This window comes from Delphinus delphis, chromosome 4 (assembly GCF_949987515.2).
Source record: "Delphinus delphis chromosome 4, mDelDel1.2, whole genome shotgun sequence".
NCBI lineage: Eukaryota > Metazoa > Chordata > Mammalia > Artiodactyla > Delphinidae > Delphinus > Delphinus delphis.
The window spans coordinates 3,578,295-3,720,614 of record NC_082686.1 but is presented as its reverse complement, the minus strand read 5'-3'; the positions used below and the strand labels follow the sequence as shown (position 1 = coordinate 3,720,614).

At 52.0% G+C, this 142,320-nt stretch overlaps 1 protein-coding gene and 1 pseudogene across 1 annotated transcript; one reads left to right on the top strand and one right to left on the bottom strand.

Moving 5' to 3' along the window:
• The first annotated feature begins 51,306 nt into the window (after nucleotides 1-51,306).
• Nucleotides 51,307-114,592, top strand: UMODL1 (uromodulin like 1). Its single transcript, XM_060009780.1, has 23 exons — nucleotides 51,307-51,382; nucleotides 54,841-55,083; nucleotides 62,192-62,353; nucleotides 63,120-63,241; nucleotides 65,885-66,071; nucleotides 67,716-67,856; nucleotides 73,751-74,005; nucleotides 76,794-76,906; nucleotides 78,321-78,540; nucleotides 83,869-84,006; nucleotides 85,109-85,354; nucleotides 85,484-85,702; nucleotides 86,787-87,044; nucleotides 88,605-88,717; nucleotides 91,285-91,498; nucleotides 94,106-94,243; nucleotides 95,782-96,101; nucleotides 103,769-103,914; nucleotides 104,412-104,648; nucleotides 104,905-105,064; nucleotides 106,857-106,941; nucleotides 111,946-112,146; nucleotides 113,761-114,592. The coding sequence occupies exons 1-22, from the start codon at nucleotides 51,307-51,309 to the stop codon at nucleotides 112,125-112,127; spliced, it is 3,975 nt and encodes a 1,324-aa protein (XP_059865763.1). The 3' UTR covers nucleotides 112,128-112,146; nucleotides 113,761-114,592.
• Nucleotides 102,151-103,751, bottom strand: LOC132423882 (ubiquitin carboxyl-terminal hydrolase 1 pseudogene; annotated as a pseudogene).
• Nucleotides 114,593-142,320: the final 27,728 nt, after the last annotated feature.

The following is a 142,320-nucleotide window of genomic DNA, read 5'->3' as shown; positions in this document are numbered from 1 at the left end:
TCTTGCTGGTTCTCGTTCCTTCCTCCAGGACTCCCCCAGCCCCCTCCCCTGTTATCACTCAGCCTCATTGCATTTGGGGCCCCCCTCTGTGCTCCCATAGCAGCTTGTGTAGCTTGTTATACACGTGTGCACTTGTTATTGGATTTGCCTGACAGCAGCCTCTCCCCCTCAGTGGGCTTCCTGTTCCCCTCTGCCTGCCCGGTGCCCAGCGTGGTGCCTGACCTTGAGTTCATATTTTTATTGTGTGTCCTCCACACACGGATGCATCCCGGCAGGATTTCTAGCTCCATGTACATGTAGATTTATTTAGACACGGTTCACATCATTTATCTGGACAGCTCCTCGTTAGATATCACCGTTTGGATAACCTACAGCTCTGCGCTCACATAGCACAACTTCCTAAGTTCTTTCTGTCGTCCCTTGAACCTTTTCTTCCTCCCCTATCCCTGTCCTACTTAGTGGGACTGCCCTGTCACCCCAGCCAGAAGGCTGATGGTAATTTTAGACTCTTCTCTCTCAGTGTCTGCATTCAGCCGTCACTCAGTCTTATCAATCTACCTCTAAACACCCCTGATCTGTCCTCACCTGCCCTTCTGCTGCCGCTCCCTGGCTCCAGGGCCTCTGGCCAGTCATTGTAGCCACTCAGCCACGTTCCTGCTTCGGGTTTGCGCCTTTCCGTGCCAACCCAGAACGTTTTTAGTCCGATTTATCTCTCTAAGTGCAAATTGGATGTTGTCTGCGGCCTCAGTGCTGGCACGGCCTACAAAGTGGAGTGGAGACGGCTCTGGGCGTCCCCCCTGCACCGACTGCTCCAGCCACGCATGGCTGGGACCGGCACTGCCCAGATGCCCTTTTCCTATTCAGCCTGCTGGCAGATCCCGTTTCTCCTCCAAGCTTCAGCCCCAGGCCTCCTGCCCCTGTGCTGCGGTGGCTTTGCTGTGACATTATTCATCGGTTACCGGCTGCTAGCAGGTCGGCTGCTAGCAGGTCAGCTGCTTCACTTGTGGGCTCTTGGTGCAGAGACTGTGCCTGTGAACCTGTGAGTCCCAGAGCTTTGGGCCTGTCGCTAGCACTGTGTCCTGGGCCATCTGCCCTCAATGGCCAGTTTTCCCTCAGAGACTATCACAGTGATGTCTGAGTCTGTGTCAGTAATACCATAACTCGACTTGTTTGTATCTCTTGTACCAAACAGCCCTTTTGTAAATTGGGGTTTAAAAACATAAGCCTCTACATATTTGGAAGTGGGAAGTTTTTATTTATTATTATTATTATTTTGGGCCATGTGGCTTACGGGATCTAGACCCCTGACCAGGGATTGAACCTGCACCCTCGGCAGTGGAAACGCAGAGTCCTAACCACTGGACCGCCAGGGAATTCCCTGGAAGTGCGAAGTTTTAACTGGCTGTGATTCTCTGTTTCATTTTGAACTTGTGTCTAGACGTCCAAATTTGCCCAACTAAGCTGAGGGGTTGTCCCTTTAAACAGTCAGGTTAAGGTAGAGAGAGGTGGATTCATTGTCCGTGGTTTCTTTAACAAATTATCCCAATCTTCGTGACTTAAAACAGCAGAAATTTATTCTTTCATGGTTCTGGAGGTCAGAAATCTGAAGTCAGTATCACTGGGCTGAAGTCAAGGTACCAGCGGGACCGCGCTCCCTCAGGAGGATACAGGGGAGAATCTCTTGGTGGCCTCTGACCTTTGGGTGGCTGCTGGCATTCCTTGTCTTGTGGCCTTTCTCTTCTAAGGACACTTGGGACGGCATTTAGGCCTCACCCAGGTAATCAGGGATCATCTTCCAATCTCAAGACCTTTAACTTAATCACATCTGCAAAGACCCCTTTTCCATAATAAGGTCACATCACAGGTTCCAGAGATTGGGACCAGATGTTTTTGGAGGCTACTATTTGACCTACGACACGTGAACACAGTGTTCCTGTTTCCATGTCAGCCGTGGGGGAAGGTCTTTGAAAAGCACATGATGATGTAGGAAAAAGGAGGCAATGAGAAGTGGTGAAGCGTTCGATTCTCTGTGAATGGATCATGACAACCGCCCTCATGGTGTCTGCCATGTGAGATGCCAGCAAGCCTCAGAACTGGGTGGGCCCCAGCTCTCTCCTGAGCATGGTTGAGGCTGGGCTGGGTTGAGTGTCAATTCCACTGTGTCCTCACTGTTGAGAAGCCTGGTCTTTGCACATCATGGTAAGAAAGGGGAGGGTACTGAACTGAAGAACCCCCCGAGTAGAAGCTTCAGCCCGCCGTGCTCTTTTCTTCAGAGGCAGGACCTGCTCACCCCTCCTCTCTCTTCCCACCACCCTGGTCCTTAAACACCTAGACACCTCCAGGTCCTCCAATTCGGCTGACAGTTGCCACCGATAGTAACTGAATCACGTCAGCACCTCAACGCCAGTTCCTAGCAGCCCTTTTGCCTTCGGCAAGATTGGGAGAGGACTCTGTGTGTGTGTGTGTGTGTGTGTGTGTGTGTGTGTGTGTGTGTGTGTTTTCAATAGCAGTTGTAATTCTGGGTATTTGATTATGAACCGTGCAACAAGAACATGGATTTAGGGCTTCCCTGGTGGCACAGTGGTTGAGAGTCCGCCTGTCGATGCAGGGGACACGGGTTCGTGCCCCGGTCCGGGAGGATCCCACATGCCGCAGAGCGGCTGGGCCCGTGAGCCATGACCGCTGAGCCTGCGCGTCCAGAGCCTGTGCTCCGCAACGGGAGAGGCCACGACGGTGAGAGGCCCGCGTACCGCAAAAAAAAAAAAAAAGGAAAAAAAAAAAAAGAACATGGATTTAGATGGGTTTTCTTGTGTGCCCTTCCATAAGCTGCTCTCATGAAAGATGGGGAGGAATGCAGTTCTTTTAATAGCTGCACCGTGGGATTCCTTTGGTAAAGGAAGATGGATCTATGTCCCCAGGCCGTGGAGCAGGGTGAAAAATGGCGGCCGCTGCTGCACAAATGTCTTCCCTCAATCGTGATCAGACCCACACGGCTCCCCTGCGCTTTAGAATGACCACTGCCGTCTACGCCCCAGGAAGGCGAGGCTCGTAAAAGCCAGGCCGTGGAGCAATAGAGGTCAGACCAGGGCAGACAGCAAAGGCTGAGACCTGCAGATAAGCCGCTCCGAAAATATTTCAGATCTGTGGAAGCACGGTTAACTGGTCGGCCCTTATCTTCTTTCTCTTCTAACGGGGAGGGGTAACCCAGGGCCCAGAGCTGAGGTTAGGTGGTCGGGGCAGGGAGAAAGGCGTGTGCAGCCGGGAGACCTAGAAGGAAGCAGGAAGCTCAGGGACCTGCAGCCCACGGCCTGTGCTTGATGAGCTACTTTTTCTGTGAAGCGTGAGGTGTGTGGGGAAGCGGATCAGATCCACCCCTCGGCCATCTCTCCTTTTCACCCTCCCCGCCTTCAGTATTATGATTTACGTGCCCGCCGTGCCCCAGGCTCTTGGGCTGCAAAGATGAATACCAGGTGGTCCCTGCCCTCAAGGAGCTGGCATCCACTCTGGGGAAATAGATGTGAACTGTCAGTCCAGGTGTAAACGCTGTGAGACCCGTGTGTGCTCAGAGCTGTGGAGCCCGAGGCAGGCGGTTCCGCCTCTCCCGGGGACCCAGATGCAGGGCGGGCCTGAGGCAGGAGGTGGCCCTGCCAGCCTCTGTCCTCTCTGTGCCACAATGAGAGCTCTGGAATCAATCAGCCACCCGCTTCCCGTAAATGGCCACGAAGCAAGGCGTTCCAGCTTCATCCCTGACACAGGCTGTGCCGGGTCCAGGGCAGGCACGAGGGAGCTGACAGGCATTCTGGATCTCTAGACCAAGACACCAGATTGTGGGAGAAAAACGAACTCAGCAAAGGGTATTGGTGGGGCGGCCCTTCCCAAACAGCAGTTTGTTCTGGGTACCTACTAGCGGAATGGGGGTGTCTCTCACCAGGACATTCACAAATGGCTAACTTTGTCCCATTTGGACCTCCAGCTTTGTGTGTTTCCGTGCACAGAGTGAACAGAGGGCTAAAAACGCTGACTAAATTGATCTGACCCTGAAGCCATTTTTTTTTTTTATGATTTTTTTTTTTTTTTTTTAAGGTACGCGGGCCTCTCACTGTTGCGGTCTCTCCCGTTGCGGAGCACAGGCTCCGGACGCGCAGGCTCAGCGGCCATGGCTCGCGGGCCCAGCCGCTCCGCGGCATGTGGGATCCTCCCGGACTGGGGCACGAACCCACGTCCCCTGCATCGGCAGGCGGACTCTCAACCACTGCGCCACCAGGGAAGCCCTGACCCTGAAGCCATTTTTAAAAGATCAGAGATGCCACTGTTTTTTGTTTCTTTCTTTTTTCCTTTTTAAAAAAAATCTTGGAGACTTTAAAGCTTTGCCCCTTTTCTTTTAGTAAGAGTCAGCGTCGTTGACCCTGGTCCAGAACGTGAGTCACCCTACTGAAAAAAGAAATACAAACGTGCATTTAAATTTGATTTTGAAAGTACTTACTGTACTTAATCACCTCCAAGATGCCTTTTGATGTTTGTCATGTTTTATGCTATACATTTGACACATTTAAGCGTCTTTAATAGTTCCCCCCCAATTAATATTAAAATAGCAACTATAGAACTAGACTTGATAAAACATTATAGAACTTGGAGTTTGCTTACGAAGCACTCGTAAAAACTGGGTCGAATGATTTGATCTGCTTCCTCCATTAGACAGAATCCCCCCCTCAGTATGTGACTCTATTGGTTTGGTACCCTGTCTGGTTCTCTGTGAAATGACTACTTCTGAAAATAGATACCCTGTCCCTTTTATGCTTGCTTGCTTTCTTAACAAGGTAGGCAAATCATTGCCAATGTTTTAACACGTCGAACGTTGATAGTTGAGGCTGACCCATGACCGAAAACCACAGTGATGTCATCTGAGGTTTTACCAAGCCTGCGTATTTAATTCACTTGATGTGTCACTGGCTATGATACGTCTAGGATTCTCAGAGGATGCTTGGCAACATTCCCAAGAAGTTTTGACTTATAAAAATCGACTAAATTAAAAAAATAAAGTATTCAGAGTATGTGATGGGGAGGTAAGCGTGAAAAAACGTTTGGGCGTCCCTCTGAAATCTGATTTCCGTTTCAGGTTTAGTCCTCCCCTTGCACTCAGGGGACTGGAGTGATTGATTTCGTCCTGATGGTGTGCTTACTGCGATACGCTCACCACTATATCATCAGCAGTGTAATAATTATTCTAAAATTAAGTGCTCTGATCTTTCTCCTGGGCTTGAAGTTAGCTCATCAGAATTCTGAATTAAAACTAAAATCCCCTCCCAGTGCTGCAAGAAAGGGGACCTCACTGTTTTCATTGCCTTTTAGTGCCTGCTAGAGTCAGTGGCCTATCTTGAGCTCAGGTACCAAAAAATTTAAGCGACCACCAAGACAATCATACTATAGTATACTATAAGCCATCAGTTGTTTTAGCAGGTCTAAGCTAACTTTCAGGAGAGAATTGCTCAGGTAATGTTTTTAGCAGGGTCCAATCTGTATAAAACGGTAAAGAGATAATAAGCAAAAATTATACCATTGATGCCTCATGGGACATATTATAAAAACAAAATGTCACCAAGCATAGCTGAGCTGTTGTGGAGATGTTACTGAAACTGACAGGCCTGCACGTCTGCAACTTGGTATCAACCGCACAGTAAATGAAGAAGCTTCCCGCCGCTGAGAAACTAGGGTTTAATTCTGCAATTAGGAACGATGAACCTACTGTCACTGATCACAGTGAAAGAACACTTGAGCTGCGGTGATTTTAATAGGCATGGCTGGTCTGGCTCAGACACAACCGCAAGAAATGCAGGGTGTTGATGTTTTTTCTTTTTATTAAGGAGGGCACCAAGGGGCAGAGTAGGCAGTGCTGAGAGTGTGGTGGTGGGATTGATCAGTCCTGGGTTCAAATGCCAGCTCTTCAACTGAATAACTGGGTGGCCCTGGGCAAGTTATTAGTACATAACCTCGGCAACCTGCAGTCCTCATCCTTCAGACAGGAGCGTTGGCAATCCACACCTCCGCGGGTCACGTATGAGGATTAAATGAGACACATGTGAGGATTAAATGAGACAATGAAGGTCCTCCTTAGCGCTGCCTAGCATACAGTAAGCATTCAACGAGAATTAGGTATTATTGTTGTCATTTCTACTCCTTCCTTAAAGAACTCCTTAAAGCTATTCCAGGGAAAAATAACTAGATCTAGAATAAGTGCAGATAAAAGTGTTCCTGGAGGAGATGGTGAGAATGACGAGCAAGATGCATGGGGTGAAACAGAATCAGCCTGGGGTGATCCTGAATATAAGATTTAAAAACAATGATGGGGCTTCCCTGGTGGCGCAGTGGTTGAGAGGCCGCCTGCCGATGCAGGGGACGCGGGTTCGTGCCCCAGTCCGGGAAGATCCCACATGCCATGGAGCGGCTGGGCCCATGAGCCATGGCCGCTGAGCCTGCGCGTCCGGAGCCTGTGCTCCGCAACAGGAGAGGCCACAGCAGTGAGAGGCCCGCGTACCGCAAAAAACAAACAAACAACAACAAAACAATGATGCCCGGGGACTTCCCTGGTGGTGCAGTGGTTAAGAATCCGCCTGCCAAGGCAGGGGACATGAGTTTGATCCCTGGTCCAGGAAGATCCCACATGTCACAGAGCAACTAAGCCCCATGCGCCGCAACTACTGAAGCCCGCGTGCCTAGAGTCCGTGCTCCACAACAAGAGAAGCCACTGCAGTGTCGCAAAATACGACACAAATGAACTTATCTACGAAACAGAAACAGATTCACAGACATAGAGAACAGACAAGGAGGAGGTGGGGTGAGGGAGGGGTGGAGTGGGAATTTGGGATTAGCAGATGCAAACTATTATACACAGAATGGATAAACAACAAGGTCCCACTGTAGAGCACAGGGCGCTATATTCAATATCCTGGGACAAACCATAATGGAAAAGAATATGAAAAAGAATATATATATGTATGTATAACTGAATCACTTTGCTGTACACCAGAAACTTACACATTATAAATCAACTATACTTCCATAAAAAATAAATTAAAAAAAGAAAACACTGACGCATATTAACAAAAAACGTCACGAAATAAAGACAGAATCCCTCATGTGATACGACAGGTGTCATAATAAATTGATAGAAGTAATGTGCTCAGAATTGCACGTATTCCCATTTGCAAATAATAATGGCAGTACAAAAGCCAGGGAAACCTGTAAATTGGCACGTACAGAAAAATGCGAGGAAATTCCATACAAATCTATAATATTTTAAAAGTAGGACCTTAGGAGATGTTGCTAAGTAAAGACGTATTAAGTTTGGGCGAGGGGGGAAGTTCCCGGATGTGCTCTGAGCGAAGCCCTGTTAGGGACGCCGGGTGCAGGATCTGAAGAGAAGGTCAGCACCGCGGCGGTGCCTGGCTCCTGCGGTACAGCTGGGAGTGTGAAGCGACCCACGGCAGGTGGGGCGGGTCTGATCCGTGGCACTGGGATGCTTCGCTCCTCTGATGCTTTACCAAGGTAACCCTGACGCACACTCACCGAGCCAGCTGAAAATTACTTTTGGTGGTGAAATTTGTTACTGAATTATAGCAATTATAAACTTGACCACGGAGTTGTAATGACAGGGGAAATAGACATTCATTGATAATCAGGAAATTCTAAATTAACTTTCAGGGCAAAGGCCACCTTTGGGTGTTGCTTCTCTGGCCCTCCCAACAAGCAACACCTGGGGGCCTGGGACACTCCTCTCGTGAAGAAATGTGGGTTTACATGCCTGTCACCAGGCTGAGGTTCAGAGCTCTGCAAGGGCAGAGCCCACGTCTTCCTCAGCACGCTTGTCTCTCAGCGTGAAGACGCGAGGCAGGTGGGCACCGGCCCCAGGGGGGCTCCATTGACAGTGGATGGAATGGGGTTCCCTTTTACAGAGCAGCAGAGACTTTCTGGGCTTCTCTCTGAGTCTCCTTCCGACCACCCCAGGGCACTCATGATAATTACATGTCCTGCCCCCTGCCATTAGGGGGCATCAGTTATGGCTGATGGGTTATGAGCAAAAGTGACGTTTCTCACCAACAGCTTTTATTTATTTTTTATTTATTTATTTTTGGCTGCGTTGGGTCTTCATTGCTGCACGCGGACTTTCTTTTTAGTTGCAGCGAGCAGGGGCTACTCTTCTTTGCGGTGCGCAGGCTTCTCATTGCAGTGGCTTCTCTTGTTGCAGAGCACGGGTTCTAGGTGCGCGGGCGTCAGTAGTTGTGGCGCACGGGCTCAGGAGTTGTGGCTCGCGGGCTCTAGAGCACAGGCTCAGGAGTTGTGGCGCACGGGCTTAGTTGCTCTGCAGCATGTGGGATCTTCCCAGACCAGGGCTCAAACCCGTGTCCCCTGCATTGGCAGGTGGATTCTGAACCATTGTGCCACCAGGGAAGCCCTCACCAACAGCTTTATCCAGGTGTTCAGTGAGTAAGTTTACTGAGCATGGGCCAAGGGGCGGGGGTGCTTGTGCTGCTGGTGGGGTGCAGAGATGCACAAGGCTCAGGCCCTGTCTTGAAGGAGCTCAACTTGCCAATGGTGTGCATGAGGTCATCAACATGAAATACAGCATGATCAGGACACTTGGAAGGTGTCTGTGTCCCCATTTCTGTTCACACCCCTCCCCCTGGGTGTTCCTCAGTTCACTCCAGTCTTCCTGAGTCTCCGTCACTTGCTAAGGTCACCGGTGACCTCCACGGGACCAAACCCAACGGTCACTTATTTGTCTTCTTTCTTCCTCCATCCCTCCCTCCCTCTCTCTCCCTCTCCCTTTCTTTCTTTCTTTTTCTTTCTTTCTTTCTTTTCTTTCTCTCTTTCTTTCTTTCTTTCTTTCTTTTCTTTCTGTCTTTCTTTTTCTTTTCTTTCTTTCTTTCTTTTTCTTTCTTTCTCTTTCTTTTCTTTTTCTTTCTTTTCTTTCTTTCCCCTTCCTCCCTTCCTTCCTTCCTTCCTTCCTTCCTTCCTTCCTTCCTTCCTTCCTTCCTTCCTTTCTTTCTTTCTTTCTTTCTTTCTTTCTTTCTTTCTTTCTTTCTTTCTTTCTTTCTTTCTTTCTTTCTTTCTTTCTCTCTTGCTTTCTTCTGCACCTACTTCATGCTGGGCACTCTTCTAGCCCTTAGGACAGATCAATAGCAAAAGCAAAGCTCCTGCCCTCACGGAGTCCACACTGCACTAACGTGGGCCCAGCTGGTGCCCACGGGGCTGAGGGCTGAGCATGGACAGGTGCGGGCTCTGTGAGGCCATGCCTTCCCTTGGGTGACAAGGACAGAGTGAGAGATTTTACCATCGGGAGAGACATGTCCAGCTGGTGAGCCTGGGTGTTCTGCAGAGGACTGGAGGGGAGGAGAGGGAAGAGCCTGGAAGCTGTGGGTCTTCTGCAATGTTTGCGATGGGAAATGGAAAGGGCCTGAAATAAGACAGCAGGCATGGTCACTGATGCAAACATCCAGCAGGGTGACTCTAGGGCACTGTGACTCCCTGGGTTTGCCGGGTGGAGAGGGAAGGAGGTGTTCCTTAGGGCCCAGTCCAGACCGCTGCTCCCCCTTTTCCACTTCCTTCTCATGCCCTCGTGCATGCTATTAGCTCTACCCTGGCCACTGCCCCACAGCCTGGCACCCCTGCCTGTTGAATCTTTGCTCTGGCTGCATTAATCTATCCCGGATTAATTAACTAACACTCCCAAACGTGGCAGAGTGTATCCAGTAAGTAGCTTTTGTCTCGGATGGGAAGGGATTCAACTGTATTACACATATGCTAAGAAGGGGTTAGTCATCTGTCGATGGTGCTTTTGAAACCCATTCTGGAGGCACGAGCCCTGCCATGGTCTGGGTGGGCAGCTTCCCAGAGCACGCAGAAGTCCAGGAGATGCACTTTGAACGCACGAATCAGCAGCTCATGGGAAATGTGACTTTTTAAAATGGAGAGCGACTGCGTGAAGTCCTGTGCATGCTGGGAAATCAAGGTAGGTTTCCTTGCGTGGTAGATACAGGCCTTCACCTGACAATGTCAGCGGATGCACCCACTTGGGTTTGAGGAAAGATGCAGTCGGAGGACCAGAGACCCAAGCCAGGGCCTGCAAAAGGGATGCAGCAGAGCAGGCTGGCAACCAGGCAGATGGATTTAGGGCCTTGGGGATAAGCAGGCGGGAGTCAGGCTCTAGCGCCCTGGGATTGGGAGCTGGTTCATCCAGGGATGGAGAAGTCCCTCCAGGGTCATCAGCCATTGCGGGGAAGGGGCTCCAGGGACAGGGCAGGCTGAAGCCTCCACACCAGCATCATACACAGGACGGATGACGATGACAAAGTGCAGTCGCCCTGCAGGTGGTGGGAGGAAAGTTATGGCACAGTAGGTACCACCAGGTCTGGCTGGGTTGGGGAAGGGCGGGGTGTTGTTGCCAGGCAACGGGTCTCTGTGTCCTCCGCCTCCCCACCCCCAAGCTGGGTCCCACGCATTCACACATGCCCTGCACTGCGTGGGATGTCCACAGCGGGCCTAAGACCACAGTCCCAATTGCAGTGACCCCACAAGAACTCTGAGAGGCTGCCCCCAGCTGAGCGGCCCCAAGCTATTTGTCTCTCTGGGTCCAGAGGAGGTGAGGAAGCATCTGGCAAGAGAACCGGGAATGTATGTTCTATGTACGAATAGAACCTAAAGCGGGGTGCAACTCAACAGTGGCAGTTAGGGATGTCCTGCCATCTCTGGACCTTAGCAAGGCACACGAGGCTGGGCTGTTGCAGCTCAGCCTGTCTCTCCAGCCCTTTGAAGCCTGCAGGCGGGCCAAGATGCCATCAGGTAGAGCTAACTTCAGCTCAGGGAGCTCACACAGCTTCTCCCTCCTCCTCCCTGCAATGTCCATCTCCCACCTCATGCTTAGCCAGCTCCTTGCCATCCTCCCAGCCTCAACCTGGTGTCACCTCCTCTGGGGAGCCCTCCTTGACCTCTGCACAGGGCTAAGTAGTTTTTCCTCGCTGTTCCATTGGGATTCAGGTGCATTTGGGGCCCAGCACTTATCACTTGGAGGCAATCACAGGTAGCTTCTCACCTGTCCCCGCACCTTTTCTCTCTGCTTGCAGCCCCAGGGTTTAGCATCCTGCCTGGCACGGAGAGGAGCGTCATGATCTTGGAGACCAGATGAGGCGTGAAGATCAAGGAGGAGGAGTGGGGGATGAGGGTGGAAAGGAAGATGCAGCCAGCGGTTGGGGGTGGCACAATTGGACTGACGTGGGGGGAGCAGATGGGACTTGGGAGATAGTCATAAGCTCTAATGGCGGTGGGCAGGGCCAGGTCGGGCTGGGTCGCGCAGTCAGAGATGTAGGGGTGGGGCCTGGTCACGTGCACAAGGCAGCTGAGAGCAGGAGGCCTGGAGCAGGGATGGGACGGAGTAGGGAGCTGTTGGGTGGAGGCGGAGCTGAAGGTGGGAGGGCGGGGCTGGGGCGCGAGGCGGAGGGGAAGGGCTGAATGTGTGCGGTCAGGTCTGACCCAGAGTTTTTGACGGTTCTGGTGGTGACGGCACCTAGTAGCTCCTCACTGAATAGTTGCCCGGTGAAGGCACTCACGTCTCTCCTGACACGGCCGACTCACTTTCAAGTCTAGGCGTTGTGCTGCCCGCAAAGTGTCTCACTGGGAATAACCCTGGAGCTTCGTATGGAGACCACGGTGCTGCAGAGAGCGTGCTTCCAGATCCAGAGGCTCAGCTGCGGCGACAGAAGAGGCCCACATGCTGGACCACTTAGTGCTGAAGAAGGAGGCTCTGGGTCCAAACTGAGTCACATCGCCACCCTGCCAGGGATGAGCTGTGTGACCTTGAGTGAGTTACTTAACCTCTCTGTGCCTTGGTCTCCCCCTAGGTTGTTGAAGGGTTGAGTTAGTGAGTCTCAAGTGTTAGACAGTGGACAGGTGCCCAGCATGATGTAAACCTCTAAGAGTATGAGTTACTTGTTTCAGAATTTGTTTCCTGTTCAGCTCACTGCTAGTGCTGGCTCTCAGGACATAGCCTTGTTCTGTGCCATTTTACCTGTACTCATTCTATACATCACAGACCGTGTGGTTTAAACAAGAGAACTTTGTGCTCTCACAGTTCTGGGGGCCACAAGTCCCAAATCAAGGAGTCAGCAGGGCCATGCTTCCTCTGCGGACTCTACGGGAGGGTCCTTCCCGCCTCTCCCAGCTTCTGTGGGTGCCGCACTCCATGGCCCTCCTTGGCTTATAGACACAGCACTCCAATCTCTGCCCCATTGTCACACGGCCTCCCTGTGTGTCCTCTGTGTCTTTATCTCTCTCTCCTTATGACCCCAGCCATTAGATTACAGACCAGCTCATCCACAACGACCACATTTTAACTTGATGACATCTGCAAAGACCCTGTTTCCAAAGAAGGCCACAGTCACGGATATTGGGGTCAGGACTTCAGCGTATCTTTAGGGGGACACGATTCACCCCACCACACTGCCTTTTGTGGAAACTTCTAAAAATGATGGGGACACTATTTTCACTCCAGACCCTTGAAATAGCAGATTTTTAAAAATGGATTTCACAAATGAGCATTGGGCAACCACTGAAGTATGTGTCAGAGCAGGTGCTGGCGGCTCCTATGTGAGGTTTCGTTAATAGCTGGGGAGAGTACAGGAATTAACCCACCTGTGTGTGCACAGAAACTTCTTACATTTTGACTTTATGGGATTTACTCATTCATTTGTTCATTCAATGAATATTTATTGCATTCCTTTGCATTCTAGCGTCTACGAAACGTAACACGGGATAGGAGGCCCTGGTCCTCAGCACCATCGCCTGCTGGGAATTGCTGGTCAGCTTCAAGCAGTGGGGAGCCCTTTCCCCTGTGTCTCACTGCACAGTTCCTCTAACTCTGGTCCAGCTTTTTCCGGCTTCAACTTGTCCTGAGCTTCCTTCTCCTCTAAACGTCCCATTTTCCATTCCGAACCGAGCTGGTTTCCCACTCCCTGCTCCCTGTACCCAGGAGGGAGACACACGTGATCTGAGCTTCTGTCTGTGTCTTGCGGGCAGCTGGGTCTGGCAGATGGACCCCTGCCGTGGGTGGACAGGACAGCCACTTTCAACATTGTTCTTCAGACGTACTCACCACTGTGATTATACAAGCTACGCATGCGCACGGTGACCCAGGTACTGGTGGAATTCAGAATCTTCGTGAAGGGAAACTTACAGGTTTTGCACAGCAAAGGAGACTGTAAACAAAATGAAACGACAACCTACAGACTGGGAGAAAATATTTGCAAACGATGCGACCATCAAGGGCTTAATTTCCAAAACATACAAACAGCTCATAGAACTCAATAATTAAAAAAAAAACAAAACCCAATCGAAAAATGGGCAGAAGACCTAAATAGACATTTCTCCAAAGGAGTCATACAGACGGCCAAGAGGCATATGAAAAGGCGCTCAGTATCACTAATCGTTAGAGAAACGCAAATCAAAAGTACAATGGGTACCACCTCACACCGGTCAGAAAGGCCATCAGCAAAAAGTCTACAAGTAATAAACGCCAGAGGGGGCGTGGAGAGAAGGGAGCCCTTGTGCACCGTTGGTGGGAACGTGAAGTGGTGCAGCCACGGTGGAGAACAGTATGGCGGTTCCTCAAAAAACTAAAAATACAGTCACCATATGATCCAGCAATCTCACCGCTGGGCGTATATCCACAGAAAACTCTAATTTGAAAAGATACATGCACCCCAGTGTTCATAGCAGCACTATTTACAGTAGCCAAGACATGGAAGCAACCTAAATGTCCATTGACAGATGAGTGGATAAAGAAGATGTGGTGCATATATACACACACACACAAACACACAATGAAATGTTAGCCATAAAAAAGAATGAAATAATGCCATTTGCAGCAACATGGATGGACATAGAGATTATCATACAAGTAAGTCAGAGAGAGACAAATATCATATGATAGCCCACTGATACGTGGAATCTAAAATATGACACAAGTGAACTTACCTATGAAGCAGAAATGGACAGACATAGAAAACAAAGTTATGGTTGCCAAAGGGGAAGGGTAGGAGGAGGGATAAATTAGGAGTTTGGGATTAGCAAGCCAAACTACTATATAAAAAACAGATAAACAACAAGGACCTACTGTACAGCACAGGGGAATATATTCAATATCCTGAAAAAAAGAAAAAAAAATCTCTGTGAAGGAAAGAATAGCCAACGTCATGTGAATAATGAAGTGTCAGCCGTTTAAAAATCTCAAACAAGTGCCGTTTTACAAGAAAAATAATAAATGTAGTGTGTTAGGGTTCCCCACAGAAGCATCACCAATAATCAGCAGGGTAACAGGGTGTGTGTGTGTGTGTGTCTGCGTATCTATATATCTGTTGTATATTGAGAGAGAGGGAAATATTTATTTTAAGGAATTATTTTACACAATTATGGGGGCTGGTAAATCCAAAATCTGTAGGGTGGGCGGGCAGACTGGGGACTCAGGGAAGAGTTGCAGTTTGAGCCCAAAGTCCGTTTTTGGCAGAATTCCTTCTTCTTTGGGGGACGTCAGTCTGTTTTGTCTTCAGCTGATTGGATGAGACCACCCCCCAATACAGAGGGCAACCTGTTTTAGTCAAAGTCTACCGATTCAATATGAATCTCGCCTAAAAAATCACCTTCACAGAAACATCTAAAATCATGTTTGACCAAAATCTGGGTACAGCAGCCTAGGCAAGTTGACACAGAAAATTAACCATCACATATGACTCATCTAGTTTTTCATTTAGTTTTATGTTTTGAAAATGAGTTAAGGTCTTGTAAACCTCCCAGTTAAAAAGAACAATGCAAGAATGCGAATAGAGAAGCCTCACCATTGAAGAGAATGACACGTGGGTTTCTCAGACCTTGGACGCGACGTCTGTGCAGGACGGATGCGCGGCCGTAACTGTGCGCCATCAACAGACACTCCGCTCCATTCCCACCTGTGTACAAACGATCAGGCATATATGCCACTCACGCCCTCTTCACTTACCTTTGCGTTTTCCGTTGTTGCTTTTTTCTCTGATGAGGATGAAAATACAATGGAATTAATGATAGTTAATGACAACATGGCAATTCATAAGCATGGCAATGGCCTGGAGTACCACAGGTGTCAATGACGGGCCAGTGCACTGGACACATCTATCACAGGCTGGCTGGATGCCTGACGGACGTGAATCAGGAAGTGCTGGGGGCTGTTGAATCATTCCTGGGCATGGGAGCCATCCTGTGAACTGTAGAAGGTTGACCCTGGCCCCGCACCCATGAGATGTCAGTAGCAACCCTCTTAGTTTTGACAACCAAAAGCGTCTCCAGAAGTTGCCCAATGTCCTCCAGCTGGAGGGGGTCCCAGAGCATCAGGCGTGGGCAGCAGGAGCCAGGCTGTGTGGGGGGTGGGAGGAGCCTGGGGGGTGGGTCACAGCAGGCTGAAGCTAAGAGGCCGCACAGACTGTGCACAGGGAGGACGATGCCCTTGGTGGGGGGCAGGAGCCCAGGAGCTCCAGGGCTTGACACTTTCACGCAGTGCTGGGCATGTGTGAACGCGTGGGACCCAGCTTGGGGGTGGGGAGGCGGAGGACACAGGGACCCGTTGCCTGGCAACAACACCCCGCCCTTCCCCAACCCAGCCAGATCTGGTGGTACCTACTGTGCCATAACTTTCCTCCCACCACCTGCAGGGCGACTGCACTTTGTCATCGTCATCCGTCCTGTGTACGATGCTGGCGTGGAGGCTTCAGCCTGCCCTGTCCCTGGAGCCCCTTCCCCGCAATGGCTGATGACCCTGGAGGGACTTCTCCATCCCTGGATGAACCAGCTCCCAATCCCAGGGCGCTAGAGCCTGACTCCCGCCTGCTTATCCCCAAGGCCCTAAATCCATCTTCCTGGTTGCCAGCCTGCTCCGCTGCACCCCTTTTGCAGGCCCTGGCTTGGTTCTCTGGTCCACCGACTGCATCTTTCCTCAAACCCAAGTGGGTGCATCCGCTGACATTGTCAGGTGAAGGCCTGTATCTACCATGCAAGGAAACCTACCTTGAGTTCTCAGCATGCACACGACTTCACGCAGTCGCTCTCCATTTTAAAAAGTCACATTTCCCATGAGCTGCTGATTCGTGCGTTCAAAGTGCATCTCCTGGACTTCTGCGTGCTCTGGGAAGCTGCCCACCCAGACCATGGCAGGGCTCGTGCCTCCAGAATGGGTTTCAAAAGCACCATCGACAGATGACTAACCCCTTCTTAGCATATGTGTATGCGGTTCCAGAGGTCCAGCCATGCCCTTCCCGTCTAGAGCCTTAAGGTGGCCTTGCTACAGGGCTCCTGTGACCTTCACTGCCAGAAGAACTTGGTTTAGACCAGCTGAAATCGGCCACCCCTGAGGGCCCAGCACCAGGCAGGCTTCAGGTCCAGGGGATTCTAAACGCAACAGCTGCATGGTCCACACTTTCTTTCCCACTCAGGAGAGCATGTGAACACAGAATTGGAGAGGCACTTTACTGAACCATCCCTACAGCGTCCATGAGAGGACTTCATGTACTCACAAATGACCCACGTGCCCAGGTACTGGGATCTTTACCCCGAGGAGCCTTCCCAGATTGGCTGCATGTGTCCTACAGAACCTCAGGGATGCTCAGGGCATCCTAAAGGTGACATGAAGGAAAGTGATTAGAACTGACAGGTTGAGATGCCTCCCACCCCACCACTCATTAGCAGCCGGAATAAGGAAATGCAGCTTCCGTTTCTAAAAATGGGCTGAGCAGACTCCAGACAAGAGACAGACCCCAAATGAACACGTGAAGAGCTGCTCAACATCATTAGTCATTAGGGAAACGAACCTTAACATCATAATGAGATGCCCTACACACCTATTGGAATGGGTAACATTTTAAAGGCCCGCGGTATCAGGTGTCAGCAAGGCTGTGGGGGTATGGGACTCACACACAGCAGGTGGGAATGTGCAGTGTTCCAGCCCCTTTGGAAGACAGTTTAGCAGCTTCTTCTGCAGTTAAACATATGCTGTCCCCCGTGAGCCATCTGTGTCACTCCCAGGTGTTTACCCACGAGAGGAGAAAACATCTAGCAACTTTATCACCCAAACTGGAAACAACCCACATGGCCATCACCTGGCACTTGATAAAGCAGTAGTGTCACCTCCATACAACGGAACACTCCCTCCTCAGCAGTAAACGGTTACCGAGACAGGAACATGACGACCTCGAAAGCATTGTGCTACGTGAAAGAAGCCAGACGCTAAAAGCTACGTACTGTATGGTTCTATTTATGCGACATTCTGGAAAAGGCAAAAATATAGGAACGTAAGTCAGGAGTGCTGAGGCGGGGAGGTGATTGACAGGGAAGGGACAGGAGGGAACTTCTTGGGCTGATGGGAAAGCTCTATATGTTGACGGAGAAGAGCTGTACACCTGCAAGTGATGAACGCTTTTATTGAGATATAATTGATATATAACATCGTATTAGTTTCAGGTGTACAACATAATGTTTGATATAGATATATATCACTAAGTGAGTAAATTTTATCATAGGTACATTTTACCTCGATAAAATCCATCTTAAAGAGAAAAACATAAAGAATGCCAAACCAACTCTCCTTCAAAAGTGTGAAGACTCAAGTTCACAGGGTCCTGACGTCTTTTGAAATCGTGCTGTTGAAGGGGGGCACGTTTTGCCGCCCCAAAATATGCCACTTTTTCGTGATTATTTTGGGCTAAATGCAATCAAACCCCCAGCAGATTCAGGAAAACTTCTATACTCCCCCTCTGCCTGCTTACGTTGCAGAGGGGGAAGGTACCAGGAAGAGAGCGCTCACCAGGGATGCCTTTTTACCTGAGAAACTTACCTGCATAACAGGGCAACCTTTGTTTTCCAAACATCTCCTCTGCCTTCCTTGTGGAGGGCCCTCCTCCCCTTCGTGTCCCCAGACCCCACCCCTTTCCTTAGCTCAAGACGTTATACAAGCTTCAATTACCTGGCTGCCCATACGTAAGTCATTTTCTTTGCTTGTTTCTCCCGTGAATCTCTCTTATGTGGATTTAATGATCAGACCAGCCAAAGAACCTAGAAGGGCAGAAGGGAAAACTTCCTTGCCCTGTACTGTACTCCCCTGAGAAGCCTAGAGGAAGACGGAGTTTCAGAGCAATCTTTCCTGACTCTTTTCGTTTCTGGGTTTTAGGTTTGGGGCATGAGCCCCCGATCTGTTTAAACAGAAGACGTAGGAAGGTTTTCTGGGACTGTGCTGGCGTCCGTCACACAAGGATTCTTCCTCCGACTCTGCTGAACCTTCAGTACAGACACTTAATTTTTCCATAAACAAGGATGTTAGGAGAGGATATCTTTGGCAAGCGTTGCTTCGGGAGACTTGTCTCCTTTGGATATTTCTATACACAGAAATGTGAATGGTGAGATCACTCGTTTGGGCGAATACTTTTGAACCGAAGAGTCAAAACCAATGCTATGATGTTTATATACTGTGCAGGGAAACATTAGCTGGAAACTGCATCTGTTGGGAGCCCACGTTCAACCCTGAACCTGAGAATGGGGAAAGCGACATGGTGGTGACTGTGCTGGGCGGGGCTCTGTCTTCCTCCGCCAAGCCTTTGTCCACTGGTTTCTGTCTGCCCCAGGCTGGCCGCACGTGGGAAGAGCTGCCCATCCCTTGGTTCCCCGGCACAGCTTACGAGCGGGCCAAGCAGCGGGCGCTGAAGGTCAGCCTGGGAGCCTCGGGCCTGTTCTCGGGAGAGCTCAGGTTGTGGGCCTGCCCCCCTGTACTGGCCCAGACCCCGCTCCTGCCACCTTTGGGATTTTTCCTTGGGACGTGCAGCCAGGCTGTCCTCCTGGGTCAGGTAAAGAGATGCTGTCCTGGGGCTGGTCGCCCGCCTCTCTCTGAGGGCTTGAGCAAGTCGAGTCTGGGCAGAAGTGGCAGGTCTCAGCCCGGCCTCCAGACCTCAGCTGTGGCCTCTGGACCAGCTTCCTCCAGCCGCCTGCACGTGGGGACCCAAGGCAGTGGTGCCTTTCCTGGATGCGAATACAGTGATATGTGGCGTCTGGCCACTGTTCCTTGCGCACAGTTCCCGCCTATGTGGGCGTTCCTGGGTTCCTGTCCACACAGCCCCTCCACAGCCCACGGCCTCACCCCGAGGGCCCCATGCTGGGGGAGGCCCGAGGTGGAGAGTCTGCAGGGGAGACCTGGGCCTCTGAGAAGCTGATCTGCTGCTGCAGGTCCTTGAGAGCACACGGTCCTGGGTCACGGTCCATCCAGGGTTGCATGAAGGTGGCCTCTCCAGGTTGTCAACTGGGTGTCCTACGGGTTCAGCCGCTGCTACTTTTTTAAAAAAATTTAAAGACATTTGGGGAATTCCCTGGTGACCCAGTGGTTAGGGCTCCGCGCTTTCATTGATGAGGGCTCGGGTTCAATCCCTGGTCAGGGAACTAAGGTCCCACGAGCCACGTGGCATGGCCAAAAATAAATTAATTAATTAAAAATAAATAAATAACCAAGAGATTTTTCTGGAATGGTTTTAAGCTCACAGCGATATTGAGAGATTTCCCATATACCCCCTTTCCCCACACAGGCACAGCCTCCTCCATTCCTGCCACCCTCCACCAGATAGTACATTTGTCACCACCGATGAGCCTGTATTGACACATCATTATCATCCGAAGTTCATGGTTTACGTTAGGGGTCCCTCAGTGTTGTACATTCCATGGGTGAGGACACGTGTGGGAGGACATGTATCCGCCCTAACAGTATTGTACTGGGTAGTGTCACCACCCTGCAAATCCTCTGAGCTCTCCCTGTTCACCCCTCTCTCCTCCCCAGCTCCTGGCAACTTCTGATCTCTTTTTAAAAGAGCACCTTAGCTGGAAATCACTTGAAATTGACAGAAAATTGCAAGTATGGGAAGAGTACAAAGAATGTCCATCTACCTTTGACCCCGTTTGCTTGAGCCTTTGCTCTCCCCCTTTACATACATACATAGATATGGAGCTGAATCGTGTGAGAGTAAGTTACATGCATCACGAGCCTTACTCCAGAATATGCCCTCACGTAAGCACCGGGTCAGATGCTCAGTGAGAGTTCACTGGGAAGCTCTTCTCCCACTGGAAGACATGCCCTCTCCTTCTCCATTCTGCCTTTCTTCCAGAAACCTTTTCCTACCCCCACCTACCTTTTCTGGGGTCTGCTCGAGTTCCCTGTTCTGTGCCTCTGACGTCTTGCTATCAGATGGCCCACCCTCAGCCTGTAGTCCTGCAGAACTGCCCTGTACAGTTGTGCAGTCTGTGCACTGCATAAGGCTCCAGGTGAAGGGGGCCACCTTCACTCTGCTCGTGGGCTGGATGCCCATGGAGTTGCATCTGCCCTGAGCAGTGGCTTTTTAAAATCCACACAAAAGCATCACATAGGCCAGGAGAGGTAGGTAAACAGAAGTGTTCTAGAAGGTGGGAGTGATCCACAGTGTCCAATGCTGCTTGCAGAGTCCAGAAAGAGGCCAACTGGAAAACAGTATGGAGGTTCCTCAAAAACTGAAAATAGAACTATCATATGACCCAGCAATTCCACTCCTGAGTATATATCCGAAAAAAAAAAACCCAAAACCCCAAAACACTAATTCGAAAAATACATTGACGCACCTTGACGTTCATAGCATTATTTATAATTGCCAAGATATGGAAGCAATCTAAATGTCCATTGACAGATGAGTGGATAAAGAAGATGGAATACTACTCAGCCATAAAAAAGGATGAAAATTTGCCATTTGTAGCAACATGGATAGACTTGGAGGGCATTATGCTAAGTGAAATAAATCAGACAGAGAAAGACAAATACTGTATGTTGTCACTTACATGTCGACTCTAAAAAATTCAACAAACTGGTGAATATAACAAAAAAGAAGCAGACTTACAGAGGTAGAGAACAAACGAGTGGGGAGGAGGGGGAGGGGCAATATGGGGGGAGGGGAGGGACAAATTTGGAGTGCAAGACAGGATCAAGGATGTAGTGTGCAACATGGGGAATAGAGCCAATGCTTCTTAGTAACTCTAAGTGGAAAGTAACCTTTAAAAATTGTATATAAAATTTTTTTAATTAAAAAAAAAGAAAGAGGCCGATCGAGGATTGAGCTCTGCATTGAGCAACAGTGACATCACTGGTGACCTTGAGATTTGCTTGGGGGGAGTAGTAGAGGTGACAGCCTGATTAAAGTTGGTTCAAGAATGCAGGCAAGGAATTAGGACAGCAAGAGTGTGTGTGTGTGTGTGTGTGTGTGTGTGTGTGTGTGTGTGTTGAGCGGGGCTGGGGAACAGAGGAAGCAGCGTGGTGTCCAGACGGCATGTGAAGGTCAAGGGTTCTGTGGTTTTACGTATGGGAAAGAGTCTAACTGCTGGGTGATTATTTTTAAATGAAACAATACACGAGAAAGCACTTAGGACCGTGCTTGGCACATATAAAGGTTCAATCAGTGTGAGCTGTGATTGTTGTAACCACACTGGCAGAAACGTTGGCGGCTTCCTGGTTGAATCGGGGAACTCGGAGCCCTGAGCATCCCGCCTTCAACACCCGTCTCTGCTCCCTAACAGCGGGAGGGACATCTCCCCTTCGCCCACAGCCGCGGAGATGGCTTTTAGCCTTGAAGAGAGAAATCTTTGTCTTTCCATGGCTGGACGGGGACTAGGGGAGGCCAGAGTCCCAGAACCAGAGGCTGGTGAGTGTCTGACAGGCAGGCTGAGATGCCGAATGGGGGAGTGATGTCTGGTCCTGACTCAGGGACGAAACAGTCTCCTGGCAAGACTAGGAGAAGAGGCCATCCCCCATTGACTCGTGCGGGTTTCGGTCAAGAGTCCAAGTATTTCGAGAAAGCGTCCCCATGATCCTAGCTCATCAACCTCCTCCCCGTCTCCACCCCACCCTCGTGTCATCAGTTCCTGGGTGTACGGAGCGACCATGAACTCCAAACGCACGGTGACATCACCTCGTACTCATCCAGGTTGACGATGTCCCTAACGACATTCTCCATCCTCCACATGCTTCCAGACGTGATGAACGCCCTGGGTACCAGGCTGCGCGATGCACGACTACGGGCATTAATTTTGTCTCTTTTTTTCACCGTGAAACATCTTTTACCATTTTAACTGTGCAGGCTTAAAAAATTTCTTTTTCATATAATAATTGTCTGAGCTCAGAAGAGCCAACAGTGTTACTCATTGTCACCAGAACCCAGATGGTATTTTTATTCTGTGCTCAAATTGGCTTCTGCGTTTCTTTCCAGGCCCTGTAAGCGCCTTAAAATTTCCATTTATCGGGTCAAGCTGTTCTTTAATCAACCAGAAAGTGCAGGACACACATATGACTTTGTCTCTTTCTAGCTGAGACAAAGGAAGATTTTTTTTAAAAAGCATATATCAATGTATATCTATTTTAAGAAGAGGAAAGAAATGAGTTTGCTTCTAATACAGGCATCCCTGGGTATCCTCAGGGGATTCGTTCCTGGACTTTCCTTTGATACCCAAGGCCGAGGTTGCTCAAGTCCCTTACAGTTGGCCGTCGGAATCCGTGGGTTCCGCATCTGCAGAGGCAGAGGGTCAGCTGTACTTCCATCATAGCTCACACTTAATAAAGAGCGGTTTGCAGATGGCGGAGGAAGACGGAAGGTAAGCTGAGTCTGGCTCAACCTGTGTAGAGCGAGTGTCTCGCCCTTCCCCATGGGCAGGGCAGGGACAGGGCCCTGCGTGTCTCGCCCTTCCCCGTGGGCAGGGCAGGGACAGGGCCCTGAGGAACATGGCGGCTTTGGACTCCTGGATTAGAAAGACACAGTTGCATCCACGAGGATGGTTCTCAAATCAGTTCCTCTTGGTTCCCAAGAAAAAGTCGTAGGACTCCGGAGATGGACAGGAGCCTGGGGGTCTCTAGGTCCAGCTGCTCACCTTTTAGGTGGGAGTCAAGCAGTCCAGCCCGGGGACAGCGTCAGAACCAGAACTCAGACTTTTGACTCTAGGGCTCTCTCTCCAAGGGTAGGAAAGGCTGCAGAGAGCCACTGCCTGACTCCAGCCTGCTGGGAAAAGTCCTCTTCCATCCCGCGATGAAACATCAGCGTCAGGTTAAAGCTGGGCCTCTCATGGGAAGGTGAACTTGGTGGCGGAGGCCACAGTGCTGGGGGTCCAGGACTGGGCCGCCCTGCTCCTGCACTTGGCTTTCCCTTTCCCAGCTCTGGTTGTCTTTGCAGACACTGGTGGTGGTACCACCTGGCCCCAAAGTCGTGGAGTGTGGGACGTTCTCCCTCAGCCTGCAATACGGCTGCCATCCGTCTCCTTCCCAGCATTCGCAACGCATAGAACGGTGGCGTGATTCTGTTGCCCACTTTCGATTTCGGGTCTCCTGGGCCTGCACAGGTGAGCTGTGTTCCTATCCCTGTAAACTTGGAGTCCACCTACGGGACTGGCTTTGCATTAAAACCAAACAACCAAACAACCAAACAAATGGTCAAGATGCCATCAAAATGCAGCAGACCTGGGCTTCCCTGGTGGCGCAGTGGTTGAGAGTCCACCTACCGATGCAGGAGACACGGGTTCGTGCCCCGGTCCAGGAAGATCCCACATGCCGTAGAGCGGCTGGGCCCGTGAGCCATGGCCGCTGAGCCTGCGCGTCCGGAGCCTGTGCTCCGCAATGGGAGAGGCCACAGCAGTGAGAGGCCCGCGTACTGCAAAAAAAAAAAAAAAAAAAAAATGCAGCAGACCCAGGGCTCTGGATGATCTGAGAGGCTTAAGAGACCTCAAGGAACTGAAGATTAGTACTTATTTCAGGATAAATGGTCCAAAATGAGAGCTCCTTCACTTACCTAGGAAAACGACAGAGTCCCTAAAATTAGTCCATTTGTTTTTCCAGAAACGCCAAAAGCCTGGTTGTGGAACACAATCACCTTTTGAGGCATTGAAGCTCTGCTCCTTAGAGCTTCCAGGAACCAATCATCTGCAATAGATATTAATGTCTCTCTGCTCTGGTGAAACACAGATGAGTAGGAGAAATAACCTGAGGAAATACTGAAGTGTAGGTCCACTAAATTATTAGCAGGGTCTTAAATAGAGAATGGTGACTGGAGTCCTGCTTTGAGGGGTGTTATGGGCTGAATTGCGTGCCCTGAAAATTCATGTGTTGAAAGTCTTTATCCCCAGTATCTCAGAATGTGACCTTACTGGAAATAAGGTATTTAAAGAGGTGATTAAGTTGAAATGAGGTCATCAGGGTGGGCCCTAATCCAATCTGACTCGTGTCCTTATAAGAAGAGGAGATTAGGACACAGACATGTAGAGGGAGAACAGTGTGAGGACACGGGGAGATGATGATATCTACAAGCCGAGGAGAGAGGCCTCAGAGGAACCAACCCTGCTGGTACCTTGTTCTGGGATTTCCAACCTCCAGAAGCATGAGAGAATGAACTCCTCCTGTTGAAGTCACCCAGTGTGCAGTATTTTGCTGCGGCAGCCGCAGCTGATGGATGGGGTGGGGAGGACAGTCTGAAGTGTCTGACTTAAGTTAAGACTCCCACCAATGCTGCAAGCTCCAAGCCCAGGGTCACCTGCACAAAGTAACTGCTGATAAACACCTGGTCACTACCGATTAGTCAACAGATGGGGCCATGGATGCAGAAACTCCATCAATGCAAAAAAAAAAAAAAAAAATGTAGGTTAAATCTTGCCACGCCTCTCTCCGTCTGCTCTAGCTTTTATCAACCTCCTTATACACCTAGGAAAACGATGCCAGCATCATCTGCAACTTTGATCCTCTTCACATGTTTACTATGGACGTAAAGGAGAGACCGGCAGTGACCATCACCTTTCCATCTTCTCAGCAGGGTAACAAGCATCTGTGAGAGATTGCTGGTACCCACCCCCACATCCACCCTCCCTCCCCTTCCTTCTAAGTGATTTTATTTGAGGTGGCAATGTGCTTAGCTAAAGGACTGCCTTTTCCAGCCTTTTCCAGCCTCCAGGCCCTCATGTGATATTCTGCCAAAGAGATGTCCATAGAAAAGTGGGAATTCTGGTAAGTCTCCTCCAAAGGGAAGAGGCACTTCTCTCACATCCCCCTGCTTCTTTCTTTCCACTCCCTGGAATGTGGATGCCACGGCTGGAGGTCCAGCAGCCATCTTGTTCCATGAGTTGACTCTGGCAAGGGAAACCACATGTGGCAGGACAGAAACACAGAAGCAGCACAGGGGTCTGTTGACTTCATGAAGCTGCCGTATCTGCCCTGGAATGTTTGCTTTCAGACTTCTTTTACGGAAGAGTATTAAACCTTTGTGCATTTAAGACACTGTTGTCAGGTCTTTGCTATATTCAACTGAACTGAATCCTAACATTTTCCATGGACCAAGATCAAATGAAGACTCCTGGGTACAAAGACATTAAAAAAGTACATGAACATACATTTGGTGACTAGAAATTTCGCCTTCTTTTCTGCTACCCCCCGGGAGCCTGAGAATCCTTGAGTTAAACGGGGCTGGTAAATTCAGGAAAGTGGGGTGTCCTCCTGGTTCCCACATTTACCACTTTTCTTTCGGTCCACAATGGAGATGGAAGCCCCAGGAAACTGGTGCGTCAGCAACTCTGAAGCCCCACTCGCCCCCCAGAGGAAGCTCTTTGGAACCGGGGCAGATGCGCCATGAAGCAGGGAGTACGCAGAGCTGCCGCTGGTGAAGCCGTGAAGAGCTTTTTCCTTTCCTTTGTTTTCTTTTCTTGGCTTTCACTCGATCTGAATCCATGTTAGCATTTCCATGTGTTTTCTCTGTAAAATGAGTGACTTTGGAAGTCGGTTGGAGCTTTGCAGTTTGGAAAAATAAGTTGGGGGAAGGAAGGGTGAGACCTGGGTCAGACCAGTCCTGGGAGTGGCCCAGCTCCAGGGCCCTCGGTGCCCACTGCCTGTCCCCCAGGCAGGTGCAAGCTGGGGTGGTGGTGTGGGGTGTGGAAGAGACCCCAAAGGCATCCCAGAAGGTCAGCACAGGGGGCCAAGTTCCCTGTGGCCAAGGTGCAGGGGCTCACCCCGGGCAACAAAGGGACTCTGGCCCAGCTATGAGTAGAGTGGCTACTAGGCCACAATTAAGGGCAGGACCAGAGCCCACTGGGCACTCAGTAACTGCAGCTGATTGATGGAAGGTATCTGTGGTTGAATGGGATGACTAATTTCAAAATAGCAACCAGGCCAGGCGCAGCTGGGCTTTTCATACGCGAAGACACTCTCCTTCCCCGTGTCTAAGGGGTTAGATTTCTTCCAGATGCTGTGAGCGTCTGGAGGCTGACTTAATCCAGAGGCTGCTCTCATCTAGCCGCGCCCCAGGGGCAAGGGTTTACAAGGCAAGGGCCTAGGAGGTAGTCCTTGGCCTCAGGCTTTCTTCCGGGGGTCCCTGCCCAGCTGAGGCTCAGCCCTGGGGGGCTGACTCCATCTCCGGCTGTCCCATCCACCCCATAATAAGTTAGCTCCCGCAGCATGTCCCAGCTGATCCAGGCGAGATGCTCTCTTGCTGTCTGGGCTTCCCAGGACTGGCCTAACCTGATAGGCAGGTGCTGTGCCTTCGTGGGAGTGGCTCACCTTGAACCTGCCCCTCCAGGAGGGTGGCTTGAGGTCCGCCGCCCTCACCCAGCCCCATCCTCGCTCCTGGTTGCGGACCCTCCCCGCTTGGCCTTTGGTTTGAAGCTCATTTTAAAACGTAGCGTCCCGCGAATGACCAGATGGCACGGTCTGCAGACTTTAAACATTTTTACAATTGTGAATAGCTGGTGACTGGCCTGCCGGGCCGCCTTTAGAAGGAGGATGGAACCTCCCTTGCCCCAGCAGCAGCGTCCAGCCTCATCTCGGCAGTGATCAGACTCGCCCGGGGAGCTTTCCGGAAGCCTGATGCTAGGCTGCACCCCAGACCGATCTTCACTGCGGGCTGCGGAGCCGGCTGGGCAGTGGTACAGGGCACAGTTGGGGGCAGGTGGGCATTGAGGCAGCTTCCCTGCTGTCAGCTCACCAAGCCCTCCCCTCCAGGGCCCCGTCTGTGGACTGGGGTGTGCAGCCAGGAGACCTGGGCTGATCTGGGTTCTGCGTGCAAGCTTGGTCCTCTCACCTCCACCTGGGGATGTCAGGAGTCCCCCTCTACAGGTTTACTGTGAAGACCAAGTGTGAGAGCAGCTGCGTGGCCACGTGGAGTGCAGCATAGATGCCGCTTCCGGGTGGGAAGCAGACGGTCCCGGAGAGTGAGGTCCCCAGCCCGCCTCCTACTCCCTCCCCTGGTCTCAGTGTTTTCACAGATTCTCCAGGCTCCTCACAGCACTTAATTTTTTCTTCTAAGGATTCTCCCTATTTTCTCTCTCCGGGTCTCTCCATTTCACGTTAATTTCCCCACCTGCCGCTCACCCACTGGAGATGCTGTAGCAGGTGTCTTCAGATTTCTCCTTCCACGGCCTTTTTTTCCCCATAGACATTTCACATTTCCTGAACTTTCAGGGCCTTCCCCCTAATCTGTCCTCCTGTTTAGGTGAAGTTGCTGGTTCCTTTCAATTACCCCTGTTTTTTCCACTCTTTCCTTCCAGGGTGTTCTCTAGTCACCAGAACCTCTCTTCCCCCAGTTCCAAACCTCTGGCTACTTTGACTTTGGTGTCCTCCCCGCATGGTTCTGTCCGTGGGGCTGAAACACCCTCCATGTAGCCGTGCCCTGGTCGGGTCAGCTCAGTGAATGGTCCTCAGGACCCACTGCCCACTTTCCCTTCCTTTCTTCGTAACCTGAGGGGACCTTTGGGGGCCCAGACAGACAAGTCAACACCGCACGTGTGTGCATGAGTGCACGGGGGTGTGTCGGTAATTTGCACACAGTGAGCTGCTTCTCCCCTTTCGTCTGCCAGTGTTTTATTCCCAGTGGGCCAACGGCTTTCGGGTAAGATTCCCACCAATTTCCCAGTGAGAACAGAGGAAGTAATATGTCGATTTCAGTGGGATTTGATCCAGGTGAAGAAAGTGCAGTGAGCAGTTTACATTACTCTGCAGGGACAGGTTTTGCTCCAAGAATATTATAATGATAGTGTTTGGGTGTGGAGAGCAACATACGTCATGATGTCTTAATCAAGGTAATGAAAACCGATTCCTGATTTACAGCTGCTAGCAGTCATGCATAGCCGAAGTCCAGGCACGAGGCGACCGGAGCCTAACGACTGTGGTTTAGGTGAGACGGCCATGGCCCTGTGGACGCCACCGTCCTCTCCCGAGCTTCCTGTGGGCCGCTGGGCTGGAGGTGACAGCGAGTGGGCTGAATGGTCTCACCCCAGGAGCCCCAGAGGTCACGGCTAGGCCCCCCAGGAAGGGGGGACCTGCTGAAAATCCTTAAACAGGATGTAACACCATCAAGCGGCAGAACGTGGGCTCTGCACATCCTCAGGCCATACAGTAAAGCAAGGCAGTGCCGGCCATGAATTCCGAGAGATGACTGAAAGCCTTGGGGTGCTTCACAGGGAACTGGGGGGGGGGTCCTCATGGCTCCTGCCTAGGGAGACAGAGAAGGGGCCCCAAAGTCACCAGCCTAGAGCTGGTGGGACAAAGGTGCCCTTGCTGCTGCCAACAAACACAATTCTTCTGTGAGCAAGTAGATCTGAACAAGCGGGGGCTGCAGCCTTCTTCACAACAGCCAGAGGTGGAAACAACCCACGTGCTCATCGACAGACGACTCGGGAAACAAGGGTGCTCTATCCATACGGTGGAGTATTATTCAGCCATGAAAAAGAACAAAGAACCAATGCCTGCAACAGCATGGCTGCAACTTGAAAACATTCTGCTAAGTCAAAAAAGCCAGGCACAAGAGGCCACATTTTGTCTTATCCTGTTTATATGAAATGTCCGGAATAAGCAAATCCACAGGCACAGAAATTAGATGAGTGGTTGCCTAGGGCTGGAGGGGAGGGGGGAGGGGGGAAGATTGGGGAGGTGACAGCTGATGGGTTTCTTCTTAGGGTGATGAAAAGTATTCTAAAAAGGACTGTGGTGAAGATTGCTCAACCCTGTGCACATACGAAAAATGCTTGAATTTTACACTCTAAATGGGCGAATTCTATGGCATATGAATTGTATCGCAATAAAGCTATTACAAGAGAAAGGAAAAAAAGAAACAAAAGTGGGTCAGCAGCTGTGGACTGTCCGGGTGTCACCTACTGCTCCTGTGGACAGCTGTGGACTGGCCAGGAGCCCTCCTACTTCTTGGATCTGCCAACGGAACCGTACGTTGACCTTACCTGTTAAATTCTTGTGCTGTCATTTGGTCTCCAGACATTCAGCCACGATGCCCAATTACAACAGCTCTTCCTAGTGCAAGCAGTGGGAAAAGAGGCCCGACTCACCGGGAGCAGATCAAAGGTCTGTGAGCAGAGCTGCCGCCAGGGACTCGGGTATTGCACAACCGAATGAATAAATGAACGACAGGAGTAGAAGCAGATGCAACATTTTGGCGTCAAGGTTGGTTAGGAACACGAATCTACATGCCAACAAGTTGCGTCTTGAGCTGGCGTGAAGCTTTGTCAATCGCTGCGATTCTTGGCGTGGGTCTCATTCTTTCCATTTGGAGCCATGTGGTCTGGAACTCAGAGGATGGGAACGGGCATGATAGCCCCACAAGCTGGTGGGATTCTGAAGTCTTCCTCAAATGAGATACTACTCGTTTCACAGCAACATTTGGAGAGATGACGGCCAGTAGGATGAGCTGACCTTGAAGAGTGTGTCTCCGGAATCCTGCCTCTATCCAAGGTGGAAAACCCAGGCTGCCTGCTGGCTAACCCGCAGTGCCGTTTCTCAGTTCTGCACGGCTCCCTCCTACCTTCCCCTTCCTTCGCTCAGGTCTGGGCTTCCCCCTCCCGGAGGCTCTGCGCTGGCTGTGATGACTCGGTTCCCCTTGGGTTTGCCCGCCACGCCTCCTCTCATTCTCCAATATGGGAGCTGGGTGCAAGCTTCCCGTTGCTTTCTCTCTCCTGCTCTCTTGAGGACAAGGGCGCAGGGGCCCGCGTCCCAATCCTCAGAACCCGTGAATATATTTCCTTACACGGCAAAGGGGACTTGGCATGTGTGATTCAGTTAAGAATCTTCAGAGGGGAAGAGTATTCTGGATCATCCAGGTGGGTCCTACGTGTGATCACAAGGGCCTTAACAAGGGACAGAGGGAGGCGGGGGGTGGGGCGGTCAGAGAAGATGTGACCGAGCAGAGAACAGGGAGGAGAGAAGATGCTGTGCGGCTGGCACAGATGGGAGGAGGGGTCAAGCCAAAGATGCACGTGGACCCCAGAAGCTGGAAAGGGCAAGGACATGAAGTTTCTCCTCCAGTTCTGGAAGGAATGCAGCCCCACCGATACCTTGTTTTTAAACTTCTGACCTCCAGACCGTGAAGGTCATACATCTGTGCTGTTCTAAACACCGTTTGTGGTCGTTGTCATAGCAGCCACAGGAAGCTGATACACGAGCTCTACTACCGGCCGAGGCAGGGAAACAGGCACGCTGAACCAAACAGGGAGTTGTCAGAGATCCTACAAGTTACTGGTTGTGGTGGACGCAGGCCTTCCCCAGTAGGAACGGGCTCAGGTCCGTTTCTCCACGGCTTCTTCTCTGACTCTCCTGTTAAAGCTCACCCAGGAGTCTCCCAGTTCTTGCAGGGGCGTCACTCTTGCCCAACCCTGGCCAGATTGGAGCTTGGGCCAGGGGACCCAACTTGACCCCTGTCCAGCTTGGACTGGGGTGGCCTCACCACCTCTTCGGAGGGGATTCTCAGACTTGCCCTCACCTGTGCTGAGCATGACGATCCGGGCCCCATCCTGAGACTCTGGGTTGCCCCACGCCTTCCTGGGACATCACAGCTCTAGTCGCTGGGGACTCGCCTGGCCCTCTGGAATTTGTTACCTGCGTTTCTGGCTGGGAGTGTGCTCGCGGGCTGGATAAGGAGCCCATTTCCTCAGCTAAGGCTCAGCTTTGCCATCCCTGTCCTAAGCTGATGTCTAGGCCAAGCCTCCCTCCCCGGCCCGTGGGTGACAGAACAGGAACCAAGCTTTCAGGTCCGGCTGCCTTAGAGCTCTAGCCCCCACATCCCCCAGCGGACTCCTGTCCCTTCTTGCTTCGGAGCTGACGATCTCGGTTCTTGTTTCCACTTGATGGAAGCTCTGGGTTCTCAGCTGATTTGAACACTCCAGTCTCATGAGCGCTGGACGCAGCCCCTGGCTCAGAGGACTAGCCACATCGACCTGAAATCCAGTTTGACACCCTTGTACCATTCACCAGATATGGCGTTGCCTACCTCCTTGGCACTAGGGCTGGGAGTCTGCAGTTATTTTGGCCTCCAGGGAGTTTCCAGTCTTGGGGAGAAGACAGATGATTACCAAATGTGAAATGTTACAATTTTTTTGGGGGGGGGGGTCATGCCGCTCAGCTTGTGGGAACTTAGTTCCCCGACCAGGGGTGAAGCACCGGCCCTCGGCAGTGAGAGCTGGAGTCCTAACCACTGGACTGCTGGGAATTGCCTGAAATTCTACAAATCTTGAATTCCGTTGTGATAAGGGGTATGATGAGAAAGTCCAGCTTGTTATAACTGGAGCTCCTCTGGCCTCAGAGCCAGACGAAGCATCTGTAAGTGACGTTTAGGCCAAGAGTTGAAACTTGTGAGGCACCGAAGGGTAGTGTGTGTCGGGGGGCAGGTGGTGGATTCCAGACATGTTTGAAAGGAACAGCAGTCCTTTAGTCACTCGCTTATTCACTTGGGGACTTACTCTGGAGCACCTGGACCCCCGGCTGGAGGACAGAGAGTTTGGTGCCTGGAGCGGCCGTGTGCGGCGTGGACCACAGGGCAGTGGACGTTGGAAGTGGCCACTCACATCCGGAGTGGAGGGAAGGTAGTAGTCTGGGTCAGAGTGACAACAGGGGGAGCAGAGCCGGACGAGAAGAGGACTCAGGAGGTCAATTTTCCCTGGACCGGAGGCTGATGGAGAGTGGGGGATGAGGGCGGGGGAGGGTCACGGTGACCCCGTCTCCGGCATGAACAACCATGGGTTGTGGGATCCTTTAAGGAGGAAGCAGGTGCAAAGAGACGAGCTGTGGGGCTGGGACCGGGCCTCCGCCGTGGACACAGGTACAGCCAGCAGAGCCGGGATGCGGGTGGGAAGAGGGGGATGCGATCGACAAGACGGCAGGAGGAAGTGCCCAGATTCTTCAAGCTCCCACACAAACGAGAGTGCTACAGTTTGCAGAGGACAGAACCAAGGATTGTCCCTCCAGCTGGAAGCTGTCGGCACCCCAGCCACTTTGCAGGGTCCCCTCCCCCAGAAAAAGCCCCAGCTGCTCCGTGGGAACAGCATCCGTGACGTTCTCTGGCCTCAGGTGCGAGTCTGCCCTGCTCATGGGACGGGCTGAAGGACGGGGAGGCGAGGTCCGGGAGCGACCCCCAAGCAACAGGGATGGAAGTTGCAGAAAAGCCTCGGCTCTCGCTTTCCTCATTGGGACAGTTCTGCCCTGTGTCCTGCCTGGTTTCTCCGCGCAGCCCCAGAGGGACCAGCTCTCTCAGGTCCCCGACCTCCCTCACCCGCCGTGCTTCCTACCACCACCCAAACCAGCTATCTGCACGCCGATCCTCGTCCTGGGGTTTGTTAGGAGGGAAGTGAAATTCAGGCGTTAATGAAAGTTCTTATGTACTATGGTCAATTATGTTCATTTACTTGGAACATTGATAAGGGTGCGTTATGTCCATTTAATTGAAAAACAAATAAGGGCACGTTTATGTTTTAGAAAGAGAAAATATTATTCTAAGAGTAATGCTCTGTGATACGTTTCATTCCGTTGCAACGAGTCCAATTTATTCATCGTGATCTTTGGATAATAACAAAACATCTGGAGTTAGGTTTTTCTGACATTTAGAAACTTGCTTCTAAATTAATTTGTCCTACGAAATCGATGCGTAGCTGCCAGCTGCCATCCTACTCTGATTAAGCATGAGGGGAAGGAGGGGTTCAGCCCAGCAGGGTGTATTTGGGGCGAGGTGACCTTCCTAACCAGTCTGGAATCACACCGTGGAGGAACCATCGGGTGCACTGGGCCTGAACCGGAGGTCAGCTCTGATCTTCCCGCCGCAAACACAACTTTTCCCTCAATTACACCCAGCTGGTCTCTCCTGCATGGTGAGATCTGAAACAGATAAAAACACTGATTCACTTTGTTATAAAGCAGAAATTAACACACCATTGTAAAGCAATTATACCCCAATAAAGGTGTTAAAAAAAAAAAAGAAAGATAGACCCAATAAAAAACTCATCTACAGAATTTATAATGAGATCACAATTATAACCGCTTTCTCATCTTAATGAGAAAAAAGTATGTAACATACAAAGAAAATCAAAGATTGATATAAAAATATAATACTAGATAAATGATATGACAGCAAAAAAAAAACACGGCGGGAGCTTCAAATGGCAGGTGGCAGGTGCCTGCAAGCATCCCGTACTCTTGAGCCCGCGGCTGGGAAGCCATATGTGACGGGCCCCAGAGATTTTTAAATTGACAGCAGCGGTGAATCAAGAAGGTAGATGCTTTGCTGTGACCCACACCAGAGCCAAGGATGGGCAGAGACTCTAGTCCTCGTCAACCTTCCTTCTAATGCTCGTAGAAGGAAGCGTAGCAGCTGGATGGCGCTAGTTCAGTTCTGCTGCTGTAGTTGTTCACTGGTGCAGCCTCGCCCGGCCGGCCCTGGCAGTGGCAGGTGGGTCCCTGCCAGCCCCTCACAGCCATCTGTGTTGCCTGAGGATGAGGCAGGAGCTCCCCCCACAAGGAGTCCCAGGTGGCCCGCGTGGGGTGGCAGTAGGGCCAGGGGACGACAGGTTCTAAAAAGCGACGTAATATTTCAGAGCATCTGTTTACCCGTTTGTTAGGGACGTGCTCTCTTGATCCTGATGAGGACTTGGGGGCCAGGCCTTAGTCTCATCCTCATTTTACCCACGAGGAAGCAGAGACTCAGAATAGTTAGCTGTAGCCAACCGGGTGGTAGACAGTGAAACTGGGCCCCGTCAGACCTTTGACCTTAAGGCCCGGCTCAGGCTCTGTTGGTGACAGTGGCTCTTCTTGGAACAGTTGTGCGTGCACGGGAGTGTAGGTGCCCTGCGGCCCCATAGTTTTATCTATGAGCTCTTGTCCTGTCCCTAAGAACGAAGGGCATCATTTGTCAGACGGCTGACAAAGGCCACGTGTAGCTTTGGGACCCCACTGCCATTTGGTTAAAAGCTCAGACATATAAGACCCATTTAACTCATTCCTCTACGCAGGTACTCTGGCCCATCTCTCATATCCTGTTCCACTGCCCTCCCCACCCAGCCTGCCTCATCTTGGGGGGAGGTTCTTCTGGGCATCTGATTCCAGCTTCGGCTCACCTCAGATACCCCCTGTGCTGTGGCTTTGATCCCCAGAATAGGCTTTTCCAAGATCTGACAGTCCCCTGCATTGGAGGTGTCCATGAAGAAGCTGGACCTCCCAAATTCCATCATCACACGGATTCTGGGTACCTGCTGTGGTCTGAATGTTTGTGTCCCCGCCCCCCAAATTCATGTGTCAACATCTTAATGCCTGATGTGATGGTGTTAGGAGGTGGGGCCTTTGCGAGTTGATTAGGTCATGAGGGTGGAGCCCTCATGAATGGGATTGGTGCCCTTATAAAATGGACCCCAGAGAGCTCCCTGCTCCTTCTACCATGTGAGGCCCTAGTAAGAAGCCACCATCTACGAACCAGGAAGAGAGACCTCACCAGACACAGAGTCCTCTGGTGCCTGGGTCTTGGACTTCCAGCCTCCAGAACTGTGAGAAATGAACGTCTGTTTTTTATTAGCTGCCCGGTCTCCGGTGTTTTGTTTTAGTAGCCTGAGCTGACTAAGACAGTACCTATTTATATTTGCAAACTGGGCCCCTTCTTGGTGGGAAGAAGAGGAAAGACGCTGATTGCACAAGTTGACAATCTGTTGCATAAAATGGTGCTATTTTCTCATTCCCTCTTTCTGACTCTACGGGGCTCCTCTTGGTTACGAGGCCTGGAATTTGTGTGAAGGCGTCTGAGCCCAGCCTTTCTCTGGCTCAGCCTCTGGCCTTCATTGCCCTTGTGAGCCACTCTCCCCAGCCTCAGCCCCACCTGGTGCCTCTGGTTCTGCTCTGCTCAGTTCCGGTCTCTGTCTCGTCAGCCGGTGACCACGGGGCAGGAGGGCACAGACCCCTCTCCTTTCCACATAGGGCAGTCTCCGGGCTTCCCTGGGCCCTCTGAGGTCTTGACCGTGCCTGTTTCATGGCTTGTGGGTGCACAGGCCCCCCAGGGGGCTGGGTGGGCAGGGGCAGTGGGAGGGGGCTGTGGACGGAGGGAAGGTAATGCCCCGGAGGCAGAAATTCAGCCTTGACCCCTCAGTCCTCTAGGCGCTGGGACTGGCCAATCAGTCACATGCCAACTGCACTTAGACCCTGCAGCTAAATCTCGTGAGGGAGATTAACACCTAAATGATGTGTGTCTCCGTGTGTGTGTGAGTGTGTGGCATTGCTATGAATTTTCCCACCTTAAGACTTTCAAGACCCACAGATCCCAAGTGGGCTTGTTTTCACCACCCTTCCCCTCCCCAAACCTCGCCCGCCCCCTACTCCTACCTTGGTAAAGTCCCCGTGGTCCCTGGCGTCCACTGACGAGTGCCGGTGTCTGTCAAGGTGCAGGATGAACCTTGGGCACCTCGTAGGAGCACAGACCCGAACAGGTGGAAGGACGGAGAATTCAAATCTGCTTTGTCGGTGCTGAAAATGGGATTCAAATACACACAATTCCTTCTATTCCTGGAATCCCTGGCAGAAATGGTAGCACAGGTACAATAACGATTTGTTTGAACGCAGACTTTCCCCCTGTGGTTCTGCATTTCTGCATGTGATCTGGGCTAAGATAGCCCCTATCTCTCCTGGAACACCGCCAAAGGGAGGCACGCATGGGGGAGGTTGTCTGCTCAACGTGTGGCCATGGACACTCAGGGCGGAGTAAGCAGGTGGGCGAGAGTCACCTCCAGCAGCTGTGAGTGAATGAATACAGGAGCCCCTGGTTTCCATGAGGATCAGAAGTGGCCCTTTCCACGAGTGGGGGAGGGAAGGTAATGGATAAATAAGCCGGAAGACAGCAAGTAGCATTGGAAGTGTTTGCTTTCTACGCAGAACTTGACTGTATTTAGGAAATGCTGCCCATCCCTGCCCTAGCGTCCCAGAGGGTTCACAGGCGGCTTTGTTATCGCGGTCGCCAGACCTGTTAGTAGGTGAGCGGACTGTTTTATTCCTACACGACCACGACAGTCTCCATGTCCACCTTTGCCTAAACGGCGCAGAGACCGGCCACGCAGCGGGTCTGGGAGCCTTGGGAGTTTCCTGCTGGCTCCGCTGAACCAAGGCTGGTCTCTACTCAGCGTCCGCCCTATCTGCCCTCCAGAGACGGGACGTGTGACTCAGGGAGAAACCTCTGCTTCCTCCATTCAGCCTCATTTTAGGACAAGGGTCATCATCTGTGACTCGTCCTCTCTCTGTGTCCCAAGTGCAGAAGAAAAAGCCGGGCCATTTCAGCAGACTCTGCTGCAGGACAGGGCCAGGGGATCAGGGCTTTTGAAATTTGTGTTTAAAACAGTAAGGCAGGATTTAGACATTGGAAACTGACTATTTCATGTTTCGTTGAAGCAGGATGGAATCTCTGATGCAGTATTTACTCAAAAACTGTCTCAGTGGAAACAAAGAGTCTGGTTTAACAGAGGCTGTGCTGGGGGGAAGTGGGGGGAGGAATTTTGGGAAACCAAAATTGAGTTTCAGCGTCTCTAGTCCAAACATCTGGGGAGCCGTTGGTTTCCACGTCTGTTGGGGAACCTGATGACCTCACTGTGCTGAATCCAGTGTGCCCTTGCAGCAGGATGGGCTGTGCACTGGGGGAGAAATGCTCGCCATTTCTTATGTATAAGGGAAGGTACCCACTGTGCATGTCAGAAGTTAGAAGGCGTTAAGTAAAGCACATAGCGAGCTGTAACTTCTAGACCTTCAGAATTTTATTGTGGCCAAAAGGAATTTAAGATTCTGATGTCATCACCTCGGCACTTTATTTTCTGAGTAGCGTGCCCTGTGTCTTGGAGACGAAGTCGCCTCGCTCCAGCGTTAGGTCATCACCGCCATGCCCAGAGGGAAGCCAGGTGTGAGCTCACTGAGAGGAGGACCCTCCATCCCCGACGCTTTACTGCTCTTACTGGTTCCAGCCGATACTTTCTGGCGCATGAGGCGCTGGGCTGGGAGGAGGTGAGGACCAGGGGATGGAGCTGTACAAGCACACAGGGTGGTGGTGGCTGCCCCCATCCTGCGGGAGCTCAGGAAAACCACCTGATCGTTTTCTTCCCTCCACGGTAACAAGGGGGCTGGGGTCAGGCTGCTCTGGCAACTTGCTTGAGGGCATCCAACTGACCTCGTCTGTAACTGCCCGTTAGCTGCTTGTCCCATGCCAGGGACAGGCCAGTGGGAAGCCGTGGGAGTCTGTGCCCGAACCTCGGCGTTCACACCTGCAGCTGAGTTCATTGCTCCTGGGCAGACGCCCTTGATTAAAACTCCGTCACCTTTTTTTCTTTCCTTTCTTCCCCATAGCAAAGCATCCTCTAAACCAGTTGCTTCTCAAATATTCATGCACACGCGAGTCACCTGGAGGGCTTCTAAAACTGCAGATTCTGATGTAGCTGTTGTGGGTCAGCCTGGGTCAGCGTGACTAATAAGCTCCCTATGATGCCACTGCCACTGGTCGGGGGACCACGCTTGGAGCAGCCCAGGCCGAAATCTCCTTGGACCTCAAGAGACTTCTAGACCTGCTCCTGATACGGTTTCCTCTATAGCGTATCGTGGGAACCCACGGGTACTTCTCCACGATCCTGACAGGTCTGACATGTCAGCATATAGACGTAGCCCCCCTGGCCCGGCTCAAGACGTGAACATGAGTGGACAGAGACTTTCTATTGGCGAGAAGTGAGGGAAAGATGGACTTATCCGTCAGCTAGGAGGGCATGGATGGGAGACCCTGAGGTCGGGAGAAGAGAAAGCCGTGGGGGCCCTGAGACTCGGAAGGCAGAGGAGCCCTTGCACGGAGGGCAGAGGACAGCAGGGTCCATCTCGAAAAGGAAGAGGATGGACTGCGTAGGGGAGCCGAGTGGGGCCTGGACGCCTGCAAAGAGACCTGGGGGGCCCTGTGAGTGGCTCACAGGGACTCACCTGTTGGAACACCAAGTGCAGCCTGGTGATGCATTCAGGCCGAACTCAAGGCTGGGCCTCGAGAACCAGGCAGAGACGACCCTGCTTCCTCAGAGCCCTGAGGAGCCTCGGTTCGAACGGTCACCACAGGGCCTGGGACAGGCTGGTGGCACACGGCAGGTTCTCAGTCAAAGCATCTTGAACGGATGGAGTGGAAACGGGGCAGGACTGTGAAAAGTGCGGGTCCCATCAGCTCAGGAAGCTGGCTCGGACCACCTGGGGGGCGAGTGCGTGGCTCATGACTGGTTTTCCTCCTGCTGGCGCTCTGTCCCCAAGCAGGGTCGCTGTAGGACTGGGAGAAGATGCACACTCAGGGTCTGCATCTCCGGAGGAGAAATCAGGGCCTTGATGCAGCCCTTGGGGTTATCAGCTGTGGGATCCAGGGAACCTACCACGGCTTTGGGGGCTCGGACTGTACTGGGCTCTGACCTAGGCAGTGGCCCAGCTGGGCATCCCTCTCCACATACGTGGGTCAGAGCTGCCACTTGGATGGCCCAGGACACTGCCCCTTCCACAGCCTTTGTTGACTTGGCGGCTGGGTGTCCCCGTCACAGAGAGGGGCTGGTCTGCTCTGGTGGAAGTGCATGGGGCTGGGAGCAAGGCCAGGCCTGAGGGCCCCAACAGGGCCCTGTAGGAGGAACTCGCGTTGGGCCCCCGTCCCTTCGACCCTCCCTCCACTCCCTAGGTGCGTGGCCTGCACATCTCCGCTCATCATGGTCACCGAGGTCCCTGCAAAGCCCAGCTGACAGCAGTCCATGAAGCCTTATTCTAGGCTTTTGACTCGGTAAGTGCCCTTTGAACCCCCTCACGCCTGCGAAGGCCAGGCAGCTGCCTTGGCTTGGAGGAGTCCTCAGGACAGATGGCCCAGGCAGGTCCCACCTGGCGAGAAACCGCCTTTCTGCTTTCCCAGGTCAACCCTAAGGGATCTAGGCGGTGCGTTGCCATCGTAATGATTTATAAACTTCTCATTGCGATATATAATTTCAGCCTTAGAAAAAAGCTGCAAGAATAGGGCAAGACATTCCTGTACTTTCAACTGGTTCACCAGTTGGTAGAATTCTGCTCCATTCTCTCTAGTTTAATCTCTATGTATATATCTGTTCTTATATATATAGTATAATCTCTCTATATCTTTTCATATGTATGGTATAATGTCCGTCTATGCCTAGATATCTTTTCTTAGACATTTATAGTATAATCTGTCTCTCTATATTTCCTTTTATATATACTGATATGTACAGAATAGTCTGTTTATGTATATACTTTTCATATATATATATAATATAACCTGTCTATCTTTTTATATATATATGCAGATATGCATATTGATATATATGTTATAACCTCTGTGCTATAGTCTGAATGTTTTTTGTCCTCCCAAAATTCATCTGTTGAAATTTAATCACTAATGTGATAGTATTAGGAGGTGGGGCCTTTGGGAGGTGATGAAGTCATGAGGATGGAGCCCTCATGGATGGGATCAGTGCCCATTCTTCTAAAAAAGAGTATTTCCAAGAGGATAAATCGGATGATCAAAAGGCCATTTTATTTCTAGTTTATAAAAATTAAGAAAAGGAGAATTCGAAATTATTGTGCATTGCTGGGTTTCAGCTCTGCAGGGCCCAGGGGGGTGTGGCAAGGCCCCTCAGTAGACAGATGGATGTGAGGTCCTGCATGGTTTTCGGTCTGGTTTAAACGCCTTTGCCTGTGCACGGCCAGACCTATCCTGGGGGGTCCTGCACCCCCTACCTGGCCACTCTGCCTTTCTCGGGTGCTCAGTGACACAATGCCGTTCTTCTCTTGGCTTGTAGGCCAGGGGAGAGGAGACACCTCAGCCTGGAAGCAGAGTCAGAGCTTGATTTAGGAATCCTTCCCTCGATCCTCTGCTCCCACCACTGCCTGACCAACGGTTTCTTTGTCTAATTTTCTCAGAATAGTTTGTGAAACCTCGAGGGCAAACCACTTAAAAATTCTGCACCAGTTCTGTGTCCAGAGGCATCATCTATTGTGAGCAAAGGTATCTCAGCAGGAAAATCATTCCCTTCCTCGTGGTTTGCCTCTGAGCAAGCATTAAAACAGGCATCTACATGGACATATATACGCTACCAAATGTAAAACCAAGAGCTAGTGGGAAGCAGCCGCACAGCACAGGGAGACAGCTCGGGGCTTTGTGACCACCTAGAGGGGTGGGATAGGGAGGGTGGGAGGGAGAAGCAAGAGGGAGGGGATATGGGGATATATGTATATGTATAGCTGATTCACTTTGTTATACAGCAGAAACTAACACACCAGCAAGCAAAGACACAGGGTGGGACCTGCCTAAGTCCTGTGGGAGCCTTTAATCCCTTTCACTTGTAATAGTGTCCTGGGCTGCTGCAACAAATTAGCACAAAGTTTGTGGCTTAAAACAACAGAAATATATTGTCTTGCAGCGTGGAGGCCAAAAGTCTGAAATCAAGGTGTCAGCAGGGCTGCACTCCCTCTGCAGGCTCATGGGGAGAATCCACCTGCCTCTTCCAGTCCCTGCGTTGCTACCGTCCTTGGCGTTCCTGGGCCTGGAGATGTATCACTCCAATCTCTGTCTCCTTTGGGTGTCCTCTTCTGTCTCTTAGAAGGACAGGCTTGGGCTTCCCTGGTGGCGCAGTGGTTGAGAGTCCGCCTGCCGATGCAGGAGACACGGGTTCGTGTCCCGGTCCGGGAAGATCCCATATGCTGTGGAGCGGCTGGGCCCGTGAGCCATGGCCGCTGAGCCTGCGCGTCCAGAGCCTGTGCTCCGCAACGGGAGAGGCCACAACGGTGAGAGGCCCGCGTACCGTAAAAAAAAAGGACAGGCTCATTGGATTCAGGGCCCACCCTGATCCAGCATGACCTCATTCTCTGTCTTTACCTTAATTCCATCTGCAAAGACCCTATTTCCAAAAGAGTCACACTCTGAGGTTCTGAGTGGACACGAAATTTTTTGGGAGGGATACGGTTCTACCCACTACATCTACCACCCTTGGTTGTCATCTTTGCCTTCTCAAGTGCCCCCCACTTGTTCTTTTCCCTTCCAACACTGTTGAGATCCAAGAGACGGTTGCCCCCAAGACACTGCACGTATCATTTCTCCCTAATTTGTTCAGCAGATTCCCCGGGTGTCATGCTGGAAACGCTGCGCTGTCTGTTTCCTTCTGGGATGGAAAACTGCTCTCCACGGCCCCACCAGTCAGCGAGACATTCCAGGCCGGTCTTTCCGTTTGGGCTTTCTCATCTGTCTGTCTCTTATTTATACAAGCCCCAAACCACCGAACGCTGTGGGGCGAACACTCATTCATTTACTCTGCAAATGCTGGGCTTGGAATCCCAGGCCCTCCCTCCCCCAGAAAAGCCTCAGCAAAGCACTGGGACACTGGTGGACTTTCTTCACATACTTTGAGGTTTTCAGAAAGGGTATGTTTTCCTTAACATCACTTCCAGTGTATCTCTTAAGAACAACAAGAAGAAAACCTCCTAACTTTCGGAAAATAGAAAAGAAGTTACTCATCTGGAAGGAAGTTCCAGAACTTCCATTCCAGTTCCAGTTTTGTAATGGGTTCCAGTTTAAGAACCCATTACCAAACCCTCAGGGTGATTGTGCTGGCCTGGCTGTCCAGCCCTTAGGAAGGCATCGTCCAGCCTCAGGGCTGAGCGTCCAGCAGAGATTTCGGCGTTACGCTGTGCGTCTCTTCCAGGTTCAAATACCGGCCAAGATTTTCCAGAGGGTCTTCTTTGTCCTATGGTGCGATACTCAGAGTCTTTTCTTGGTCAGTGATGTGTGAAGTGGTCTGATTTAAAGGGAGCCTCCCCGCTATGAGAATTTTAAACACATAATAACATTAAATTTAGATATATTTCTAAGACCACACGCACGATCGGGCATCAGTTTCTCATCTGGGACGGTCCTCCTCTCGCTCTTGGACTCCTTCTCCAGGAGATGAGTGAGAAAGCTGCCATGATCGTTCCCCATTTGTAATCCCCGTGGAAAGGGGACCCAACCAGCAGAGCCCGATCGCCAGAATGCAGCACTTTCCCGAAGGTCTGAACACCAGGGTGGCCTGGATTACGCTGAGGGGCAAGGCTGTGGTTCTGTTAGAGTCGTTGACCCGAAAATAAGGTACCCTCAAGGCAGAGGGTGGAGGAAGCTGGCCATGGGGACCTCTGTTCCGTGTGCTTGTCTTGGTGATCCGCTAATGTGCATGTGGGCTAACCCAAGGCCATTCACTTACATTCACTTAGTAAGAACTTATTGAGCACCTACTGTATGCCAGGCACTGGGCTGGGTACCAGGAGGAGGGGGTCTTAGCCATGATCCCTCCCGTTGGTTTGCCCCCTGTCCATCAGGAGAGGAGACCTTTATTCACATGGATATAAGGGACAAAGGGGCCAAAAACTTCAGAAGGAAGAGAGATGGGAGGGGGGAGGGCAGGAGGTTACAAGGAGGAATTAGTATTTGAGCTGGTGTTGATTGGACCAATATTTGTTTCCTTGTTGGTCCAACCCTGACCTGATGGCCCTGGTGTCCTTCCCGAGCTCCAGGCCGGGCCCCAGTTGTGATGCCTGACCTTGACTTCCAGCCCCAGGCTGGCTTGGACCCCGGACCCAGTTCCTGCTGGCTCAGCCTCCGTTTGTGCCTTGGTCCTGTGGTCTCTTCAGGGTCCCTCCCCATCCCAAGGTGGCCCTGGGCATTGTCCTTTGGGGATCAGGAGTTTGTGGCCCAGGGCCAGCCCTGCCACCACTGGTGGACCTTCCCGAGGCCGGCCAGCTGACCCCTGCCCTGGCTCCCTGTCTGTGGCACCCGTGTGCCCATGATCCATGCTGTCCTGGGTGCCACAGTGTCACCTGCTTGCCCTAACCCTGACCGGCTACTGACGTCGCCAGGCTGAGTACCCACACCTGCACCACTAGTGGGGGCAGCTTCCCCAGCACAGCCAACTCCCATCGGGTCCACCTCCAGGCCAGGCCTTCACTGCCTGCCTCTGTGTCCCCAGACTGTCCCCAGACCACCAGTGGCAAGGAGTCTATGTGTCCAGTGGGTCTCACGCATAGACGTGACTGCAGCTGACATCGCACTGCCCTTTCCTGCCCAAGGTCATCTGAAGGTCATTCCTGTTCTCCACCTACACGAGGGGCTAGCAGGGACAAGAGCCTTGATGAAACGTTCGTCACATACTAGGGTCTCTAGCTCATAGGGCCACCCGTGAGGAGGTGCATTGTCTCTGTGCCTTCCAAGGCTGTTCAGAAAGTAGTGGTGACAGAGAGATGGAGCCAGACCCGTGGGGCCCGAAAGCCCAGGGCAAGCTCTTCCTCCCTGGCGGCCGGTGGGTCCCTCTCGCTCTGTATCATGCTCCTCAGAGCTGAGTGCCTGTTCACCCCCAGCTGAAGCCACCCCCTCGTGAAGGGAGCCTTGCCCTGCAGCTGTAATCTCAGACGCAGAGGCTGGAGGCGTGCAGGGGGTGCTCCTGGGTGCGACCCTGGTGGGGTGCACGGGGTGTGGTGCTGGAGCCCCAGCTGCCTCTGCAGGTTCACCAGCGCGAGCGTTTCCTTGTCACAGTGCTCTAGATTCGGCATTCCAGGGCTTAACAGCCCTCATTATCTGACCCACATACCTCCTGCCGAAACTGACGTCGACCTCCTGTGACTTGGCCCTGAGTGACACCGAGGCCCTGTCACATACTCCGTGGAGGTCAGCACCTTGCTCCCAGGTGGAGGTGACACCGGGATGCTTTCCCTGGCGCTCTGCCTCAATACCCACTTCAAGAGAGGCACAACCCTCGGATGCCACGCTGTCCTGGGCTGTGGCCTGAAAGATGGCATGATGTGACGGGCTGGGGCCGCATCTGGCCTCTCTGAGCCCCGGGGCCCTCCCCTCCACCAGTTCCTTGGAGGAATGTAGCTCCCGGCCCCAGAGCCTCTGCAGCCAGTCCTCAACCTCCCGGTCTCAGCTTTCTCCACGGGCCCCGTTGTCAGGACATAATTAGTTGTGAAATTATATTTAATGTCAGACTTCTCCACTGTATTATGTGGGATATCTAGGGCCATCGTAACAAAACACCACAAACTGGGGGGCTTAAAGCAACAGAAATTTGTTCTCTCACAGCCCAGGAGCCAGAAGTCCAGAATCGAGGAGTCGGCAGGGCTGTGTCCCCTTCTGCGGTGGCCGGCGGTCCCCAGTGTCCCTTGACCTGCAGTTGCCCCCAACCTCGGTCTCCGTCATCACACGGCCTCTGGGAGTCTGTATCCAAATTTCCCTCCTCGGAAGACAGCGAGCAGATTGGATTTCGGGTCCACCCTAAGCCAGGATAACCTCATCATAACTAAATTACAACTGCAAAGACCTCTTTTCCCACGTACTGGGGGTAGGGCTTGAACATATCTTTTTTGGGGACGCGATTTAACCCACAGCAGACTTGAGGGCTTTCTGGGTCCGGGTCAGCCCTGTCCACTGCTGAGTCCCCAGGTGGCCCTGGAAGGCACCACGGGGACGTGTGTGGAATGAATGGACGGACAGGCAGAGAGCTGATTGTAAACAGCTTGCGGATGAAAAGGACGGACATCCCAGAGGAGCCTGATATGTGCAGGCAAGCTCTCTCTCTCTTCCTCTCCTTTCTTGTATGTTTGATTCTTCTCAAATGTGAACTCTCAGTATCAAAGCCTCCCCTCCTCCTTTCTCACTTCCTGTTTCCTACCCCTCCTTGGAACTGTTTCAGAATCAAACCGTCAGGGCTGGACGTGCCCATGGGAGCAAGACCTGCAACGACGCTTTCTCCTGGGCTCTGGCCCCGCACTTGTCCCCAGCAGCTTCCTGTGTCACCTTGGAAACAGCTGGCTCTTGTTGTGATGTGGACCCGCCTTGCTCCCTCGGACGCCAGGCAACCCCTTCTCGTGTCCTCTTGTTTCCACTTGTCTGCAGGCAAAATCCCACCCAGGGTGCCTCGTGAGGCCCCCCAGACTGTGATCTTGGGGGCTTTCTCTTCCCCCAAGAGGCTCTGAGCTCATCTCTGACCTCGTCTCAGGAAACCAGCGAGACCCATAGTGCTGGGCGGCTGCCGTCAACAACACTGTTGCTAGCTTCTCGATGCACTTAGCTAGGACCACAGACTGCATGGCTTAAACAACAGACGTTTACTTTCTCACAGTCCTGGAGGCCGGCAGTCCACCAGCAGGGTCCAGCAGGGGAGGTGTCTGGTGAGGGCTCTTCTTAGCTTGGAGACTGCTCCCCTCTCGCTGTGTCCTCGCGTGGCAGAAAGAGAGAGAGGAAGAGGGCTCTGGGGTCTCCTCTGATAACGGTGCTAACCCTATCAGATCAGGGCCCCATCCTTTCGACCTCATTTAACCTTAATTATATACTTCCTTCCTTCAGATAGAGCCACAGTGGGCTTCAACCTGTGAATTTTGAGGAGACAAACATTTAGTCCACAACATGCAGTTTTTTCAGGACGAATCTCCCTTTTCCTTGTGCAGCACAAAGAGAAATGCTGTCGTGTACGACTGGCTGAGGCCATGACAGGCAGAGAGGCAGAGAGGGCTAGGTCTGGGCTGGGGCCCCGGATGCCCTGATGCTGGGTGCTGGGTGTTCTGACGCAGCTCTGCTAAGGCCTCGGTGCTGAATCCTAGGACCATCCAGCAGGATAAAGGCCTCAGGACGAAAACAGCACTCTCTGAAAACCACTCACTGTAGGCAGTATGAGAAACAGGCAATGTGAGAGAATTTCCAAGTGAAAGTGAGGGAAGGTTTGCAAAGAAACCAGGCAGGGCCAGTGCCGGGTGTGGACAACAAAGTGTGGGCCGCTAGTGAGTCGTCTCTGCAGGGGAATCACCAGATGTGGCTGAGACAATACAGCCCAAGCCCGCGCACAGCTCCCTTGCACCAGAGGATGGAAAAGGTGCTTTCCTAGTGGGATGAAGGCGTTGTAGACCCGTTTGATCGCGGCTGGCAGAGCGCGACAGCAGGCTGGGCTGTCAGCGGGAAATGCCCAGAGATGAGACGTATCAGTCACCTCTGGAGACATTTCCGGAAGCTGCAGAAAGCCCCCATGCCTGGAGGGCACAGAACCCGGCTGTGTTATTTTAGGTTGATGCCTACACTTCCTGAAAGAATGAATGTACCTGTCGCTCACAGACCCCACGTGTATCAAATGTCTCTCATTGTTCACCGCAAATAAACTCTGCTGGAAGAGGGGTGGGGCTCGTGGGGGTGAATAAGAGGGGAGGTGGGCAGAGGGCAGGGGACGGAGGGAAGAGTGCCAGCTGGGGGTTCACAGGAAAGGTGGGCGAGGCTACGCTGCTGGTGTGTGAGTGTCCTGGGGGGACTGGGGCGCCCTACAGCAACTGAACATTATTTTCTCACAGTCCTGGAGGCCAGTTGTCTGAAACCAAGGTGTCAGTGGCATGGTTCCTCCTGAAGGCTCAGACGGAGACTCCTTCCTCGTCTCTTCCAGCTTCTGGTGTAGCCGCCAACGCTTGGCGTCCCTCAGCTTGTGGGCGCATCACTCCAGCCTCTGTCTTGGTTACATCTGCAAAGACTCTATTTCCAAATAAATTCAGATTCACGGGACCGGGGTTTAGGACTTGGACATATCTTTTGACATACCATTCAGCCCATTACATGCGGTCACCTTGTCCAAGGGCATCTCACTTCCGTTTCCTCGTTGGCAAACCATGCTGGATCTGGACCGGACAAGAGGCTGTCCACCTTGCTGCCCCTTGAACGCCCCCCACCCCACACCAGGTACCTTAAAGAAAGAGGGTCCTGCCCCTCCCCCAGAGGTCCTAAGCTCTTTCCTCAGCTAGGGTGGGGACTGGTATTTCTTAATGAGATTCCCAGTAGTTGACAAACTTATCGTGGTTTTCATGGGACTTTCCTGGAGTTCGCAGTGAAAGTCCCACATCCCGAGAAGTACCTCAACCCCAGCAAACCAGGACGGTGGGTTACTCCATCCCTAGGGCAGGCAGGGGTGAAAGCCACCGGAATTGACCCCTCTGAGGAGGGGCAGTGAGGCAGCCACCGGGGACGTCACCCCACCTGCCACTTGCTTACTCCTTCCCTCCGCCTCAGTGATGGCTTTGCCCAAAGCAGAGGGTGTAGCACACCTGCCTCCAGGCACTGCAGCTAAACCTGGATGTCCATTTAGAGGCAGCCGGCGGGAGCAGAACGTGCTCAGGCTTCTGTGTGCCCCTGAGGGACCTGAGCCCCTGGGGACCCACCCCAAACAGCCTGAGAAGTTTGGGGCGAGGCTAGCAGGCGCCTGCACTTCCATTAAGCCCGTCCGCAGTATTTGGATGTGGGTGGTCCTCACCGCGTCCCGGGAAACATGGCTTTAGGTAATCGGTGTGACAGAGGGCAACCTGGACTGGGTCAGAAGCTGGACCCGATTGCCTAGGGTATCTTCCAAGTACAACATTTTTACAACTTCATCATGGCCATCCATCATGGCTAGTGTCCCTGGAAGTAACCCCTTAGAGACGGGGGCGCCTCCCCACCTCCAGCATGGCCTCACCAACCCGCAACTAGCAGAGCAGTCTCCAGACTCCACGCTGTCCCCGTCCAGAGCCCCCCAGCTCCCCTGTGCCCCACGGCAGTTCTCACCTCCATCCCCACACCTCTGCCACCCAAGCCTCTTCTGTGCATCCTCCCCTGCCCCCCACCCCGGGCCAGGTAAGGCAGGCCCCGCACGGCCCCTCCGCCCGCCCCTCTTGGATGGTGGTCGCCAGGGCTGCGCAGGGAACAGGATTCCAGGCAGCAGGCTGTGAGCAAGGCTGCCCACGCCGTCCCTGGCCAGACAATATCTGGAGCCCCTCAATGGCCCTGCACGTCTGTCCCTTGGGACACAATGCCACATCCCAGGATGGCGCTGCGCACGTGTACATCTTGGCCTGCAGGGTAACGACAGATGTGATTTTGTAGTGGCGTCTGTTGAACCACTGTTCATAGGACCACAGAACTCAGAACCAGAGATGAGAAAGGCCCTTTGGAGGTCACCTAGTTCAATCTCGTCCTCTTCCAGAGGAGGAAGTGGGCAGAGATTGGCCCAGACTCTGTCACCAACGGCAGGGAGCATACGTCGGGTCCGCGGAGACACCGGTTCCAGGGTCGGGGAGCTCAGCCTCATCCTGCGTGTTTGTGCGTGTGTGTGAGCGTGCACAGGTGTGTGTCTGTACACATGCACATGTGAGCACCTGATTGTGCAAGCCTGCAAGTGTTGTGAGTCTGTCTACACACACGTGTGAGTTCACACGTTTGTGCGTGTGTGAGTGTGCACATATGACTGCAGCCATGTGTGAGTGTGTGTATACATGTAAGTGTGTGTATACATACAAGTGTGAGTGTGAATGTGTCTGCACACATCAGTGTGAGTTTGTGAGTGTCAATGAGTGTGTGTGTACCTTTAGGTTTAGCCCGGCACACTGCTGGCTTCCCCCAGTTCCCCAGGTCTCGGACACGGTGTAGGCAAGATGCTGGATTTTCTGTCCCAAAAGAGGGACCTGGGGGCTCTTTGCTGGATGGACCCGTGACCAGACACACCCAGACATGACGTCCTGAAGGGACATCCTTCTCCCCGCTGGTTAGAGTGGACGGTTATTTCTCCTCAAAGCATTTGCATGGAGAAGTCAAGTGTGGAAAATCCCTGTGGCCGTCATGCAGAAAAAATACGCTGGAGGGAAACACCTCTCTGTGGATGAACTAGAAACAACCCGCACGCTTACCCTTTCTATGCCCGTAGGATATGACGGGAGGGTGAGAGAGGACAGAGCTAGGAATAGGCTGCCAATTTTGAGGGTTTATTTTTTTAATTCATATGAGTTTCGATATAAAGAGAAAGCATGATGTGACAACATTTTATGGACACTTTCCAAACAGCAGGAAGCGCCCAGCTGGTGAAATGTCTTGACTTTGCTCCCCTCTCTTGGAGCTGTGACCTGACAGGGAGTGGAGTGGACTGTGCAGGATGTGTGCTTCAGGGCTGAACCCCACTCATTGGCTGTGTGGCCCCTCAGACCCTCTGTTTCTTTATCTGTACAACGGGGATAAGGGACCTACTTTGCAGGGTGATTCTGAAGATGAGAAAAAATGGTGCATGCACAGGACCAATTTTGAGCTTTAAAATATAACATTATCTTTGATTCCACCTTCATATTTTATGGAAGTGCTCATATGCTATCGTAGCCAAAGCTCTAAGAGATGACAGCATACTGTAATACAGAAGCATCTCCCATTTTAAATGTTCATATTTCCCTTAATTATAATACTTTTCTGATTTATTCTGTTAGAGCTAGTTAAATTTTATTTTTTTGAATATTATAGCTTTAACATGTTTTCTTTTCTTATTGACACTTTTTTTTTAACCTCCTTTACAGCAGCAGAGTTTATGAGTCAGTCCTGTAGTACTGTTATTCTATAAAGGGTACTGTCTCCCAGGAGACTTGCATTAAGCCCCTTAGCTGCGTGATTATTTCCAGCTCCTTTTTTTGTCTTCTTGTCCTGGCATCTGTGATCTAGTCATTAACCAGGCAAATGCAGCAGTTAATCATCTCAGAAATTAATCTCCCGAGAATAAAAGCCGTACTGATGTCCTTTGGGAGTTAGGCTAGAAGGACCCTCCTGGCAGAACTGTTTTTTTATTTTGAACACAAGGGAATTATCCTTCTGAAACATGTAGCCAAGGTGGATCTCTGTTACCCTACTTGAAAGTTTTCTCAGTAGAACTAATGAGACCTTCATCTAATGTTAATAATTGTGCCTAGTCTAATGTTAAAAATTGTACCAAGCAATGAAAGACAGCCCAACGGAGGAATAAGGACGTGTCATCAACTAGGAAGTTTTTTTTTTTTTGCGGTAGGCGGGCCTCTCACTGTTGTGGCCTCTCCCGTTGCGGAGCACAGGCTCCGGACGCGCAGGCTTAGCGGCCATGGCTCACAGGCCCAGCCACTCCGCGGCACGTGGGATCTTCCCGGACCGGGGCACGAACCCGTGTCCCCTGCATCGGCAGGCGGACTCTCAACCACTGCGCCACCAGGGAAACCCAACTAGGAAGCATTTGATACGAAATTTAAAAATCCAGTTCACACAACACACGATGGTTATGGAAATAAAACATAAATCAGCTATCATTCTGTCACCCCTCACCGTGGTGTAGTCCTCTGGTCCTTTCTGGGTTGGGCCCAATTTTACAGAATCATGGAGTTGTTGTCTTTTGGGGACAGAACTGTATGAGGTGCTGTTCTGATTTCACATGATGAGGTGCCGCTTCCACGCCGCTAAACGTCTTCATGGGGAGCACATCTGGGTGATGATACATCCAGATGCTCTATAACAACTTACTCTCCCCTCCTCCCCCAAAGGCTCACCTCCACGCTTTGCCGGTTTAAATTCTAGCAAGTAATAAACATCTGAGACTGCAGCTTCATGGCCCTCAGAGCAAGCCTCGGGAAGGGATCACTGGGTCATAGGAACGTTTTTACGGCTTTTGATCTGTTTCGTCCAATTGTGTGAAGGATGCTTTTCTGAATCTGATGCACCACTTTGATTTGCTGGTGTTTTCTGCTGCCAGTTTGGGACGATAAGGTAAGATAATACTTTGGACTTGATGGAGGGAGTCAGATTCGGGTCTGAAATGTGTTTTCTGCGTAACAACGAGATGGGACCCAGAGATGCAGCCTGGCAGTTGGGTACTCACCTTTCCTGAAAGATGCCATCTGCCTGGAGGAGAATGGGCTGTGACACGCAGGTGCCCCGAGGGACACTGCTGCGGCCATGGTGGGTGTTAACGAGCAGGCATAAGGGAACGCTCCCGGCGAGCGCATCCTCTGAAGCCACTGCCACTGTCGGCGGCGCAGGGAAGGGAAGGGCCCTTTCTCTGGGTCCAGGTGGCCCAGGCCCCTTTGTGCTGCCGCTCGGAAGAGGCCAGAGCCACTGCCACCGCCCGACCATGCTCAGGACCCTTGTGCCGGCGCTGCTGGCTCTGGTCACCGCCGTGGGCCCGAGCCAGGCCAGTGGCTTCACAGGTGAGGGGTCCGGGCTCTGTGCGGGGATGGCGGAGGGGTGATGGGCTACCTGGGAGTGGGCCCCTTGAAGACGGCAGCCCTGCCTGCTGGGCAGGCAGAGATGCACCTGCTTTGAGAGGCCGGGTCTGCCCCTTCTTGGCCATACTTTTTCATAACCACAAAAGAGGTGGTGGGAATGCTTCCAAATAACCTGGGGCTTGGTGGGGTTCAAGTGTGGATTCTGAGTCAGTGGGTCTGGGAGGGGCCCGGAACTCTGCATTTCTGCCTGGGGTACAGATGTTACAGGCCCACTGGCCACGCTGAGAGTAACACATTCCTGGAGAGTCAGAATCGAACCCTCTGGAACCACAGCCCGTTAGTCTTCAACTTACAGATAAGGAGAGGGAGACCCAGAGTGGCCAGGGCCACAAAGCCGGCCGAGGGCAAGGTTTCCACCAGGGCTATCCCTGCCTTTGACCCCGGCTCAGACCTCCTTTGCCCGCCAGAGAGCGGGGATCATGAAGTGGGGCTTCCCGCTCACCTTGGGCTCTGCCAGCCCCGTTTCCTCAGCAAGTGGGGATGCAAGTGGCCCACGGGGACGTGAGGGACCAAGCACATGTCCAAGGCCCTTGAGAGACACGTGTCAGCTGCTAAAAACACGTTGGATTTCTGAAGCCCCAGATTTCAGAGAATTGAGATTGCAAACCTTTTACATCATTTTCCTATAGAAATCCATCGTATTCCGTTGGGAATTCAAACAGAGCCATTCTGTTTCTACCATCGACTTCAGTTTTGTACTAATTTAAACATTTTTCACCCATGGGCAGGATTCTGTGATTTTTTTTCTAATGAATTGTGATTTAAAAAAACCCAACTTGATATTTGCTTTGGAATGACTACTATGCAAACCATACAGCTCAGTGGCAGAACGAATGGGAATGTCTGGAAGCCAGAGGAGGCCTTAGGACGCATTTCATGTGCGGGGGGACCCCGGCAGGAGCGCTAGGTGGTCCGTCAGGGCTGCACGTCTGTTTGCTCCCAGGTACCACATGCTCCAGTACAGGCATGATTTCATTTAATTCTCCTACAACCTCAGGCACAGCTATGATTCTACAAATGACAAGGCTGGGGCACTGAGAGGGCAGGAAACGTGCTTAGAATCACACGGCTGGTATTAGTGAAGCTGGTGTGACTGCAGTTCTGACCCCAGAACCCCCCAGAGCATTAAGATTTTCTACCTCTGGGATTAGAACCCAGGGCCCCTGCCTCCTGTGCTCCTGAAAGGATTTGTCGAGCAGCAGGATCTGCTAAGCGGTTTCTACTGCGAGCTCGGCCAAGGAGCCAGGCCTAGGGAGGCCTTGGTGGCCTCTCACAGAATGTAAAAAACAAAACATGGAGACCCAGGTGCAGTTTCACTCGGAAGGAGGCGCGTGTGCGCGTGCACGCGCGCGCGTGTGTGCATGTTCTCGCGAACACGTGCAAGGCGCCATCGCTCAACTAGTGACCACGTTTCACTGTGGCGTCTTCTCCAGCCCCTCATCCCAGTCACCTCTAAGCTCTGGCTTCGGAAGCCGCCTTCTCCTGCCCTACCCCACCCAGCCAAGGGCCTCTTACTCCCTCCCAAAGCTTCCTGGGACCCGCCCTTTGGTGAATACAGGTCGGGTCTACTCCCAGAGGCCCTGCCACCCCAAGGGAGGCCATCACGTGGCTCGGGAGTGGGCTTGCTCTGGGGCAGTGGGCTTCAGCACCCGATTCTGCCCAGAGTAAGGCTGCAGGCTCTCCCAGCAGCCTGGGCGTGAGGGCTGGCTTGGCCCCATTTCTTCCTGGGGGTCACCGGCCCCCAAGTCTCGCTTTCTGCATGCTTGTGGGCGACCCTGAGGCCAAAGGTGGAACTCTTCGGGGGTGCTGTCCTGGGGATGGGGATGAAGATGATTTCTCCTGCCCCCTCTGAGTTTCGCCCCAGAAATCCACCTTCTCACTGAAGGGTTTACACTGCAACGTGGGGCCCCTACCCAGAGGCTGTACAGTCTCCTAAAGCTTAGAGCTCGGAGCTTGAGTATCTGAAAACGTGAATTACCTTCAAAGCATTCATTCATCCTTCACTGACAGCCCAGGAACGCAGCAAGTCCCACGCTGGCCGCAGACGTGGGAGGCACCCCACGGCCCCCCTGTCAGTTCCCTGGGGCTGCCTCAGCAAAGCCCCACAGACCGGGGGGCTTAGTGGTAGAGATTTATTTCTTCACAGTCTGGAGGCCAGAGGTTCAAGGTCAAGGTGTCGGCAGGGTTGGTTCCTCCTGAGGCTGGGAGGGAGAATCTGTCCCCGACACACCTCTCCGCAGCTTCTGATGGTTTGTGTTGCTGCCGATTTTCGGGATCCCTGGCTTGTAGCTGCATCACCCTGACCTACGCCTTCATCTCCTATTGCATCTCCCTGTGTGCATTCCTGTCTCTGTGTCCAAATGTTCCCTCTCATAAGGATGCCAGTCGTACTGGATCAGGGGCCACCCTACACCAATATCACCTCATCTTAACCAATTATGTCTGCAAAAACCCTTTTTCCAAGTACAGTCACATTCTGTGGTACTGAGGTTTAGAACTTCAACTTATGAATTTGGGGTGGGACATATTTGAGCCCTCACACGGTCCCTGCTCTATGAGGCAACAGAGGCTCCCCGGGCAGATGGGACACCCCAGGACCCAGTGGCAGGTGGTCCGCGACACAGGGGTCTGAGGCTGATGAAGGTAGTAGGTGATATGGGGTCTCGAGAACCAAGTGACAATCCTGATAAAGGCCATGGACATCTGTGCCCAGGAACCAGGCTCCAGGTGAGAGACACCTAGGCCAGTTGGATGTCCCACCTCGGGCACTGTGTCCTCACTCCCGTTGACCACAGCAACCGTCGGACTGAACTTTACCATCTATGAACTTCTCACATGTATTTGACTTGTGTGTTTATCTTTCATCTCATTCCAAAAAAATGGTGTCACTGCCCTCGTGCCCAGCACTTAGTGGGCCTTTACTATGTATTCACCGAGGGAACCGCTGTGTATTCACGTCGCACGTGACAGCCCTTATTGCGGAAATACGAGGTGTGCGCAGGGCTCTCCAGCCCGCAGAGTCAGAGAACACGCAGCAGAGCCCAGGACAAGAGCCCCAGGAGCTTGGTTTCTCTGTGTTCCCTTATGTGTACCGTCAGGCCCCTGGGTGCGGGGAGCCAGGGTCGGGCTGGGGTGGCATCTCCTGCTCTGTGGGGGAGGGTTGCTCCGCCAGCAGGTGTCATGCTGCCTCCCTTGCGTCTATGCTACTGCATCACCTTCTCGGATACGGGCTGGTGGGCAGATCCCAAGGGGTCCGCCGTGTGCGGGTGTCTTGTTTCACCTGCTCTTGCAGAAGCAGAGGACTTGCAGAGAACTCCTCAGATTGGTTTGATTCTGGCATTTTCTCCTCCTGTTTCTCCATCCTCCTCCCTCCCGCGTAGAAAAAGGCCTCTCGCTGCTGAGCTACCAGCTGTGCAACTATAGCGTGAGCCAGCAGGTCCAGAGCGTGGAGGCCGTGCACACATCCCGCCTGACCTACGTTCCCTGCGGCTGGTGGGTCCCCTGGCGGCGCTGCCCCAAGACCGTCTACCGGACCCAGTACCTGGTGGTGGAGGTTCCTAAGCGGAGGAACGTGACCGACTGCTGCGAAGGCTATGAGCAGCTGGGCCTCTACTGCGTCCTGCGTGAGTCCTGCCCCGTCTTGGGATAGTCACTGTTCACGCCCCCTGGCCCTGAACTGACTAGAACACGGGTCCTCAGCCTCAGGTGTGCCACAGGGCCACCCATAGGGCCAGTCGAAGCACGGGTCACTGGCCTCACCCCGGCTTTCAGGCCCAGGGGGGCAGGGGTGAAGTACGAGTTCCCAGGTGATGGTGATGCTACCGGCCCGAGCCCCACTCTGGGAGCCTCTGTTTCGGGTGGTGGCTCTCAGACCTGGCTGCACACCGAAGTCCCCGGGGCAGCTTCAATAACGAGGACGCCTGGGTCCCCCTTCAGACACTCTGATGGACTCAGTCTGGGGCGTAGCTTGGGGGCCCTGGGATATTTCTTAAAGCTCCCCCAGCCATTCTAACAGGCAGCTGAGTTTGAGAACAGCATTGCGATCTCTTCTGTGATGGCAGCCAGCCTTGTCGTTCTAAAGGCTGTGAGACCCTAGCCTGAGCCCCAATCTCTGAAGGAGATGGAAAGGGTCCCCTAGCTGTCCAGAGCTCCCAAGGCCTCTTACTCCCTCTACGTGGTTCAAAAGACGCTGGGGCGGCGACCAGCCATGCTGAGGCTGTCCCAGGCTCGTCTGAGGCCGGGCGGACGGGGCTGTGTGGCGTTCAGGGCTCAGCCTCTCGACACGGAGGGAACTTTCCAGAAGGCCTCTTCCGGGGGCCAGGGTGCAGGCGCGTGCTTGTGTGAATACGTAGGGGGGTGGTGGTGATTGTTTGAATCAGTTTCAGAGCTGAGATGAGTTTCTGAACAGGCAGGAGGCCTGCCTACACCCGCCCCCGTGGTGGAGGGGAAGTGGGAAGGGTGGCAATAGGGCACCCTGAGACGTGAGGCTGCCTCCTCTGAAATGCAGAGAGCACCAGCTCGCGGAGTGTGGGAGCGGCTCCCGTGACCCGTCCATCCCCGGGGTCCCGGGCAGCAGGACAGCCGCAGGCTAGGGCGTGGACACGGCACACCAGGGGCGCCAGCCCTCCAGCCCTAGGGGCTAGCAGATGTAGAGTCTTGGGTCCCTCAGACCCTGCAGACGGGCTGGACCTGCAGTTATCCTGAGTGCATCTCCCTCAGCCTCCAAAGCCCGCAGAGGACGGGGTGGCTGACATGTGCACTCATGCAGCTCAGAGGGCCAGGCCCCGAGGTGACCGGACCGCTCAGTGTTGAGCAGGTCACAGGAACACGCCTCTTCTGGGAGTGTTAAAACGACACCATGGCCACCAATGCCGCCACCACCAATAAAAACCAGGAAGGGCCAGCTGGCCTCAGGTCCGCGGCTGGGTGCCTGTTGTGTATTCCCGCTGGTTGCCTGAAGGGACACTTGCAGGGGCGGTGCTGGGTCTGAGGAGCCCCTTCCCATGGTGACCACGGCTCTCTGTCTGCCGTCCCTGCCTCCAAGGGCCCCACGCACAGCGGGAGCTGCCCCTGCCCTGGGAGCACGCTCTTCTGGGGCTGGGGGTCCCGGGTCGGGGAGGTCTCAGCTGGGGCACACGGCGCTTGGGTTGGAGCATCAGATCCTGGTAGAAGGAGGGGGCCCCACCCTAGCCCACCCGCCTTCCCCCGCAGAGGCCACACTCTCCCCACCTGCTGTCGGTCTGTCGTGGGGCTGGTGAGGTCACAGGTTCAGAGGGCCAGAGGGGCCCCCAGGAAAGGCTGAGCCCCCCAGCCCCGCCCAGCCTGAGCAGTCACCTGTCTGTGCGGCCTGCTGCCCTCCCCCCAGGAGAGAAGGCGGGAGGCACCTGCTTCCTGGGAAGCAGGGACACAAGCTCATCTTGCTTCCCAGCGAACCAGCCTCCCGTGGGACTCAGCCCCACTTTTAAAGTGTTAGCGCCTTTAAATAGGGGCTCGCCAGGCAGGAGAGGCCCAGAACATTCTAGCTAGAGTCCCGTGGGCAGATCGGCTCTGGGGAAGCGCAGGTCATGGGGCGGCCGGTGTTTGGCGGGGGGCCAGGGTGGGAGGCGCTGGGGGCAAGGGGAGGACTCACCTTGAAGGCCCCCAGGCCCAGCAGAGGGGGCTGAATTGGGGTGGGGTGGGGTCCACAGTCCCTCCCGTGCCTTGGAAGGGTCACTCTGGAAGCAGCGTGGAGAGGACGCAGGCAGGATCCCAGAAGAAAGGAGAAGAGAGAGGAAAAGGGGCCTGTGAAAGCCAGTGGGAGATTCCTGGTCGCTACGGGACGGGAGCAGACGGGGACACAGACCTGGGGAGGCGGGTGACTTGAAGCCCTGTCGTATTTAGTTGGTGACGTTTGAGGAAGGGGCTGTGGCGTGCGTGGGAGGGGCACAGTGAGGAGGAACGTCCAGGCACACGGCCCACTGGACACCTGCTTGGGCAGGCCCCGGCTTGCTGCCTGGGCCCCGCTTGACACTGCAGCTGCTGTGGGGCTGCCCTGTGACCGCCGGGGAGGGCATGGGGGGCTGCAGCACTTGTTCCTGCAGCTTGGGAGGCCCCCAGTGAGCCTCGGTCTCCCCCACCTCCGAGCTCAGGGACACCACGTGGGCAGCTAGAAGGTGTCTGGTGGGAAGTGTTTACACAATGGGCACCAGCAGCTCAGCTTTCTCCACACCTGCCTGGCTCCTCGGATCAAAGCTGGTGCAGAGGTGCCTCACGACGGCTTGGCTCTCTGGAACCAGAAGTGAGAGGTCCCTGTAAGTGATGTGCTGAGACCCACTGGTTGATTGGCACAGAGGAGCCTGGGGCCACAGCCCGGATGTGGCAGCCTGGGCACCTGAGGCGGAGAGGCAGGCAGAAGGCACTCGCCTCCGGGCCGCCCGGGGCTGGGGTTTCTCATGTCTCGGCAACCTCAGCTCAGCGGTCTCATCCCCGGCAGCAGTGAAACCTCAGCTTTCCTTTCTTCTCTCTCTTCCCACTCAACAGTCAAGAACCCAAAAAAGGGAAGAGCATTACGTGAGAAGAGAACACATGATTTTTTTTTTCAGTCTCGATGCCTTTTTCAATTTTTTTAAGTCCCACATTTGGAAGGCCATGATATAAGTCATATATGATCTTAGTTGTGGGAAGGCCATGATAAGCCATACATGATCTTAGTTAACTGTATTTTTACAGTGCAAAAACGAATACACAAGCAACGTAGAAAATTTGGAAACAAAGAAAAGGGAAATTGCCCGTAAGTCTGCCCTCCCCCCGCCCCCCCAAACAACCCCCCTCCCGCAACAATGACCACGGTTAACATTTTCTTCTAGTCTCATTCAGGGAAGACCTTTTACAGAAGGGTGGTCACCCTGCTGGAGATGTTTTGCAGCACACTTGTACCCCTTGGCAATTTATCTGGAACTCTTCCGAGTCCATAAATCGTGTTCTCCAGCGTGATTTAATGCCCACAAGGCACCGCGTCACACGGATGGGTCAGCACTGAGCAATCTGCTACCACTTAGCATCTAGTGGTTTCCAATTTCTGGTTCTCATAAATAACGCTGCGATGAGTTTCATCTGGTGCGAACACTGCTGCACAAAAGTTGGAATATTTAGTCAGGATGGATTCCTCAGAGCAGAACTGAGCATCTCAGTGGGCACTCACCACCTGCTGCGACGCCCCGGTTCCCGCATGGTCCGTCTCCTCCGCACGCCCTTCTGCACGGCAAGCCCAGGACCCCGCTGGACCCGGAGCCTACCCCAAACTTCCCTTCTCCCAGGCTGATGGCCAGGGCCCCTTTGAGGAAAGAGAATTCCGAGGAAGGGTTATTATCTGATTATTCCAGAGCGGATCCGATTCCCCAGCCCTAGAGAGTCCTGGGCTGTGACTCAGACAGAAATCTCTGCCTTATCTCGTGAACCGTGACTCACCTGGGGTTGCCAGGCGCTGGGCAGTCCTGGGTCATTGTTTGTGTCGAGTTAGGGAAGGAGAGGAGGATTTTTGACTTTCTACCAAGTTGGAACCATTTACTGTTCTCTCTGGCTCTCCGTAAGCCGGCCAGCCCTGAGGGATGGAGGGAGTTTCCCAGCAGCCTCCATATTAAGACGAACTTTAACTCGAAAGCACTTCTGTTGTGATCAGGTCACTGTTTTTGGAAGCCCGTTTCTCCTGGCGGCTATTTTCCTTTCATTTAGTTAAACCTCTTGGTTTAGAATAGTTTTCAATTTCCAGACAAAGATTTGCAAAGACAGTAGAGAGAGTCCCCCTTCACCCCTCTCCCAGGGTCCCTAATGTTAGCTCTTACATTACCAGGGAGCATTTTCCCCAATAAGGACCAACGTGGGTGCATTACTGCTTAATTCTACTCCACACTTTACTTGGATTTCCCTTTTTTTCCCCCTAATGTCATTTTTCAGTCCCAGGAGCCCATGATACATTTAATCTCATGTTTCTTAACTGCCAGGCAGGAGAGGCCCAGAACATTCTAGCTAGAGTCCCATGGGCAGAGGGACTGCCAACCGAGGCGGCTCGTTTTCACAATGGGAGAGAAAGCAACGTGCTCCCGATCCTTGGCGGGTGGCCCTCCAGGGGTCTCGGCATTTCCATCCCAGCACAGCCTCTCTCGGGCTGCACCAAAGCTGTCCCTGCATGGCCGCTTCTCCAGGACGTCAGACGTCGGAATAGCCACCGGGGCAACTAGGAAGTGAGGAGGGGGCCGAGGACAGCGTGGAGAGGAGAACGCGCTTGACAGTGACCGCCAAGCCCAGGCTCAGCTTCCGTGAGGAGAGAGCTGACGGGGACCCATGCAGCTGCCTTGGTGATGTGTTCCCAGCAGGAGGGGCCGCCACCTTCTTTCTGGCCGTGGAGCACCCTGCAGAGACTCTGGAGAGCCCCAGAGGACCACCCTTAGGACCCCGGCCCCTCGGCTCTTCCTTTCCACCTGGCGACCCCACGCATCCTCCCGAGGGGCTGGCCCTCCCCAGCTCTGAGGGCGCGTTTCCAGAGCATGGCTGTCACGCCTTCGCTGACTGTCCTGGAGTTTGGGGAGCCCAGAGTGGCTCTCCTGACTGTCACGTAGGACACAGAGCTTTACGTGGACCTGGGCAGGAGGCAGATGGGTTTGAGTGACACCCAGTCGGGCCTGGAGCCCTCGTCCCCGGGTGGGTGGGCGGAGCTCACACAGGCCCTTCCTCGGACGCTGGTTGGGGTCTTGCCTTCCTTGTGCTCCCTCCCTGCTGCCCTCAGCCCCCGGACGCTCACGGCTGCCCAGCTTCCTGCATCCCATGCTGCCCTGAGCTCCATCCACTGCTGGGCCTGCACAGACCCGGCAGGGGGGTCTGCCCTGCCGCCCCCGACGCCCAGCCACCGAGCGAGTGTCCGGCAGCATCAGCTGGCGCCCTGGCCGCCTCCCTGCAGAGAGCAGCACGCCCGCTTCCCCCGGGTTCCCGTTCTTCTCTCCCTCTCCTGTGCTTTCCTGTCCCCTGAATGTCAGCACCCTGGCTCCCGGCTAGTCCCCTAGGAGCCCCCGGATTCTCAGATAGTTCCTGCTTTTATCAGATCTCTGAAGGCTCTTTGCTTTAGAAGCCCATGCCTCCGCCAGCCCTCACCACACCTGGCTGCACAGCCCCCGTCGTCTTTGCCTCCTGCAGGCTCCTGTCGTCTGCATCGTCTGCCCCGAGCTGCGTCCCACCGAGCACGTTGTGAGTGCTGGCCCTGGAGGTGTGCAGCCCACAGCCCCGCTGATTGACCTCAGCGGACCTCCCGGGCATTGACCAGGGGAGGGGACAGGGCCTCGCTGCCCCCCATCTCCATGTGCGCCTCCAGAAAGCGCGCCACACTTCACATCCGCACGGCCAAATCCTGGCTCCACCCAAGGCCACTCTTCCTGCAGCTTCTCCCGGAAATGGTGCCGAGTGGATGCCCAGGCCTGAAGCCTTGGAACCATCTTGAAGCTCCTCTTTCTTTTACACCCTGTCCTGTCTGTCAGCACGTCCTGTGGGCACTTCCAGCTACAGACACTCAGGATCTGCGGCTTCCCGCTTGTTTCCACCCATCACCCTGGTCCAGCCTCCACCAGCTCTCGCCTGGGCCATCACAATAGGCTCTCAACAGGCGCGCCTGGACCATCACAATAGGCTCTCGACGGGCGTGGCTGCCAGAGCACAGCAGGGATTAGCAAGTCAGGCCGCCCTCAGGGAGGCTGTGGACGCAGGACAGGGAAGGGAAGGGGCAGAGGCAGGGGACGATTTCACAGCATTGGCCACGGGGTCGGAAGGTGGTTTGTAAAACCCCAGGCACCTGGGGCTTTGCATACGGGGTGCGGCAGCTCCAGCCCCCAAGGGCCACCTGAGGGTCCTAGGAGGTGGGGACGCAGCGCTTGGTAGAGCAGTGAGAGAGTCTGGGCAGGGCACCACAGTGTCCCCTTCACCACGGACCTGCCCCAACCCCCCAGGGCACCCACCTCAACACCGCGGGGGTCTTTCCGTGGCCCAGCCCACCTGCTCACCCACCGCGCCCTCACCAGCCCTGGGGACCTCCTTCTCACCTTTGGGGGGCCCAGCGCATTCCCACTTCCTGGGCCTCAAGCTACAGGCTGTCCCCCCAGTGCCCCGGCCCCTGCAGAGACCCCTGTTCAGGGTGGCCTTCCCTGCCTACCTGCCCCTGGGCCCTGCTTCTTCCCCGCATCTCTCATTCATCTGAGCTTTTGTAGGCCTATTGGCATATTGGTCTCTGTCCAACATCTAAGTGTCCTGAGGCAGGGACTTTGCCTCGGGCCCACCGCTGGGTCACGGGTACCTTGCTTTGTGTCTGGCACATAGTAGGTGCTCAATAAATATTCAATGAGTGAGTGAGTGAGCTGTCAGGACACAGAGCAGCAAGGGGGCCTCTACGGGCGTGGTAGAGAGCCCTGTACATGGACTCCTGAGGCCTAGAGGAACAGGTCACCCGGGCCCCCAGCTTCCTGGGAAAAGCTGCCCTCCTCCCAGGAAAGACGGTCAGGCTACGTTAGAGTCAGAGCAAACGGCCTCGCTGGCTGCTCTGCAGGACAGGGCGAGGCCCTGCCCAGGCCTGGCGGTGGCCCTTGAGTGGGCTGCTCTGTGCGCCTCGGAACCGCAGACAGATCCCAGTGCCAGGAGGCATCCAGACACAGCACCCCACAGGCCATCCGGGATTCCACAGCCAATAGCACTAATCGCTGCTCGCTTGTCCCCCAGCCCTGAATCGGTCTGAGGAGTTCGCATCTAGACCCGGCATCTGCCCGGCGGTGAGGCCAGAAGCGTCTACCTCGCCATGCACCCTGGATACGGACTGTCCTGGTCTTCAGAAGTGCTGCCTTTCGTCGGGGGGCCCCCGCTGCTCGGCCCCTGCCCCCCGAGGTAGGGCTGAGGCCTGATCTGGGAGAAGGTGGGGGGAGGAGTGAGTTTCTGGTAGCAGCAGCCCGGGTTTTGTGGGGAGCCTGCAGCCTGTGCACGGGCCCATTTCACTCATAAAATCGGCCACTGACCCCTCAGGGGGAGAAGTGTGCTCACAGCTGCCCTGAGGGGGCTAGACGTTCCTGGAAAAGCAGGGACCCCAGTTTCCCAAGATTGCCTGGGGAGGCCCTCAGAGCTCCCGGTGAGCTTGCTGGGAGCTGAGCTGTGTCAGAGCTGGGAGGTTTAGGACTGTCTGCTTGTGCAGCCCCACGGGGACCCGAAATCCTTCCCAGGCCCCCGTCTGGCAAGTCAGTGCAGGCCCCCAGGAGAAGAGGTGGTCAAGGTTCAGAGCCAGGGAAACACATATAAACTGTATATATATATAACGTGCGATATACAATATATTATAAAACATGAAGTATTAGTATAATATATATCTTATTAGCATAGTATAAAGTAATAGTATACATAATGTAAATATTATGTTACATATAATATATAATGATACTATTATACTGTATACATTATAGTATATATGTTATAAGTAATATGCGTCATGTTATCTAATATACCTTGTGTACAATAGTACATTCTATGGTATAAATAGGACCATAGGTAACATAAGAGAAGCGGGGCAGGGGGTCGGAAGCGTGCCACCCCATTCCCCAGGGGCCTCCTGTGGCCCCCAGCCTGTCCTGGGCCTGAGGCTCATCCCTGTGCCCTCGGGCAGCTCCAGAGGGGAAGCTGGCGAGTTTCTGGTACAACGTGACCGTCCTGGTGAAGATGGACTTCACGGAGCTCCAGCAGGCGGACCCCAGGCTGCTGGATCACATGAGGCTTCTGCACTCCATGGTAGGTATCGGGGTGTCGGGAGGGGTTCCACAGGAGACCCCAACCGACTGACTCTGAACCAAATGTAGATTCTCACTTAAAAACAGCTTGGAGCTTCCCTGGTGGCGCAGTGGTTGAGAGTCCGCCTGCCGATGCAGGGCACACGGGTTCGTGCCCCGGGTCCGGGAGGATCCCACATGCCGCGGAGCGGTTGGGCCCGTGAGCCATGGCCGCTGAGCCTGCGCGTCCGGAGCCTGCGCTCCGCAACGGGAGGGGCCGCAACAGTGAGAGGCCCGCGTACCGCAAAAAAAAAAAAAAAAAAAAAAAAAAAAACCAGCTTGAAAGAGATACGATTTTTGTGCAGTAAAATGCCCTCTCGGAGGTGCAGTTGGTGTGTTTTGAGGTACGTGGCGTGCAAGCCCTACCCTATCACGACATGAAGCTGGAAACTCCTCCTCTTTTCAGGGTCTGTTGCTTAAGGCCCGGGTGCAGCCTCCCCAGGCCCCAGAGCTGTGCCCTTGAGCACCTCTCTCACGCATCCCGAGTTCTGGCTCCCGCTTTAGGGAAGTCCCAGGAGTTCTGGAAGGTGCTGAGATGGGGACCTCTAGACTGGGCTCCTCTGCCTTGGCACTGTCGATGTTTGGGGCTGCATGGCTCTGTCATGGGGCTGCCTGTCCCCACAGGGTTTCGCAGCAGGCCTGGCTCTACCCAAAAGAGGCCAGAAACGTGCCCGGCTGTGCCAATCAAAACTGTCTCTAGATGTGGCCACAGGCCCCCTGAGGGGCAAGGCCTGCACCCCACCCCCGGGAGGGAGCCCCAGCCTAGACACAGCTCACGCTTGCTGATGCCTCGGCAGCGCCTTGCAACCAGCAGGACGTCTTCACGCTCTGGGAGTCGCCCCACCCCCGCCCAGGTCCTGGGAGCCCAGCTGGGGGCAGGCACTGCTCACCACCACCTGACGGTGCCTGCCCAGGGTGGTGGTCTGACCTCAGGACCCGCTTCCCAGGTGAGTGCCCTGCAGTCACCCCACGCTGGGAAGGGCCCTGCATTTGTATAATGCTCTGCTGTTGCCTCTTGAAATGCTTAATAATTTTTGAACAAGGGGCTGCACATTTCCTTCCGCACTGGACCCCTCACACTGTGTGCCTGGTCCTTCCTGACTGTCAGGTCCCGTAGATGTGGCCCCTGGGTCATGAAATCAGACCAGAGTTGGCCGGGGTGAGCCCAAAACAGATGGCATACACCCTCACCTTGCTCTGGGCTGTCCAGTAAAACGGCTTGAGAGGTACTCCCAAAGGTCACCTTGACCCAGAAGCCTCTTTAACTGTCCCAGCTAGAAGAGATTTTTGTCTTTTCTTAGCTGGGGATGCCTAGTTGGCCAGTAAGAACATGGCTCTGGAGCCAGACTGCATGGATTCAAATCCCAATACTGTCACTCATCAGCTGTGTGACCTTGCTCAAGTTACTTAACCTCTCTGTGCCTTAGATACCTACTCTATTAAACAGGAATAATCATAAGCCTACATGAGACAGTGGCTGTGAGGTTTAGACAGTACATTAAAAGGCTTAAAATGACGCTGATCCACGTAGGTTCTGAGCTGCTGTGATTGTTGGGTTTTGAATGTTATTGTTCTCGTCACCCCTTGCCTCTTCATGTGTGAAGGTTTCGTTCCTCCCCTCAGGAGAGCCTGTCCACATGGGCTCCTGACTACAGCAGGTGCTGGGCGCCCTAACTAAGGGGTTTGCACGAGGCCAGTGTTGACTTCCTGATCTGCCTCCCCCTGTGAAGGGTTTCAAGTCTGCTGAGGAGGGCGCGGGCTCCAGGGCCCCCAAAACACCTTTCTGGTTTCCAGGGGAGACTTGTGGGTTTGTTGGCAAATCCTGCTTCGGTGATGCCCTTCTGCCTGGTAGTCACGCTGTTTGCCTGTCTTCCCAAGGTAAATATCAATGCTACCTTGAGATTTCGGGATATTAGACTGGAACAAAAAGAATTCATATGAAATGAGAAAAGGGATCATTCAGTTTCAGAAAATATCAGATGTGGTTTGACGTCCAGTTCCCCAATTCCAGACCTGATTCTCTGTTGTCAGCTGCAAGGGCGGGGACCGGTGGGGGGACCCTGGTTGACCGGTGTCTCTTCCTGGGGCTGCGGCAGCAGACCACACAGCAGAGGTCCGCTCCAGGTGTCTCTTTAGCTTCTCCCTGTGTCCTCACATTGTTTCCTCTGCCAGTGTCTGTCTGTGTCCAAACGTCTTCTTTGTGGAAGGACACCAGTCATCTTGGACCAAGGCCCACCCTAATGAGCTCATCTTAACTAACTACATCTGCAACGGCCCTATCTCCAAATAAGGTCACATTCTGAGGTTCTGGGGGATTAGGACTCCAACATGGGGATTTTTTTTTGGGAGGGGGACACAATTCAACCCCAAAGTATTTATAATCTGGTTTGCGGGACTTTATTGGAATGACAACAGAAATAAAAATATTGGAGAGAGTTTTTTGCTGCACAGGAGAATGGTGTGTGTGTGTGGTGTGTGTGTGTGTGTGTGTGTGTGTTGTGTGTGTGTTTGTGCAGTTAATTTTAACGTCCCTATGCCTCTGTCTCCCTGTCTGTCCGATGGGCGCGTCCTTCCACCACCTGATGCTCTGACTCTGGTTTCACAGGTCACCAGTGCCCTGCAGCCACTGGACACCGCTGTCCACCACTTGCATTCGGCCGGGGGGGACACCTCGATCACGGTGTCCCGGCTGCTGCTAGATCTGCCGCAGCCGGAGCCTGTGGCCCGCATCTCCGCGGCGCTGGACGGCGTGGTGAAACGCATCTATGAAGTGATTGACATCCGGGTGCAAGGTGCGGCTTCCCTTTGTTGTCCCCTTGGGGGCGGGGGCCGCCGGAGCAGGAGAATCATCCAGTGGGTGAGGGGCGGTCAGACCCACCTTTAGCTCATCCCAGCCCAGAGTTTAAACTCCAAGCTCCGAAGCCGAGATTTTGAGAACTCGTTCTGTGCTACCGTCCCCTTCCCCTCCCCTCCTTCCGGCCTCCTCCTAAGCCTCTCACGTCCAGTTTCTCCTTCCATCCAGGTGGAGGCTGGAGAACAAATCCTAGAACAGCACACAAATAACCCATTTGCTCAGTTCTCGGGTTCCCAAATTTCCTTGTGGCCTCTTTCCCACCCTCGCTAAGGACATCCTTACATCTCGAAGGCTCTCAAAGCAGAGTTGGCACAAATCTGAGTTTGGTGCAGCAGATAGATGTGTTTCTGGAAGAAATTACCTGGCTTTTCTTTTTTTTTTTTTTTCTGTCCATGTCAGGGTTTGGCAAACTTTCTGAAGAAGGCCAGATAGTAAATATTTTTGGCTGTGGGCCACATGGCCTGTTTCAACAGCTCAGCTTTGCAAAGTGGCATGAAAGTAACCTTGGACAGTCCGTGAGCAGACGGCTGGGCTCCAAGAGCACTTTCCTTCCCGCTACAGAAGGCAGCTGGAGTTTGCTGCACCCTTAGGAGGATGGCCGCTCTCATGAGGCAGCTCTTTCTATGCCGCTGAAGGTCACACAGAAAGACGCCAGGGTCTGGAGCCCAGGGAAAGCTCTAGTGATGGCCTTCCCTTCAACTCTGCAAATGTTCTTGAAAACCAAACCGAGCAGCGCCCTTAAACCAAGTGCTATCTCGTCCGTTCTGACAGGTTTCCGTCCGGAGACCCTAGAAACTCCCCAGCAGGTGAACCAGGAGGGGTTAGCTCACGAGGCAGCGAGAGAGAAGGCACGCGTCAGGGCCCGCGGGCTCGTCCGCGGGAGGGGGTCAGAGAGACTCCGTTATGGGGTGCGGCTCTGATTGGGTGGCTGAGGAGAGGGAGGGGTAAGGGAGTGGGGCTTGTTCTAGGTTGGATGCTGTCAGAAAGCAGAGGCAGTTCTGTGATTGGGTATTTCAATCAATCTCATCCGCGGGGAAGGGAAACCAGCATGAAGACGAGCTAGGGTTAGTAAAGAACGAACAGCCCCTCACTGCGGCCAAGAGAGCGGTTGGTGCTCGGTGGGTGACGGTGGCCTTTTTTTCCGTCTGGCTTAGATAAAAGGGTGATATGGCCTTGCTCGGTCCTGGCGGCAGAGAAGCCTGGCTTCCGACAGGAGAGGGCCAGGCCCCTTCTGCAGGTCAAGGGCTGCTCTGCCCTATTTCTCCATCCATACACTGCCGTCCACAGGATAGATGCTTGGGAAGGATGTCTGGACCTCATGATTTCAGACTCCACACAGCCCCAAAGTGATCTGCTCGGGCCACAGCGCCCACCCAAGCACATGGAGCTGTGCCTTGAGCCGTGGGCCAGCTGCTCCGGTGAAGAGGGTTGTGACCGATGGGGCCTCTGAGGCAGGGCATCAAGAGGCCCCTGGGGACCGCAGCCCAAACCACTTCCTCAGCTCGTGCGATACACATCTAGAGGTTAATGGGAAGGACCGATGGCCCTGATGAGTATTCTCACCTGTTCTCCTTTCCCACAGACGTAGATGAATGTTCCTATGACGAACTCAACGCCTGCGCTGGGAGGGGACGGTGTCTAAACATGGAGGGCTCGTACCAGTGCCTCGGTCACCCGGAGTCGCCCACCTCGTCCCCCCAGAAGCTGGATGGCAGCTGTGAAGGTGAGCGACCGGGCTCTCCAGGTGGGGAGGGAAGGCCTTAAGGAAGCCTCAGCTGAGATGCAGACGCACCTTAGCCCCTTTGGCCTCTGGAGTTCTCTCTTCTTTCTGGAACCTGATTTATGGCTTTAACAACATTGTTACGGGCGTGCAAGGATAAGTCGCTCCCAGTCTCAGCACCGTGGCCAATTGTTTTTATTTTCTCCTGTTTCCTTCCAGTTTTTTTGTTTTTGACCTTATTTAAATCCTGCCACATATTCAATTTTGTATCTTGCTTTCTTCACTTCCCATTATGTCATGTAAAGGTTTCCAAGAAGCAACCTTGTCTTCATAATTACGATTTTCAATGCTCGAGTGACAGTGGTATGCTGTAGCAGGGATGCAGTGCTCTTAGCTGTTTCCCTCGTGGGGGACTTGTATGTCACCTCCAACATTCCTCTCTGAACACTACAACTTTCGCTAGCATTGTGAAGTGGTTGGGGAGAATCTTGTTATAACTGAGTTGGAATAAATTAGTGATTTAATCCTCATGTTCTTTTCCCTTTAAGGGGAGAGGGGTGATTGAGTGGTGGCTATTCCTAGGGTCCCTGGAGTTTTAAAAATGCACCTACCAGCCCCACCTCTGCAGCCAGACTCGCCTGTCCTGTGCCCTGGGGGCTTTGTCCGATTAGAACTGTGCATCTCCTCTGTGCACGAGGTACCCACAAAGCTTTGCACAGAATCCCAGCAGCCCGTCCTAGATCTCCTGCGCTGTGGCCTCAGGGGGGAGCAACCCGACCCGCCATGTGAACAGAAGTTTGGAATATACAGTTATTGACGATACTCTGCTCGGTTATCTGAGAAGACATGAGACTCTGTTCACAGGCAGGAGTGCTGCCAACTGCCACGCTGACAGCTCAACATAAACAGGGAAAGCGCACCACCCCGACCTCAGTTCCAACAGGGCAGAGAAGACAAAGCCGGTGTCTCCCGATCAGAAAGTTAGAGCGAATTCCAATCGCATATGGTGAAGGGAAACAGCACATGTTTTAAATTTAGAAGCTAATATAATAAATGAGCTATCTGCTGGAACGGGTTAGAGGTACAGACCCGTGGAAAATACGGCGCAAATTTCAGATGCTTTTCTTGTGAAATTAGTCACCCAGTTAATGACACACAGGGCAGCTGGATTCTTGCACAAGAAAACCCCTAAGAAATATTGCCCGGTTTGCACTTCATGTTCCAGGAACACGTTCTGCTTTTAGGATGGAGTGGAACTGTATTCAGGGGTCATCCTAACTCCCTCCGACATGGTCCCCTACCCAGCTGAAGACTGATAGCTATTCAGCTCCAGAAAGAACCATCTTCGGAGGTGGCTGCTTGGTGAGGGCAGGGCCGCCACTGGAGAGTCCACTAGGCTGCGAAGGATTACCGCTCAAGTTCACAAACCTGATCTATAGTCAGGTTTTCGACGACTGAATGCTCAGCATTTTGGCTCAAATGCCCAGTGTTTCTACCTTTACAAGGTTCAGGTGTCCAGCTGACAGGTCCAGGGCTTAAAGAGGAGCAGAGACTGACACGGGAGATCACGGGAAAGCCCACTACCCGGGCAGCACCCTTCCTGCCCCACCAGACACAGGGCAGGGCTGCCTGGAAGGAACAAAGGCCCAGACCCGTGGACACAGAGAATCTGACATGCTTCCCTCAGATCAGTGTCGACTCCTGAATTCAGGTTCACAGCCGCAGCCCGGGGAGGGCCACAGGGCAGTGGCACCCAGGGATCACACCCGGTCAAGAATTGGGCTTATCTTCTGGGGCCGCATTTTCAGAGGGAGGGACGTTGCAAAGCCAAAGGGCAGTGACAGAAAGCGTCCTGGCCAATGAACTGAAATCCAAGTCAGAGGGAAGAAGGAAGGGTCAGGAAAGAAGGATTATTTCCGGCTTGGAGTATCTCAGGTTCTGTCCTCCAGAAGAGGGCTTAGCCTCGGTGTGTCAGAAGTTGGCTGATTTCACAGCAACACAAAGAACTTCCCAACAAGTTGTACCTTCTCACCAATAGCGGCCTTGAAAACTACTTAAAGACGCGTGGGTAGGTGGATTCATTTCCTGGGCCTGTGTAACAAAACGGCACACACTTGGGGGTTTAAGACAACAGAAGTTTATTCTCTCACGGTTCTGGAGGGCAGAAGCCCACCATCGTTATCACTGGGTTCAAGTCCAGGTGTCGGCAGGGCCAGGTTCCCTGCGGAGGCTCTAGGGGAGACCCCTTCTTTGCCTCACCCTTCTTCTGAGGGCTGCACGAATCCCCTGGCTTGTGGCCACATCGCTCCCATCTTCAAGGCCAACGTCTTCAATCCCCTCTCTGTTCCCTTTGCACGTGGCCTTCTCTTCTGTGTGTGCGCGCGCATCCTCTCTCCCGACTCTCTCTTGTGATCGCATTTAAGCCCCACCTGGATCATCCCGGACAATCTCTTCTTGAGATCCTTAACTTCGTCAGACCTGCAAAGACCCTTTTTCCAAATAAGGTCACATTTCCAGGTTCCAGGGATTCGGAGCTGCTGTCTTTGGAGGTCATTACCCAGTCTATTGCCGGTGGTGGGACAGTTTAGGAGTGCAGCATGGGAACTTGGTCATGGGTGATTGGACGGCTTTGCCATTGACTCTCGACTTGACCTTTCTGGGCCTCAGTTTCATCCTCTGTAAAATGGGATCATAGTACAGTAGAACCTATTACCTGGTATTGTTAGAAGGGCTGCGTGGAATGACACGCCCGCTGCCACAGCCCTCAGCCCCGACGGCAGCTCTAAGTGTGTCACTGATGGCCTGGCGGGCAGCATGATGCCTGTAGTGGGAGGGGGTGCCCATAGCGCCGTGGGTGTCCCCACAGCCCCGTGTCCCCACTGCTGCTACGACACTGGCCACGCTGGCTTGGACATCCCATGTGTGTGTCTGGCATCGCTGTGGACCTTAATCCGTCCTTGTTTCCATCACTGTGCTGGATACCTAGTAGGTGCTCAATAAATGTCGAACCGTATGAAATCGCCACTGTGGTTGGTCAAACACGGTTGAATCCGGACAATTGTAAACGTCTCAAGGTAATAAATTGGAGAAAGAGCTACACAAACGTTCGGCTGTAGCATTCTCTGCAGGGAGGACTTATTTCTACGGATGAGAGGGCCACACGCCCACAGCACCTTAGCTGCAGGGACCATGGGCAGACGGCAGCTTCTGCAGATGCTTCTGAGGGTTTCATAGCCGTCGAAACCACCCTGTTGGTGGCTCCTTATCCCAGTGTTCTAGGGACCCTCTGGCGTCTTAATTTAAACAGTGAATATGTCTCCAGCCAGCCTGATACCCTCTCAGACTTCCTAAACGCCAGTCCCGGAGTTCTTTCCAACACCTAGGGGACCCTTTCTATTTTAATTCCTCTCAGCCTGGAGGCACTCGTGCTTGGCCCATAATACGGATTCGTTTGCCGTTCCACATCGAGTGATGCCTGAATGGCAACCAGGACGCGGGGTTGCAACCTTGTTTTGAGCTGGATACGGCAACCAGGCCTCAGGCCTCGTTCTCAGCCTCACTGTCCTATTTGCCAGGTGTCGTGTGGCCACCTGCGGGATTGAAGGAATGTTGGGTGTCGTATGGTTTGCGTGAATCAGAACATTCGGTGCTTTTAGCAGATTTTTAAAAAAGTTGTAGCTTTTCCTTACTTTCTCAGTGACACGTTCCTGGGGACACAGACCGAAAAGTTACGTGGTTATTAGACCCCCAGAAGGTGATTGTCTTGATTTCATGGTCCCAGTGGCCGGGAGGTGGGGGTGAGACCCACGGTCTCAGGGCCTGAGCTGCTGTCCAGTCCTCAGCTGAAACAAAGGACAGCGTCATAAAGAGTGAAAACCACCTGTGAGACAAAGGCACAGAAAAATACCGGACAATTCAGTGAAAAGGACAAACGCGTCTCCTTCCAAGTACACGCTACCTCTGCATGCAAGGAGAGTTTTCAGGAAGCTGCAAGAATTTAGATGGAGGGAGGGTTGGGCTCACCCGTCTCTCCAGCATCCACCCGTTTATATCCGTGCTTTGCGGGGACTTGCAGGGGCTCACGGTAGGGGAGCACATCCACAGGGCACTGCCATTTCTAAAGGGCAGCTCAGGGAGGACCCAGCAGGGCTGAGCTGCAGGATGAGGGTGGGTCACCAGTCTTGATCCTGAGCCTCTTGGCAGCCAAGGCAAAAAGGGAAATGGGTTGAATTGTGCCAATTTTAATTTTTACTGAAAGGAAGCGTACACATTTGTCGGAAAGACAATTTTTTTGTAATATTAGAAAGCATATATCCTATGAATCCTTACAGGAAGGGCTTTGGAAACTTCACATATATTTTAATTCTTTTTTCTTTACTGTGGTTTTGCAAAAGATTTAAAAAAAAATCTCCTCATCGCTTGTTTCTTACAGAAATCAAATTCTGCTGTAAAAATGGTGGTGTCTATAGACTGAGGGCCACCCTAGGCTTTGTATAATGCATATTGGCCAGGTGCCTGCTGTGAAGCCAGGATTTTTCTCCCCAAAAAAGACATTTAATTCCATCTGAGCATTAAAATACACATTGGTTGTTATATTTGAGTATTACTCCCTAAAGCATGAATGTCGATATGAAAACGCAGGACACCGCAGCCTGACTCCGGAGTCCTGCTTCCCCATGGGCCATTGTTTGGGTGACGAATTAGCCGAGCAGAAGACCTCGGGCAAATGATCAAGTACTTGTGACTCAGAAGAGCAGGCCCTTTGAGTCTGTGTTGAGACAGCATTTATAAACGTAGCCCAGAAACATCACACCTTGCGTTAATCTGCTCAGGCTGCTGTAACACACAGCACAGACTGCGGGGCTTAAACAACAGGAAGTTACTCTCTCACAGTCCAGAGGCTGGAAGTCCAAGAGCAAGGTGTTGGCAGGCTCTGCCTTCAGAGGCCTCTTGGCGTGCAGACGGCCGTCTCCTCCCCGTGTCCTCACGTGGTCCTCCCTCTACCTGGCTGTGTCCTCATCTCCTGTTCTATAAGGACACGAGTCAGGTTGGATTAGGGCCACCCTGATGACCTCACTTTAACTTAACAAGTTCTCTAATGACTTTGTCTCCACATACGGCCACATTTTGAGGCACTGGGGGGTTAGGACCCCACACACGAGTTTTAGGGGAACACAGTTCAGCCCATCACACTCCATAATGACCACAGCTACAAAAACAGCTTGTTGTTTTCATGGCTTGGCTATTGTAAATAATGCTATCATGAACATGGGGTGCCGGTATCTCTTTGAGTTAGTGATTTTGTTTCCTTCATATAATAACTAGGAAAGGAATTGCTGGATCATATGGTAGTTTCATTTTTCATTTCTTGAGGAACCTCCATACCGTCCTCTATAGTGGCTGCACCAATTTACATTCCCACCAGCCGCGCACGAGGGTTCCCTTTTCTCCACACCCTCTCCAGCATTTCTTACCTCTTGTCTTTCTGATAGCAGCCATTCTAGCAGGTGTGAGGTGATACCTCACTGCGGTTTTGATTTGCATTTCCCAGATGGTCAGTGATACTGAGCACATTTTCACGTGCCTGTTGGCCATCTGTGTGTCTTCTCTGGAAAAATGTCTATTCAGATCCATTGCCCATTTTAAAATGGGATCATGATTATTATTTTTATTTTTGCTAATGAGTTGTATGATTTTCATATATTTTGGATATTAACCCCTCATCAGATATATGATTTGCAGATTTTCCTCCCGGTGTGTAGGCTGCCTTTTCATTTTGTGGATGGTTTCAAGTGGGACCGAAGCTTTTCACTTTGATGTCGGCCCACCTATTGACTTCTACTCCTGTTGCTTCTCTCAGACGTTTTCTGCGTCTTCCTCCTTCTGCCCTTTTGCAGACTGCCCTCCCATCAGAGACCTCGTGGTCCTCAACGTCACCAGCAGCAGCTTTCAAGTGTCTTGGAGTTTAAACTCCACCCAGAACTGCACTTTCCACGTGCAGGTTTACCAGGCTGAGGAGCTGCTCAGGAACGCCAGCACCCGGGGGACGAGCCTGGAGGTGGCTGGGCTGGAGGCCGGAGTGTTGTATGCGGTGAGGACCAGCTACCAGGGGTGCTGGGCCAACGTCACCACCACGGTCACTGTCAAGACCGGTAAGGCCACATGTCTGAAATCCACATGACCTGTGAGTCTGTCTCTCCAGCCTAGTCTGCTGGCCCTGGTGATTCCAATCACGTGCTTCCTACGAGCAGGACAGGGGCCGTCACTGACCTGGCCCCAACTCTCCTGGGGGGCAGTGAGTGCGCTCTGTGTCCCGGAGCAGTGCCACGGTGCTCATGGCCCAGCACAGGCTCCCCTCGCTCCCCTGCGTCTCATCCTGACTGGGGGCTCTTCTGACACCTGGGGTGATGAGGGCTCTCTGAAGATCCCATTTTGCTGTGGTTTGAAGGACGCATAATGCAGTCAGAGAGAGTGAAGCCCAAAGTATAGTAGAGCAGAAGAGGGTAGCGGTTCGCACGCATCGAAGGAACTCTTGCCACACTTAATTCCACACAGCTGAGTCTGTATAACTTCCCCAAACCCAAGAGCTGAGCATCTGTAAGATCGTCACGAAGTATGCCTCATTTCCCATGCCGTGCACTTGCAAAGCTAACATGATGCCCACTGCATCGGAGCCCTGAAGAAATTTTTGCCCCAAATAAACACAGCATAGGCATGAATTGGGGATTCCAGTGTCCAGGAGGCAGCTGGCGTGACCCACGTGACTCTGCCAGGTGGCCGACACTGGCCCTGCCCCGTGATGCCACCTCCCCTCTGCCTGGTCGTGGTGCTACCCTGGTGGTGTAGACCTCTGTCAGGTTCGGCCCGGGGAGTTCCCTCCTAGGCTGGCCTCTGGCAGCAGGACGTGGAAGTGTGCGTACGGACAGTGTGGCTCTGAGACATTCTGGTCTGGGGACCGGAGCAGGGGGGGAGACCCAGCCTGGGGGTTCAGAGCAGGCAGAGGGCAGAAATCACTGTATGAAAGATGTTATGGTGGGGGGGAAGGTTGGGGGGAGGGATAGATTGGGAGTCTGGGACGGACATAAACACACTACTATATTTAAGATAGATAACCAACAAGGACCTGCTGTATAGCACAGGGAACTCCGCTCAGTACTCTGTAATAACCTAAATGGGAAAAGAATCTGAAAAAGAATAGATATATATGTAGAACTGATTCACATTGCTGTACACCTGAAACTAACACAACATGGTTAGTCAACTGTACTCCAATATAAAATAAAAATTTAAAAAAAAAGCACCCTCTGGGGGTTCTGTCTCACGGGTAGGGATAACGCCGGTGACAGTGATGGTGGCAGTGGGTGAGTGAGGGCTGGGGGGGGGTCTGGCCTACACCCTCTATGCACTGATTGGGGGCCGACCCTGCTAAATGGCAAACACGCAGAACAGGCCCCCAGAGGGCCCCCAGAACCCCGGCCATGCAAAAACTCGAGCCCTTGACTTTGCACAAGCCTTAATTTCCAAACTTGTGCCACCTTACCCTCTTGTTTTATTTTCAAGTTGCTCCACGGAGAAAATGGGGGGAACACTCTTTTCCCTTTGAGGAAACTGGGACCATGAGGGGCTCCATCCCCACAGATCACTTCCACCCTCTGTCCCCCCACAACTCATCTCAGAAGTGAAAATTGGTGGGACCAACATCCCAGCGTGAATTCATCTCAGTTGGGACGGGCGGTAGGAACATGCAGCTCCGCCCCAACCCCATGGACTCTGTACCCTCAGGAAAAAATACCTACATTCCAACGCAGAGGAGATAATTTGGAAGATTCCATAAGACTCCTGATTACAAGCTGATTCCTTCCCCAGCTGGATTCTCGTTCCTTCTCTGTAGTGTAGAAATGCCTTATGTTTGCAGAGCCCTATTTTTTTTTTAAAAAGCTCGATTCACTTTAAAGGTCTTAGCTAATTCATTTGACATTATTAAATGCTTGCTGTGTTGGAGGCCATAGAGATTATCGTAGCAGTGGAGACCCGGGGCGTCACAGTGAGTCTGGATTCCCGAAGCACTGGTGGATACCCACCTCCCGAGAGGCTCTGTGATGTGGGCAGGACCAGAGCCTGGGAATCCCGGACCCTAAGGGATACTCATTCCTCTTGCTAAGGTGGGAGAAGGTTCAGAGGGGCCCCCGTCTAGAAATGTACGCTATACAACGTTGGTGTCATTTCTGGGGCTGTGTGCGTGCAGCGGTGATAAACTCTGCCCCACCGGCGTGAAGCTCGCTGGCTGGTGGAGAACCAGGGTGGGACAACCTATGAGTGCCTTCAGATCATTAGAATCTAGATCATGGCTGCAGGGTCTGCTGTGGATGTGGGTTTCATTCTTGGTATCGAAAGAGACATGCTCCCATGTCCCATCTTGAATCTTTTCCAGGTTTGCTTATGTCCAAAGAAAAGGACACGTCCCTTACAGGCTGACCAACCCTATCGTTTTGTCCGGGACAGAGTAGGTTCTTGAGAGGTGGGACTTCTGGTGGGAAAATGGGAAAGTCCCAGAGAAATCAGGATGAACTTGTCACCTGAGTGTCAGGGGCCTGGCTGGGGCGTGTGCCAAGGAAAGCAGTGGCCACACTGGGTGAGGACCCTACATGGCTGGTTGGACCCCAGTTCCCGCCGGTGTGAGCCATGTGACGTCTGTAACTTGTCCCCCTGCTTTGGCTCTAAGTGTGTGTCTATGTCTGAGTTCCCTTCACTCCAGCGTAGAGGCATATATTCCTCACGCTGATTTCCCCCAATGTGGCTACCAAACCTAAGACTCACGCCTCAATCTGTTTTCCAAAAAATTCTCCTCCGAAGAGTAGGGGAGGTTGGAAAACATTGACAGAAAAGCGTGTGACTCGTGCTCCCCGGACTTCAGCTAATTTGTGTCATCGTCTGTCTCAGATGCCCGGGTGTTCGAAGTCACTGTCAGGATCCTAAACCGCAACGTGACAGAGGGGCTGCTGGACCGTGGGAGCCCCGAGTTCCAGAACTTCTCCCAGCAGCTGCTGCACGAGGTAAAGCCCGGCCGAGGAGCTTTCTGAGAGTCGGAGCCAGAAACCCGCCCTGTGCCCCCTTTTATGCGTGACTTAAAATAGGTTTGGGGACAAACCAACTTTGATTCAAACGGGCTGGACCACTTGATGGCTCGGCTGGGTTTTTTGTCGAACCTTCTGTTTGGGGGACCTGGGGCCTCTGCCCTCCTTCTTTGGGGCAGCTTCACTGAGTAAGCATTTACCAGTGATCAAAGCATCCGTTCCTCCCTGGGGCTGAAGGCGGGCACCAGCATGAGGCTTGGGAGAACCAGGCCAGTAGCAGCTATCATCTATCCTGGGATGCTGAGCTGGAGAAAAAAGCGACTTGCCAACCTGTCAGTAACTGGGAGAGGGCTAGGATTTGGCTCTTCTTGCAAGCTAGTAAGTTAGCCTGTGGCATGGATGCTGGCAGAGGACACGAGATGCCTGGGTCAGAGACAAAGGACTCCCTCCCTCACAGCACAGCGGGCGGCACGAGCATCACATTGGTGCCAGGTCCCCTGCTGGCCCCCAAGTCCCACGGGGGTGATGCAGAGGGAGCCCGGTGGGTGACGCACATGCAGTGCATCTGCATCACAGCTGAGGACCCCCATGCAAACCTGCCTAAACCTTGTTCCAGAGATACGTTATCTTTACCGCATCAGACGGTGAACAGATCTGCTCTGCTCTGGACGGGGCCATCCTCTCTCTCCCAAGGCCGTTCATCATAGAAACGTCTTGGAAAGATATTCTGAAACAAGAGGGCAGTCCAGGCTTCTACTTGCAGAATGTGTGGACATGGGAGGGATGGAAGGAGGGTCGCCTCTCAACGTTCACTTGCAGAGAGGAGTTGGTTTTTGAACTTTCCTGGAGAATTCTCCCTTGTTTCTAGCAGTAATTCGCCTGTGGGTGCAGGAGTGGTGTAGGAGGAATGTGGGCGAGGCTTAGGTCTCCTTGCTCGGGCACAGGTGCCCCTGATCACCTGGCTGTGCCTGTTTCCTGGGGATACAGCCCAGTGGGAGGGGGGCAGCTCTGAGGAGCCACGGGATTGCCGCTTTCGTCCATCAGTCCATCCAGCCACCTCTCTCACACACACATCATCTTCACACCGGTTTCCAGGGCACCCAGAGTGGGCCGTGCATCTAGGGCTGCAGGATGGAGATCCGACTGTCATGGTCTCTGAGTCCTTACCAAGACGGAGCAGGCCCGGCCCACTGTCCCAGGGCTGCAGTGAGCTGGAGGGGGTAACTCTGCTGTCCCCGAGGAGGGTGGCTGGGCGCATCCTCTTGGTCAGGAAGAGGACACGTGGATTCTGGGAACCATCCACGTGTCACACCCGGGGCCTCGCTGACTGGTTTTGAAGGCTTTGATGGAAAAGTCTGCTGCCTCTGAGCATCTGTTGCCTCTTCTGGGCCAGGTTGCAACCTCCTTTCCGCCGGCGCTTTCTGACTTGTACCGAAGAGGGAAGCTGAGGATGCAGGTCGTGTCTCTCCGGGCCGGAAGCATGGTGGTGAGGCTCAGACTGACGGTGCAGGACCCCGAGTTCCCGGTGGGCGTGGCCACGCTGTCCCCCATGCTCTCGCCTCTGTGGGCGAGCACCGTGTTCCAGGTGGACCAGTCGGAGACGCTTGTGCAAGGTGGGTCCTCCTCTCCATGCCCAGGGTGTGCCGCCCCGATGCCCTCCAAAGTCCAGGCTGCGTTAGTCCTGATCAACATTCACTTTGTTCCAAAAGATGAAGCAAATGAACTTTGAGTCCGTATTCTGTGTTCTTCCATGGGGACTGGGGCCTAGGGCTGCCGCCCCGAAACAGTGAGCCCACCTGTGTCCCACACCTCCAATTCCTGATGGGAGAAGCACCCCTCGGAGCTCAGGGACACTTATTCCCTTCGATGGTGTTTCTCAGCTGCCACCAGAACCCAGGGTAGAACCGGGCTGGAGGGTCCACGAAGGGCACAGGGACGGGAGCTTACTGTGTCTGCGTCGGGGCCCAGCCAGGCCTGGCTGCTGTGCGCCTTGTTAACGTGGAGATCTGTTTCATTAGCCCAAAGGCTTGTAATTTTACTTGGTGATACAGGAAGTCACAGATTAGGGAAGAGGCGGGGAGAGATGGAGAAACAGAGATGGAGAGAGGCAGGGAGAGGGGGTTGGGGGAAGGGGGGCAGTGAGAGAGAGAGAGAGATGGGGACAGAGGGAGAGACAGAGTCAGAGATAAGACAGAGTCAGAGATAAGACAGAGACAGAGACATCAAGAGACAGAGAGAGGGAGAGATGCAGGGGATTCAGAGGGGGCAGTGAGAGACAGAGAGAGACAGACATAGAGAGACAGCGAGCTGTCACGTCAGGAAGGTTTTGCTGTCAAAGCAGGGATGAAGTTCCGTTGTGCGGTGAGGGCACTGCAGTCTCTACATCAAAGAGCCTGTTTGGGGCTCAATCCATGGAACGCACCACCCCCGGAGTGGAGCAGGTCCCAGAGTGAGCGCTGTCAACTCCTTTGAGCCCTGTCGCCTGCCAGCTTGCTGTCCCAAGCTCCCGCAGCCCACGAATGCAGAGAAGGGGCCGTGGGAGTGTCACACCTGAAGTCATGCCTGGGAAACACCTTCCTGCTGAGCCTGGGGTCCCTTCCTCTGTCATTCACCCCCTCGGGGATGGAGATGACGGCGGCCCTCTGCACCTGGTGGGCCTGCCTGCCTGGGTTCAGGGGATAAGTGCTGGGCAGACACCGGGCAGCCTGTGGGTGGACCCTCAGCCTGCACCCCCAGGGCCCAGAGACAGATCTGAGCCATCTTCTGGAGATCCAGCCCTAACCTCGAGATGCTTCCCAGCCTCATCCCCTGGCATCAGGGCTCAGGTTATTCCAGAGCTTTGTCAAGTGATGCTGTGGGTTGAATGGTGGCCCCAAAAGAGAAGTACACACCTAACTTCAGACGTGACCGTATTTGGAAGAAGGGTCTTTGCAGATGAAATTAAGGATCAGAAATCATTCTGGATCAGGGTGGGCCCAAAGTCCAATGGCAGTGCCCTTAGAAGAGACAGGAAAGGAGATGACCCAGGGACCGTGGAGGACACCACGTGAAGATGCAGGCAGAGGTGACGCAGCCACAGGCCGAGGAGCTCAAAAGGCCGCCAGAAGCCGGAAGAGGCAAGAAGGACCCTCCCCGAAAGCCCGAGGGCGCCCAGCCCTGCCAACACCTTGATTTTAGACTTTGGCGTCTAGAACTGTGAGAGAATGAATTCTGTTTTAAGCCAGCTCGAAAACTTGTGACAGTCTGGGATGGCAGCCTCAGCAAACTCATACAAAGGAAGAAGAGGTGCCCTGCATTGCTAATATCCCAGGGTTCATCATTCTGAAGCCCCCCCCCCCCCCGCCACGAAGTTCTGGAAGTATCCTTGGAAGTTGGGAGCCCCGAGCAGGCTCTCACCTTGCAGCATCCCTGAAAAACGGTAGGCTGTTTGCTTCACATTCCGGAGCTGAGGGCCAAGGTGGGAGGGTCTCCCAGGGCCACGAGGAGGCCTCAGCTGTTTACTGGTGGACGAGATGGCTCTGCCCTGCACAGAGTCCCCTGATCCAGAGCCCGAGGGGCAGCCCCCGGGCCGCAACCCTCATCCGGGGAGGCCCGAACCGAAGTCCCCCGCCTTCCCCACCGGCCCAGAGCCCCCAGCCCCGCAGGCACAGCCGGGAAACTGGAGAAGCACACTCATTGTCATTCCACAAAAATTCAACAAACCGCAGCACGGAAAGCTCCTCTCCTCAGCGACCCCACAGAAATGGTGGTGTTGGCACTGCTGAGTTTTCCCGGGTTATCTGCGAGCTCTCGCTGCTGTGAATCCACGTGTCCCAGCAGCGTGGCGGTCATGTTGTCACGACCTCATCTTCTCCCCGAGGCCCATACCAACCCCACCCGGGTCACTGGGTGGCCACGCGTCCTGGTCTCCCTCCAGGGGGGCCGTGCCCCGTGCGGGGAGGCTCAGTGCTGAGTAGCAACCCGGGCCTCCGGCCCTGCTTACACCGCCTGGCGGGAGGGGGCCTCACGGGACAGGCTGGAATCCCAGCTCCGACACTCCCTCGCCGTGGGTCCCTGTACAAGGCACGTCGCCTCCTGGGCCTCGGTGTGCTCAGCTGAGAGACAGGAAGGTTGACCCATCCCCCCGGAGGGGAAATAAAGGGACCCTGCAGGTGTGGGGTTAGCGGGGTGCCCGGAGCACGTCTGACAGCGCCGCCGACATTTCGGTTTAAGTCTTCTCTAGGACGCCCTTTCGTATCTCGGGTGAGCTCTCAGGCCCGGAAGGTCCTGCAGGGTCCCCGAGCCCTCACCAGTCCTTCCGTCCCGCCCCACTTCCCTTCGCTCCCCTTGGATCTCCCACCCTTGCCCCTCCCCTTCCTTAAAATCTGCTCAGGAAGGACCGTCCTGCTCATTTGCTCCACGTGCAGACAACCCCCTGGGCCTCCACGTGCATCTATGTGGCCCCTTCGTGCTTAGTGCCCTGTGCAGACGCCAGCCAGACGAGGCCTGATGGCGTTGCCGTTCTGTGTGAGGGGCTCCCCTGGGGTCACCACAATACTGGGGGGCAGCGCCCTCTCTGTGATCTCAGGACTGGCCTAGCCACGCTCCCCGAAGCTTCCAGTCGGCCGCGCACCCCTGACAGCGTCATAGGCGCAGTGGACCTTCCTGTGGCCTCTGTGGGCAGTGGGTGACGGAGGACGAGCGGGGGAGCCTGGCCCCGGGCCTGTCACTGTCTACCTGGCCTGCGGGGGTGGGCCTGCTTCCTCCAGACTCGGTGGCACTGCCTTTGGTCCAGCCTCTGTTCCTGCCGCCGTTAGAACCCAGTTCTCTGTGACCACCTTCTCCTTGAGTGAGAATCTGGCCCCCAGGAAGGGCTGAGGGCTCTGGCCAGGTTTCACTTCTGAAGGTCACCTGGGCCCCAAAGACAGTTTGGGGCCTCCCGAGGAGCCTGCCTTTTCAGGGATGGGGCAGCTCGTCCTCGGGCCTCCCCACCTCATTGCTGGGGGTTTACATGTGCCAGGAGTCCTGGCTCTGTCGCAGCTGCCGCCTCCTCCGGGAGGTGGGCTACATCCTCATCCCAGCTTCAGGGCCGGCAGGAGCAGAGGACAGGTCCTGCACCAGAAGCTTTTGCCCACATCCTTGTCTGGAGGCCCAGGAGGCGCAGAGGCCGCCTGGCAGCTGTCACAGCTCGCAGGCCCGCCTCCCGCTCTGAACCCAGGAACTGCCGGGCCTCGGGCTTCTATACGAGACAGAACAGAGTTGTCTGCGTCTTCCTCAGACTTACCCCTGAGCCACGTGCTGGCGGAGCGAAGGGGGTGGGGAATCACCTCCCCAAGATAGCTTCCAGGGCTCTGCGGTTTGAGCTCAGGTCTCCACGGGGGCTTCCGCTCTCCTCGTGGCCCTGCTGCCCGGCGGGCCTGGCTCCAGCCCCGGCCTTAAGCCCCCGGCACCTTCGAGCCACCTGGAGGTCAGGCTGCGCTCCAGGGGGATCTGGGTCAGGGTGTAACTGTTGCATCGGCTGATGAGTCTGCTGGGCTCGGGGAGCTGCTTCTGTAAAGATCACAAGAACCGAAACTGAAACCCACGAAACCGGCCTCTGAGCGCTCAGTGGCGGGGTTTTCTCTGCACAAAACTGGACTCATGCCTCATCTTGACTTGAAGTCCAGCCAAGTCCGAGCTTCGCTGGTGCCCTGAGCCTGGCTCGGGGACCCCGCCTGCAGCTCTTGGGAAGCCTGGTAGCCACCCCTCGAGGGTAACCTCACCCCGTCGAGGCACCCAGCCTCCCCCGCTGGCAGAGGCAACTCTGTTAAGAGCCACCTGCTCTCCTGGGCGGGGATGGGACGGGCAGCGACCCGTAGAGCCGGACCTGGGCTGAAGGATGGATTTCTAGAGCTGTGGGAAGACTGCTTCCCGACCCCCGGCTCCTCCTAGCCTGAAATACAGCTCGAGTACTGATTGCTTAAGGGTTTATTTTTATTTGTTTATTTTTTATTGGAGTAGAGTTGATGTACAATGTTGTGTTCCTGTCAGGTGTACAGCAAAGTGAGTCAGTTATATATATATACGTATACCCACTCTTTTATTAGATTCTTTTCCCATACAGGTCATTGCAGAGAATCGAGCAGAGTTCCCCGTGCTGTACAGTAGGTCCTCACTGGTTATCTATTTTATATACAGTAGTGTGTATATGTCCATCCCAATCTCCCAACTTATCCCTCCCCTCTTTCCCCCCAGTAACCATAAGATTGTTTTCTACGTCTGTGGCTCTATTTCTGTTTTGTAAATAAGTTCAAGTTCAGAGGCCGAGAAAGGACTGTGGCAGGGAAGGGTTTGGGGGGATTTATAGGGTTGGGGGGCTCACTGAGCCTTCCTTGCCCAGGTCAGAAGGGTCAGGGCTTCCCAGGGGCATGGGGCTTTGGGGTCTCTCACAATCATTTCCCAGACTCGGGGGGGAGGTATTTACAGCCGTCCTATCTGTGTCTTGGAAAGTTCATGTTATACTAACTGGACACCTCCTGGCTCAGTTACTTTTCTGTTTCTTTCTTGAGACATTAAATATGAGGGGATGTTGGCTCGTCAGAGGGAAGAGAAAGCACCTTATGAACAAAGAATGAACAAGAGGGGAATATATTCACACCTGTGGTTGCTGATACCTCCACAGGAATCCCAACGTCCCCTAACCTCTGCCCCCAGATCAGCCAGCCAGCGGTGGAGGTGGGCAAGGGCGGGCTTTTGGTTTGTCGCCTTGGCCCAGAGAGGAGCTGCAGGGAGGGCTCTGTGCAGGGAACCCCACCGCCAGCCCCGGGTGCTGGATGCCGAGGGCCTCACCGACGCCCTGCTCCACCCCTTGTCGTTCGCTGCAAGGACTCTGGTCAGCAGGAAGTTGCCACCATGGCGCTCTGCTTGAGCAGCCCCTGGCCGTTTTCTCACCCGCTCGTGTCCTGTCTCTTCCCCGCCCACAGACTGGGACGAGTGCGCAGACAGCCTGCAGCACGACTGCTCGCCGGCCGCCCAGTGCATCAACCTCGAGGGCTCGTACACCTGCCGGTGCCAGACGGCCAGGGACGCCCACCCCTCCAGACCGGGCCGGGCCTGTGATGGTGCGCCCCGTCCCCAAGCCCCCAGCTCTGGGCTGAGCCCCCTCCCTGAGGACCTGGGGTGGAGCAGGGCTGGCTCTCCTCAAGCAGGGTGGGCACAGTGCCTGGGGCCCACCATACTGTTAGGGGCCCATGAGAATGATTTAATTGCTTTTAATATCAAAAGAAAAAAAGAATCTAATAACAGTAAATATCAATTATGAATCTAGTCTTTATACCAGTGCAGTTTTAAAGTATGATTTTAAATTATTTTTATGAATGAAAGGGTCAGAGAAAGTCATGATGAAACCCCTGGGGGCAGGGGTCCCTCCCTGGGTGGACTGGACCCCAAGATGGTGTAGGAGCCCCGGTGAGCATGGAGAAGGCCTTGATGTGGGGTCTCTGAGGCCCATTCTTGGCATGTCTCTGCCCCAACGTTCCTGGGGGCAAGTTCTGATCAGTTTGTTAGGGCCACCTGGCGTGCTGAGCTCAGAAGCCGGAGGAGGTCACATACAGACTCAAAATGCTGTGATCGACTAGCAATGTCTGCTCTGGACACAGGGTGGGCAGCATAGGTGCTCAGCTACCTGTTTGCCATCCCTGCAAAGGCTTTCTGGCTGGACGAAGCAGCAGAGAATGGTTCCCTGGGAGAAAGCCTCTAGTCCTTAACTACTGTGTATAGTGTCCCACTTCCTAAGACCCACACAGCTTCTCTTCTCCCGTCCTTTTTCTTATACCTGTGTCGCCCAGCAAACTGATAAGAGTGACCAGAACCTAGCCCCACACTGAGCGCACATTTGGGGGAAATTATCCCAATTTCCCAAGGCCCGCAGATCCACGGTCCATCTGAGGCCAGCAAGAACCAAGCCTCGCACTTATGTCCTGGTTCTGCAGCCTCCCAGGTGGACCCGCTAATGTCAGGGTCACGGCATCCTCACTGATCAAATGGAGAGGCTCCAGGGCCTTCCGAGAGAGCTCTTGGGAGACCACAAACAAGGGCCGTATCAAACATTCTTAACCACCCGTGGGGATAGCCTCTGCCCCCTCTTAAGGTCACCTGGGGTGGGGGGGGCTCTTGACCAGAGTAGACCAGACGCCCCGTCTGAGAGAGGATGTGTCTCGGCAGGTGACGTGGTGAGCCCCACCGGTGGTGCGCCATCTCCGGTGACAGGCGAAACAGCCCCAGGTCCCGGAACAGAAACAACAGCCCTCGACCTGGAGAGCCCCCCCTTGTCCCCCAGCCCTGGATACCCGCGACGCACCACTGCAGCAGGCCAGGCCTGGACCCCAGGGCTCCCGCCCAGGACAGGGGTCAGCGGCGTGCTCGGTCGTGGCAGGAACAGCACTGGGCCAGCCGTGGACGGGGAGCCCAGCGTGGCCCCAGGCCTGGGCACCAGCCAGTGGGCGGCCAGCAGGGTGGCTGGCACCTTCTCCTCCCGGGCTCCGGGGCCCACCCACAGCTCCCCTCTTGGGGCCATGGACAGCCTACCAGCCTCCCCAGGATGGCTGCGCCCAAACTCCACCACGGAGCCGCTCTTCCGGCCCGCTCCTACCCAGCGCCCCATAGACCACATTGAGTGGCACGCCAGCCTCCCCACGAGGAACACGCCGCCCGTACCTCTGGACCCCGCGTGGCCACAAAACTCAGACCCTGGACCCTCCGGCTCCCCAGACCTGCCCTCGGCCACCACGCCTGCATCTCTGAAGACCCCAGCCTGCGGTGAGTGGCAGGAAGGGTGCGTCCCAGGGGCCATTGGGAGCTGCTGGTGTGTGAGCTCCCTTCAGCAAAGGCTCACGCAGTCGTCCAGTCCAGGGCAGTCCAGTAGCACTGGGTGAGACCAACCCAGTGCCGTGCAGCTCTGTCCCCTGGCGGTCGGCTTCCGGTCTAGTAAGGGTGAGAACTCGGTCTCCCCGCTTTCCCTCCAGCCCGGTCCTCCCCCTTCCTAAGCCTCCCGATTGCCAATAGCTGGAGCAGGAAGCTGGGCATGTGTTGCATTAAGTGCACTGAGCACGGGGCGCATCCCCCCTGCGGGGTTGGGCCCCCAACCTTTCTGTACCTCCCCAGAAGTTCTGCATCCCCAGGCCTGCTGCAGCTCCCCCAGCAGCTCTGTACCCTCCCAGCCGTACTGACCCCCGGCAGTTCCACATCACCCATTACTTGTAGAGGCCTGAGCCATCACCGAGACCCCTGAGTGATACCCCAGGAGACAGGCAGCCCCTCTGTGCAGGGAATGGGCCTGGCCCTGCGCCTCCCAAGGAGGGAGGTGGCTTTGGCATCCCCGTGTGAGCTCACGGAGCTAGCCTGGCCCTGGATTGCATCCAGCTGTTAAAAGCAGCTCCGTTGATGCATCTCCTCTGCTGCACAGGGCTAGATCCGAAACTAAACTCTTCAGCCCACATACATCTCCCAAGTCCCCTGTAGGAATGGTCTGTAGCCAGCAAGGCCCACCAGGCTGATTTTTGGGGAGTCCGCCCAGGGGTCGAGGGGGGCAGCCGCTCTGGAGGAGCCGCCCAGAACCTGCTCAAGAAAACTTTGTTTCCAGAGGTCCCGGGACTTCAGGGGTGGGCACAGAGCAAACCTAAGGGGCAGGGGTGCCGTCCCTGGGAGCCCAGGGCTCAGGGGCTGTCCAGGGACTCTGCATCCACATGTGTAGGTGGAAGCTGGGGGACTTGACTCCCCTGGGCTGGCCTCCCCTGAGGACTCTCATGTCCCCGTGGCGGGGGGGGGGGGGTTCGGTTCTCCTTCCTGTCTCCTGGGAACGTTGGACTGATTTTAATCAGGGAACTTATATTCCACTTCTCAGCTCCCACGCCCATCGGAAGGGTCACCGTCTCCAATGTGACCAGCACGGGCTTTCACATGACATGGGTGGCGGATCTCACCCTGCGCCCCACTTTCCAGCTCACCCTGGTTTCTGCGCGGACCCCCACTGTGCACCTGGAGAGCCAGAACGCAAGCCTGACGCTGTCTGGCCTAGAGCCTGGTGTTTTGTACCTGGTGGAGATCGTGGCCAAAGCATGTGGAAAAGAAAGTTCCAGAGCCCACCTGAAAGTGAGGACAGGTAACAGGCTTCAGAGACGCGTTTGCCACTGGTTCTTAAAGGGATGAGAAAAGGCATGAAAAGGATTTTTGGTGGCTTAAGGTTTAAAACAGCTGCGCGAACTTGTGGATGCAGGGATTCCGTTTTCCTCTCAGTGTAGGAATGTCTGGCTCACTTCAGACTCAGCTGGTGTTCAAAGGCCACACAGGAGGGGGCTTATTTCAGGGACAGGTGGTAGACAAAGAGGCTGCTTTGCAAAGCGCTCCAGACTCTGCAGAGGCTGCAGACGCTCGCCCATCTGGGTCCTCGTGGGTAGTGGCAGGGAAATGGGTGCAGTGCTGGTCTATCCATTTCCTGTGACCATCCTCACTCCTAACAGACCTGGACTTGGCTTTCAGGAAGGATGATGATGGACAGATCATCCCCCTCCCCGCCCACTGAGCCTGGGACCCGCAGAGTAAAAGGGAGGGGAGTAGAATTGAGCAAGTGAAACGTAAGGTGGAGCTGCTCCTTGTCGATAGTTATATATTCAGATAAAACTCCTTTTCTCTTGGGCTTCCCTGGTGGCGCAGTGGTTGAGAGTCCGCCTGCAGATGCAGGGGACACGGGTTCGTGCCCCGGTCTGGGAAGGTCCCACATGCCGCAGAGCGGCTGGGCCCGTGAGCCATGGCCGCTGAGCCTGCGCGTCTGGAGCCTGTGCTCTGCAATGGGAGAGACCACAACAGTGAGAGGCCCGCGTACCGCAAAAAAAAAAAAAAAAAATTCCTCTTTTCTCCTCATTAGCATTTGTCATCCACATATCTTCTTGAATGTCCAGCTTACCTGAACAGCCAAGGGCAGACCTGATGTTGCAGATTAGTCCTCAAATCTTGGGCAACTGTCTAAGAGTTGATAACAGTGGTCTTCGAGATGGGGTGCACGTCCCTTGGGAGATGCCTAAGGTGACCCATTGGGGGATGCCTAAGTCATAAACGTTTAGAACTTCTTTTTATATGCTTGAAAATACGAATTAGCTGTGAACTGGGAAACTAGAGAGGAGATGTGGGTGAGGAAGGCGAGTGCAAGTTCACGGCCAGCTGGAGAAGTGGAGGTCGCTGCTGGCCGGACCGTCAGGCAGGGCGGCCCCGGAGGAGAGCTGGTGCTGGGCTGTCGTGTACATCTGCCATCTGGAGGTCTCACCCGTGCTTGGAGGGAGGAGTGGCCCGCGCGTCTGTGTGACCCCGGCCTGAGATGGGTCCACCTCTGCTCTCACCTGTGCACCTTCGTGCTCCTGATGGCTTTTAGGTCAGGCCACACCCTCCAGTTGTCGCCATCCTCTCTGCAGGCAGGCAGGAGAGAGACGCAGGGGCTCAGCTGGTTCCGCGGCCCCGGCAGGGTCTCCCTCTGCGCCCAGCCTCTGTCCCGTCGTCCTCTGGAGCTGAGGCTGTGTCTGTGCATACCAGGTGCTGCTCCTTCTCTACAGAGTGCAAATCAGCCTCAGTTCGATGTTCTTCCTGGCCAACGTAAAAATGCTCTTATTAAGATAAGATGATGCTCTGCTACCTGATACCCCTGCAACCGTGTTTATTCTCCATCCTGCAGCGGCCCAGAAGCTCAGTGGAAAAGTCAGAATAGTGAACGTCAAGTACTTAGAATCCTTCCGCAATGCAAGCAGCAAGGAGTACCAGGCCTTCCTAGAGCTGTTCTTTCGGATGGTAAGTTGGTGGAATCGGTCCTTATTTTCTCTTGGGATGTGAAGGAGGGAGGTGGTAGCATCCTAGCGGCAGCCAAACGGGACCCAGACCTGCAGGTGCCACAGACTTCTCGCTTCTGAAGGAAGCTGGGACTTCCAGCTCTGGTGTGCTGCCTTTGTGTCCTGGATCTGCCATTAAGCAGACACATCAGCAGGTGGGAGACATGCCTTTTCCTCTGCTGCATCCTTACGTCACGTTGTTTCCTGTTCAGTGAAACTTCTTTATTGACGCGGGACCCTGTAGAGCAGAAAGCCTTCCCCGGCCTTAAAAAGAAAGAAATTTAAAAATTGAGATCGATTTCACATACCATAAAACTCACACGTTTAACGTGCACGATTCAGTGGTTTAGAATGTATTTGCAGAATTGTGCAGTTGTCACCACCAGCTGATTCCAGAAGGTTTTCATCCTCTCAGAAAGAAACCCGTTAGCTCATCATCGGCCCTTCTCTCTGCCCCTGAAGCCAGATGTGTGCTTCCTGTCTCTGTGGATTTGCCTGTTCTGGGTATTTCGTAGAGGTGGCATCATACAATATGTGATTTCTGGGTCTGGCTTATTTCACTGAGTATAATGTCTTCAAGGTTCATCCATGTTGTACCAACATCAGAACTTCATTCCTTCTTATGGCTGGATCGTATTCCACTGTATGGACAGACCACATTCTCTTTATCCATGATCCATTGATGAACACTTGGGTTACTTCCACTTTTGGGCTATTGTGAATAACGCCACTATGATCCGACCTTAAAAAAATTCCTTTTCCTACTCTCCCTTGCAGTGCCCTCCGCCAACCCACTGGCATTCTTTGGGATGGTATATTGTTACAATTTAGTTAGAGGAGCAATCTCAATATTCTTTTTGCTGGTGGTTAGATTACCCTTTGATGAATAGAGAATGCACTTGTCATGATCTTGTTTGCCTAGAGGACGTCTCATACAGTTTAGCTTTTCCTTGTTCTGGGGGTTTAAGACACAGACTAGAGAGAGCTCGGCAGCGCCACCTATTGGTGGAGTCATAACACGGTGGCGCCTTAGCAATGCCGGTGGCCGCGCTGTTTGGTGATTCCGTTCAATCCCATCAGCGTTCCCGATAAAAGTCATGCTGCCTCCAGGAACTGTCATACTGGGACTCCTCTAGATCTGGGATCCTGCTTGATTTATTCTGAGGATCTGGGGTCCTGCTTTATTTATTCTGAGGTCCCCAGCTTCTGGCCCAGTGTGTGGATTCAAGAGCTGTTGATGATTTCATTCATATGTATATCAAATCTTCCTTAGGTTAAATGATAGTTACACATCATATTAAACAACAATCACTGAAATCAGTTCACATAGCTCTGGTGGTCACACGAGGCAGCTTCACTGCTACCCCAGGTTCCTTGATTAATCTCTCCTTTTTAAAACTTTTCATCTTCTGCCTATTTAGGGGGACAGTTTTTGTCTGTCTAGAGTTTCAGGATAGCAAATAATTATGCAATTTAACACCTACGTAGGACATTAGGACACGTTTTGGGAGGTTGTGGGTTAATGTGTCACTTTGTTGTTTGTCAGCTCCTAGCAAGGGGCCTGGAACTCCTCTTTGAGACTGGCTTGAGATGCAGATAAAAGTGATTTTAATCCAAGACTCTGGCAGATCCCTCTCTGGAAATCCCAGAGAGAAAGAGAGACAGAGAGAGAGAAGACCAACCTTCCAATGATAAAGGTGGCAGCCATGTGACTGCAGGCGGCTCTGGGGTCTCTGGGGCGTCTGCACCCTCTGATGGGTAACAACAGACTTGCTCACACTGGCTGTCCCAAGGCTGGGAATCCACGAGCCTGTTCCTTGAACCTCATGCAGTTCGGATGCAGACCAGGTTTTCTCTGTGAGGGCAAACCGCGGAGGTGGGCTCTTCCATAGCACATTTGCATTACACGCACAATTTAAGGCTCATTACAAGATTGGGTACCTTTCTGGGCATTTTGGCCATGATGGGCTAGAATGGAATAATATGGTGCGTGATGTAGGATTCTGTCCAGATTGATGGAATAATGAACAAGGCTTTTAGAGGCAGGAACTACCTGTCTCACTAGGATGCCCACAGGGAAGCAGTTTTCGGAAAGGCAGCAGGAAGAAAGGAAGGGGAAATGTTCTGCAGTATGAAGGCCACAAGCACTGTCGCGGAAAAAGTGGAGTCGGAGAGGTGGTGTCCCTCCCTAGGACCAGTTGCTCAGCCCTGTCCTCCGGGGCTCTGAGCTAAGAGCAGCAGATGCTAAATGCCGCTATGAGCCCCCTACCAAGTTACAAGCCCCATAGGGTGGGGCTTTGGCACTTAGCCCCACGTTGACCGGCTGGCTCTGGTTGGGGGACAGGGCTCCGTGTCTCGGGCCCCACCGGCATTCGTGCTGGGCCTGGGGACTGGGCAGAACTCACCTGCGGCCTTAACATCTTTCCCAAGGCCAGTGCTGCTGCTGGCTGCGATCCCCAGAGGAGAGGACGAGGACCCCGTTTCCTCTCTCGGCACGCGGTTCTTCTCACCAGACCTGTTTCTCTAAAGGTGCGGAATTCCTTGCCAGCCTCCATGCTTCAGCACCTGGACACAGGTGGGGTGCAGGTGGAAGTGACCCGCATCTCCAGTGGCAGCGTCGTGGTGGAGTTCAACTTGCTGGTCATCGCAGACGTGGATGTCCGGGAGGTGTCTGCCACGTTCCTGGCCGCCTTTCAGAACGCCTCTCTGCTGGAGGTGGTCGGAGGTGACCCCTTCATAGTGGGTAGGCAGAGGCTGGACCCCGGTGGAGGCTCGCTCTGCAAGGGAGAGGCAGTGAAATCCTAGCCACTGGCTTTGTTTCTGAAAGATGCGCCTCCCCTTGACGGCTTCCCTGCATTAGATGAAAATGCGAAACAGATAGGACCCTCATCTCTCTTATTGCTCCTATGGTTTTTTTTTTTTAAAAAGGTTTAAGGGTTGAAAAATCTTCGGGTGAACCTGCAAAGATTCCCGGGGATGCCGCATCCTTTCTGCAGGCTGCATCCTGCCCCTCCCTCCTTTGCTGCTCTTCCATGGGCTGAGGGCAGACAGGTCCCTCTCTGCTGGCAGATTTCCTCCCAAGCACAGTTTCCAAGGAAACTGTGGAAAATCCTAGGAAAAATAATTGAAAAGAAAAGCCGGGAGAAAAGGCAATTTAGAGTCTCTTCTCATATTGTATTAGTGAGCTGGAGTTGTAACAAAATACCACGGATGGAAACAACAGACATTTATTTTCTCACAGTTCTAGAGGCTGGGAGTCCAAAGACCAAGGTGCCGGCTGATTTTGGTGAGGGCCCGCTCCTGACGTGTAGGCGGCCACCCTCCTGCTGTGTCCTCACCTGGCCTTTCCTCTGTGTGTGTAGAGGGGGAGCGCTCTGCTGTCTCTTTTTATAAGGACATCAGTCCTGTCGGATCAGGGCCCCTCCCTAACGACCTCAGTTAACCTTAATTATCTCCTAAAGGTTCCACCTGCAAATGCAGTCACACTTGGGGTCAAGGCCTCAACACACAGATGTTGAGGACACACAGTTCAGACCCTAGCACATAGCATGCCTGAGAATAAACGATAAAAGGCTTATAGTTATATGTATGGATGAAATCAAAGACAGTATAGATGAATATTTTTCTGATCTTTGGAATGAGAAGGGTTAAGCCTGCAGAGGAAAAGCCTGGACTATTTGACTCTATAAAAAGTTAAAGCTCTCATGTCAAACAAAACAGTCACCATTGTAAAGCAAGCAGTGAACCAAAAAGTAATTTCAACAATCTGATGAAGAATTATATCCTAAATAAAGAGCGATCACACACATTGGTGATAAAATACTAAGGACCCAATAGACACAGGCACAAAAGACCCAAATAGATCATATGTGAAAGATGACTCCCACGCGACTAACAAAGATGGAAGGATCAAAGGCATTCCCATTAAAATGAGTTACTCTTTTCGCCCATCTACAAGGAATTTTTTTTTTTAAAGATAATCCTGATAGCGAAGCAGCCCCTGCACACAGCGCTGGGAGAACAGGATTTGCTCACACTTCCTGGTATTTGTCAAGAGCTGTAAAAATGTTTCATCCACTTTGTTTTTGGGGGTTTTTTTACTTTGTGTTTTTGTTTTTTTAATTGTTAGTGGAGTACAGTTGATGTACAATGTTGCGTTAGTTTCTGCTGTACAGCAAAGTGAATCAGTTATACATATATACCTATCCACTCTTTTTTAGATTCTTTTCCCATAGAGTCATTACAGAGTATTGAATAGAGTTCCCTGTGCTACACAGCAGGTCTTTATTAGTTACCTATTTTATATATCGTAGTGTGTATATGTCAATCCCAATCTCCCAATTTATCCCTTCCTCACACCCTGGGAAACCATAAGTTTGTTTTTGACATCTGTGACTCTATTTCTGTTTTGTAAATAAGTTCACTTGTACCAATTTTTTAGATTCCACCGATAAGCTCTATCATATGATATTTGTCTTTCTTCCTTAATGTTTTATCCTGCTCATTGCATGTAGCCCCTGTATCACAGCACTTACAGGACTCCATCCTAAGGAAGCAGAACTCAGTGTGGACTATAGTTTACATGTAAAGGCATTCATCTCATTGCTACTTTAAAAGCAGAAGGTCGGAAATAACCCACAGTCCCGTAATAGGGAAGATAGTAAGTCAATTTTGGTAATCCATGCCATGGACTGTCAGGCAATTATTAAAAATGAGGTTTGCTGAGATAGAAAATATTCCTGACCCAAGGAAATGGGATGGAAGCTGGACTCACATTTGTGTATAAAACGTGATCTTAGCTGCATTGCAGTCTGCCTTTCGAAAGGCTGGAAAGGAATACACCAACATGCAAACACTTACGTCTGGGAGGTGGCCTCAAGGGGTCATTTTATTTTCTTTGCTAAGCTGTCCTGGTTTTTATCCATTTTCTGCAGTAAAGCCGCATTATGGTTCATAAGGTAAGTAACTGAGCTTAGAGGTGAAAGCAAGTGTGTGCCGGGGTCCCTCTGCCTGATACCAGGGTCCAGGTGGGGCCCATTGGTCTCCTGGTCTCCAGGCAGCTGAGCGGATGCTGAGCTGCCTTCACCCTCCCCGCCTCCCATCCGCCCCCATCATCCTGCTTCCAGAACAGCCCCTGCAGGCTTCCTGCCACCCGCCTCTCACCCCCATACCCGGCAGAAAATCAGGGTACCACCCTGTCTCCCGAACCCTGCAGAACTGGCCATCTTTGCTATCATTTGATAATTTTAACCTTGGTTCCCGAGATGCAGGCTGCCTGTAAACAGTGGGCAGAGCCGCGATTCTCAGGCCTCCTGTGAGGGTTTCCTGTCTTGTTTCCTAAACGCTCCAGATTACGACGAGTGCGACAGCGGGGAGGATGACTGCGCCCCGGGCTCCTCCTGCCGCAACAGCCTGGGGTCCTTCACCTGCAGCTGCGAGGGAGGCACCCCCGACCTCCCCGTGGAATATTCTGGAAGACCCTGCGAAGGTAATAGTCTCAGGATCCCTTGTCTGGAATACTCTCAGGTAGTCTGTTCTTTGAAGGACGTTCGTCCCCAAAGTGCCTCTTTTCTAAACGAGATTGGCATGTTTCTATGTCTTGGGCAAGTTTCCGTGTGTATGAACACGTGCAAGCATGCATATGTGCCCACGTGCATGTGTGTGCACGTGTGCAATGCCTGTGTGCACGTGTGTGTACACGTGTGCACATGCCTGTGCCGCCCCATCCTTCCACATCCCTCCAGCCTTCTGGGTGGTGCCTCATCTCCAAGTGCTTCTTCTGATGCCCCGGATGAGAAAATATACACATCAACCCAGGTGCGTCCTCTCAGATGCTAAAAGATGATCTTGCAAAACATACAGCCTGTGTGACAAATGACACATGACATGGAAGCGTTTCTACTCAGACCCACTGTCCACGCAGCACTTTTCCCATTAAATGGGGCCTTCGTGGATTCACTGTTGACTCTGAGATGGCCCCTGCCATCCAGGGATCTGCGGTCAAGCAGACATGTTTATAGGAGTGAACACAGTGTCTGAAGGAATATGGAATATGCTGTACTTGAGGCAGAAGCAGGAGGCCCCGAGGAGACTAAGTTGTTTCAGTCCCTTGAGTGTGGTCAGGGAAGGCTTCCTGGAAGAGGTGTCTTTGAGCTAGTCTTAAAGGATGGCTCAGACGGCACCAGCGGAGGGGGCTGCGGTGGGGCAGGGTGCGGTGGGTGGGTGCAACAGTAAGAACAGAGCTGTTGAAGGCGGGCATGGTCCAGGCACGCAGCGTGGGCTGGCTGCAGCGTGATGCCTACAGGAGGTGGGTGGGAGAGGGGGGGAGTACCCCACCCAGCGAGGCCGGGTGAGGCCAGTCGAGAAGGCTGTGAACGCCATGAGCAGGGGTTTGGACTGCATCCTGGGGCCGGGGAGCCAGGTGAGCAGCACCTTGAGATGAGAGGGCAGGTGCCGGGGCGGCAGGCAGCAGAGCCGGGCCATAGAGGAGGCTCAGGGAGGGCTGAGGTGTGTCCTGGGTCTGCCCTCCGAGGATGGTGGATGCTCTTACAGAGGCTCGTGTTCTTCTAGAGGTCGAAACCCAGCATGCTTTAGGGAAGCAGGAAGCTGGAGTAGGAACAAGGGACGCAAGGATCCAGAGAGCGAACTTCATTAACCCACTTTAGAGATAAGACTCAGGGGCCCCCAGGAGTGATGGCTGATCCCAAGCCCATGGGTTCAGCACATGCCCAGTGTCAGCCTGGGAGAGTCTGGGAGGGCAGGGGACCCCTCAGTTCCCCAGCCACGGGGGCCACGGTGAACCAGGGCAGGCCCAGCTGCCTGGGCTGGCAGGAACGTGCGACACGCATGTGTGTGGCTCTGCTGGCATGTGCGACCCCGGGGGTGCGCTGCTGCAGGGTGCGGAGTGGTCCGTCTGCTGTCTGTCCCTTGCCCCTCCCCTGCCTTGTACCATGTCGCTGGCCAGGCTCACATGGCTGTCCCGAAGCACAGACCCACCCTATGCCTTTGTCTCCTCGTGTCTTGCAGGCGACTCTCCTGGCAACACACCCCAGGCCACCGGCCCAGAGCAGCCCCCTACCCCAGCAGGACCTGGGGCTGCCTCAGTGCAGGGTGCCCGCCCGTCCCCCCAGGGCCTGTCCCCGCGGCTGAACCTGACCGGGGCCGTCAGGGTGCTCTGTGAGATCGAGAAGGTGGCCATCGCCATCCAGAAGCGCTTCCTGCAGCAGGAGTCCATCCCTGAATCCTCCCTGTACCTGGGACACCCGTCCTGCAATGTCAGCGACCACAACAGCACGCACGTGATCCTGGTGGCCGCGTGGGGCGAGTGCGGAACCGTCATGCAGAGTGTGAGACCGGGCTCAGACCCACCATGGGGCGCGGGGAGGGGGCTCCGGGAGTCTGGATCTCGATCTGGGGAGGGTCCGTGTGTGGCCTGGGGGGCCAGGAAGACCCTGCACCCCGAGGCCTCCGACTGTAAGCGCAGGAGGACCCAGCCAAGGGTTAGAATAGGACCGAGCTCTCGCCGGGGACCAGGCTGCACCCTGGTGCAGGGATTCTGGTGGAAAGTCAGGGTTTACAAAAGCCTCCCAGTGATTCTGATGCACAGGCGGGATGGAGAGCCAGTGGGGGAGGAGAAAGGGCAGGAAAGCCGGGAGCCTGTGCGTGAACGTGTGTGCCTGTGTACACGTGTGCACGCATATGAAAACATGTTCGTGTGCACGTGCGTAGGTGAGTGAGCGTGTGTGTGTGCATGCATGCACGGGTGCATGTGTATAAGAACGTGTCCGTGTGCATGTATGTCGGCGAGCGTGTGTGTGTGTGTGCGTGTGGGAGTGTGTTTGTGCAGAATGTGTGAATGGTTGTGTGTGCCCGTGCATTGGTGGGGACGCCTCCCCCACGTGCTGGGGGTCCCGGGCCATGTCAGCATCTCTGGTTTGCAGCGTTCGTCACGTGGTGGGCTGATGGCTCCAGGTCCTGTGTCTTCAAATGCTGCCTCTAGGCCACAGTGACGCCCCTGCACCCCTCACCCCCCATCCTTCCCGCTCCCCACGCCTGGCCCCTGCTCTCAAGGCCATGCCAGGCAGACGCAGCGCCTTCCCTGGGTTCAGCCAGTGCTGGGCACGGGGGAAGCGGGAGCAGCATCGGGCGGTGTTGTCCCTGGAGAGACCCCAGGTCCTGGCACAGGAGGTACCATGACCCAGTAGAGCAGGGTGGGGCTGGGCTTCCTGGGCCCGGGGGTGGGGGAGGGGCCTTCTGGAAGGAGGCTGAAGTGGTCCCAAGGGGTGTACGGGGAGTGCACCACGACCCCAGGGGGCAAGTGCAGATAGCTGGATGAGGGAGGCCAGAAATGGGGGAGGATTTACAAGGTGGAGGGTGTCTGAGTGGCTCTGGCCAGCAGACGGCTGGGCCCTGGGTGGGACGGCGGCCCAAAGGGGAAGGGTCTCCTGTGAGAGGTGGGCTGGGGGAGGGTCTCAGCAGGGGCCCGGCCGTGGCACTGTGGGGAAGGTGGTCCTCAGGGACGCTGTGCTGCTGGGCTGGGCGGGGGTGGGGCTGAGGGTCTTCGGCCTTGCTTCCTAGCAAAGGGCCTGCTGGCTGGGTATCTAGCCCCCTCATCACCCCCAGGTCAGGTATTGTCATCCACGTTTCACCAGTGGGACCTGGAGGCTCACCAAGGTCTATGGGGCCGGTGGTCAAGGTCAAGGTCTCCTGGCCTCCGAGGACCAGCCCTGAGGCCTCTGCGACTCTGCCTCTCCAGGGGCCTCGACGGCACGGGGTGGGCAAGGGACCATCACCCTCAGAGGCTCTGGTTGGAGCCCTGGGTGAGCTCCCTCGTGGGACAGGTAAGCCCAGGCACTGGATGGGCTAGGCTTGCTGATGACCCCAGGTCAAGGGCACAGGGAGGCGACATCGCGGGCTGAAAGGCTCAGAGCTGGTGTGGGCTTCAGTAGGAAGAGCCCTGGGGAGGGGAGCCAGGGGAGACACAGTGGAAGACTTCTCGCAGAAGAGACCCGGGAAGGGCAGGCAGGGGACACGGGGCACGGGCGCAAAGGCAGCTCCAAGGTACCAGCCTGCCTGGAGGCCAGACCCAGGGCGAGGGCTGGCCGGGCAGCTGGAAGACCGCGCGCACCCGTGGGCCCGGCTGGCCGCCCTCAGGCGTGATTCCATCTTCCCCTTGACGGGAGTGGGGTGCGGGCACAGGTGTTGGCAGAGATGCCAACTCAGACCCACACACAGGGCCGCTGGGTTGACGGACCAACCGGGACGTTTCCAGTGACCACAGCCTTCGTCAGTCCCCCTCCAACCCCTTCAGCCAGCACAGCTGAAAAATAACCAGGGTTTGGCTTCTCTTTCTTAAAGATGCCTAAGACTCTCACGTGGAGGTGGGCGCACGGAGAGGGGGTGAGCAGCCATGGTGGGGGGTGCAGAGTGCGGGGGACCGCAGCTTCTGGGCGACTTCAGTTCTGAGCCAGTCTGCACACAAGCTGGCGGGGGGCGGGCACAGGTGTTGGCAGAGCTGCCGCTGTGGTTCTCAGGTCCACGTTGGTGCAGGACCTACAGACCTCAAGTGAGAGATGCTAGGAAATAAGACACTCTTGCCGGCAGTGCTCAGGTGCGACGGGCTGGCCAGGCTGCCCTCGGGGGAGTCAGCACCTCCTACACGGAGGCACAGACACAAGGCTGCAGGGGTCGGCTCTCCCACTTGCTTGTTTTTCCGAGCTAGACAAACACCTGGTTTAGCAATTAAATTCAGTAAAATTCAGGGTCCTTTCAGAGCAGAGGGAAATTCATCTCTTATGAGTCATCCAGGCCCTGGAAACCACAGGAGCTCTTCTGTGTTTTGAAATTTGTCAAAAACTAAGATTCCCCCTGGAGACTTACTTATACAAATACAACAGATTACGTACAGTTAGCAGGTTCTTCCTCCTTTTGGGGGAGAAGGGGGTTAAATTTTATCCACCTCCTTGTTTTTAAAAAAAGTTAAATTTAAGGTCTCATCTCTCAGTTTAATGTACTATATACATCAAACTATGTTTCATACTATGTTTACGTTAAATTTAAGGTCTCACCTCTCAGTTTGATATACCATATTCAGATGGTTTAGAGTATGTCTAGGAAGAGAGAAATTAGCCCGTGCCCCAAAGAGTCATGAAGTACAGAATCATCTTCATAAATACGTGTAAAAGTCTTGTGAAGATAGCAGGGGACTGTCCAGGTTTTCTGAGGCATTTTTCAAAGTGAGTCAAGGCACATAATGTCCACCACTGTGAGGACACACGTTCTAAACTTGGTGCCTCTGATACAGCCCATCCGAGATGTGGCTTCATGGCTATTGGAAAACTAAATGTGCTGAATGAGGGTCTGCTTCTGCGCTGAAGAAACCACAGGACCTGTAAACATCGTGCAGATAATTAAAAATATGAGCTATGAACACAAGCGCTTTATTTTAAAAAGCAAACAAAGAATATAGCATCAATTCAAGTGTTTCAATGTTCCCATTTTGGATCGTTCAGTTAAGAACCTATACACCTTTGTGCCCAGAAGCTAATGCATTAGGAGTCTCTACCAAGGAAAATGAACTCTAAAAATTATCATGACTGTCAATCATTCTAATTTCAGCATTTGTATAAAAACTTAGAGAGACTAATAATAACCAAGAGCTAAAGATTCTTTTTAAACAAGTTTTTATTCCCGTTTTATTGAGATGTAATTGACATACAGACTGTATAAGTTTCAGGTGTACAGCATGAGGATTTGACTTAATACATCATGAAATGATTATTGCAGTTTAAATGAACATCTGTCATCTCATATAGATACAAAATTAAAGAAAGAGAAAAAAATTTTTTCCTTGGGGTAAGAGCGCTGAGGATTTACCCTCTTCACCACTTTCATGTGTAAAGTACAGCAGTGCTAATTATATTTATCGTGCTGTACATGACATCCCTAGTACTTCTTTATCTTATAACTGGAAGTTTGTACCTTTTGACCACCTTCATCCAATTCCCCCTCCCTCACTCCCTCCTCTGGTGACCGCAAATCTGACCTCTTTTTCTGTGGGTTTGTTTGTTTGTTTCTGAAGCATAATTGACCTGCAACACTGTGTTAGTTCCTGTTACATACATAGTGATTCATGTTTCTATGCATTTCAAAATGATCACCACGGCAAGTCTAGCTCCGATATATCACCATGCAAAGATATTACATGATTATTGACTATATTCCCCACACTGTACATTTCATACCCATGACTCATTTATTTTGTAACTAGAAGTTTTTACCTCTTAATCTCCGTCACCTATTTCTCTCATCCTCCCCCCCTTCCCTCCGGCAACCACCTGTTCTCTGTATCTATAACTGTTTCAGTTTTGTTATGTTTGTTCATTTGTTTTGTTTTTTTTAGATTCCACATATAAGGGGTAACATACAGTATTTGTCTTTTTCTGTCTGACTTATTTCACTTAGCATAATACCCTCTAGGTCCATCCATGTTGCTACAAATGGCAAGATTTCATTCTTTTATATGGCTGAGTAGTATTCCATTATATATATATATATGTATAAATATGTATATATTTCAGATCCTCTGCCCATTTTTTAATTGGGTTGTTTGTTTTTTGATGTTGAGTTATATGTGTTCTTTGTATGTTTTTGGATATTAATCCCTTATCAGATATATTATTTGCAAATATCTTCTCCCATTCAGTAGGTGGCCTTTTTTGTTTTGTTGATAGTTTCCTTCATTGTGCAAGTTTTAGTTTATGTAGTACCATTTGTTTATTTTTGCTTTTGTTTCCCTTGCCTGAGGAGACATATCAAAAAAAGTATTACTAAGACTGATGTCAAACAGCATACTGCCTATGTTTTCTTCTAGAAGTTTTATGGTTTCAGGTCTTACATTTAAGTCTTTAATCCATTTTGAATTTATTTTTGTGCATGGTGTGAGTGAGAAGTCCAGTTTGATTCTTTTGCATGTAGCTGTCCAGTTTTCCCAACACCATTAATTGGAGAAGCTGACTTTTCCCTATTGTATATTTTTGCCTCCTTTCTTGTAGATTAATTGTCCATATAAGTGTAGGTTGATTCCTGGGCTCTCTGTTCTGTTCCATTGACCTGTGTGTCTGTTTTGTGCCAGTACCATGCTATTTTGATTACTGTAGCTTTGTAGTATAGTCTAAAGCCAGGAAGTGTGATACTTCCAGCTTTGTTCTTCTTTCTAAAGATTGTTTTTTCTATTTGGGGTCTTTTGTTTTTCCATACCAATTTTAGAATTTTTTTGTTCTAGTTCTGTGGAAAATGCCATTTATATTTTGATAAGGATTGCACTGAATCTGTAGATTGCCCTGGGTAGCATGGTCATTTTAACAATATTAATTCTTCCAATCCATTAATACATATATCTGTCCATCTATTTGTGTTGTCTTCAGTTTCTTTCATCAGTGTCTTACAGTTTTCTGAGTACAAGTCTTTTTACCTCCTTAGTTAGATTTATTCCTAGGTATTTTATTTTTTTGATGTGATTGTAAATGAGGTTCTTTTCTCTTTCTGATAGTTTGTTGTTAGTGTACAGAAATGCAACAGATTTCTATATATTAATTTTGTTTCTGCAACTTTACCAAATTCATAGATGAGGTTTTTTGGTGGTGTCTTTAGGATTTTCTATGTATGGTATCATGTCATCTTCAAACAGTGACAGTTTTTTTGTTTGTTTTAATGAGAGCCCTGGGTCACACAGCTGTCTTCTTGCTATAACCTCACATGGCAGAAGGGACAAGGGAGTTCTCTGGGGTCTCTTTTGTAAGGGCACTAATCTCCCCCAAAGGCCCTACCTCCGAATACTATCACACTGGGGATTAGGTTTCAACAGACAGGTTTTATGGGGACACAAGCATTGGGTCAACCCAGCAGGAAGCTCGCAGGACAAAACAGCCATTCCTTTATATGTCCTCATCCTTTTAGCCCTGAAGCAGCCTGCCCTGGGAAGGGCATGATCTCAGGTGAGGCTGACCCTGAAGAAGCTGACAGTTGGAGACCATCTGCTGACTGCACAGCTCACAGCTGGGCAGCAAGTCTTTCCTTGAAGAGGGATCTGAATGGGACATCTCTGTGTCTACCAGAGTCTACCTCTCGAATAGTGACAGTTTTACTTCTTCCTTTCCAATTTGGATTCCTTTTATTTCTTTTTCTTTTCTGATTGCTGTGGCTGGGACTTCCAATACTATGTTGACTAAAAGTGGTGACAGTGAGCATCCTTGTCTTATTCCTGACCTTAGAGGAAATGCTTTTAGCTTTTCACCATTGAGTATGATGTTCAAGAGGCATAGACTCTTTGATGTAAACAACTTTATCAGTTTGTCCAGGTCTGTTTAATATGCACACAAGGAAAATGCACTTGTTCTATAATTTCTTAAAAAACAGCAAGTAAGGAGTAGATGCAGTAGCTGTAGAAGGAAAGAGAATCAAAAGGTCCTTCTATTCAGGGACTTTCAGATCATTGGAGAGTAGACAATTCCCTTCCTGCTCCTCCAAGCTTTGCCCTACAGAGGATGTTTTGTTCTCAGACCCACTCATGTCAAGGCCTATTTGGCCATTAGATTTCTCGTCTGTCAGATGCACAGGTTCCATTAGCATTGTTAGTGTCAAAATGTCTATTTTCAGCAAACGCTCTACTGGCAACCTTATCGGGATTAGACCCTTTGTCATATAGCTCGTACTCTGCTTTGCTCTTTCATCCTCCAAGAAGTCCAATAACTTCTACTTTACTTGGCTGTGTATTTCTACAAACTCTAATCCACACTTCTTTACTGGCGTAATTTTCAACCATGCCTCTTGTTTCCTCTTCATTCCATGGCTCTGATTTACCTATTTCACACAAAATTCCCCTTGTCTAGTTCTAAACTGTTAAGGCCAGCGACTTTAACAGAAGCAGGGCAACGCCCACTACCAGTCGTTATGCATAGTAAGCATTACAACCGCAGGTCATCTAGGCTGTCCTTGACTGGCCCTGTGCTCTATTCTTCTAGTGACACTTTTGGAGATGTCAGTAAGGGGTGTTGATCTTGCAGAAGCCACCACCAGGACAATCAAACTCCAAGCCACTAGCAAGTAAAGCACTTCAAATGGGTGGTTACAACTTCAGGCATTTTGTCAAACAAAATGTTTAGCTTCAGTATAATGGTGGCAATTTTCACAGACATTTTAATCTCTTCCTACAATGCTCTCCACTGAATCAAATGATGAAATTGCCCATCCTAGGGTCTTCATCACTATTTTTGGCTCTGGAGAAATTTTGGAGCTCTCTTTGATGTTGGCAAGCCCATCTGCTTGTACTGGTATACAACGGCCTGAAAATCTTCTCTTTTTCCTGATAAACGTTCACATTCTGAGTATCCAGTCCTTAGTACCAGCTGACCCTGGCAGCATTTCTCTAGCATGAAACTGATTAGCTCTGCACTTTTTTTAAAATGGCCTTAACCTCATTAACGCTAACGGGCATCACAATTCTCCCTGGAGACTTGTGTCCACAGGCAAGAGCTGTGTTATCATTTCACACCCCTGAGTCCTCTTCCAGACCACGTTCACTTTCTTTAGGTTGCCCTCCGGACCCTTGGTTCTGTGTTAGTGTCCCTAGAATTAGAAAGGATGCAGTTTGATGAGTCGCAGACTTTAACCGGTTTATTTTAACTCGATTTCTTTGGTGAGGGCTTGCTCTCTAATTTTCAGAAGTGCACCTGGGGATTATTTGGGGAAGAATCTAATCTATTGTTTGGGGTATCGTCTGATCTAGTTTGTCTCTGGTTCTCTTTTAATGAAGAAAGCGGGTACAGGAAGTAGGCTAAACCAGATGTCACGACGTTATGTTCTCTTTTGCAATTTATACTGGGAAAAAGTTGTCAAGGTTTTCATATTTGGGGGGATAAGCTTTAAACAACCCCTGCACCCAGAACTGTGGTCCGTAGACATGTTGGGGGCCTGCTGGGGCCCGGGAGCTCACTCATGTCCCGTCTGCGTTCAGAACATGACGAATACGGTGGTGAGGACCACGCTGAGGAACGACCTGTCCCCAGAGGGCATCATCCATCACCTGAAGATCCTGAGCCCTATCCACTGCGCCTTCCAGAATGACCTCCTGACGTCATCGGGCTACACCCCGGAGTGGGGGTGAGTGCAGAGGCGTCTCCCCAATTCCCTGCAGCTCACGTTCCTCCCAGCACCATCACTTGGGGGTTTCTTTAGGGTTTTAATCACTTGAGGACCCTTCTGAGAGACTGAACATACCAAAGGCAGTGGCCAAGACTTGATTAATAACTGGCAGCTTCCCTAGATTTGTCCCCATCTCCAGTCTAGAACCAACCAGGGAAAGCCACATCTGTTCCCCTAGCCAGTCACATAGGATGCCCCCATCAGGGCACGCCTCTCTCTCCCTTTCCCCTGTGAAGCTCACCCCTCCTCTGCCTGCTTTTGAGTCTCCACCAAACTCTAGTGACCGGGGCTGACCCCAGCTCTAGCCAGCTCAAAAAACAATAGCCTTTCTTTTCTTATTCTCATTTGGGTGGTCTTCTTTTAATTCCATCTTTCTTTGGAGTATTTTGGGGAGAAATGGGAACAGGAGGGTCACAGAAGCAGACCCCCCCGCCCGCAAACGCTCCCTCTTGCAGGGTTTACACCATCATCGAGGACCTCCATGGCGCTGGAAGTTTTGTCACCGAAATGCAGTTATTTATTGGAGACTCTCCTATTCCTCAAAATTATACCGTGTCTGCCAGTGATGACGTCAAGATTGAAGTAGGGCTCTATAAACAGAAAAGCAACCTCAAGGTGGTCCTGACCGAGTGCTGGGCAACGCCATCCAGCAATGCCAGGGACCCGGTCATGTTTGGCTTCATTAACAACAGGTAGGGGCACCCACCCCCTCTGTGTAGCCTTCTTTGGACCCTCTGAATTTCCAGACATGCATGGATGCAGACCCGGGTTTTAGGTGACGCCCTCAGGAGAGCCTCCTCTTGGGAACCAGAGATCTAGCCATCCTTGCCTTCTTGTATCCTAGTGGGGATGCTCCGTGTGCACTCAGGTGCACGGTAAGGAAACTCACCTGGGAACAAGGACAGGAGGGCCAGTTTAGAACTAATGAGTCGCTTTGTCTCTTCCCAGCTGCCCTATCCCCAACACACACACGAATGTGATTGAGAACGGGAACTCCAACAAGGCCCAGTTTAAGCTGAAAATCTTTTCCTTCATCAACAACTCCATAGTCTATCTGCACTGCAAACTCCGCATCTGCATGGAATCCCCTGGAACCACGTGCAAAATAGTAGGTGTTTTGCTGTTCTAAACCTCTGACTCACCCTCTTTGTTATGAGGAGGGTTGCTCTGTGATCAGAAGCCCAGGGCCTGGGCATTTCTGGGGCCAGACTTCAGGGAGGAGGTGCTGGGCCCTGCAGACTTGGCCCTTAAAAGACATGAAATGAGGTTTCAATGGTGGGCAGTCCTGGGTGAGGACCAGTGTCGCTGGGGGGCTAACTTGAGTCCTTCCTTAGACCATACCATTCCACTGGCCATCACATCAGACCTTCCTTGTCATGGTGCTGTCATGCTTCTCCTTCGAGGTGATCGAATGCATACTTAGGTGTAAAAATGTTATTTTAATTTGAAATTATTTTTAGCAAGTCGGTGGCACATTGCTGAATCCTAGCCACTAGGTTATTTCATCAGGTTTTTGTTCTTCCCCGTTCAGCATTTATGCTGGGATTATGAATAACTTTACATTCTCATTTCCTCAGAACTTTGAATTTGAAATGTGCTTTGCACTTCTGGGTTGGAGAGTTATTCTTCGTCCACAGACAAGTATGTGAAGTGACTGTCATGTGTCACCTGTGGCTGGGGAAGGCATGGAGGGCTCTGTTGGCCTTTGCTTCTGCAACCGCATATTTCTCTCTCCTTTGGGGACACGTTTGTTCCTGTGCTCCTTACAAAAGTTGGGCAGTTTTCCTGGGTGATCAGGGCCAGCCATCAGTCAGGATGCACAGCAGAAGAAATCCAGTGAGCCCTGATTTTGCTGTCACTTTTTCTCAAACAGCAGGTCTACTGGAAAGGAACACAGACTCCTGGTGCCTGCCCGCTGAGGGGCTCCGAGCCTGCATCAGCCCCTTAGAAACCCTACGGTGTTAATGACCACGACAGCTTTGACAGGGAGCGGCCGGTTCTCAAATTCTCTACACTATGAGCTTCACGTATTTCTTTCCAAGCTCCTCTAGGATGGGTGTTGTATTGGTTTCCTGCGGCTGCTGTAACGAAGTACCGCAGGCTGGGCAGCTTAAATAACATAAATCTATCCTCGCACAGTCTGGAGGCTGGAAGTCCGAGATCAAGGTGTCGTCTGCTGGGCTGTTCCTTGTGAGGCTGTGGGAGAATCTGTTCCAGGTCCAGCTCCCTGACTGATCGATGGCACCTTCTCCCTGTGTCTTCACATGTCTTCCCTCTGTGCATATCTGTGTCTGTGTTCAAATGTCCTCTTTTTGCAAGAACACAGTCCTATTGGATTAGGGTCACCCTACTGACCTCATCTTAACGCGATCATCTGCAAAGGCCCTATTTCCAAATAAGGTCACGTCCACAGGTGCTGAGGTTAGGACTGCAACATCTTTTGGGGGACACGATGCACCCCATAGCAGGTGTATGGTAGAAAGATTCTATCATGTCATTGAAACTTTTCATCAGGCCCAGGTGTTAAAAGGAGCAGGTGTCTGCCGCAGGCTGTGGAGAACAAAGGGTGACTCTGAGACGATGCCCCCAGGGGCCAAGGGGCCAGAGCTGGAAACTGGAGACAGCACAGGGGGCTACATCTTGCTTCCTCCAACCCTCCTGCTGCCCAGCCCTCCCCCATCCAGTTGGGCACCCTGCCTGCACAGCCCCGAGGCCCAGGTGGTCCAGCCTCCCCCTTCCTCCTTCTCCCCTGACCAAGCTCATCCAGGATGCACAAACGTGACTTGGCGTTTCCGGCAGGAAAGAACATGTGCGAATCAGAGTATCAACCCTGATAGTGGATACATTTCTCATAAACATTGTTCAGCTAATTTGTACTTCTTCTCCTTTTAAAATTACAGAACTGTGACGACTTTAGGTCGCTGAGAAACGGCGAGCCCTCTGCAACGCACCAGATGTCCTGGGGACCCCTGATTCGGTCCGAAGGTGAGCTGGTGACTTGGTTTAGACAACTAAACTTGGGTATTGATTCAGAAACTGCTAGCTGTCCCCAAATATCTGTTCTCTTCTCCTTCCATGGTAATAGAACCCCCAGTTTTTAGGGGACAGGTGGCTGCCAGGAATAAACACTATAATTCCCAACTGACCTTATAGCAAGAGTGGCCATATGGGTGAGCTCTGGCTAATGAGATGCAAAAGAGAGTGTCAAGTGACAACTTTTTTTTTAACATCTTGATTGGAGTATAACTGCTTTACAATGGTGTGTTAGTTTCTGCTGTATAACAAAGTGAATCAGCTATACATATACATATATCCCCGTATCTCCTCCCTCTTGCGTCTCCCTCCCTCCCTCCCACCCCTCTAGGTGGTCACAAAGCACTGTGTGCCTGCCTTATAAACAACCGGTACCCACCCGGCTGCCTGACATTCAGGGGAGGCGGCTGCAGGCAGCCGCCATCTCGGGGCATGAGCACCGTGGAGGCGGGAGCCGGGAGCCCCAGGACACCGTGGAGCGAAGCTGCAGGGCCAGGCCTGGGCTCTGACCTCCGATGTTTATGCCAGAAAGAAATAAGCTTCCATTTTCCTTGTCGCTGCTTTTTTGGGTTTTTCTCTTCCTTTCGGCTAAACCTAATCCCAGTTGACTTTCCTTTTTTATTGTTTTTCTTCCTAACTTGGATGGCCCTCCTTGCCTCTCTATTTTCCCATACAGGAACTTCCGGGTTTTGGATGCAGGGTGTAAACCGGGATGGGTGTGCTAACCAGGGCTTGGGAAGCGGGCCTCTCACTGTTGTGGCTTCTCCCATTGCGGAGCACAGGCTCTGGACGCGCAGGCTCAGCAGTCACGGCTCACGGGCCCAGCCGCTCCGCGGCATGTGGGATCTTCCCGGACCGGGGCACGAACCCGCAGCCCCTGCATCAGCAGGCGGACTCTCAACCACTGCGCCACCAGGGAAGCCCCAAGGGAGGTCTTCTTAGCCAGTGATATTCAACTGCTGGTTCTCATGCAGAGGATTTTGGAAATGAAAACAAAAGTCCCAGGTCCCAGGCCATGCCCCAGGCCAATCAACTCAATGTCTCTGGAGCTGGATTCCAGGCCCTGGTGTTTGCACCGGTCCTCGGATGATCGCTGGCCTGGGTCCTGGGACAATGTGCTTTTCCTATCCTCTTCATTGTCTTAAATGGCTGAGAACTGATGGATCTAATATGAAAGAGAACGTATGTGAATTGCATTCTTATTTATAGAAACAGAACTTCTATTTATTCGTAGATATTACAGATAATGTCAAAACCAGAGTGGAAAAAACACTGGGTTTGGAGTCAGGAGGGCTGTGTTTAAATATAGGCTCTCATACTTCTGAGCTGTGTGCTCTTAGGAATATTCCTGAGTCTTCTGAGTCCCGTCCAGCCAGCCATCATTCCTCCATCCATCCACTCACCTACCCACTTATTCATTATCTCCTCTAACTACTGTATGCCAGGCTCTGTGCTTTTTCTCTACATCATAGGAGTTATTACAACAGTCCTACATACCTGGCCAATAAGATTACAGTAAATAAAAATCCTCTGTGAGGCTAAAATTTGTGATGCAGGAGCTAGGTTGCCTGGAGACAAAACTTGGGTCTGACTTTGGGCATGCTGCCTTTGCCTCATTTGCCTCATCTGTAAAATGGGGACAACAATAATGATGACGGTAATTCCTAGTTCATACAGTGCCTTGTCCGTAGCAATCACTGGTAAGTGTTATTTATTATCCTTCCTAACCGGTAGTGCACTTCACTAACACAGCCATTGCAGAGAACCCCAAACACAGTAAGGGTGTAGACAGTCAAGCTCAATGACAAGGATTATAATTATTCATTCTGTTCATCATTCTTTCTCATTGTATTATTAGCTTTTCTGCTTCATAACTGTGTCATACAAATATACAGAAACATCATTTAGAAACTTGGAATCTCTCAGCTGGTAGGCAGGTGATTACATTTTAATAGTGTGTAGTAACAGAAACACTGCTGGAGACAGAGTGAAAAGAGGCTGGCAGACAAGTACCTCCGGGATTTTATCTCTGCCCCTCCCACTGGGCACCCATGACCTCTCCCCTGCTATCACATCACTTCTACTCTGGGGAAGAATGAGAACTCTGGGAGATCTCAGGGAACATGGCCAAGCTCACACAGCTATCACCTGGACAAGCTGGGCCTCTCCCAGCAGTTCCAGCCTTTTCCTAACCCACCCACCCTTGGTCTCCAGGGGCTGCCCTGGCTTCCTTTCCAGGCATCAGTCCACCCCAGCGTTCACACCACGGGTGTTAGTTTTCTGGGGCTAGTGACACAGGAAACTAAGAATCACAAACCGGGTGGCTTAAAAGAACAGAAACTACTCTCTCAGAGTCTGGAGACCCAAGTCCAAGGTCATGGCGTGGGCGGGGCTGGTTCCTTCCGAAGTCCCTGAGGGAGAGTCCGTTCCAGGCCTCTCTCCCAGCTTCTGGAGGTTCTGGTCTGGCAGCCTTGGCTTGTGGTTGCATCCCTCCAGCCTCTGCCTCTGTATCCCATGGCTTTTCCTGAAGGTCTCTGTCTTCTTACAAGGACACCGGTCGTTGAATTAGGGGCCTCTTCTGCTTGAGTATAACTTAACTAAAGATGTCTGCAATGACCCTATTTCCAAATAAGGTCACATTCTCAGGCACTGGGGGTTAGGACTCAACATACGTGTTTTGGAGGGATACACTTCAACACATAACACGGTGTGTTGGCAATTTTAAGGCCGCATCCAACTGGTAATCGCTCCTGAATCTGTGCTACCAACGAATCACATATCGGCACTGTAATTCTTGCACTTCATTTTTGGAAAACATCCGTGGCCATCTGCTTTATAGAGAACATTATTTCTCACTCACTGGAGTTTTTTTGTGTGAAGAGGTAGAGAATGTTTGAGATTAATGTCCGTGGGATCCTGAAATGTCCCAGTGGGAAGGGTCTGGAACAATTATCGAGGCAGCTCAGAAGTGAGGGGCCTGGGTGCCCCCAGAGAACAGCTGAGCTGGACCTCAGACCTCTGGAAGGACCTGGACCCTCTGCAAGGGGCCGGGGTTATATGTACCCTGCTCCTGGGTTATTTGCGTGCCAGGAGGTCCTCCATCACTTTCCCTCACCAAGATGTGTCCCCTTCACAAGAGCAGCAGTAGGCTAGTGTCTTTGTGAAAAGACTGATCATGTGCGTCACCGCCGTGATGTCACAGCAGCCCTGCTCCTGCTATCCTGGGGGACGACCAGTGTCTTTCATTTAAGCATCTCGTCTATCGTGGACTGATAGACTGATAGTAACATAGGTGGTTACTATGTTTAAGGAAATACCCCCAAGGATGAGGCGGGTTGCATTGCGACACAGGCTCCCTCTCTAGTTGTAAGCATCTCTGCTGGACCAGTAACCATTCCTGGACCATGGTAACCAGTGGACGGCACCGGCCTGTGGACCCCACTCGGAGCAGCTCTGAGTCAGTGGCCAGTGAAGAGTGCTCGGCTGCAGGGAACAGAAACCCAGCCGGAGAGGCAGCGACCGAACACGTTCGCTCATCTCCGTAGCTGCCAGTCTGGGGCTGGGGCTGGGCTCCACGGGGCCAACAAGGGGGCCTCTTCTGCCTTTCTGCTCCAGCATCCTCAGGGCAGACAGCCCCCCTTGTGCTCACAAGTTGGTCCCCTACTTGAGGCACAGGAGGAGGGGGAAGGGTTCACTGTAGCACCCACTGGAGGATGGATTTAAGATCCAGCCATGAAGGGGTTGTCAGGAAGCTGGTGCCCCAGAGTCTGGAGGCCTCAGGTTCCTTGGGAGGTTGCAGCTGCTCCAGCAACTGTCCCCAGTATCCCTATCCCAGTGTGGTCCTCCCTCTGGAGGAGGGGGTTGCCCGGTTCCAGCTGGCCCACCATCCAGGCAGTCGGGTGGGAGCCTCTTCTAGGCCATTGCTGAATCACTTTGGTGTCTGCACTCGTCTGATCCATGACTGGGAGACCTGGAGCAGCGGCCACTTCCAGAAACAGCCCCAGAAATGGAAAACGGGATCTCCAGTGTCCCTTATTGTCCAGGAATGCTTTCCTACCCAGACCTTTCTGATAAGCTCCTGTGGTGAAATTGAGATAAAATTCACCTAATATAAAGTTAACTGTTTTAAAATAAATAATTGGGCAGAATTCAGCACCTTCACCACCTTCTCTAGTTTCAAAACATTTGCATCACCCGAAGCAGCTCCGTGCCCACAGGAGGGAGTGACTCCCCAGCCCTTCCCCTGCCCCTGAAACTACCTGGCTTGGCTTCCTGTCTCTGGTCTCCCTAGAAACAGGGTCACACGACACCGTGTGGTCCTTGGAGACCGATGCCTGTCACTCGGCACAATGGATGTTTTCAAGACTCATCCATGTCATAACCTGTGGCCGAATCTCGTGCCTTTTATGGCCGAATATTATTCCACCGGGTGGATGGACCACGTGTTGTTTATTCATTCGTCCTTTGATGGATTTGGGGGCTGCTTCCCCCTTTCGGCTGTGCTGGGTATGCTGCTATGTGGCCGCGTGTATGAGTGTTTATTGAGTCCCTGTGTTCAGCAGTTTGGGGTCCAGGCTCTCCCGTGCTTTCCTGTCCCTGAGTGCGGGGAAGGCCAGCTTCCCGGTGCTGTGCAGTGTGTGGGCACCGTGTGTCTCTGTGCAGGGCACGCTGAGCGCTCTGCCCCGACCTGGAGATCCTGGGGCTCCCGCATGGCCTCCTTCCTCTTGGCCAGTGATTATCCAGAACGTGGGCAGGCAGACCTGTCCTGGCTGCTGTGCTCTCCCGGGCTTGGGGCGGGGGCACGGGCACGCTGAACGTCTGATGCGTGAGAGCTTGCTCCATCGCGGGTGCGTCCCGTCCCGAGCCCTCCATCCAGGGGCAATGCCGGGACCCCGCTGCGACCAGGCCGAGCTGCTTTGGGCAGACCACCCACCTGCGCCTGTTTCATCCCTGCAGGAGAACCTCCAGCTGCAAAGCCGGGCCTGCGAGCCAGTTACCTGGTCCTCACGCTGGTGGCTGCCTTCGCCTTGGTGGCGGGGCCAGCTGCCCTTCTCATCATGCGCTACCAGAGAACGACCGGAAAATACAACCTCAAAACCCAGTCCGACAACTTCAGCTACCAGGTGTTCCACGAATAAGGAGCCCGGCTGCCCGCAGGTGGGTGAGGAGGGAGGCCCGTCTCGTCTGAGGCACCAGTCCTGCCTTTGCCGCCGAGGTGCCTGCACAGTGCGTCCCGCGGGGTTTGGCAAAGGGTAGATTTGTGGGTTTCGGCGGCTCCTGCCTGGGATACCGTGATTTATAATCAGAAATATGTACTTGGTCTTCACCCACTGCTCCTGGCACAGAGCTCCTGAAACCCTTGGAATTTCCTAAGTGCTGAGGGCGGTAAAGGTGTTTTTGTTATATTAGTGAGGTGGCCTTTGGCCTGTGCCTTAGAATGGGGGCCGGTTGCTGGGAGAGACTGCCGCGTGATTAGAGGGCTAGATGTGCTCTGCTGAGGCTCCAGATAGGGGGCGAACGGCAGTAACTTCAGTTCAACTTTCCTCCAATAATAAAGATAACAGCTGCCTTGGCGGGGTGCCTTCCAGTCTGGTTGGGGGCCCGCCAGGTTTGGTCACGAAGACCCTCCCACTTCCCCACCCTATTCCATCCTGCCCCCGTCGGGGGTCCTGTCACGTGGACACGCCCCACAGTGGCTGGCCCAGGTCCCTGTTTCCTGCCTGGGTCAGCAGCGTCCCGCTGGGCCACCTTCCCCGCGTTCAGCTCTTCATTCTCTCGAGATAACGGACCTTTGATACAACTCCTCAAAGTGTGGCAGTTCCTGGCTTCATCCCTTAAATGAGGAAAGGGGGCTCAGAGATCTCAAGTGAATCACCCCCATCACACAGCAGAGGCGGGTTACAGCGCACTTCCCCACAAGGCAACGTCCCTTTCCGGGTGACTTCAGCGTCGTCAGAGAAAATGTCACCTCCTTCAGGGGCTGGTCCTGCAGACACTGGAAACGTGATGTCTTCACCCTGTCTCAGCCCCCTTTGCTCCGAGGACCCAAGAGCTCACGTGATTCCAGGGCCTCGGAGCCCTTACAGCCTGGATGGGGAGGGTTGGGCCAGGGCCACTCACCTCCCCGCATAGAATCGCAAGAGAATTTCAGCAACTTTTACTTAATATTTAGAAAATGAATTCCAACAAGGAGGCCAACACTTGTCCTGGAGAATTTCTAAGGAAATCTTGTGTGTTGGTGCCTCAGCCGTGCTGGATGGCCCCCTCCTTGAAATTAAAACACTACAGAGAAAATTGGTCCCTTTTCTTTTCTTATTCTCCTGAGACTTCTGTCTTCCAAAGTAAAAAGTATCTATATCTGGTTCTCAAGTTCCTGAAAAAATCTGCTTTTTGAAAATCTCAAACAAATAAACATCCCCAAGGTTGGCAGTTGGTACAACCCCGCTCGGTGATGAGCCCCGTATCCGGGTGGGTGGTCCACAGATAGCACAAAGGCACAGAGCCCCGAGGGTGTGGCCGTCTGGCTCAGGTGTGTGTACCTGTCTCACCTGACTGCTGAGCTGCGGGAGCTGCACTCACCGGAGACCGGGGTTCCTGTGCCTCCTGGGATTCGCTGCCCTTTTATTTGGGCTCAGTCTCTCACCATTCGGCAAGCACAGATGTCATGTCCTGGGGGTTGGCGGTTACCTCCGCGACCCACTCTGGGCTTTCCAGCATCAACCCCACCTCTCCTGCTGCAGACTGACGCAGGCAGTCTCCTTCCCCACACAGGTAGCCGTGAATCAAGCTCCAGTCTCCACTCAGGCGTCGATGGCAGCCTGCCCTGTCCCTCATCCAGAGCCTGGATGAGCTCCAGAAGTGGTGGAAACACAGCCTCTGCCTGCCCCCAGGAGGCCCGTCCTCTGCCCGGGTCCCAGACAAGGCAGCACCAGGTGGGCGAGCGGAGCTGGTGGAGAAGCAGGCCAGGAGCTGAATGCCCCGAGCCTCAGACACAGGGGTCTTCGAACCAAGCTCGAACGCAGCTCTGCCGTCACGCCATCGCCTCCACCACACAGAGCTCCCAGGCCCCTTACCACCCTAAGCAGTCCATGCGGCCCTTCCTGGCTTTGCTCACCATCGACATCTATCACCTACCACCCACCCCTCCATCCATCCATTTGACCCTCTGTCAAATACATAACATTTCACATTTTCAAAACTGTTGGACAGTGCAGTTGAAGTTCTTTTTAAAATAGGTGAGTCATTGAAATTGGGTCATTTGTAGAGACGTGGATGGACCTAGAGACTGCCATACAGAGTAAGTCAGAAAGAGAAAAACAAATATTGCAAATTAACGCATATATGTGGAATCTAGAAAAATGGTACAGATGAACCGGTTTGCAAGGCAGAAACAGAGACACAGATGTAGAGAATAAACATATGGACACCAAGGGGGGAAAGCAGGGGTGGGCTGGTGGTGGTGGGATGAATTGGGAGATTGGGATTGAACATGTATACACTAATATGTATAAAATAGATAACTAATAAGAACCTGCTGTATAAAAAAATACAATTAGATAAAAAATAAAAATATGTGAGTCATAAAAATATTGCCAATGTGATTTTTAGTAGACATATATATATCGCGGGCCTCTCACTGCTGTGGCCTCTCCCGTTGCGGAGCACAGGCTCCGGACGCGCAGGCTCAGTGGTCATGGCTCACGGGCCCAACCGCTCTGCGGCACGTGGGATCTTCCCGGACCGGGGCACGAACCCGCGTCCCCTGCATCGGCAGGCGGACCCTCAACCACTGCGCCACCAGGGAAGCCCTGTACTCTTTAACTTTTGTCCTGCATTACAAGGATATTGTTTTTATTTACACAGCAGTGACTCAAAATGCACTCTATTAATATGAAAATTTTTATAGCAAGTAGAAATAACATTATATAGATCCTTATTTTATATTGTTCCAAGCACTTTCACAGATATTAAAATAAAGAATTTTACCAAGGGTGAGGCACTATTTACCCACTGCATAATGGGAAACCGGAGAAGGGATGGGTGAGCTATTTACATAAGTTTACAAAATGAGTTCATGAGGAAATAGGTCTAGAATCTAAGTATTTTAGTCTAGAAATTTCTTCATTACACCATGCTAACTGGTAATGCTTTTCACTTTATTTAAAGCAAATGGAATTGTATTTGATACCTAACACCTGAGAGGATAGTGTTTTTCCATGATGAACTTAGACAGAATTGCATCTAACAGGGTTTTAGTATTTTTTTTTCATTTCTCAAGCTTTTATTTTATTAAAAAGAATTTTTTAATAGATCTTTGTTGGAGTATAATTGCTTCACAATACTGTGTTAGTTTCTGCTGTATAACAAAGTGAATCAGCTATACATATACGTATATCCCCATATCCCCTCCCTCTTGCGTCTCCCTCCCACCCTCCCTATCCCACCCCTCCAGGTGGTCGCAAAGCACTGAGCTGATCTCCCTGTGCTAGGTGGCTGCTTCCCACTAGCTATCTATTTTAAATTCGGTAGTGTATATATGTCGATGCTACTCTCACTTTGCCCCAGCTTCCCCCTCCAATCCAATGTCCTCAAGTCCATTCTCTATATCTCTTTATTCCTGCCCTGCAACTAGGTTCAACAGAACTTTTTTTTTTTTTAGATTCCATATATATGTGTTAGCATAGGGTATTTGTTTTTCTCTTTCTGACTTACTTCACTGTGTATGACAGACTCTAGGTCCATCCACCTCACTACAAATAACTCAGTTTCGTTTCTTTTTATGGCTGAGTAACATTCCATTGTATGTATGTGCCACATCTTCTTTATCCATTCATCTATCGATGGACATTTAGGTTGGTTCCATGTCCTGGCTATTGTAAATAGTGCTGCAATGAACATTGTGGTACATGTCTCTTTTTGAATTATAGTTTTCTCAGGGTATATGCCCAGTAGTGGGATTGCTAGGTCGTATGGCAGTTCTATTTTTAGTTTTTTAAGGACCCTCCATACTGTTTTCCATAGTGGTTGTATCAATTTACATTCCCACCAACAGTGCAGGAGGCTTCCCTTTTCACCACACTCTTTCCAGCATTTACTGTTTCTAGATTTTTTGTTAATGGCCATTCTGACCAATGTCAGGTGATACCTCATTGTAGTTTTGATTTGCATTTCTCTAATAATTTGTGATGTTGAGCATCTTTTCATGTGCCTCTTGGCCACCTGTATGTCTTCCTTGATGAAATGTCTATTTAGGTCTTCTGCCCATTTTTTAACTGGATTGGTTGTTTTATTGATATTGAGCTGCATAAGCTGTTTGCATATTTTGGAGATTAATCCTTTGTCTGTTGTTTTATTTGCAAATATTTTCTCCCATTCTGAGGGTTGTCTTTTTGTCTTGTTTATGGTTTCCTTTGCTGTGCAAAAGCTTTTAAGTTCAATTAAGTCCCATTTGTTTATTTTTGTTTTTATTTCTGTTACTCTAGGAGGTGGGTCAAAAAAGATCTTGCTGTGGTTTATGTCAAAGTGTTTTTCCTATGTTTTCCCCTAAGAGTTTTATAGTGTCTGGTCTTACATATAAGTCTTTAATCTATTTGTAGTTTATTTTTGTGTATGGTGTTAGGTAGTGTTCTAATTTCATTCTTTTACATGTAGCTGTCCAGTTTTCCTAGAACCACTTATTGAAGAGGCTGTCTTTTCTCCATTGTATGTTCTTGCCTCCTTTGTCATAAATTAGGTGCCTGTAGGTGTGTGGGTTTATCTCTGGGCTTTCTATCCTGTGCCATTGATCTATATTTCTGTTTTTGTGCCAGTACCATACTGTCTTGATTACTGTAGCTTTATGGTATAGTTTGAAGTTGGGGAGTCTGATTCCTCCAACTCTGTTTTCCTTTCCCAAGATTGCTTTGGCTATTCGGGGTCTTTTGTGTTTCCATACAAATTGTGAAGTTTTTTGTTCTGGTTCTGTGAAAAATGCCATTGGTAGTTTGATAGGGATTGCATTGAATCAGTAGATTGCTTTGGGTAGTAGAGTGATTTTCACAATATTGATTCTTCCAATCCAAGAACATGTATATTTCTCCATCTGTTTATGTCATCTTTGATTTCTTTCATCAGTGTTTCATAGTTTTCTGAGTACAAGTCTTTCACCTCCTTAGGCAGGTTTATTCCTAGGTATATTATTCTTTTTGTTGCAATGGTAAATGGGAGTGTTTCCTTAATTTCTCTTTCTGATTTTTCATTGTTGGGGTATAGGAATGCCAGAGATTTCTGTGCATTAATTTTGTATCCTGCAACCTTACCAAATTCATTGATTAGCTCTAGTAGTTTTCTGGTGACATCTTTAGGATTTTCTACGTATAATATCATGTCATTGGCAAACAGTGACAGTTTTAATTCTTCTTTTCCAATTTGTATTCCTTTTGTTTCTTTTTCTTCTCTGACTGCTGCGGCTAGGACTTCCAAAACTATGTCGAATAAGAGTGGCAAGAGTGGACATCCTTGTCTTGTTCCTGATCTTAGTGGAAATGTTTTCAGTTTTTCACCATTGAGTATGATGCTTGTTGTGGGCTTGTCATATAGGGCCTTTATTATGTTGAGGTAAGTTCCCTCTATGCTCATTTTCTGGAGAGTTTTTATCATAAATAGGTGTTGAATTTTGTCAAAAGCTTTTTCTACATCTACTGAGATGATCATATGGTTTTTATTCCTTAATTTGTTAATGTGGTGTATCACGTTGATTGATTTGCGTATATTGAAGAACCCTTGAATCCCTGGGATAAACCCCACTTGATCATGGTGGATGATCCTTTTAATGTGCTGTTGGATTCTGTTTGCTAGTATTTTGTTCAGGATTTTTGCGTCTATGTTCATCAGTGATATTGGTCTATAATTTTTTTTTTTGTGATATCTTTTTCTGGTTTTGGTATCAGGGTGATTTTGCCTTCATAGAATGAATTTGGGAGTATATCTCCCTCTGCAATTTTTTGGAAGAGTTTGAGAAGGATCGGTGTTAGCTCTTCTCTAAATGTTTGATAGAATTCGCCTGTGAAGCCATCTGGTCCTGGACTTTTGTCTGTTGGAAGGTTTTTAATTACAGTTTCAGTTTCATTACTTGTGATAGGTCTGTTTATATTTTCTAATTCTTCCTGGTTCAGTCTTGGAAAATTGTACCTTTCTAAGAATTTGTCCATTTCTTTGTGGCTGTCTATTTTATTGGCATATAGTTGTTTGTAGTAGTCTCTTATAATCCTTTGTATTTCTGTAGTGTCAGTTGTGGCTTCTCCTTTTTCATTTCTAATTTTATTGATTTGCGTCCTCTCCCTTTTTTTCTTGATGAGTCTGGCTAAGGGTTTATCAATTTTGTTTATCTTCTCAAAGAACCAGCTTTTAGTTTTATTGATCCTTGCTACTGTTTCCTTCATTTCTATTTCATTTATTTCTGATCTGATCTTTATGATTTCTTTCCTTCTACTGACTTTGGGTTGTCTTTATTCTTCTTTCTCTACTTGTTTTAAGTGTAGGGTTAGATTGTTTACTTGAGATTTTTCTTGTTTCTTGAGGTGAGATTGAATTGCTATAAACTTTCCTCTTAGAACTGCTTTTGCTGCATCCCATAGATTTTGGGTCATCATGTTTTTGTTGTCATTTGTTTCTATGTATTTTTTAAATTTCTTCTTTGATTTCTTCAGTGATCTCTTGGTTATTTAGTAGCACATTGTTTAGCCTCCATGTATTTGTGTTTTACAGTTTTGTTCCTGTAACTGATTTCCAATCTCATAACGTTGTGGTCAGAAAAGATGCTTCATGTGATTTCAATTTTCTTAAATTTTCCAAGGCTTGATTTGTGACCCAAGATGTGATCTACCCTGGAGAATGTTCCATGTGCACTTGAGAAGAAAGTGTAGTCTGCCACTTTTGAATGGAATGCTCTATAAATATCAATTAAATCTTTCTGGTCTACTGTGTCATTTAAAGCTTGTGTTTCCTCATTTATTTTCTGTTTGGATGATCTGTCCATTGGTGTCAGTGGGGTGTTAAAGTCCCCTACTATTATTGTGTTACTGTCGATTTCTCCTTTCATGGTTGTTAGCATTTACCTTATGTATTGAGGTGCTCCTATGTTGGGTTCATAAACATTTATAATTGTTACATCTTCTTCTTGCATTGATCCTTTGATCATTATGTAGTGTCCCTCCTTATCTCTTGTAACAGTCTTTATTTTAAAGTCTCTTTTACCTGATATGAGAATTGCTACTCCAGCTTTTTTTTGATTTCCATCTTCATGGAATATCTTTTTCCATCCCCTCACTTTCACTCTGTATGTGTCCCTAGGTCTGAAGTCGGTCTCTTGTAGACAGCAGATATATGGGTCTTGTTTTTGTATCCATTCAGCCAGTCTGTGTCTTTTGGTTGGAGCATTTAATCCATTTATATTCAAGGTTATTATTGATAGGTATGTTCCTATTACCATTTTCTTAATTGTTTGGGTTTTTTTTTTTTTTTTTTGCGGTACGCAGGCCTCTCAGTGTTGTGGCCTCTCCCATTGTGGAGCACAGGCTCCGGACACGCACACTCAACGGCCATGGCTCACGGGCCCAGCCGCTCCACGGCATGTGGGATCTTCCCAGACCGGGGCACGAACCCGTGTCCCCTGCATTGGCAGGCGGACTCTCAACCACTGCGCCACCAGGGAAGCCCCTTGGGTTTGTTTTTGTGGGTCTTTTTATTCTCTTGTGTTTCCTGCCAAGAGAAGTTTCTTTAGCATTTGTTGTAGAGCTGGTTTGGTGGTGCTGAATTCTCTTAGCTTTTGCTTTTCTGAAAATCTTTTGACTTCTCCATCAAATCTGAATGAGATCCTTGTTGGGTAGAGTAATCTTGGTTGTAGGTTTTTCTCCTTCATCACTTTAAGTGTATCCTGCCACTCCCTTCTGGCCTGCAGAGTTTCTGTGGAAAAATCAGCTGATAACCTTATGGGGATTCCTTTGTATGTTATTTTTTGTTTTTCCCTTGCTGCTTTTAATATTTTTTCTTTGAATTTAATTTTTGCTAGTTTGATTAATATGTGTCTTGGTGTGTTTTTCCTGGGGTTTATCCTGTATGGGACTCTCTGTGTTTGCTAGACTTGGATGACTATTTCCTTTTCCATGTTAGGGAAGTTTTCCACTATAATCTCTTCAAATATTTTCTCAGACCCTTTCTTTTTCCCTTCTTCTTCTGGGACCCCTATAATTTGAATGTTGGTGCATTTAGTGTTGTCCCAGAGGTCTCTGAGATTGTCTTCAATTCTTTTCATTCTCTTTTCTTTGTTCTGCTCCTCAGCAGTTATTTCCACCATTTTGTCTTCCAGCTCACGTATTCATTCTTCTGCCTCTGTTATTCTGTTGTTGATTCCTTCTAGTGTATTTTTCATTTCAGTTATTGTGTTGTTCATCTCTGTTTGTTTGTTCTTTAGTTCTTCTAGATCTTTGTTAAACATTTCTTGTATTTTCTCAATCTGTGCCTCCATTCTATTTCCGAGATTCTGGATCATCTTTACTATCATTCCTCTGAATTCTTTTTCAGGTAGATTGCCTATTTCCTCTTCATTTATTTGGTCTTGGAGGTTTTTACGTTGCTACTTCATCTGTGACATAATTTTTTGCCATCTCATTTTATTTTTTTATTTTATGGGTGGGATTGTGTTCCTGTGTTACTGGTTGTTTGGCCTGAGGCTTCCAACACTGGAGTTTGTAGGCTGTTGGGTAGAGCTGGGTCTTGGTGCCGAGATGAGGATCTCAGGGAGACCTCACTCTGGTGAATATTCCCTGGGGTCTGAGGTTCCCTGTTAGTCCAGTGGTTCAGACTCAGAGCTCCCGCCACAGGAGCTTTGGCCCAACCCCGGGCTCATGAACCAAGATCCCACAAGCCACGTGGGGTGGCCAAAAAAAAAAAAAAAGAACAATAACAAAGTAAAAAATAAAATTAGACTAGGAAACTAACAGATATGTTAGAAAGAATAAGAAAATAAAAATATAGATGAATCAACAACTAGAAGGTACATCAGTACCACAATAATAAAAAAGGGAAGGAGGGGACTCCCCAGGTGGCGCAGTGGTTGAGAGTCCACCTGCCGATGCAGGGGACACAGGTTCGTGCCCCGGTCTGGGAGGATCCCATATGCCGTGGAGCAACTAGGCCCGTGAGCCATGGCCACTGAGCCTGCACGTCTGGAGCCTGTGCTCTGCAACGGGAGAGGCCACAACAGTGAGAGGCCCGCATACTGCCAAAAAAAAAAAAAAAAAAAGGGAAGGAGGGAAAAGAAGAAAAAGTGGGGGAAAGGCCTTGGCTGTGTAGGGCGGGGCCTAAGCGAGGGCAAGGTTTGGGTGGTGGGTGGGGCCAATGCTCAGGACCCACAGGGGTGGAAAAGGCGCTGGGGGCTGTGGGGGGCGGGGCTTAGGCTCAAGGAACAGATGGGGCCCAGGCGTGCCCCCCAGCCCTGGTCTCAGAGGGCAGGGACCTCACCTGGGAGCCCAGCAGGCTCCCCGGGCCGAGTGGGCGGGGCAAACGCCCTCCTCTCCTCTCCTGCTCCTCCCGTCTGGGAGGGCCCCTCCCACCTGCCTCTCCTGATCTCCCCTGCCTCAGGGGCGCCGATCCGGTCTGGCCTCCACTTCTCCCCGCTCTGTCCCCCCACATCCTACCGGTTCACTCGGGGGTTCCTCCCGTCTCCTTGGGCGTCAGAGTCCCCCACCAGCAGCTGGCAGGCGCCCTAGTTGTGGGGAGACGCCAACTCCCCATCTTTCCTCACTGCCTTCTTGACTCGGCCTCCACCTGGTCTTAGTTTTTAGTTGATGAGATTAATTTTGTCAAATGTAATTAACTGCCATTAATACGGAACGTCTGGGAAACGTGACTGTTTTGATTTATTGGATAGTCTCACAGTCAGTGCAGAATGACGACATGTAATACCGTGGATACCAGTTCGGAGCAAGGGGAATAAATTGCTTTGACACTGAAAAGGGACCGTGCTGACTGCTCTGTCTGGCTCCATCCACGTCACGTGCTCACCCAGCATCCAAGAGGGCGGACGCTGTGCTGTGCGTTTCAGGGAGACCAAGAGCCCGTCTCTGGCTCTCCCTGAGCTGCGTCCACTTGTTCGGACATCAGCTTGGTACCTCTCACTTACCTTTCTCGAGGAAGAGACAGTAAGTAAACCCAGGCTTGAGCCCCATCACCGTGTGGCCCTTTGGATCTCAGGTAAAGCAGTTGATGTGCATTTAAAAACTCCATCTACAGTGTTCATGTAATCTCAGTAACTACTGTGTCCATCAATTTGTGTTTTCTGTAATTATGAAAATTTGGTCTCGCCCCCAACCCCCTTTTCCCTCCACTGCCCCAGTCTCTTTTTCAACAAATATTTGCTGAGCACACACCATGCACCAGGCCCTGGGCTCAGTGCTACAGATGACTGTGAGAGAGGCAGGCTTGGTTCTGCCCTCACAGAGCACGTGGTCTTGTGGGGGAGAGAGAGCTACTCAGATCAACAGGTGATGGGGGTCATGTGCTGAGAGGGACAAGTGCATGTGTGCTGTGAGGTACTCTGACCTGGTCCACCCCTCCACTCATCTAAGCGTCCACCATTCTCGTCTCTACCCATCCACCCATCTGCCCACCTATCCGTCTACTCATCTGTCCATCCATCCATCCAGTCATCCATCCATCTGTCCTTCCTTCCATTCATCCATCCAACCAAGGAATGTTGTTGAGTTCCAGTTCTTAGGCTGACATTAGGAAGACAAAAAGAATGCGGTAGGATGCTTGCCCTGGGCAACTCAGAATCCAGCTAAAGAAAACCCCTGTGAATACTACATGCAGTAAAGTCAGGGAGGCCAAGAAGGGAGGCAGGGAGACAGACTTCTACAGGAGGGCTCTGGGATGCTGCTGTGTCAAGACTGCTGTGTAGGAATAGACTCAGCCTGCATATTGCTCGTAGTTTAATGCCTCTGATCTCAGACTCTTTCTCCTGCCATGGCTCCGGAGTTAGATTGAAAGCATATTGAAACAGAAGAAGGAAGGGAGGGATCCAGGGTGGCCCTGGACGTCTGTAGAGGTTGTTCACTGCTCTCCAATGCAGAGGTCACCTCCAGGGCTGTGCAAGGCAGAACCTGTGAGGCCAGACTTGGGAGCCGTGGAGACCCTCCAGAAGATCCCTTCACGGACTGAGAGGACTCTCCCGCCAGTGAGGGGCGGGGATCGCGTGCGCGCTGTGCCCTTACCTTGCAGATATTAATTACTCGCCTTCTCACTTTAAAATGGAGTCAATGGGGACGTTATGCAACTTTCCCAAAGTCAAAGAGCTTATAAGTGGAGGAGGTGAAATTGAAACCAGGCCTGCCTGCTTGAAAGCGCTGCGATCTGCTCTGTGGCGGAGGGTCTGATGGAAACGGAGGGTCGATGGAGACCCACCGGCGCCTGCCTCGCGCTCTCCGGCCCAGGCTGCACTACCCCTGGGCTACCACGAGATGGCGCCGCAGACCAGGGCGGGAGTCCTGTTGTTTCCACAGCAACCAGAGCCCTGCCTCTCCGGTTTGTTCTTTTTCGCCCAATTTGAGCCTCTTGCCTGCAAACGAAGGGAATCCGAAATCATTCCACAGAGCTTCCCAGCGCACGGGTATGCTGGCGTAAGGCTCAGATAACCACGCTGGTGGTAACAAGAAAAAGTAATCAACAGTCATTCTAAGAAATAAATGAAAGAAATGAAAACTCTTATTCCAGCCAACCTGAGGATTATAACCCAGGAGACAGCCTTTCAGGAGCTCTGGGGACTGTTCCGGGGAGGTGGGGGGGTCAGCATATGTGTGATTTGGGGGAAGGGGTACGTGCAACCAAGCACGCATGTGGGTAGAAGGCTGCCGCTGGTCACCAGGAACAGACATCTCAGTTAATGGTTTGGGTGCTTTTCTAAGTACGGACAGAGGCAAGAATCCAGGATCAGACAAAATTTCTCCTGAAATACCTATCCGAAGGCCGGTTCTGCAGTTTTCCCAGAGCCCAGAGGGCCTCATTCCTGATCTCCACCCCGAATTCCTTGGAGGTCAGCGACTGCAGTGGCTGAGGGCTTGATTCTTGTAGAACCGGAGGGTGGGCAACGTTCTTTATTTTATCATTCCCTCCCTTTCGGTCTTAATTTCAACCGAAGTGTGGGAGGCATTTCCGGACCAATTTATCCCACGGCGCTAGGAACGCTCGTTCCCAGGCCAGGCGAGGACTTCGTTGATCGGCCCCTCAACGTGCTCTCCCTGAACTAGGCCCTGTTAACAGGGGCTGAAAGCCTCTGGACCACCTGTCTTACTAGTCTGTTATGGTCCAGGAAATGGTCCCTCTGGCTTTTTCCCACATCTAGAGCTACACTATTGCAACCATTGATCTCATAGGACTATATATTTGTCAATCATTTTAGGTCACCTGGTCGTCATTAGTTTTATCTGCGGCTCAGTGACACATTTGGTGACGGAAGAAACGATACTCTTACAAAACAGACAGAACACAAGTAATACAGCTAGTAACATCAATAAGGTCATGAGTAAGTATTTAAGCTAAGAACTTCCATGAAGTGCGGCCCAGTATCTCCCCAGGTCATCTGAGCAGTCTATTCTAATCGCTATCTTTAAGGGAAATGATACATTGGCATTTTACATAAAAGTCGCCGAAGATGTCTGCGTGTACAAGCTGAGTGGCGGGTCATCGTGACCCCTTACAGGATTAAGAAAGGAATGCTGTCTTCTAAGGAGTTACGTGGCTCGTGTCAGGAGAAGAAAATTTGGTCTTTACGGTTGAGCAGGTATTTCTGCTCTGTGGAGGTCTGGTTAACACACCATGCACGTCGGAGGGAAGGGAGGGAACAGGCCAAACAGCAGAGAAAAAGGTTTATATTTAAAGTTTACTTGTCTTGCCTCAAAAGGGGAATTTTTTATTTCATCACTGGCCTTTCAGGGTGGACAGACCCGGTGCCTTCAGAGGAGGGGCACTAGAGGTGCCGGTCTGGGCAATGGTAGGGGCCGAGCCCGCGTGGACTCTGCTTTCCTGCCTGGACTTCCCGAGGGAGGGGACGCCTTCTCTCTCATCCGTTTTGTCTCTGGGAGGAAAAGGGCAGCCACAGTAGGAAACGGTGTCTCTGTGCCGTGGAACCGGGGGTGGGTGAGTGAGCTTCCCTGGACCAGGACCGGGGTGTGGTGGGGAAAGCAGGTTCTCGGGCCGCCAGCAAAGCTGGGGGTCCAGCCGGCGTGAGGAGGATAGCGTTTGTGTCACAAGTGGAAGTGCTTCTGGCCTGGACATTGTGCCCTTGTGGGCAGGGAAAGGTCATTCCATCATCAGGGACTGTGGGTTCTTGCTTGTCGAGATCCCGGACACCAAAGCGATTCTGGTGGAAAGAAATGGACAGTAAGGGCTTGGGGTTCCTTGGCCCAGGCAATAGAGTTTGCACCTCACAAGGTAGCAGGGACTGTGGGAGTCAGGGTGCTGTCGAGGCTGAAGGCACCTGCTCTGCCTTGCAGGCCTGTCACCTGATCTCTCTGAGCCCCAGTTTTCTCACCTGTGAAATAGGGATGGCACTAGCATTAATCAGGGAGTGTGAGGCTACAAGTCATAGAAGCATCGCCTCGAATGGGCTTTAATGATAACGATAATTTACGACCTCTTGCAAGTGAAAAGTTCAGGGCAGGGTGGACTTCAGGTGCTTCCAGTGACCCGCTCAGAGAGAGACCTGGGATCGCCGTCGAGGGCTCTGCCCCATAGTCCCCACCCCTGGAGCATCCTCCCGGGTGGCAACCCCTCCCCCAGGCCCACCCTGGGGACGAGCGTCCTGGAGCCGGGCAGGCGTGGGCTAAGCTTCTCCCAGCCCCACAAAGACCAGGTGAGGAGTGGGCGTGTTCCTGGTTTCCTAGGTGAGGAGCTTGATGCTAAGACACTTGACTTGTGCCTAGAACTCGGATAACGACGGCCGGCTTCTATTGGAGACGCACTTCGTCTCAGGTGTGTGTCGGGGTTCATGGCCCCCAACAGCAGCGCTGTGCAGGAGCTGTTACCGTCCCCGTGTCGCAGGTGGCACAGAAGCCGGTGGAAGCTGAGTAACCTGGGAGGGTGTGACAGCTGCCAGCCCTGCTGATTGGGGTTCAGGGCTGAGACTGTACCCCTGACACCATTTCCAATGCTAACACGGACATGCTGGGCACTGAACCATGTGCTTCACATAGGTCGTACGGTTCCATCTACCCTTTGAGGCAGGAACCCTGCTGCTCATTCTTCAGGTGGAGAAACTGAGCCCAGAGAGAGGAAGGACCTCGCACGAGGCCCATGGGTGGTGGGGACGTCAGGCTTCCGAGCGGCCGACCACCATGGGCGGCTTCAGTGTAGGAACCCAGCTTGAGAGCAACACCGAGGCTGTTAACAGGACGGGCACCACGCTGCTCTGACTGTCCTAGAACCCGGGACAAGAGGCCCAACACCCTCCCTTGGGATTCACGCTGGGCACTAGGGCTGGGCTGGATCTGCTGGACCTCAAGTCTCAGTGGCAGCAAAAGGAGGTGACGTCATTTTCCTCCCCTGCACAGCTATCCATCCATCCTCCTGTTATGAGAATTTTAGAAGGTCCCTTTCTCCCATGAAGGGCAGGAATCATCTTAATCCTGCTCTGACGGAGGCTCCAGTGGGGGACATTTCTGGGGAGAAGGATGTGCTGGGGTCCCCAAGACCACCTGTAAGTTTGATGACCCTCTAGAAAGACTCACAGGACACAGAGGTTACAGTTTTTTATAGTGAAAGGATGCAGATGAGAATCTACAAGCGAGAGGAGTGCAGAGAGGAGGCCAGGAGGCAGCAGGCTGAGCTCGCCTTGGCTCTCCCAGTGGAGTCTTGCGGACGCTGCTAATTCTCTGGCAACGGCTTGTGACAACCCGTGTGGGGCATTGCCAACCAGGGAAGCTCATGCGCCTTGGCGTCCAGGGTTTTACTGGAGGTCAGTTGCGTAGGTGTGAGGCACCCATGTGGGCGACCTGAACTACTCAGACCGCAGCTTCCTCCCGCCGCCAGGTCAAACTTATGTGCTCAGGGGCTTCCCTGGTGGCGCAGTGGTTGAGAGTCCACCTGCCAATGCAGGGGACACGGGTTCGAGCCCTGGTCCGGGAAGATCCCACATGCTGCGGAGCAACGAAGCCCGTGTGCCACAACTACCGAGGCTGCGCTCTAGAGCCCACGAGCCACAACTACTGAGCCTGTGTGCCACAACTACTGAATCCCGCACGCCTAGAGCCCATGCTCCGCAACAAGAGAAGCCACTGCAGTGAGAGGCCCGCGCACCACAACGAAGAGTAGCCCCCGCTTGCCACAACCAGAGAAAGCCCGCGCGCAGCAACAAAGACCCCACGCGGCCAAAAATAAATAAATAAATAAATTTATTTAAAAAAAAGAAAAAACGGATGTGCTCAGTCCCCCCACCCCCCGCCATCAATCGCACCGTTAGCACAAATACCAGGCAGGGTCCCAGACCCCAGGTGCACAGACACCCTCTTAGCAGGCTGGACATTCCCAGGACCCAGCAGAAACGGGCCCTTTGTAGCAAGGTGCAGGGTTTAACACCCCACCTCCGCTGAGCTAACCCTCTACTGCACAGGGACCAGGGGTGCCAAAGGGCATAGATGTCTGAGGGCACCCGTGGGCCCCTCTGAGGGCTGAGTCCTCCTAAAGAGGTGCCCAGGCTACTGGGAGGCCGGCCCCTCCCTGCTTCCAGCTCTGATTTCCTTACAGAGCAGGGAAGTCACCGCAGGACCCAGGCAGCTCTGGGCTAAGGGGGTCAGGGGCCTCAGCTCAGAGACCCCCGCCCCCGGCCATGTGTAACAGCCAGCACCGACCAGTGAAGGCAACAAGAGCGAGCAGGGGAAGATGTTCTCTCCATCATTTGGGGCCGCGTCGTACTTTACACACCTCACAAAGTGCTGACAAATACGCTTTTGAGCGTAGCGGAGATCGCCATCAGCTCAGCAAAATAAACATGTCAGTCACCACGGGGACTTGAGTGTTTCAGCGCAGGGGTAGACACCCCCTCAGGCAGACTGAGGATTTAATATGTTCATCCTGGGGTTTGATTCCGGGTGGAATCGATCGGATTGAGACTTTCACAGTATTTCTCATCTTCCTGCAGGGTGTCCGTCCCGTTTCACAACCTTTGAAGCCCCACGCTGGTCCCGCGAGGCCACACCCGGCTCTCTGGGCACCAGCTTTGCCTACCTGGGCCCAGAGTCCTGCACGCAGCACAGTCAGGCTTCCTTCCCTGTGGCCCAAACCGATGATCTGTTTGCGTTTCTTTTTCACAAAGTGGTTGCCGGGAAGCCCAAGTATTGCAAAGTTAACCAGCTCACTCCAGTATTCTCTCTGTGGATTTTGTGATTACAGAAAAAAGAGAGAATGAGAAAAAGAACAACGACAACAAAACCCCACGGAACCAAGAGGGAGAGAAAAATATAATTAGCATATGCAGAATTATCATTGGTAAATGTCCCCCAAATCATCGACAACATGCACCTCCACAAATTGTGCAGCTCTAATTACAACCGTCGGTAAAGGTTCTAACTAGCTCTCAGCTCATCATATTTACGCCAGCTGAGGTAAGAGAGAGGACACCCCTGTGGGGTGACTCTGAGTTTGGACGCCGTGTCTGTATTAAGATGCAGTGGTGTGTCCTCTGCACCCTGTCATGAGACACAGATGCAGGAGAGCCTTAAACAACGGTGGGGCAGAGAAGCTAGGGGACAGGGAACATGACAGAGGCCGGGGAGGGAGGACAGAGGGGCCCGGGCGCAGCCCTGGCTGGTCCGAGGGTTCAGGGCCGGGCACGCACGCACTGTTGGCGTCAGCTTACCTGGAGCTGGCAGCCTTAGAAGAAATGTTTTGTGCAAACTATCTCAGGATACTTAGAAAATGCAGACAGCAAGGCCCACAGTCTCCTTCCTATGGCTTTGCCCTCTCCTTCCAATGCAGTCTAGAAAGTTCTGTGGCCTCAAATGAGCCAAAGGCTGGGCGTCAGGAGAGCACAGCCACGGAGGCCAAGCTGCGGGAGGGCCAGCTGATGGGTCCTCAGCATCAGCGACGCTTGGTGGTCCCTGGGGCCCAAGGGGGCACTGGCAGCCCCTCCCGCCGCGAAGCCCTCTCACAGGCACGGGGGAGAGCGTGAACTTGAACCAGAGCGCAGGGCAGGGAGCCTGGCTGCGCTGGAGGTGAGGGCGGGCGGCCCTCGGTGGAGGGAGCCTTTCCTGGGGGTGGGTCTGGGGGTCTCCCCTCTTCCTGGCAGCCAGCACGTCGCCCTCGGCAGGGCTGAAGAAATGGGAGGCCGAGGGGGTCCCTGTGGCTGTGGGTGACACGGACACTGGGCCTGGGGTCCCTGAGCACGCCTCAGACCCTGTCCAAGTGTCAGACGGTCCCGAAGCCCTGGCGGCGCAGCCGGGGTCTGACCTCAGCACAGGCACCGTCCCGATGTCTTGCCAAGCGGAGCCTTGTCTTCCCCCGAGGCACACGCGTCGCCCGAGGAAAGCAGTCGTGGGGGCTGAGGGGGCAGAGGCAGCCCAGGCCCCAGGCCCCCACGCTCGGTGGCGAGGGTCTTGCCCCCCCCCCATCCGTCGCGATGCTCCTCAGCCTGGAGGGGGAGGGGCAGCAGATTGAGACCCCCGAGCGGGCGGGAGGGCGAGCCTCGCGCCCCAGCACTCTGTCCCCCACCTCCCTACTTCGCCCTAAGTCGGCCCTGCAGCAGCAGGTCCATTCTGTGGATTTTTCCAGACTCGGAGGCCTGTATCTTTTTTTCTTTAATTGAAGTGCAGTCGACTTACAATGGTGTGTCAGTCTCTGCCGTAAAGCCAAGCGGCTCCGTTACACACGTGTATCCATTCTTTCGTCAATATTCTTTTCCATTAGGGTTTATCCCAGGAGACTGGATAGAGTTCCCTGTGCTCTACAGCAGGACCTCGTTGTTTATCCATCCTGTATCTAATAGTTTGCATCTACCAACCCCAAGCTCCCAATCCATCCCTCCCTCTCCCCGCCTTACCCCTTGGCCTGTATCTTTGAACCCGGAGGGCCTCTGACTTGGCCGAGACTAGAGTCTATTGAGGCCTGGTGTAGGTGCTCTGGTGACCATGTGACGCGCTCGTTCACGTCCCAGCCTTACACCTGCCCTGCCTCCCCCACCTGCTCTCAGGTGAGGCCACACAGGGCTGGAGGTGGGCACCTCCACATGAGCACTGGGCACCCAGGACGTGGGCTCGGAGGCTGGGGGGAAGGTCTGGTACCCGCCACCCCACCCCTGCGTCACCCAGCTGTGGCTGAGAAAAGGAGCATTTTCTGCTCTGTTGATCTGTTTGAGGGACGTGTTGCCCAAAGGTGGCTTTTTCCCAAGTCATTAGGGGACTAAAGGCAAACAAACACTTCGCTGGCCTTGCTGGCCTGGGGCCAAGCCGCCGTCAGAATTAGGCAGATCTGGGCATCACGTCTGTTGGGAAACAATAAACAGCCCAGGACTTGCTTTCAACTGCTGCTGTTTCTGGGCAAAGAGGAACAGTTTGCCCAGAGGGGCTGGATTAATAAAGACCGGCCCCTTCCTGCCTCAGGTTTCTGCAGCCCTGACGATAATTAAGGACCACAGGCCCCGGAGCTTCACCCGCCTTGAACTTCCTTATTCCTCATAACAGCCCAACCAGATCAAGACTGCTCTCCTTGGTCCTCTTCCGGAAGCTAAGTCCCACCCAAGGCCCTGGTGGGTCAGCTCAGACCCCCACCTGTCGCCCCCCAGGCCGTTCACAGAGGTCACAGAACAAGACCTAGAAATACGGCAGGTTGTGCGCTAGTTTCCTGTGGCTATATCACATCAGCACAAACTTAGCGGTTTAAAACTACACAAATCGATCGTCTTACATGCCTGGGCATTAAAAGTCTGACACGAGTCTCACTGGGCTCAAATCAGGGTGTCGGCAGGGTTGGCCCCTCCTGCAGGCTCCAGGGGGGACCCCGTCTCCTGCCTATTCCAGCTGGAGGGGCGCTGTCGGTTCGTGGCTCGGGGTGGCGCTTGCTGTGTCTGCGAGGGCAGAAGGGCAGCTCACGTCCTCCTCCCATCACATCGCTCCGAGCCCCTCTGCTACCTTCCTCTGCCATGTTTAAGGACGCTGGTGATTACTCTGGGCCCACCCCGATCATCAGAATCATCTCCTTATTGTAAGGCCAGCTGATTACCGACTTCACTTCCATCTGCTACCTTCAATCCCCTTTGCCATGTAAGATGATACATTTACGGGTTCCAGCATCAGGACCCAGAGAGGCGTCAGCGGGAGGGCGGCACGTTCAGATCTGCGCCCTCCGCGGCCACCTTCCACTCCGTTGCTTGGACTGGCCGTCCCTCCAAGGTCCCGTCTCTACCTGCAGGGGCTGCTGGCCTGGCTTATTATACCGGCTTTTGAGAACTGGGTGTTAAACGGTTGTTATTAATGATGTAGATGAACGTGCAATGAAATATATTAAAACAGAGGTAACAAATGCTCAAAACTCATCACGTCCTAATTCTATTACTGTATGTTACTATCATTTCTGCCTTTTCAGTTATTTGCCTCTATTGCATCTGAGGGGTGGAAATCCTCGCCAACACCTCCACTGCACAGTTCTTCCCAACTTTGCGTGGCAGCGGCTTGAAATCAGCTGTTTACACCACGGGATTCAGCAAATGCTACAAATCAGAGCTTGAGATATTTTTGTTGATGGTTTAGTCTTTAGAAAGCGGTGGAGAAAATATAAGTAATGCAGACTGACCTAAAAGGCTGCGGTGTTTGTAACTGTTACATCGTGAATAGCACAAAACATTGTCCCATCAGGATTGAAATGCAACTGTAGGTTGGCTACAAATGCAAGAGTTTGGCAAAAATCAACCGAAGCATTCCGTGTGAATCAATTGGCCGTGGGGACTTCGCAATAAGAAGTACCGTCTGTTTTATTATTATCTGTAAACTGCATACTATACGTCCTTTATCTCAATAAAGTGGAGAATAAACTGATATACGCATGTGTGCTCATGCTTCTCTTGTCAGGCAGCTGGTTATTCATCACGTATCAGCACATCAGCACCTACCCCTCCCTCCCCGAGCCCCACCTGCCAGCCCCTGTGCTCTGTGCCCTTGCCCTGTGAACCTCTTACATTTTCCAGAATCCTCCCTGCTGTGCACATGCTGTTTGCACAGTGTGGCATGACCCCTGCCCGCTCCACCCGCCCCATTGCCCGGCGGCACCATGCAGGAGCCACCTTGCCCAGGAGGCTGTCCTGGCCCTGGGCTGGGTGGAGTGCCCGTCCTGTGGGCTCCTATCACCCCCCCATCCCCCCACCCAGATCCGGGCTCGCTTCTCTGTCTCTGCCCCTGGCCCTGGCTGTGCAGAGCCCAGCACCATTCCTATGTATAGGTGCTCCACAGACATCCACGTAAGGAGTTGGGGGTGCTCTTGACATGGTAAGGCCTTGGAGTGTCTCCCGGGACACAGGAGGAAGCCCTGATGTAGACACAGTTGTGGAGGGAGCTGGTCCCTAGGGGATGGGGTCTCCTGGGCGCACTGGGGGAAATGAGAGAACGGAGCCCCATCCGTCCATCCCCTTGTGTCTGGAGGGAGCCCCGCCTTCTGCTTCCATGTCTGCCAACCCCCCTGTGCTCCCTGCCCCCACAAAGGGCTTCTTTATGCGAATCCACAGGGGTTGGGGATCCTGGGCCTTAGGGCAGATTAGTGGCCTCCCCAGGGGATCCTGGGAGCTGAGATCCTGAGCCAGGTGCGCTCAGGAGCAAAGGGAGGCAGTTAATGGGGAGACAGCTCCTGGGAGACCCCAGCGCAAGCGGGGAGGCCATCCGTCCAGGTGGGCCCCTTCCTCTCCCCTCCCCCTCCCCTCCCCTCCCCTCCCCTCCTCCTCCCCTCCCCTCCCCTCCCCTCCCCTCCCCAACTGGGGCAGCTGGTGGGAAGCGCTGATGAAAGCAGCAGGGCCTCACCTGCTTCAGGAGGTTGTGTAGTTCCTGGTGGGCGGGGTGATGGGTGGAGGTGAAGGAGGGACCAGATGGGATCCCAGGAGAGACGCCAAGTCAGGTGGCGGTGACTCGGCTGCACTGGCTGGCACCCTGCCGTGCCAGGCGCTGGGCCGGGCCCTCTCCTTGTACGCAAGCCCGCGTGGGCGACCCTCAGATCACTCATTTTACAGATGGGGGCCTGAGGCTTGTCTCTGGTGAACGTCAGCGCCAGGACAGCCTGGTAGACCCAGCCTCTGAGACCACCGCCAAATACTTCCTGACCATGGTGCCGTTTGCAAGTTACTGGCCTGGCTTGAGGCTGCAGAGCTCCCAAGGGACGCCCTGTAACCTCTGTCCTTGTCATTCACTGGGGCTCCTCTATTGTCCCTGCCCGACACCCAGGTGGAGGTACCCACCTGGAAAGGGCGGGGCGGCCAGCAGGACCACTGGGTCCGTGAGGACCCACTTCCCAGCTGTGGGCCTCCCTGCCGTCTGTCCATCCTCCCATCGGGACGGACCCATGAAATGCCAGCCCAGCAGCGAGGCAGGTGGTAATTTAGGTAACAGACAAGGAGCAGGTCTCTCGGCTTCTTCCTGGACTTGGGAAGCGGCGGGAAAGCGGTTCTCCTTAGGCCAGGAAAACTTGCTGACCCGGGGTAGTCAGGAAGGAGAGGTGGGGAGACACACAGGTGGGGAGACAGCGGGGGGACAGGCCTGCCAGTCGTAGGCACAGCAGCCTCGGCACCAGCGCTCTGCGTGGCTGCAGGATTCTCCCAGACGCCCTCACGCGTCTCCGGGGTGAGACCAGATTCCTGTGGCCACAGGAGCTACATTCTCTTACAATCCAAAGAAATTCAGGGTCGTAAGTAGGGGCAAGAAGCATTCTTGGAGCAGCTCTGGCTGGGAACAGTGCCAGATTTTTCCACGACTGCAAATGTAATTCGAATTGCTTCCAATCAGAGACGTGATGGGCTTGAGGAAGCACCAACTCATGGGCAGAGGTTACCCGGGTTGTTTGTTTATTCAGTGGGGTACCTCTCACACACGCAGACACACACAGGCACGCACACCACCCCCAGCGGCCACGACAGCTGAACTGCCACCCTGCTCACAAGGCTGCTCCCATTTGCATAAACACTACCAAACACAACCCCTCTGAGTTTTCAAAATACTTGCGGTTATAATCGCCTCACTCCAACGGTCTCTGCAGGAAGCCTCTATTATTCCCATTTGTTTTTCATATGAAAAAATAAAGACTCAGGACAGCCCTGTGAGGAGGGGACAGGGCAGGAAGAAGAGATGGAGGGAGGGGCAGGGAAGGGTTCAGAAGGAGAGGGGGAGGGGAGGAGGGAGGGGAGGGGGGAGGGGAGGGAGAGAGGGGGGAGGCTGCCCTGCAGGTGGAACAGAGGGGCAGCTGGGACTCTGCAAAGGGGCCTTGAGCTGAGGGGGCGGGTTCAGGTGGCTGGGTTAGATCGAGGGTGGAGGCAGGGGAATTGCTTCTTAGGGAGTCTGGCCTTGAAAGACAAAGGAAAAACCAGCTGCTAGAGATGTTCTTAGTTTAAAGGAAGGTTTTGTTTCAGCCAGTGGGGCAAGGAGCAGGCTTGCCTGGCAGGAAGCGGGGAGAGGGGAGGGGTGCTGAGGGGGTAGTGGAGGCAACTCCTGGGCAGTGGCAAGAACAAGGGGGCACTGCCAGCTTCTGAACTGAGAAGGGGGGCGGGGAGGGGGGAGGGAGGAAGAGGCTTCAGGGGAGTGTGGCTGGAAGCTGGGCTAGCAGCCCGAGCCCCCGGCCCGCTGCCCAGCGCAGTAGAGGTGAGGCCACAGCTCAGAGCGGGGCTGGGCAGCCTGGTGGGCAGTTAGTGACGGAGGGTGATGACCTTCTGTCATTTAAAAAAATTTTCGTTTGAGATAACTGTAGATGCACTTGCAGTTATGAGAAGTAACTCAGAAAGATCTCACACGTACCCACCCATTTCCCCTAAAGCTAGCATCTAGTACTCTCCGCCAGCCCCCTTCCCGCCCCACCCTCCAGTCCTTGGCGTCTAAGCCATCTTTAACCCAGAAGGAAACCCAGACACCATCTGCAGACTCGCCCAGGAGGACACCTAACGGCCGGCCCTGGTGTTTGTTGTGGGTCTCTGGGAACAAGGACGGAGCTAGCGATCAGCCAGCCTGGTCAGGATACAGGGACTCACAGAACTGGTGGGACAGCCAAAGAATAAAGTTTAGAAGGGGCAGTTTCCAGGCGGCCCCAGGGGTCCAGGCCACTGCCCCTGGGAGGAACTGTGCCCACCCCTCCATCACCCTGGTCAGGGTCCCAGGCTTGAGAGTTCCACTGGCCAGCCTGTGTCCAAGCCCCACCCTGGCCAGGGGCCAGAGCTCTTTGACGGACGGCCCCTTATTCCTGCCCACCGCGGTCAGTGGTCAAGGGCATCCCCCCAAAGTCAAGGAGCTGTGACCAGACGAAGGGGAAAGAAACTGACTAGTTTGACTCCCCAGACCTTGGTTTCGTGTGGGCAGAATTACAGGTGAAACCAGAGGCCACAGGTCGCAACACCGATGAGAACCTTGGGAGAAGAGGTGGCGGACATATGTGTTTTCAAGAATGTCCTGGATGGACACTGTCTGGTGTTGGGTAGACAAGCAGGAAACATGTACAAATTGTGAACAAAAAGAACTGTAGCTCTCTGAGGTCATGCTTAACACTAAATCTGCTTTTAGTCTGTGTCTTGCTGTCGTAAAACGGAGTCTCTGCGAGCAAGGAGCTTCCTTGTGCGATGCTGTTTAAACTACGATGGTTTATTTTAGCCCACTCTTCACTCGGAGACTCTGATGTTTGTTTTACTTATTCGTGCTGAGAGATTATATTTAGTCATATTTTGCTCATTATCAAAAATTGGATTGACTCACGAACCTTATCATGTTTAACCTACAGATCATCCTGTTTTAATAACCCAAGCGGCAGTACGAAAAAGTGGTTTTAGATTTTCTCAGAATAAGGAAACACTGTCTTTCTTCTTAGCTACAAAAAATTTTTAAATGCAGTGAAAATGTAAATGGTGATTAGAGCTCATATACTTTCGAAATGCACCGCCAGACTTCCGGTTCAAAAAAGGTGGCCCGAGGACTTCCCTGGTGGCGCAGTGGTTAAGAATCCGCCTGCCAATGCAGGGGACACGGGTTCGAGCCCTGGTCCGGGAAGATCCCACATGCCGTGGAGCAACTGAGCCCGTGCACCGCAACTACTGAGCCTGCGCTCTAGAGCCTGTGAGCCGCAACTACTGAGCCCGCGTGCTGCAACGACTGAAGCCCGCGCGCCTAGAGCCCGTGCTCTGCGACACCACGATGAGAAGGCTGTGCACGGCAACCTAGAGTAGCCCCGCTCACTGCAGCTAGAGACTGCGCACAGCAATGAAGACCCAAAGCAGCCAAAAATAAATAAATTACAAAAAAAAAAAAAAAAGTGGTCCAAGTCAGCAACCCCCCACGCCCCGCCTTGCTGTCCAGGGAGAGCCACAAAGGACAAGGGAAAAGAGGGCAAAAGTACAAACTCCATCTCTAAGGAGACGAGGCCGCACACGAGGCCTCAGGCCATGACAGGTGGAAGGGATGTTGAAAGTGATGGTGCAGGAGAAACAAGAGAGGCTCCGGTAGCTGCAAGTCTTCGAAAAGGCTGGGGAAGCACACGTGGCAGAGGCAAGGCCTCTCGCAGGGGCAGGGAAAGGAGGTCCACGCGCTGGCAGGGGAGCTTCCCCAAACCCACCTATGGTTCCAAGAAGCAGAGCGAGTGGGGCTGAGTGAGGAATTACCTGGCAGCCCACACTATGAGGAACCTCTGCGCGGGTGCCCCTGTGTGTAGGTTAATATGTAGAAAGCATAACCTACGCACATACAGAGAACTAGGAGAAAACGCATGTCGGGTCATTAAATATAAATGGAATAAACTTAACCATTAAGAACCCAATTCTGGGGGCTTCCCTGGTGGCGCACTGGTTGAGAGTCCGCCTGCCGATGCAGGGGACGCGGGTTCGTGCCCCGGACTGGGAAGATCCCACGCGCCGCAGAGCGGCTGGGCCCGTGAGCCATGGCCGCTGAGCCTGCGCGTCCGGAGCCTGTGCTCCGCAACGGGAGAGGCCACAACAGTGAGAGGCCCGCGTACCACAGAAAAAAAAAAAAAAAAAAAAGCCTGAAAATCAATCAAAAGAAGAAAAGTATCAATTATCTTGTGATACATGAAAATTATGTGAAATTCAAATTTCAGCATCTCAATAAAATTGTATGGAAACACAAGCTCATGCATTCATTTACGTATAGTCTATGGCGGGTTTCTTGCACCAATGAACGAGTTGAGTGGATGCATCAGATACTGTATGGCCCATAAAGTCTAAAATATTTACTATCTGGCCCTTTACAGAAAAAGTTTACCAACCCTTGCCCTAGATTCTAAAATTAACATTTTTCTATAATTGCTTTATCACACATCTGTCCATCCCTCTATCCATCTATTAATCCAGACTGTTTGGGGATCATTTTAAAGTGGTAGATATCAGTACATTAAGTGCTTCAGCATGTATAACATTCATTAGAGTTCATTATTAGTTTATGGGTTTTTTAAGATAAATTTTTAAACAGCCAAATGTATCAAATTTAAGCCTAATCCAAACCTCTATCAAAATAAAGTTCCAGTCTTGTGGTTGCCAATGGGGAGGGGGGTGGGGAAGGGATGGATTGGGAGTTTGGGGTTAATAGATGTAAACTATTACATATAGGATGGATAAACGGCCAGGTCCTACTGTAGAGCACAGGGAACTCTGTTCAATATCCTGTGATAAACCATCATGGAAAAGAATATGAAAAAGAATGTATATAGATGTGTAACTGAATCACTTTGCTCTACAGTAGAAATTAATGCAACATTGTAAATCAACTTGAAGAAAATACTTGAAGAAAATAAAATTTTTAAAAATCCCTACATCTAAAAAAATAAACAGAGAACGTTTCCTCATGGTCTTTCCCAGGCCCATCCCCCCAGCTGAGGCAACCCAGTTCTGATTTTTTCCACTATAGATAGTTTTGCCAGTTCTAGATCATCATGTAAACAGAACCGCATGGTGTGTGCTCTTGTGTGTAAGGGTTCTTTCCTCCTACATCATATTCTGAGAGCCACTCTGTTGTATGAACTAGTGATGCGGACCTTTGTCCTAAAGAGCATTATTCCACTGTATGAAGGTACCACCATTTGTTTGTGCATGGGCCTGAAGGTGGGCTCCCAAGCTGATTCCAGCATTAGGACAAACCCACTGTTTCTTATATAATCCTTTTGATGCCTTTGCTTCTTATGGGTAAATATCTAAGGGGGAGTTTGTCTCATGGGGTGGATGTACACTTAATTTTATAAGATACTGTTGGGCACCTTCCCATAGCGGTTATACTGTTTCACCTCCCAATGTATGAGAGCTCCAGTGGTCCCACATCTTTACCGACAACTGGTGTCGCCATCCTTTTAAATTTTAGCCATTCTGGTGGGCGTGCAGTGATCTCTTGTGATTTATTTGGAGTTTCCCAATGACTCATGCTAATGACATTTTTTCATGTGCATTTTAGACCTTCATATATCTTCCTATATCAACTAAAAAAATAAGATGGATTTTTTTGCCAGGTAAAAATTTGTGTATCAACATTTGTTTGTTTAGTCCGTAAGACTAAGGATTCAGTAGGATGGATAATTTTTAATCCTGACACAATCAGTTACAAATAAACAGCTCTTTAAACACTTTACTGAGGCATAATTTACATAGCCAACAGTACACCTGATAAACATGATTCAAGGTAAGGTTTGAGGTTCATTTTTTTCCCTCATATGGACATCCTGTTGTCCCATCATCCCTTGCTGCAAAGACTATCCCATCCCCCATTGCATTTCCTTGGCATCTTTGTTGAAAGTTAATCAACTGAATATGTGAGGGTACATTATAGGCTCTGCATTCTGCTCCGTGAGTCTATGCCTGTCCTCATATCAACACAACTACAGTGTCCTGGTCACAGTGGCTTTTTAGTGAGGTTTACAATCAAGTAGTCTAAGTCCTCTGCTTTCATTCATTTAAAAAATTTTTTTTGGCTGTTCTAGGTGCTTTGCATTTCCTTATGACATTTTATAATCAGCTTGCCAATTTCTCCAAAAAAGACTGCTAGTAATTTTTGAAAGAGTTTATACATAGTTAATATTATTTCTTCCTAAAATGTTTAGTAGATTTCACTAATGAAGCCATCTGGAATTAGTTTTCTTTAAGGAAAGTTTTTTCACTACAAATTCAAGTTCTTTAATAGATATGAGAATATTCAGGTTATTTATTTACTTTGATACTTTGTATTTTTCAAGAAATCTGTTAAAGTAACTTATCAGTTGTGTTGGCATAAGTTGTTCATAACATTCCTGTATTATTGTTTTAGTTTTTGTAGTATTTATACTGATGTTCTCTTTATAATTCCTCATGTTGGTGATTTACGTCTTTGCTCCTTTTTTATTTCTGATTTTTCTGGCTAGAGATTTATCAATTACACTGATGTCTTCAAAAAACTTACTTTTGCTCTCATTGAATTTTCTATTGTTTTTCTATTTGTGTTTCATTGATTTCCACCTATTATTTCCTTTCCTCTTAATTTGGGTTTAATTCACTGTTGTCTTTCTAGAGTCTTGACTTGCAAACTTAGATCAATTATTTGAGGCCTTTATTCTTTTCTTATAAAAGCCTTGAAAACTATAAATTTCCTTTTAGGCACTAATTAGGCTGCATCCTACAAATTTTGATATGCTATAATTTTATTTTCATTCTATTTAAAACGTTTTCTAATTTTCTCTGTGAGGTTTTCTTTGGCCCATGGGCTGTTTAGGAATGCATTATTCATTTCCAAGTATCTAGGAGAGTTTCTTTTTCTATTAGGAGAGTTTCTACATAGTTTTCTGTTATCGATTTCTAGTTTAACTCCTTTATGGTCAAAGAATGGAGATTACCTAATTTGAACCACTCCATTTATTATGACTTATGGCCTGGCACATGGTCTCTCTGGGTAAACGTTCCATGCGTACTTGAAACGAATGCATATTGCAGTTGTTGGGTGGAGTGTCTGAAACTGTAAATTAGGGAAGTGCATTGTTACTGTGTTCTAGAGCAAAGGTGATATTGTCGCTAATTTTCTCTCTACTTGTTCTATCAATTATTGAGAGAGAAGCATTTAAATGTCCAGCTATAATTGTGGGTTTGTCTGTGTTTCGTTTTAGGTCTGTCAGCTTTTCCTTTATGTATTTTTGAAGCTCTGTAATGAGGTATGCACACATTTAGAAGTGTTCTAGCCTCCTGATGAACTTATTCCATCATCATTCTGAAATTTACCCTTCGTGTCGGGTGCTAGTTCTTGTTCTGAAGTCTAGTTTGTTTGTATGAATACGGCTAGTTCGGCTAATCTCATGTACAGCATATGCACGGTATATCTTTTTCTATTCCTTTACGTTTAATCGATCTATGTCATTATATTTAAAATGGGTTTCTTGTAGAAACGTATATTCAGGTTCTGCTTTTTGATTCACTTTGACAATATCTGCCTTTTTAAGTGCGAATGTTTTGCCCACTTATAGCTGAGATAATTTAGGATATGGTTGGGTTTAAATCTATCATCTTTTTCCTTTTTCTTTTTTTTTTTCCTACCTTATTTGATCAGCTGAGCATTGGGTATTTTTTTAAAATTGTTGTAAATTATACATAACATTTTAAACTGAGTACTATTTAGAATTCCATTTGCTCTCCACTACTGGCTTTTTAGTTGTGCTCCCCTGTTTGTTCACGCTACTGTTTTTAGTGTTACACGCTCTTGTATCTCTAATCTGTCACTGTCTAACCTTCAGATAACATTACACCACTTTGCCCAGAGTGTGAGAACCTACAACTGTGTGCTTTCCTTTCCACGTCCCTTCCTCTGTAATAATACTGTTTTCATACCTTTAACTTGCATGCATATTAGGAATCCCACAATAAGTGGTCATCATTTTCTAAAGCAGATCTTTTAAAATCACAATTTAAAGAAAAAAATACATTTCAAACAAAAATATCATTCATGCAAAATGTCAAAATGACACAAGTGCATTGCTTCTTTTCTTGCTTCCAGAATGTACAGTTTGTGTTGTGATTGCAGGGTTTTTACACTGTTGTTATTTATTTGTCCTTCTCCCACCTTAGGCAATAAAGTCCCTGAGAGCCGAAAGAGTATCTATTCATCTGGTAACCTTAGCACAGTGCCTGTGGCGGCTCCGGAGGAGCTCAACAAACGTTCTACCACTAGCTAATTTCCCAACTGACCTGCTGGATGAAGGAACGACGAGACGGCTGACGTAGACACTGAACAGAGGTGGAGCACACTTTAGCAGGCAGACAGGTGTGCACACCACCTTCTAACTACTTATACAGATACCTTCTCCCCACTACCCTCACTCTCACCATCAGCCTCCCATTCAAACTTTGACAGGCGGGAAAAGGAAAACATGGGTTTCCGAAGCTCGCTTCAAAAAGACATGACCTCCCAAACTGCCAATCTAGGAGTCTGTGACTGACATGCACACACTGCTATATTTTAAATAGATAACCAGCACGGACCTACTGTATAGCACAGGGAACGATGCTCAATATTCTGTAATAACCTAAATGGGAAAAGAATCTGAAAAAGAATAGATACATGTATATGTAAACTGGAAAAAAAATAAAACAACAAAGAAAGTCTTCCCTCCACTTTTATTGTTTGGAAGAGATTATGGAGAGTGAGCATTCTTTCTTCCTTAAATATTTTGTAGAATTCACCAATAAAACCATTTGGGCTTGGTTAAAAAATACAAAAAACAAAAACGACAAAAAACAGAGACATGACCTTAACAGGTCTCAGGTCAGGACTCAGGGTGGACTCAGGCTTTGGCTACCTTCCAGGACCCCCTTGGATACGCCATTGTGTCTGGAGGCCTCAGATGTGTTTGTGTTGTGAGCAAAGGTGCCCGTGGGTGGGTATGGGAAGCGAGAGCGGGTCACTTTGAGATGAGCTCTAGTCGGCCTGGGAAGTGGCCTGGAGGCCATGCCTGCTGCTCAAGGCTCTGTGGCCCTGAACGCTCCCAACTTCATTGGGGAAACTGAGGCCCAGAGCAGCTTCATCAATGCAGAGAGTTCTCTGCAGCTGAGCTAGAGCAGAGGCTGCTTAACAGTGCAGATTGTATAGTGGTCTGGGATGTGGAATCACGCCTGCAGATTCGAAGTTG

Excerpts from the sequence above, each read along its gene's own strand:
- UMODL1 (XM_060009780.1), top strand. The coding sequence starts at position 51,307 with ATGCTCAGGACCCTTGTGCCGGCGCTGCTGGCTCTGGTCACCGCCGTG. Across the intron at positions 62,354-63,119 it reads CTCGGCCCCTGCCCCCCGAG|CTCCAGAGGGGAAGCTGGCG; the intron begins GTAGGGCTGAGG and ends GCCCTCGGGCAG. Across the intron at positions 91,499-94,105 it reads AGGTGACCCCTTCATAGTGG|ATTACGACGAGTGCGACAGC; the intron begins GTAGGCAGAGGC and ends TAAACGCTCCAG.